The 121,896-nt window shown below is 38.9% G+C and overlaps 1 protein-coding gene and 1 long non-coding RNA gene across 2 annotated transcripts; both read right to left on the minus strand.

Moving 5' to 3' along the window:
* Window positions 1-2,312: 2,312 nt before the first annotated feature.
* On the minus strand, window positions 2,313-6,395 carry NEUROD1 (neuronal differentiation 1). Its single transcript, XM_019752837.2, has 2 exons — window positions 6,238-6,395; window positions 2,313-4,684 (listed from the first exon to the last, which is right to left on the minus strand). Exon 2 carries the CDS (start codon window positions 4,671-4,673, stop codon window positions 3,606-3,608), a length of 1,068 nt encoding a protein of 355 aa, XP_019608396.2. The 5' UTR covers window positions 4,674-4,684; window positions 6,238-6,395; the 3' UTR covers window positions 2,313-3,605.
* Window positions 6,396-41,873: 35,478 nt separating this feature from the next.
* On the minus strand, window positions 41,874-121,167 carry LOC141567711 (uncharacterized). The gene is made up of 4 exons (XR_012490541.1): window positions 121,055-121,167; window positions 117,843-117,996; window positions 56,877-56,946; window positions 41,874-42,032 (listed from the first exon to the last, which is right to left on the minus strand). It is a non-coding gene; the product is annotated as an uncharacterized LOC141567711 (long non-coding RNA).
* Window positions 121,168-121,896: the final 729 nt, after the last annotated feature.

Below are 121,896 nucleotides of genomic sequence, written 5' to 3' on the forward strand. Positions count from 1 at the left end.
ATCTAAGGTATTATTTGATAGAAATAGTAATTGTTCAAGATGAAAGAACACACAGAATTCTAAATACCACTCATAACAAGCAATAGGAAAACAACATTAAAAGAAATATTTTTTCCAAATGAAGCTAACATTGCCAGTGTTTCTTCTTTTGGGTTGCTTTCCACTTTTAGTAAAACATTTTATTTTCTTATTAGCTAGATATAGGTATTAGCCTATTATAAAAATTGCAAGTGTCTCTTTTAAATATGGCTAACAATTCCAAAAGAAAAGAAAAAGATAATTGAAAAGGTTTCTTGTGGTTTGAAAAATGCCTTCCAAATATTCATTAAACATTTAAGTGAGTAAATTTGTAGAATATGTTTCTGACATTGGCACTGGTTCTGTGGTATTTCTCTGATCAGATGGAAGAGCTGTACGTTATGCAGAGTGCATTCAGTTCATTCATGCATAAACAATATCATTTTCATAAATTAAAACCTCCCCTGCAGAAGGAACATCTGTGCCTGCCTTTGAATAAAAGATGGTGGCATGTGAGTTACTACTTGACTGACTGAAAGAATCCTTATGATTTAGAATGAAGTTATACAGGGAAAATGGGAATAAAAACAAAACAAAACAAAACAAAAAAGCCCTAACTTGCAGTCTTCACTTCTACCTTACAAAAAAATCCACATTATAGATTTCTCTGCTTGCTGTTTGAAGAGCTGGATTATTTTAATTCTCAAAAATGTCATTCTCTTATTATTACTTCTGTTCACTATGGCAACAGTTTTTAGTTCGCGTGAAGATGTCTAATTACAGGTGAAATTGAGCTGCTGAATAGATCACATCAGACCTGAATGTCCACTTCATGGTCTCCTGGGCTGGGAGGATGGCAGTGTTCAGATATTATATCAGTATTATGCCTCTTAAAGCAAGAACAGCAAGAGCAGTCTTGGGTATCGGAAGCAACAGCTTGATTCCAAAACAACAACTCTGATTCACTTGAAATGAGATTATTACATTTTGGATAAAGTTGGGAGTCACATAAAGTGTTTCTGTCGTGAGGAAGGCTGATGGAAAACATGCTAAAATAATATATTTTAAATTGCACGCCAACATTTTCTTAATGTTGAAATATTCCTTACTGCTACTGTCACAGCTTGACATAGCCCCACTGGCAATGTTATTAGTATGGCTAATTGTTCCTGTCCATTAGATTACTCACATTTTTCTGGAGCAGCTTGCTAAATGAGGTCAGCTTTCTGGAACCTCTAAATCACCAATGAGAAGGAGATTAAAGGAACAAGCTTGGGAAGGGAGGTAGTCGTCGAATGTGGCATCCGAATCAGAGAAGGAACAATGGAGTTACTAATGACAGTAATCAGAGAACCACAGTACAGCCAGAACACAAGTGCCAAAACGTTATTCCCTAGAAATCATTACTGTCAGTCAATACATCCAGAGGACGAGAAATGCCAAACTTTTTTTTAGTAGACTTCACAATGGACAGAATCATCTGTAAATTTTTCCAATGAGTTTTGTTTATGAAATAGCACAATAGTGCTCCAAAGTGGGTGGGGACACAATTACAACCTCCAATAATGTATTATAGTACAAATAGTATATTCTTGAGTACAAATAATTCACTACCTTCTTTTTCTTGGAAAAATGATTGAAGACATCACAAGATGTTTATAGAATTATAAAATGCCATTTCTTGGATTCTTTAAATTAATTAAATCATTTTCCCATGGCATTTTCTAAAGGTATATAACTTTGTTTTGGGGATAGTGCTGGTTTGCAATAGACAACACATCAGCTCCGGAAAATGTACAGATAAACAAGCACCAAGAAAAGGTTAAAGTTTTTAAAATATATATTTAAATATGTAGGCAAACTAAGCTAGGGGACTTACTTGTTTATAATTAAGTTAACCACCCTTTTTTAAAAAACGAGAAGAAAGCAACACAATAATTTAAAAGAATGGAAATGCAAAGCTAATGGTGAAGACACTGAAATCAAAGAAGAACAAAAACACAACTGTTTGTCTCTCCACAACCCTCTCCCCCAACCCCCAACCCCACACAGCTTCATTCATATTTCAAGTAATGAAATATCAGTTAGGTTCATTCATTATCTGCAAAGAGCTGATGACTTCCTAATCAAGATAAACAAACTAGAGAGTATACTACAGTAAACTTTTCTCTTTTATTTTATTCTACACATAATGTTTAGTTTTTTGTTTTGTTTTTAACCTTAGCAAATAAAGCAACTATTTTACTTAGGAATTATTTACACTAAAAAAAAGTACTAAAAGAATAAAAGCAACATTTGCTCAGATTTTTAATACTATTTTATTGCAACTGAATTAGTGTTTTCTAAATTGTGCATTACACCATCATATACAGGATTACAAACAAGATTACAGTACAGATCGATTCCAGTGGTACCAGTATCACATCTCAAACAGCACTTATTCTGGACTGCATTTTACATGCAATAGCTATTGTTCTAATTATGAATTAAATGGTTTGAATTTATTTAAGCTACTGTACTAATTGACTACAATAGGTATAAATCCCAACATTAACAACCTGATTAGATTTAGGCTCAGATTCATTACATGAATATATGACAAACCACCATTTGTGTGACTATGTATAAAATCATGCATTTATATTTTCTGGAAACATTAATTTTCTGTAAAATCATGGAATGCAAAGGAGTAAAAGACTAAAAAGAAACAGTGCAAATTGTATGTGATAGTCAAGCAGCTTTTGATTTAAACAAGGGTATGTTGGCATTTGTTTATAATATGTATATACAAGCTTGTGCAAGTAATGGATTGATATGTTTTGTTAGGGAATACATCTCTTTTTTTCACCCCCTTGAGAGTTATGGATCTGGTTTTTTATTTTAAGGAATGGGAAAGACTTTAAAGTGAAATGAATTGCTCAAATTGTGCAAGTTTTATTAACAATTAGAGAGGAAAGAAGTGCTAAGGCAACACAATAACTTTCTAAGCACTTTCTGCTGGTTTAAATTAGTTAAATTATTTTGTATAAATTAGATATAATTCTACTTTTCTGATATGTATAAAAATTGATGAAGCTGCATGGTTTTAAAATAGGAAATCCACATTATAAAAAGTCATTAAAAATTCTGTACAAAATCACAACAAAATAATTCAGCATGGGAAAGGTAACAAGTAGTAAAATGCTGGTTGAAAAATATATATTTATATATATTTTAATTGGCCCATTACTAGTTTAAAAATTGCATAGATCCTAATTATTGCTTGTGATTTTGTTATCCGATCAGATAATTAATATGATCTGAATACAGCTACACCAAATTTGTGGTGCTTTTTTTTTTTAACGTTACTGTATGTAGTACTTTTTTTTAAAATAGAAGAGCTATAGAAAATAATACATAAGGTGAACAGGAACTTTGATCCCCTGTTTCTTCCAAAGGCAGTAGCGACAATAAATACATATATCACTTGAAGCTTGGAGTATTTGCACTTTGCAGCAGTAGTACCCAAAGGGCTGCCTTTTGTAAACAGGACAGTCACTGTAAGCACAGTGGGTTCGTTTCCCGGAGATGATGAAACTGACATGCCTCTAATCGTGAAAGATGGCATTGAGTTGGGCACTCATGACTCGCTCATGGTGTGAATGGCTATCGAAGGACATAATATTGTCTATGGGGATGTCGCAGCGAGGGGCAGCGGCGCCCGAGAAGACTGATCCGTGGCTTTGGGCCCCTGCCAGGGTCGCTCCAGGATAGTGCATGGTAAAGGCATAATTTTTCTCAAACTCGGCGGATGGTTCGTGTTTGAAAGAGAAGTTGCCATTGATGCTGAGCGGCGGGCTGAGGGGTCCGTCAAAGGAAGGGCTGGTGCAATCAGTCAGGGGGCTTTCAAAGAACGGCTCGAGCGCGGCGCTGTAGGCGTGCGGCGGCGGCTTGACGTGGAAGACGTGGGAGCTGTCCATGGTACCGTATGGAGGGCTGGGCAACCCCGGTGACTGGTAGGAGTAGGGGTGAACAGGGAAGGAAGCGCTGGCTGTCGGCAGGTGCGGGGGCATGTCCTGATTCTGCTCAGGGAGAAAAGTCCGAGGATTGAGCTGCAGGCAGCCCGCAACCAGGTTGGTGGTGGGCTGGGATAAGCCCTTGCAGAGCGTCTGTACGAAGGAAACCAGATCAGGGCTTTTGCCAGAACGCAGGATCTCCGACAGAGCCCAGATGTAGTTCTTGGCCAAGCGCAGCGTCTCGATTTTGGACAGCTTCTGCGTCTTGGAGTAGCAGGGCACCACCTTGCGCAGGTTGTCCAGAGCCGCGTTCAGCCCGTGCATGCGGTTCCGCTCCCGGGCGTTGGCCTTCATGCGCCTCAATTTAAAACGCTCCAGGCGCGCCTTGGTCATCTTCTTCTTTTTGGGGCCACGTCTCTTGGGCTTTTGATCGTCGTCCTCCTCGTCCTCTTCCTCCTCTTCCAAGTCCTCGTCTTCCTCCTCCTCCTCTCCCCCGTTCCTCAGTGAGTCCTCCTCCGCGTTCATAGTTTCGAGGTCGTCCTCCTTCTTGTCTGCCTCGTGCTCCTCCTCCTGAGAACTGAGACACTCGTCTGTCCAGCTTGGAGGGCCCTGGAGCTGAGACTCGCTCATCAGCCCGCCCTCGCTGTATGATTTTGTCATGTTTCAGTGTCCTACATTCAACAGGGGAGAGAGGAAAACAGAAAGAAAAGGAGAAAAACACTGCGTTCAAAAACTACACGTGCCTTCAGCTCCCACTTTCTAACCCTGTAGAAGTGCATGTGGAAAGAAGTACCATCTCATTACAAAATGGATGCCCCTAAGGAAAAGTTAAATGCGTGTGGGCCCGGCTGGTACGTAGGAGACAGAACAGCGCTGGGGATGCTGGAGAGAGTGACTATGTGTATATGTACACTCATGTGTATGTTTCCTAGTGACTAGCTTAAGTGTGTTTACGGTGGTTACCCGGCAGGATAATATGTGTGAAAATGAGTGTACATTTCAGTGACTTCGTGCTTATCCGCATGAGTTCAAAATTACAACTTCATAAAAATAATGAATTTGAAAAATGCGATTCTGTTCCCAGTTCTGTTCTGGCTTCTCAATGCTTAGCGATTAAAGTTGAAGAGCCATTACGTAATTTACCAACGCTGGCAGTGATTTTTAAGAAGATTATACTAAACTGAGATTGAAGAGCAAATGCATGGTGGAGGAAAAGTACTTTCCACCAAATTATTTCACCATCAACAAAACATTTGGCAACAAAAGTTGGCAGAGCTCTTCCATCCCACCCTTGCCTTTCTTTTCTCGCCTCTCACCCCTGGCCCTTTGCTGAATTTCTACCTTCTGTAAAAGTGCTTGCTAGTTGGACAGGGCTGGAGGCGCCGCGCAGAGCGCTCTTCCACGCGCCGGGGATCAGGTGCGGACGGCTCCTCTCTAATAAACAGCCCATTGAAAAGGCCACCCGCTCTTTATTGGGGCTTTTCAAAGTTCCCTTCAAACCTCCCTTTAAAAGATTGAGTAATTATAATGGTCAGCGATTGGCAATGGCGAAGTTGACGCTTCTAATAAGGGAGATAAAAAGCCTTTAGTGAGACAACTGATTTCTGGCTCGTGCAGTGGCTGCTGGGGACTTGGCCGCCTCTGGAGCAGTAACAGGTAGCAGAAGTGGGTACCTCGCCCTTTCTTCCCTTTCTCCACATCCTTCCCTCCACCCCATCAACTAAACTCTCTCTCAACCCGATTTATTTTGCAGGGTGTGTGTATACTCAAGGTATCACTGTCCCTTCCATTTACTGAAAAAATAATTTGGTACTTCCAATGTGCATAAAATACATGCACACAAAATAAATCTGGGTAACAAGAGCTTTTCCCCTTACTGGGGTGGGGGGAGTGAAATAGTTGCTTGCTTTCAGCACTTTGAAATCCCCACTAGCCAATAATCACAGAGTTATTGTGCATTATTTAAGAACCCAAAGATGCCCCTATACTCGTTCCTCCCACCGCCTAAAACCCCCAGAAAATTAAAACAATGTTTTTAAAAATTAGAAAGCCTGCAGTAGGTATTTGAGTGATGAGAGTCAAAATGTGTGCATACTTGTCTGCAATTATGGGGAAGAATGCCTGTCTCGACACACATATACATGCTCACAAATGCACACATACAGAATATGGGTCTTCAATGACTGCTTTTATGCACGAGCAAAAATGAAAGGATTGTAATTACCTGTAACTGTTAGTAGGTCCTGAGCAGTGATGGTCTCATAACCCTGGGGCCTCCGGATGCCGTGCTTTCTGCGTGGGACGAATTCCTCGTGTCCCCGCGGCGGGCGCTCAGGTTATATAGCCGAGTTGGTGATGCTGAGAGCGGGCGGGGCGAGAGCGGAGGGGCGAGCAGGTCCCTGCGCCCCGCGCCTGCGCACGCGTCCAGGCAGGGCGCTCCCTTCCACCTCCCTCCTCTCCCACCCCCTCCTACTCCGGCTCCCTTCTCCCCCACCCTACACCCGCCCCTTCTCCATCCTCCCCGGCATGCGCCATATGGTCCTCCGAGTCCGGCCAAGAGCCGGGAACCACGTGACCTGCCCATTTGTATGCCGCGGAGCGCTCCATTCCGGCCCCTTTGTGGCCAGAAGAAAGTGGCCCATCTGTCGCCAGTTAGAGACTCCGTGGACCTGTTTTTACCCGCAGGAGAGATTAACCCTTTCAGGAGGCAGAATGGAGAGGGAGCCCCGGGGATGGAGGGAAGGGGGAAGGGATTTGAGGGAAGGAAGCGGGAAAACTAACATTGACTGGATTTAGATCAGAGCAAGAAGCCAGCGTCGGGGCGGGAAATAGGGCAGAGGTGAAAGGCAGAAACGCGGAGACTGGAGCGCACAGTGAAACGTCCTGACTCCTTTCGATTTCTCGCTCGCCCAGGCACTGCCCTCCTGGGCGCCAAGACTCCCTGCCCTTTCTGAGGTGCCCATCTCTTGGATTCTCCCCGTTGGCAGATGCTTTGCTTATTGACGCCAAAGGGTGGCTTCTCCTAATCTCCATAAACCCCGTAAGCAAACATACGCGACATATAAAACGGCTTCATCTGTAAATGCAGCTTTGAGACTAGTCCTTTAGCCCCCTTAACTGGATCGCCCACTCCCAGCCCCTTCAGTATAGAAAATGTGCACGTCACTCTACCCGACTGGGCCTGCCCTGACCCTCAGCTACCTCTGGAGACTTCTCACTACATCGGGTCACCCTTCCCCCACAGGCCCTTGTCCTCAGAGTAAGCTAGTCCATTCTCTCAGACCTTGGTTCCGTTGGCCTTGTAGCTTTGGAGGATTTCTCTGACGCTTGGATTCTGCCTTTAACCAAGACCATCGAAATGTTGCGAAGGGTGCCCTCACCTAGACATCCCTGGTTGCCTGCCACAGGCTGCCTTACCGCCTTAGTCGCCACTTTTGGGCCTGTAATTCCGTGCTTGGTTCAGACAAGACTTCTCAAAGGGAGTATATGCACAGGACCTGTGCTAAAAGGGTCAGTTTCGCCCCTCTCTAAAGAAAAACAATTTGCCCTCTGGGTAGGGCTGATGGCCACCACTCTTCCAGACCTCAAAGACCCATTTGACGCGACCTCCACCTTATGGTCATGCAAAGACCACAGAGCTTCCCGACTAATTCTGAAGGAGCCATATTTGTGTTTAAATGGCGATTCTTTATTCAGTCATTCCCATCAAGGCGTGTTACAGAATGATACATTTAAAAAAAAAAAAAGTTGGCCTGACCCCTTTCCGGTCCATTCTTTCTCCATCAGCCTCTATTCCTCCATTAACTAACCCCATCTCCCCACTCCCACCTCCCCAGGTAGCACCTTACAACGAACGCTTCGAACTTGAATGCTTATTTGAAGGCAATTGCTCTAAAAGCCCCTTGAGTTTGCAAACAGTGTCAAGTTTGAGCGGCTGGAGCTGGGTGCACCTGGGAACGCGGGGTGGGGGGGAGTGATGCGTTGGGGAGGGGAAGAGGTTCCTAATAAGATCGCTGGTGTCTGGAAGGTGGTGAATGCAGCCTGCCCTGTCCAGCGCAAATCTGAAAGAGGACTAAAGGGATGTGAGGCTCGACCCGTTACCCAAAGCGTGACCTGAGTCGTGCTGAGTTTCCAGGGCAAACTGTATGGGTTTTTGCTTTTCTGTGTTCGCTCTTTGGTGTGCAAGAGGCACAAAGGAGAATAAAAGAATTCACCCAAGAGCCTAGTCTCAGTATTTATCTCTGTACCGTCCGTATCTTCAGTGATGGTTTAAAACTGGAGGGGCATCGAGGTAACAGCCTGAAGAGGTCGGTCCACAACTCGGATATCCGAGGACACTTGCGGTAGGGTCGGACCCAGTTCTGCCACTCTTCCAGCAGCAGCCCCGATGGGCTAACCCTCTGCGCAAAGGGGATGTGGAACTCTTGCCCTGTCTCTCATTTTTCAGACTTACGGGAAGGGAACTTCAGAGGGGGATGTTGGGAGGCAGGGTGGAAGATGGCTTTATCTGCCTCGGAGGCCAGAAGGTGGCCTAGGGAATTCTGACACCACCACCCTGGCACCCAAGAAGAAACTTCGCCAGTTTGCGTCATTCTGTGGAGTCAGATGTTCCCGGGCTGGGAAGGAAACCCTGGTGTTTCACCAGCTGAGACTCTAATGTGGAAAGTGCGGGAATTATTACACCCGTTTCCTCCCTCTCCTCCTGATAAATTCACCCGTAATCCCACTTCCCGTCGTTCTCCCAGGCCTGGGGATTTGTACAGAGAAAAGGCCACTCTCGGATATTCCAGAGACCTGGCGAGGTTCGGTCTCCCAACTCGCGGCGCTCAGGTGCCCAACCGCCTTCACGCGGGACAAGTCTACACCCAGCGTCGCGCATCGCCGCGCACAGTGCACGCGGCACCCCTGGGAAGCTGCAGCCAGGTAGTCGGACCCGGAAGGGAGGAGTACAGATTAGGTTTAAATTGAGGTGCTTTTTGTTGGGAGGGGAGGGGTGAAAAAGTGGGACCAAGAAGGGGGCTACAGACTGCAGCGGCTTGAATGCAGAGAGAGGACAGCTCACGCTCTGCGGGGCTCTTACAGAGGGGTCCCCGCCACTGCCCCGCCCCACCTCCTTATTTTCTTCTCCCTTTTTGAACTTTGTTTCGACGGTTGCACACTCTTCCCGCCTCCCGATTTCCTAAATTCTCTCCCTCTCTCCCTGTTCCCGCTGCCCGTTAGCGGTCCCCGTTCTCCAGCTCCAGTCACCACTGTGCGCAGCAGGCTGCTGAGCGGCACGCGAACCGCACGCGCGGGCAACAAAAGCGGCTTTCATGATTCACTGCCCTCGAGCAATGCCCCAAATCTGTCGCCCCCCGGGTCCCTGTTCAGAGCAAGCGGCACTGGTCGGGCGGTCCCGGCCGTTAAAGCAGCAGCGGGAGCACAGGCGGGAAGGGGGGTAGGAGGGGGCTTACGGCTGGGGGTGGGGAGAGGGGAGTGTGGCCTGGGCGGGGAAAGTGGGGGGAAAGGAGGCGTGTTACACTGTGTGTGTGTTGGGGAAAAAAGGGGGATGGAGGCGTGTAGCCAGGACTTATGTGGGAAGCCCTGTCGGGAGAACGGGGGTGCGATGCATTCACAGGGCCAAGATAAAGAGCTGAGGCCGAGCTGGCGTTCCCGGCGGTGACCCGTTTCGCGGGGAAACAGATGCTCACTCTAGCAAAGGGAGGCTTGCGTTCAATGAAAGAATCAAGTGTGGCCTGGGCGGCCCCATCGGCCTGAAGAGGCTCCCGCGTCCTCTCCCCGCCCCTCCCAGGAGGGAGTTGTCCTGGCCTGGGCGGTTCCAGGGTCGATAGGTGGTGGGGGCCAGAAGAGTGGGAGAGACCGTAGGGTGCCGGGGCCGAGGACTGTAGGGTCCCCATAAGCCCAGCAGTTCAGAGGCACTTGGGAGGCCTCAAGTGGATGCTGTTGTTTCCGCCCAGATCGCGGGCACCACTCCGGGTTTGCGCCTCCACCTCCTGGGAGGCCACTGGAGCCCGGGTCCTGGCCAGAGGCTGGAACTGCCCGGCCTCTACAGACAGGCGGGAGGGGAGAGACCGGAGCAAGAGAGAAGCTATTAAAATGCCTGTTCGTCGCCCCGAGCGAAAAACCCGTCGTCTCCAAATCTCCTGGGCTTGCGGCATAATCTTAATTAAGATAATTGATTCATATTGCACCTGCGAGAACGAAAAAAAATTGATTCCAACCCCCATCCCACAAATCGCTTAGAGCTATTGGATGGAGCACGACGTGGCTGTGATTTGGGGAGTGATTTAGTACCCGGCTTCCCCATTCCGTCTGCCTGGGCTCTTTTATTTATTATTTGCATCCTCCTGGTCTCTCTGGGACCTGGGTGGCGCCGCTCACAGCGCCTACAGGTCTCAGAGGGTCTTCTCTGATCCGGGTCAGGAGTGGAGGGGCTTTCCTTAAACCATCCAACATGCATATAAACAACATAAAATCAACGCCACTCTGAGCATTGGCAGGCGCACGTCACCTGCATGATGGCTCAAGGCCTCGTGCGTCAGATGGGCTGTGTGTGTGGCTGTGCGCGTGCTTAAGTATTCAAGCGTGTGTGAATCTGAGTGGGAGTGTATAAGCGCATGTGAGATTGTGTGTGAATGGGAGTGTGTATAATGAATGCATGAGCGTGTGTGATTGTTCGTGTGTATAAAATGTGTACACTCACTGTGTCCGTGTGGGTGTGAGTTATGTGAGTGCTAGTGTGTGTAGGTGTGAGTGTGCGTGAGTGAATGTGTGTTCCTGGGAGCTCCGGCTCTCCGGTGAGGAGCCTAAACAGAGGGTGCACACCTGTTTCTCCGGGATTGAGGAACAGTTTGCAGTGTAAAGCGGATCGCAGGGCCGGGTAACTGACAAGTGCCCAGCGTTTGCCCACCTTTGCGGTAAAAAGCAACACACGCAAATCCTCTGTAACTGGGTGTAGCTGCCGGTGTGGAGAGCGAAGAGCACTGACGGAGCCTGGGTATCCCTTGAACAACGGCTGCTGTAGTGAGTCGCCAGAGGAGATCCGGCAAGTTCCTAAAGGCAGAAGAAGCCCTGAAAGCCAGGTTTAGAGCCCCAGGCAGCTTGTAGGAGAAATGGCTTCCTCAAGGTATCAGCACCCTGGACAATTCCCACTACCCTAGCCCTGGAATTCACTGTGTTAAGATTCAGCAAAACCACTCCCTGTCCAGCAGCTTTCACTTTTTCCTGTTGGCCTTCTTTTACAAAACGACTGACCACCACATCTGAACTTTTAATCAGAGAGCTCTGGAAATGTGTATTTGATTAGCTATCTTCTTTTCAGAATGAGTTTCCTGGAAAACTAGATATCAAAGTTTAGGGGTGGAGGAACGGCTTAAACTATAATTTGAGTTAGTGAGTTTGAAACAAAGAAATGCATAGAATAATTTTCAGAAAGATAGTTTTTCTTCTAACATTTGCGTTTATTTGCCACACAGCTTCAAGACCAAAATGAACTCTTATTTGCTGTCCACAGAAATAATATTTAAACATATTTTTTATTTTGCTTGTGTTTTATGGAGTATACATTTTATTGATAATATACATATTTTTCTATCACCATCATCTTATTAACTGTCCAGTTATTTTATATTACAAATAATTTCTATGAAATTAATGGGGGAATAAACCAACTAAAATTAAATGGCATATTTGCTCAAATGTGGTGAGCCACACAATTATCTAAATCATACTAGATTTAAAATATTGCATCTTAATACAGATAATATCCAAAATGTATTAGAAAAGTATAGTAGAGATGTGACTATGAGAAGAACATCACCTTTGGTAATTTAAATATCTTAGGAATATATACCCTATACCCTCCTCCAATTATTGATCTAATTTTCAAACATCATTATTATAAGCAATCAGAATCCTTATTAATTTCTATTCAGACTTTGCTGTAATGGAAAAAATATTTTTTTTAATTCAAGAATTCACCCCTAGAGTCTCACCTTCTTTAAATAAAATGTTTTCTTTTCTCTTTAACAAATATGTTTTCACATGAATTAAATATTGATAATTTGACCTTTTATGTCTTTAACTAATCAAAGGGGGAAAATTCCAAATGTAGATCTTGGAGTTTGGCCCTGGTGGGTCTTTCCGCTTGAATAGGCACTGAGATTAAAGGAGTCAAACTTCCTCTTTCACTGCTTTCTCCTTGCGCTAATTGCTTATGCAAAAAATGCAGATTTGTATTAATTAGTAACTCCACTGATTAGTTCTGTGGTATTTTCACATAATAAATCATGCTGCAGACATGAATTTTGGCACATCACCCAGTAGTGGCTCAGGCTGTAATACGGATTTCATATTAAAATAAAATCTCTGACTAAATCTACCTTTCCAATGCAGGTACCATGAGCAGCCACCTGCTGAGAGCACCTGCCATGGGGAATTACTTTCACTCAGTGACAAGACACTTTTGGGGACAACCAGGACAGTCTGATTAGGTTAGACTTTCATAATAAATAAACAAATAAACACATGTGTACATAGCTAAATGACACAAATGTGCCTAAGCTCTAGGTATTTTGCACACAATGGTGTCATAACAGAGGACCTACTTGTAATGGGACTAGATGTTTTAAAACAACTTCCCAGGTTATGAATAAACACGTCAGTCTGTTTTTCTGCTGTGAGATCTTTTCTCCTTTGTGAGATGGCCTGATAATCTGAGACTCTTTCATCCCATGAACTCATTGACTTATCCTTTCCCTAGGCAGGCAAGCTAGAGCTGGAAGAAAAAGTGGGACCAGAAAAGCATCAGGGAGAGGACTATAAATCCCAAGAGCCATCTCAAAGGGAATTGGCCACCCCTTCCATTCTAGCATATGGCAAGAAGCTGTGAGGTCAGACACCCACAGTTGCCTGATGTAAGACAAATTATCCTCTCCTCATTGGTAACTGTATAAGCTTCTACACACCTCCTTTCCCTTTCCTTGAAAACTTTTTAATTTGATGAGGCAGATTACAACCAATACTGCCAAGATTATAAATTAGACTCCGTGTCTTCTGTGCCCTCCACCAACCCTTTATATGCCCTCATTTTATTGCCACTTGTGATACATTTCCAAGTCCCCTCAGGTGCTTTCATTATCTTTATGCTCTTTTTGTCCATGCTTACTGTTGAAAGGAATGAATTCATGCACAGAGAGAGAGAAAGAGAGAGAGAGAGAGAGAGAGAGAGAGAGGCGTAATTTGATGCTCCTCCCTGGACAACTTGCAAAGTCACAGAGCACAAAGAAACAGGAATGAATACTTAATATTGACATTCAGAAATGAATTAAGGCTAAGAGGGGTATATTTTGGATGGAGGTTGGGGCACCATGCTCTGCTGCAGTCACACTGTGCAGGCTGCAGTCTCTCTGCCCCCCTTCAAAACTATCCTAGGTGCTGGGGTATGTGGCTAGGTGGTGAGGAGGATGCAGCCTCTAGGGAAGCTCTCTCTAGCCTTCATTTATTAAGACTTTCAGATGCTTTGATGGTGAAAGAAAAAGGTCATGCATATTTTTGTCTTTTATCTATTTATCATAGAGGTGGAGAAGTTTTTTCAAGGAACAACAACAACAAAAAAGTCAGGAGAGGCAATACAGTTTAAAGCAGCCCTCTATTAAGTCAAATATGTTTTGTTTCTCCTTTGAATTCACTCCTGGATCCCACTTCATATGGCTTGACATGGACAAGATGGATCACCTCTGATGGGAAAAAAATAAAACACCAACCCTATATTTTCATGTTCATTCATAATATTGGGGTGTAGAGGCTATGTAGAGTCAGGACCAGACATAAGAAAAGTTGCTTCAGTTGATTTTTGCAGAGCTTGTCTGCCCGTTTCCCTCCTTTCAGAAACTGCCTGTTTCACTGAACAATAAACATATTCAGCAAATCTCTCCTGAGTGCTACTATGTGCCAGACACTGTGCTGCTAGGTGTTAGGTGCACCGGGGTAAGTAGAAACGGACATTAGTCTTTGCCTTCTCAAAGCTTTCTAACTAGTGAAAGAGATAGATTTTAATAAGATTCACTCACAAATGAACGTGCACCCATCTAACTTGAGATAAATGCAGGAAAGAAAAACAAAAGCCACTAGTCCACAAAAACTGAGACAAAGGAACCTGTCAGAGACTGATGTGGGCAGGCTCCACTGGGTAAGTGGAGCCCTATGGTAATGAGAGGGGTGTTACCCACTGAGGAGCGTTGGCCTGGGGGGAGTCCTTCAGGCCTGGGAAGAATATATGCAAAGACTCTGAGGCAAGAGAAGCAGGGAAGTTTAAGAATCTGAAAAACATCTAGGGTAGCACCAAGAAGAGGAGAGACAATCGTAAGAGGTGGGGTTGCAAAAAGAAAGACAGGACCCAGAGTCTGCTTCTCACTGAAGAGCTTTGAGCTGTTGAAAGGAGTGTGAACAAGACTAAAGTAAGATTTATACTTTTCAGAAGATTGTTTTAACCACATTATAGAAATCTGGTTGCAGAGCAGGTGAGTTGGGTAAGGGAAGGCTATTGCAGTTCCTCTAGCAAGAAATGATGGTACTTGGATTAGGCTGGTTGGGGAGATGAATAAACTTGAGAACATATTTCAAGATATTTAAAAAGATTACCCTGAAACCACAGCCTGGGTTCACACAAATCACCCAAAAGCCATCAAAACCTATTATTCTTTACAACCTTGGATGAATATTATTAGTTTCCTGAGAAGTAACAAACCGACTTTAAACCAGCGAGGACTTGTTAATCATAATGAAGTGACATGTCTACCCCTTCTTCTGTCCCCTTTGTGCCAGCTGGGAGACACCACCTTAGCAACAGTGTGAGAACAAGATAGATGGAATTGGGTCACTGATAGTACCACTATACCAGCTCTAGTCTGCTTATACAAGGGCTTTCAAATAAGAAAGACATTTTTGTCTTATTTATGCCTGTATCACTCTGGGCCTCTTTCCAGCAAATGAACCCATATGTTAACAAATATAGGTAGTGGTTCCTGTCATATACCCATTAAAACACACACACACACAAACCAAAAAACTCTTCCTTTGGTTTGTTCAGATGACAGATGGGTCTTGGAGAATCTCAGTGAGTTACTATAAGTTTAAACAAGTGATGATTTTAAATGCAGGTGCTATTACACATGTTCCCTTTAGTTGAGTAAGTTCACACGGCCCTGATACCTGGTATTCTGTTGTTGTTCTGACAAATATCCTTTTCTTAACCCAATAAGCAGAGAGCACCAGAAGCAGCTTGCTTCGGCACATTCCATTTCAGGTGTATGTGTTAATTTAGACTTCAAGGACTGATCGCCACACTATTCTGTAGGACATCAGGCTGGTTAACTACATCAATGCATTATGTAGATAGATGTGGGATGTGATAAGTGACAGACACCCTAGATGCATTGAAGAGGTTCATGCGTGATAAAGGATGGGAAGTAAATCCAAGGAAAATTTAGAAGCTTGACACCTCAGTAAAAAGTCTGGCAATCCATTAGAGTGGGGCACACTGAGATGTTTCTTTCAAAGTAAAAGGCAATCTGCTTCATTTTGCAGCACCTACCACTGAGATTATTAAGCAGATTTTTCATCCAAAAATTATTGAATTGGAATAAATTCAATTGAAGAAGAAGGGAAGGTAAATAAAGTGAGGGTTCTTATCCATAGTTAAACAAGTTTGGAAATACTTTTGGTGGTTATAAACAGCTTAGACAAATGACTTGGGGTATGTGAGAGATCTTATGCTCTGTACAGTTTAAATAAATTGTATATAGCATGAGATAAGGGAGCCATACATGATTTGTAATATGAAGAAAATTTATTTGCATATTTAGAAGGTAACGTTAACAAATGTGGGACACAGAACTTAAAGATGCAAAGAGAAAATGTGCTTGATAAAATGAAATAAGAAACTAGACAAGAAGAATGAGAGGAAATAATCATAAATAAGATTAAAAAAAAAAAAAGAAGTGAAAGAACCCTCATACTTTGCTTGTGGGAATATAAAATGGTACTATAGAAACAGTCTGGCAGTTTCTCAAAAAGTTAGAGTTACCATATGGCCCAGCAATTCTACTCCTAGGTATATCCCCAAGAAAACTGAAAACATATGTTCACACATAAACTTTTAAACAAATGTTTATTGCAACATTATTCATAATAGCCAAAAAGTAGAAACAACTCAAATGTCCATCACTTGATGAATGGACAAATAAATGTGGTACATCCACACAATAAAATATTATTCAGCCATAAATAGTAATAAGTACTGATAGATGTTACAACATGGATAAACCTTGAAGACATTATACTAAGTGAAAGAAGTCAGATTCAAAAGGACATATGTTGTATATTTCCCTTTATATGAAATATCCAGACTGTTTCATATCCATAGAGACAGAAAGTAGATTAGTAGTTTCCAGAGATTGGGAAGAGGGGAGAAAGGGGAAGTGATTGCTAGTGTGTACAGGGTTTCTTGTTGGGGTATTGAAAATATTCTGGAATTAGATAATGGTAATGGTTGCACAACCTTGTAAATTTACTAAAAACCACTGGATTGTGAATTTTATGGGATGAGAATTACATCTCAATTTAAAGAAGTGGAAGATGCAATTGCAGTATCTCCTTTCTTGCCTTGTGTGATAGATACCACATGCTTCTGGTTTTTCTCCTCCTTCGTTAGCCACTCTTTATGAGTGATTACTATGCAAGTTTCTTTTCTTTGCCCATCCCTTAAATCTTGGTTTTCCTCCAAGATTTCCTCTGTTTTCTCCTTACATAATCTCTACATGAGGGAGTAAGGCAGTCACTGCTTTTGAACAGTTCTAAAATATACAAATTTTATTTACTATGATTTAGTTATATACCAGTCCTCCAATGACACATTTCAGTTACACAGTATATTAACTGTGAGTAATTGTGTAAAGTACAAACTTCACTCTACATAAATAACAAATCACTTCTTTCAAATTTGCTTGGTGATCGGCCATTGCACATCAGTTATTCAGTTCATTCACAGACAGCAAATGTTATATTTGGGTTGTCTCCTTGTCTCTCAAGTGACAAACCCATGTTACATTAATAATAGAAAAAAAATGAAAGTGTAGCAAAAAAAATTAAAAGTGATAATGCTGGAAGTGAAATTGGATGTGATTTGGAGATTTGAAAATGGAGACAGCAGAACAAAGCTAAGACGAGACCTGGTCTGCCTGAAGCCACTGAATGAACAATATTGATAACGTCCAATGAATCAAAAACAAGGTAAAGCAGCTTCAACATTGTTTAGCTTAACTTACATACAGAAGAGAAAGCTGCTAATGGTGGAAATGGAACATTTACTTCTACTTTGAATTGAAAATGATAATGAAAATAAAAACCCAATTAGTTTAACTAGCATTTAGGCCAAACACTGAAGTTAGGTGCTCCACTGAAAGAAAACAGTAATTATAAGAAGACTAAGGAAAAACCTTTCTCTGCCAGTAAAGGCTGATTTCATTGTTTCAGAAATTGGCAAGACTTTGCAGAATTAGAATTGAACGTAAATAGAGTTAAAAAGAAATAGCTCACTGTGCGGATGTTGACACTGCTGTTGTTCAAGAGACTAGACAGGCAGCCACAGGAACTTCCTGAAGGGAGATGCATCAACATAAAGGAGGAAAGTGGTTGTGACAAAAAGTGTGATGTTCCAGAGGAAGTGACGCTGGTAAACAACAACAACAACACTTCAAATGAAAGGAAATCACAGAGATATTTCACAGCATTGAAAGTGCAAAAGATCAAATGTTGGAAGCTAATTTAAACTTAGAAAGGAGTAGGTTAAGTTGCCACGGCATCATAAAAATGTGCACTCTACATCTCAAGTCACGTGATGAGAAGACTAAAAGTATTCCAACGCCTTTTGTTAAGTTTTGTTTAAAGAAATAAAACACTTTAATTCTCAGTGTTTCTAATGCTTTAACTTTCCTTGTGCTAAACAAATATTATAATAGTTTCATCATTTTTTTCACCTCCCAAAATAAGAGAGCTTTTAATGTTTTGACAAAAACATTTTAAAGGTCACACCCAGTTGTGATTCTTCCTGTTTTAGCTTACAGGGTCATTTTTATGTTCCTGCACTACCATGTGAAATGCGGACTGAATTTATACACTATTATGTGGATACAGAAAACTCGACTCAGAATGGCTTAAGAGAAATAAAGTCATTTTTTCAGCTCACAAAATTGAAATGTCCAGGGTTAAGTCTTGCTTCAGGTCTGACTGGACTCAGGGGTGACAGACACAAAGAAAAACGCAGTTTATTTTCCACCTCAAATCCATGTGTTGGTTACCTTCTCACACTCTATGTGATGGCCTCCAGTGACTGTCACTCTCATGGTATCAAGATGGCCACAGTAGCTCTAATTTCTTATTTTTCCCGGTTGTAGTCCAATGGGATAAAGCAGAGTAGGCCTTTTCACTATGAGCAGTTCCTGTACAAGTCCTTAGATTCCTACTTATTTTAGTAGCTTAGGCTGTCACTCCTATACCCAATCACTGTGGCCAGGTATATGTGGTCTTCTACTTAAGTTAGACCTGGGTCTCATGCTCTATCCTTATGGACAGAGAGGGATCCCGACCCAAGTCACACAGACTGTTGGTGAGGAAGTACAAAACACTCAAAACCAAGGGAAATTTGCTGGCAGACAAACAATAAATGTCCATGGCATACTCCTTGGTAATCACCCACTCCTATAGCTTTAATTTTCTCCATATGAGAGTGGTTCCAAGATCTGTCTCCAGAATTATGACCTATAGTCCCAATTCTTTGGTAGACAATTTCCCTTGGATTCACTGCAAGCACCTGAAAATCAATGTGTCTGTAGGTGAATCCCTTATTTCCCCTCATCCCCAGTCCCAGGCATATCTGTATCTCCTCTTTTTTTTTCCTGTCTCAATGAATGTCATCACTGTCCACCCCAGATTTTCATGTTAGAAACCTGGGACATAGCTTGACTCTTGATTCTCCCTAACGATTGACTAACATCAGCTGCCAATAAATTCTTGTTAATCGCACATTTGATATCCCTGGATTCAACTCATTTCTTTTTGTCCATATTTATCTTACCCCATTTCAGTTCCCATCTTTATCTCTTGATTGCATCACAGGGATAACCTCTTTTAACTTGATGCCCAGCCATTTTTTTTATTATGGTTAAATACACATAAGATAACATTTACCATCTTAATCATTTTTAAGTGTACAATCTAGTGGCATTAAGTACATTCATACTATTTTGCAACCATCACCACCATCCATCTTCAGAACTTTTTTTATCTTACAAAACTGAAACTCCATACTCATTAAACAATAACTCCCCATTTTCCTTCTCCCCATCTCCTAGCAACCAGCATTCTACTTTCAGTCTCTGTGATTTTGACTAATCTAGATACCTCATATGAGTGGAATCATTTAGTATTTGTCTTTTTGTGACTGGTTTATTCCACTCAGCATAACGTCCTCAAGTTTCATCCATGTTATAACATGTGTCAGAATTTCGTTCCTTTTAAAGGCTGAATAATATCCCATATGAACACAACCGTGTTTAAATCCTTCAGTGGCTCCTCATTGCCTTCAGGATAGTCTGGATTCCTTCATATGTCTCATGAAACCTGTCGATTTCCTCCCTTCCTGACTTTTCTAGCCTCCCCTATCAACTGCTCCCTTTTCTACCTCCTCCCTTCTAACCCATTACCCACTTACTACACATACATGTATTCTCCGTATTTGTCGCTCTGAAATATGTTTAAGTCTGAGAAATGGTACGTTTCCCTTCCTTTCCAACACTATTTCTTCTGTCAGATGTTCTTTCCTCCTTTATCACCTGGCTAGCTCCTGCTCATCCTTGAGGTCTCAGGATAGATAGCATTTTATCCAGGAAAATTTCCTTGATAAATTCCCTCTGCCTAAGTTACATCAGCATCCTTAACATATGCTCCCAGGACACTCTATTCTCACCCTAACGTAGCACTTAATCACATTCTATCATTGTCTGCTTACTTAAGTATTTTTCACCAGTCCTATGTTATCCAATATGTGGCTCTTGAACACTAAAGTGTCACCAGTGTGACGAGAAAATAAATTCCTAATTTTATATAATTTTAATAAATTTAAATTTTAAAATGATATTTAAATCAGTTGTAAAATTATTAACCATATTTAGAACAAATGTGAATATATGAGGCTACTTTTTCAACTGTATGAAATATAAACACAGATCTAAATACAAGTTCAATACAGAGGAAAATTAAGCATCTGAGTTGGGATGTGATGTAAGTATGAAATATTCTCTGATTTCAAAGACTTAGTATGAAATAAAGAGTGCAAATATCTCAGTAACTGTTTATATTGATGTTAAAATGACAATATTTTGATGTATTGGTTTAAATAAATTCTTAAAATTAATTTTACTTGTAATCCAATCACTTTCAATGTGGCTACTAGAAAACTTTAAATTATACACTATGTGGCTCATCTTGTATTTCTATTGGATGGTGCCAACTTGTCCTATAAGTTCTATGGGGACAGGAAATCATGACTGTCTTATTCTCTTATTAAAAAAACTTTTGTAACAGTCACCATGTGTTAGGTATTATCCCATACATTACTTATAATTGCAAGCATTAACATTTTAAATCCTTTTAACAGCCTTTCAAGTTGAGTATTATCATTATCTACATTTTACACATGAAGAAATTTGCACAAAGAGATTAACTTAACCAGCTGAAGATTACAGAGCTGACCTTGTGGAGTTAGTCTATAGGGATCCAGAATCCATATTCTAAATAATTTTGTTACACTGTTGCTTGTTCATTCTTTTATTACTGATGTCTACAGAAATAATTACTACCAATATTTCCAATTAACAACAATATGAAAATATTCATCTTTAATTAATCAATTTGTGTATTCAATAGACATTAGTTGAAGTTTCATGTACCAGGTATTGTGCTGGGTGGTGGGGATTTGGATGTGAATAAAATGAATGCTTTACTTTTAAAGAAACTCTGTTTAATGGTGATCACAACGATATAATGAGACAATGATAATACAGTATTGTATTATACAGAACAACTATGCAACACAAATATATAAATTGAGAACACATAAAAGTTTATCTACTCAGCCAGGATATGAGGGACATGATGGCAAGAGTGAGAGAAAAACTTAAAGGATGATTGGGAGTTAGCTAAATTTGGGTAAGTGGGAGTGGTTGGTGAAGCAAGTACCAAGCAGGAGGGATAACGATGATCAGCGGAAAGAAACAGCCTGGTATTTGCCACTGAAGTGGCTCAAGACAAATAAATAACAAGTTCAGACTTACTACCTCCTTGGAAGATTAATCTGGATAAAGTTGGAGAAGAGACTGTAAGGCAGTAACTATGAGTTAAAGCAGAAAAACACATAGCAAGAGTCTTACTGTTGTGCTGTGCACAGATAATAATAGTTTACTCTAAAGTGGGGGCAGTGGTAAAGTAGGTTCAGTGTAGAGCTACTTAAAGGATAGAGTACAGGCACATCTTGGAGATATTGTGGGCTTGGTTCCAGACCACCACAACGAAGTGAGCATTGAAATACAGTGAGTTGTCATATTTTTGCTGGTGGAGGGTCTTGCCATCAGTTTGTAAAAAAAAAAAAAAAAAAATGCATTATCTGTGAAGCACTATAAAGCAAAGCACAATAAAGTGAGGTATGCCTGTAGACCCAACTTGATGTTTGATTGGAAGGAGGACGGAGTTCATTGCAGATGCTGCAAATTGCTTAATATCTATTTTCACTTTCTGGTTTTGTGAGGTACAAATGTGCCTATCTCAAGTCAATAGATCTTGATTGGGGGAATCCAATCATAGTAATCCTGTTTGCTGCTTTCTCAAGCTCCCTTGTAACTGGGGTAGTCAGTCATCTGGACTGTTCTGACAAATGAGCCATAAAGAGAAGTCTGCTGGAAGGTTCTTCAGGGAAAGCTTCATTTCCTGGTGAAAGGGCCTCATGGCAGCTGCTGCTTTCTACTTCTATTTTCCTTGAAAGAGAAATATGATGCAGTTCTGTCTCGATCCCATTGGGGAACACCAAGTGAACTCCAAAAATATTGCTGGGCGTTTTTAAGTTATTGAATCAACACCACAGCCACCTACCTTGAACCTACTTGTTTTGTGAGAAAAATAAAGCAATATCATTAAGCTGCTGTTAATAAAGGATGTGTAAATTGAGTTTTCTACTAAGGCAGGTCCTTGAATAATGCTGTTCCATTCAATGCCATTTCCGTATAATGTTAATGAAATGCCACAGTAATTTAACTCTTCTTCATATCAATTAGTAAAATTGGTTTCATTGTTGTCATTTTATTTAAAGTTGCAGTACCTATCGATGACATTAAATGAGGACTTACTGTACTTGTAGCTGAGTGCAAGATTTGATTTTGGATTAAATGAGAGTTGTCAAGGCTTTTCTCTGCTTTGTGAATTAAGCAATCGGATAAATGGTGCAGTGAAGCCTGGAGGCGGAACAGAGTTAAAAAGAAATTGGTTGAGCTAAAGATTGTTTATGCTAAGTGTGATGAGTGTGGGTACATCCAAGAGACAAGTAGTCCATTCAATATACATGCTCAAAATTGAGAGAGAGAGCTCTTACCGGCAAACACGGATTTATAAATCATTAGCATATTAGTTTAACAGATCAATTTATCTAGGGAGATAAAGATAATAAAAGTATATTGCATATGAAAACAAATTGCAAGCACAAATATGACATGTAATTTTCAGACTTGTTTCAATATATGTAGGGATGCAGGGCACTGAAGCAAGGACGTTAACTGGCTGCCTAGTTTGGACATGGAGTATGACTTGAATACAGGCTGAAATCACGTAAGAAAAGGAGGAGATCCAGTGGCAGTATGTTGATTATCTTTCCCTAAAGCAGGCCCTGAGAAAAGAAAAGGTGGTCATTTGGGAGATTATCCAGCAAACATAGGTTTGGGGATGGAGAAGTGATACAAGAAAATGAGGGAAGTGAATAAAGGATGTGTTATCAGCTAATGACTACTATGGGCAACTGGAACTTAATATTGCTGGAGAAATGATAGAGCCATGGTAGACCACATGCCTCCCACCTGAGTTTGAGGAGCTAGAGTATGCATATACCAATTTCTTTTTCTCCTACAGCTTTATTGAAGTATAACTGACAAATAAAATTATAAAATATTTAAAGTTGTATGCACCAATTTCTGTCAGTCATTGTTGAGGGATGCTCACGGGCAGATGGGCAGAGCAAGCTCTGCCATGAGCTACAGGTGCTTGCAGCTGAGAGTCTGGCCAGTGTGCACTACTGTGGCAGGGTCCTGGGGACTACGGGTCAGGCACCAAAAGCATCTAACATGGAGCATCATCAAAGCCAGGAAGGCCATGGGATACACATGTGGGCAGCCAGAAAGGAGTGAGAAAAGTTGAAACGGGAGAAGAGATAGAACATAAGGTAATTTTCTGAGCTAAACAAGGTGTCTGCAGTGACTTAAGCACTCCAGCCACCTTAGGCACCATCAAGAAGGGATTATTAAAAGGGCTTGCCTTCCCTAAACATAAGGGACGCTATGCTATAGAAGAGCAACTTTAGAGGCATTTGAAGAGCAACCTCTGCTTTTCCTACTAAGTCTTAATTCTGAGTAGACTAAACATGAACTTTCTCTCTTAAAAAAAAAAATCCGCGAGAGAAAATGAAACAAAGCAGCAAAAACTGTCCACTGCTAAAATATTTTGCTCCATCTGTTCTAGTAGAAGATTTTCAATAAAAAATCTCTTGAGACTTTGAAAAGTAAAATGAAAATACTCATATGTTTGGTGACAATTTGTCAGTGGGTGACCTAGCTTAGGTTCAATGCCAAAATACTGGTGCATTTGAATGTGTAAATGACCTTCCAATATGCCAGAAAATGCTGTTAAATCTCTGGAAGAGCTAGTACATTGCGATGTGAATTATAAGGAGCCAAAGAAGTGCCACATCTGTAATTAGAAATGAAAATTTCTTGCAGGCAGTCTTATTTTTCACAATTTTCCTGTGAATTTTGTTTTTGGGAACCAGAGAGTCTATATGCAGTGATATTTATTTCTCATTGTGTTTGAACTTTCACCATGTAGGAATCGAGAAAAGGATTATGTTAAGGGATGGCTCATGTATCCTGATGATTTAGAATTCATCAGGCCCAAGTGACCCAGCACTTTATACAATGTCTGTCAACAGGGTCAGGCTGTCCTGCTGACTTTCCAGTGGCTAATGAGTGAAAATTACCTTGAATATGACACAAGAACTGAGAGTTGGTTGATCCAGGAATACTTTCTTCTAGATAAAATATACCGTGTTTCCCTGAAAATAAGACCTAGCCAGATGATCAGCTCTAATGCATCGTTTGGAGCAAAAATTAACATGGAACCCAGTATTAGACTATATTACACTACATTATATAAAACCCGGTCTTATATTATAGTAAAATAAGACCAGGTCTTACATCAATTTTTGCTCCAATATGATGCATTAGAGCTGATGGTCCAGCTAGGTCTTATTTTCAGGGAAACATGGTACTATTTTAGATCTGGTTATAAAACACAAAGAAATTTAATTGGCTGTTCTGAAACATCTTATGTATTTCTTATAATAGCCCATCTAGCATGGTAATGTTTGAAATGCCATTGTAGAATAACATGGTGCTGGTCCTTGCTCTGGCATAAAGTTTGATGTGTGTGGAACATATTGTAAACACTGCAGGGAAAGACTTCTTTTTTATGGAAAAATCTCAGTTCCTTGCAGCATCATGGCCTGAGTGCCAAATACACACAACCTTTTTTTTTTTTTTTTAGGAGAACAAGTACAAAAACTCTTAGCTCATTCTCTCTGAATAACTTCCCCAAATGGTGATAAAAACAAAGCAAAATCATGTACAAGTTAAGTAACTGTGATAAACAACTTCTAGGAAGGTGTGACTCAAGAAAGAGCCTTAGAATATGCCTCATTTTCAAGCACAGAATTGTCATAGTTGAAAGAATATTGAACCATACCTCCCAGTTTCTTGCTTAAAAACAAACAAACAAAACAAAAACATACATAAAAACACCAGAGCAGCAAGGCTGGCATTCAGCAGAGCCAGGAAATACAAGACTGAAACCCAGGCCCCTGTTTGTCCTCTTTGGACTTCTCCAAAATTGTCCTCAAGGAAATGAAGAGTTTGTTTTGAAAATATTTGCCAGATAGCCTATCAGTTCCTCCCCTGTTCCCCAAAACAATGCTGATTCAAGCCTCATTTAAAAAACCCAATATTAAGATACTTCTGGCCAAGATGATGAAGTAGGTAAATGCTGTGGTCATCTCCTCTTAGGACCACATCAAATACAACTAAACCACAGAAAAACAATTATTGAAAATCGCCTGAAACCTACCTGAACCGAAGCCTTTCAACTACAGAAGAAGCCACCTTGAGACTAGCAGGAGGGATAGGGATGCAGAACCCGCTGGTCCCACACCCACCTGTGACCATTAAAAATCAGCATGGCTATCTCGGCTGGGGAGGCCCCCTGTGAGGAGCAAGGGGCCCCAGCCCCTCCCCATCTCAGAGTTTCAGTACCAGGGAGAGAAGTCACCATAAATTCTGGTATGAAAACGGGCAGAGGTTATGGCTGAGTGAGATGGAGGGCAGCCGCATTCCTAGATGCTCCTCTTATAAAGACCACACATGGACTTACTCACTGATAGACTCACTCACTCGGAGCTCCAGTGCTGGGAAGCCGCTTGAAAGGCACCAGGGACATGTGGGGAGAAACTCAGTTGTCTAGCTTCAGGGTGTGCGCTGGAGAAGCAGCTTTCTCTCAGACAGAGGAGCTGGAAAAAGCTGTTGTCTCTTTGTTGAGCCCTCCCCTCCCAGCATGCAGACGCAGGCAGACGTCATATCTGAGTCTCCATTAAACTGGCTATTACCTTGCATCTGCCCCACCCTAGTGCTTCCTTGAGGCCATGCCCACCCAACTTTTGGGCACACCCAAGTGGCTTCCAGTGGCTTTTCTGTATAAACAGACTGACTTTGCTCATACTTCAAATTTTTCTAAAATCTCTCAAAGGTTCACAAAACCCAAACAAGTAGCATCTGGCTTCACTGTATCCCGTACCTCAGTCCGAGTAGCCCTAAGCCAGGCACTAGCAGCAGCCAGCCTTGGTTCACAGCTTGGCATCTCAAGGCACCTCTAAGCACAGCCCAGATGGCAGCCATCTCTGGATTGCTTTGTGGCTTATGCCAGGTGATCCCAGGCAAGGCACAGACTACAGCTGAACTTGACACAGTGGGTCCCTTCACAGGAAGGCACCGGGATTAGCAGTCCCAGTGGCCAGCTTTGTACTGCGCCAGAGCATCACCTGGCCACTACCAACGATAACACACCCAAAAGGAAGACTCAGCAGGCACCAGAGCCCTGGTAGTGTGAACCCTGCTCTGTAGGGTCAACCCCTGCACAACAGCTCCTTCACTGTAGTCACAGCCAGTCCTCACAACCTATCAAACTGAGGGTCAATCCCTCCTGTTCATGTGCAAATAGCAATCAAGTCTCAACTACAATAGGAGGGTACACACAACCCACACAAGGGGCACACCTGGAGCACCTGGCACTGGTGACTAGGGAGACTGCGCCACTGTGTCCCACAGGACACCTACCCTGTTTCCCCGAAAATAAGATCTAGCTGGACAATCAACTCTAATGCATCTTTTGGAGCAAAAGTTAATATAAGACCCAGGCTTATATTATACTGTGTTATATAAGACCCGGTCTTATATTATAGTAAAATAAGATTGGGTCTTATTTTACTATAGAAAACGAAGGAAACGAAATGGAGACAAGCAATCTACCAGATGCAGAGTTCCAAACACTGGTTATAAGAATGCTCAATTATCTCAGTGAGAACTTCAACAAAGAGATAGGAAACATAAAAATGAAGATAGAAAACATAAAAAAAAAAAAAAAAACCACCAGAAATAAAGACTACAATGACTGAAATGAAGAATACATTAGAGTGAATCAACAGTAGATTACATGAAGTAGAGGATTGAATCAGTGATTTAGAAGATAAGGCAGTGAAAAACACCCAATCAGAACAGCAGGAAGAAAAAAGAATAAAAAAAAAAAATATGAGGAGAGTTTAAGGGGCCTCTGGGACAATATCAGGCATACCAACATTCGCATCATAGGGATACCTGGAGAAGAGAGAAAGGAATTGAAAACCTATTTGAAGAAACAATGACAGAAAACTTCCCTAACCTGGGGACAGAAATAGATATACAAGCCCAGGAAGCACAGAGAGTCCCAAACAAGATGAACCCAAAGAGGCCCACACCAAGAGACATCATAATTAAAATGCCAATGGTTAAAGATAAAGAGAGAATCTTAAAAGCAGCAAGAGAAAAGCAGTTAGTTATCTACAAGGGAGCTCCCATAAGATGTCAGTTAATTTTCAACAGAAACTGCAGGCCAGAAGGGATTGGCAGGAAATATTCAAAGTAATGAAAAAATCAAGGACCTACAACCAAGATTACTCTACCCAGCAAAGCTATCATTTAGAATAAAAAATAGATAAAGAGCTTCCCAAACAAGAGCAAGTTGAAGGAGTTCATCACCACCAAGGAATGTTAGAGGGAATTCTTTAAGATGAAAAAAACAATAGATAAACAAGATGAAAAGTAAAATGGCAATAACTACATATCTATCAACAATTGCTTTAAATGTAAATGGATTAAATGCTCCAATCAAAAGATAGGGTGGGTGAATGTGTAAGAAAACAAGACCCTTACATATGCTGCCTACAAGAAACTCACTTCAGATCAAAAGACATACACAGATTGAAAATAAAGGGATGGGGAAAAGATGTTTCATGAAAATGGAAATGAAATTTAAAAAAAAAAAAACTGTGGTAGCAATACTTACACCAGACAAAGTATACTTTAAAACAAAGTCTATAACAAGTGACAAAGGACCCAGTGATCCCAATTCTGGGTAATTATCCAAAGAAACCCAAAACACTGCTTTGAAGGGACATGTGTATCCATTGTTCATTGCAGCATTGTTTACAATGGCCAAGAGGTGGAGGCAGCCTCGGTGTCTGTCTATGGATGAAAGGATAAAGAGGAGGTGGTACATTTTTACAATGATATATTTCTCTGTCATGGAAGGGAATAATTTCTTGCCATCTGCAGTGGATGGACTTGAAGTGTATTGTGCTGAATGAAGTATGTCAGATGGTGAAAGACAGATGCAATGTGATTTTGCTTATATGTGGAATCTAAAGAACAAAATAAACAAACAAAACAGAAAGAAACTCATAGATACAGAGAACATTTTGATGGTTGCCAGACAGGAGGTGGGTTGGGAATGGGTGAAAAAGTGGAAGGGATTAAGAAGTACAGATTGGTTGTTACAATGTAGGCATGGGGATATAGAATATAAGGGATATAGGATATAGGGTATAGTCAATAATACTGTAATAACTATGTATGGTGTCAGATGGGTACTATATTTATTGGGGTGATACATGGGAGAGGGTTAGGGGACAAGATGAAAAAGGTGAAGGGATTAAGAAGTATAAATTGGTAGTTACAAAATAGCCACGGGGATATAAAGTAAAGCATAGGTAATATAGTTAACAATAATGTAATAACTATGTATTGTGCCCGATGGGTAGTAGACTAGTGAGGGGAATCACTTCTTCAATTATATAAATGTCTAGCCACTCTGCTGCACCCCTGAAATTAATATAAAATAATATTGAATGTCAATGGTAATTGAAAAATTTAAAAAGGGGGGAAACAGGTGAAGGGGAATAAGAGGTTCAAATCTCCCGACATAAAACAAATAAGTCATGGAGATGTAATGTACAACATGGGGAATATGGTCAATAATATTGTGATATCATGGTATGATGTTGAATGGTTGCCGGACTTATGGTGATCACTTCTTTAGGTATATAAATGTTGAATAACTGTTGTGTACACCTGAAACTAATATAATATTGTATGCTAGCTACATTTTAATAAAAGTCCTAATACATAAACACATAAGAATAAAATTAAAAACCTAATATTCAAATTGTAATCTATTCATTTGGTGAGACTGACAAATTCACATTCCAGATTAAAATCCTCCACATATTTTTTAAAAAATTATATCAATATAAGGCTGAGTTCTTCTAACATGGGATCAGGCCGGCATTTTTCCCCCCATGATTTACCACTTCCTTCCAATCAGTTTGTCTTTGAACCAAGTTTGGGACACATATATGATTTTTCTTTTTTTTTCCTTGTCAAAATATAGAGTAATCACTTCCAAGACCAATAGGAATGGCTATAGATTTCCCTGTCATTAATTATAGTCCTAGTTTGATCATTTGGCTGCTGTTGAGTAGAATTTCCTCTGGAACTTTAAGGGACCTTTCTTTTCCAGGTCAAATCATTCTGCCTAGTCTTCATCTTTCTGTTAATTTGAAGAAACTCTGAAAATATAATCCCTTTAACAAATTCCAAAGATCGGTGCTTTGAAATGAAGATAATTATATAGCTTAGTTTATGTAATTTCATTCATTCTTTGGTCACTTTTTAATCCTTTCTTTTGAACCCTGCCCATACCTCTGGTCTTTCACCCTGATCTCTCCCAATTATGGGAAATTCTTCTGGAAATCATCTTTCCTAGTTCCACATCTCTCTCTTTCCCTTCATTTCTGCTGGTCTGGATGCCTATTTTAATTAAATTACCATGTAGACTTTAATTTTCTTTTCTATTGAACTTCATTCCAGGAATATACATTTGATGACTGCAATTTTCTTGTTCCTTTCCTCAAATTTTGTCTTGACCATTTGCTGCCTAATTGTAACCCAAATCCTCACCATTGTTAGAATGAGTAACTAAGTAGTAGACTCATCAGCCTCCTTGTCTCATTGTACACATGTGATTTCCTATTTGTTGGCAAGTCTTGTGTTATTTTGTAATGATGAAATGGCATGAGCTGCTTTTTCAAATCTTATACTCCCAGTCAAACACAGCATTAGATTTTTTTCCTTTCCTTTGGCTTTAATTAACTAGGATCTTTAGCTTCTTGCAAAAATTCAAATACTGGTGTGAGATATTTACCTTCACTTCTATTTTGTATTATAAATGATATTCTCAGTTTTCTCTATAACAATATTTCACATGTTCACATAGAAACTGTGCTTAATTGCAGTTGCAATATGATATTCCCTTGAAATTAGAGGTGGCGAGCATCTGTTTGCTCATCTTATAACTCTGAAAATGGAAGTTGAATCAAACATCCGTGATAAATCATTAGCCATGAATCAGCCTTACATATTGTGAGACTGAGTGTTGTTTTCCCCTGGAGATGTTGATCATTGCAAGGTGTTGGAATTTTATAAAATGACCAAATACCCATATTTCAGTCACTTAACCTGATTCTTCTTTGCCATTTCCTGCTTAGGAAATTGGGCTCCAACTGCACAGCTGGTTTGTCTTTGAAACCTCACATTTCTACCCAAATGATCAAGCGGGTTGTACAGCTAGGCAAATCCATGGGTTTCAACATAAAAAGTGCCCTAATGACTTGGAGAAATCATTTTTTCCCTGAGTGTCTCATCAATTAACAGAACGATAAGGAAGCATTACCCTAGGATTTGTCCAGATGAAGACATATTTGACAAGACTGGTAGCTCTGGTCTCACACCAAATGTTCTCTTAGTTTTCACAAAATTTATTTTTTGGAAATAACTGAAACTTAAAGGACTTCAGTAAATTTCTTCATTTATAGTTTCATGGAATATTTATTTTTAGTTCTGCTTTCTCCATGCCCTCCCAAAGACATACTAGTTCTGGAAATAGGAAGCTAATGTAATCAGGAAAATGAGAGACTTTCCAGGTGAAGATAAAATTCCCCCCACCCATAAATTAGAGTAATTTAGTACCAAAAAAGATGAAAAAACTGTTTAGGAAATCACTAGGGTGGGACTCGGATGAACAGTTCCACTGACTCCTTTGTGTTAGCCAGAACTCCAGGGGCTGGGACTATAGCAATGAACCAAAGAGACAAAGTCCCTGCCCTCGTGGAGCTTACATTCTAGTGGAGGGAGACTGACAATAAACCTGAAAGTATATTAGACAGTAATAAGAGTTGAGGTGAAAAATAAAGCAGGGATGGAACATTGGGGGGGTGTGTGGTAGATCGGATGGTCAAAGAAGATTCCACTGGAGCAGGTGAGGTGGAGAGCCACAGAGAAAACTGGAGGAAGCACATTCTAGGTAGAGGGAATAGCAAATGAGAAGGTCTTGAGGCAGGATCATACCTCAAAAAATTGGAGGAGCAGCAAAGGGACCAAGCTGGAGGAAGCAATTCTGAGAAACAAGCAATGAGGCTGAAGCAAAGAAATGGGGAAGAACTGCAGGCAATCAGGGCAGACAGATAAGGTGAGGGAGACAGATGATGGAAGACCTTATAGGTTATTGTAAGAATGTTGTATAAAAACAGATACTGTCCCTGCTTTCACAAAGTTTATAATCTAGCAGGAATAAAAATACATGAATAATTATGATAAAATGAGATGACTGTTAAAAGTAGGAAAGAACAGGGTGTTATGGAATTATAGAGTGCTGGGTCCTAATGTACTCCAGAGGGCTCTTCCATGAGGAAATGGTGTTTATGCTGAGACCTACAGGATGAGAATCAGTTAGATGGAGGGAGGCGATGATGGCTCTGGGTGTGGGCAGGGGTGAGTTGCAGCAGTAGCTGAGGGTACAAGCAGGAGCAGTAAAAATGAACAGCCCTGAGGTGAACATGCCAGAATTGAAAAGGAATATATTAGGACTAAGGCAAAAGAACAAGTGGGACAGTGTTGCAAGACGAAGCTGGAGAAGTGGGTGTGTGTGGGTGGGGGGCAGCTAGATTATAAAAAACGTTGTAAGCTATGTAAGAGTTCAGACTTTACCTGAGAGCATGAGGGAGTCAGGGAAGATTGTAAACGGGATTCTGTGATTGGGTCTGTCTTTTGAGAGAGCACTCTAGGTGAAGAGTGAAGAGCAGCTTGGGAGGAACAAGCTGTGACAAAGGTGAAACGGGTAACACACGCCTGCTATGGTGCAGTGAGGAGGTGATGGTGCTTTTGGACTGCACTGGTAGCAGAGGAAATGGAGGGACTTGGACACACCGAAAAGACATGTATGGACTAGAATAGATAGGACTGGGGGATGGATTGGATGTGGGGTTGCTGGTGGGGAAGTTTAAAGTAGAGAGAGAGAGAGAGATCAAAGGTATCATTCCAGTTTCTGGCTCTGGCAACTTGATGGATAGTGGTTCCACTGACTGCAAATAGGGAACAAAGAAAAAGAAACAAGGTCAGAGATGGACTCTGGTTTTCAGACCATGCCATTGATCTAACTCAAATAGCATTTACTGTATTTTTTTTCCTGTGATTCTTTTTCCTAATTGAAAATTTAGAGATGATCTAATCAGATTATTCCTTAGATTAATTTTTACACTATAACATGGGAATATCATTTCAAGGTAGCATATCCTACAGATCTTTCTGTATACCTGTGTAGCTATTAGAATTTAGTAGGTTTCAGAAGGAATCACAAAACGGTACAGGTTGTAACATAGCTAAGCATGTGGCGCCATCTTCAGGATAGCTTGTTAAAAGGTTATAAACCAACCAGACTGAAAGGCAAGCTTCTGCTGGCAGAATACTTTTCCACGGAGTGAGTATGACTCCATCTTGTTTGGTAACAAGAAGCTGAAAAAAATTGTTTCTGCCAACTCCAATTCTGTGACCAAGTCCTTGTTTTTCGGAGAACTATATTATATCACAGGATATAGGAAAGATGGTGGACGACTTTCTTTTGAAATCATTCCAGTTTGAAAGTGTCTGTGAGCTGGACAATGAGCTTTGCTGTAGAAAAGCCTGGAAAAGGAAATCAAGGCAGCATGGCATGAGGTTTTCTACTGCAGTGCCCAGATCCTCCAGGGCTTTTTCAATTTTATGTATTTATAAAATGTCCCTAGGTGCTCACTAAATGTATAGCCAAGTAGAATTTAAATCTTATGCATTTGTAACAGTGACTATTTACATGAATATCAAAATTAGAAAAAAATCATTTGTCAGTCATATTTTGTACCCAAAATTTTGGCTCAGGAAACATAATATCATAGGTTTCTATGACCCCCATTTAAAAATAAATGGTTGTAAATAAGAAATCAACGTTATACCCATAGCTAAGCACACAAAGAGGAATAATATAACTCACAAGATGACTTTTATTTTAAAAAGCCTCTCAGTCTTGACTCTGTTTGAAGAAGCTCCACCCTTTCTTTTTGCAAGGTTTAGATATAAAAACATGAGCATATATGTTTATCAAAATGTATCTGCCACCTTCGTGTATAGGACGTACTGTTTAACCTACACGGAGCATTTAGCACAGTCTCATGAATAATGGGCAGGTAAACAGCTTGGCTTGTATGCGGAGGCAAATGGTTTCTACCATCTTGCAGCATCCTGCTCACAAATGGGCTTTCTTCCTAGATGGCTGTCATTAAAAATGCATGTCTTCCAGTTGAGGAATTGTAAATCCCAGGGTGCTTGTTAATCCTTAAAGATGTAAAACATTGATCTAAAATCCATTTCTAGACAAATGGGGACCATCCCTTCAATGATGGGTTTGGGTTTCCTGGGGTCCAAATTGAGCTTATGAAAAGTGAGGGAAGGGGTGGGACATACAGATCAGCGGCCAATATTAGTATACAATAGCAATAACTTGTTTATAATGTGTTAAGTGATTTACATGGATTATTATCTCATTTAAGCCTGATGACCTAGGGGTACTTTTTTAACTGAGTGGGTACTTTCATTATCCTCTGTGTTCTACTGATCAGGAAACTGAAGCTTGGAGGATTTAAAATAATTTGTCGAGGACTTTACTGTCTACTAAAGCTATTGAAATCAGTTGTGATCCAGGCATTCTCTCTCCAGAGCCAACCAGCTTGACTAAAACCTCATACTATCCCTTAAAGAGAAAACATTTCTCCAAAGGAATAATAACCTACTCAAGAACCAAGCTAAAGTTGGATCAAGAGATACAGAAAGCAGGAGGTTCAAAATTGAGGGCAGGGGCAGAACTTAGCGTGGTTCCCTGAGGTACAGCAGTTCCTCTCACTTCTGGATATTTCCAGAGTCTTGGCACTGCCTGGGTGGGGAAGACCTGGGCAGGATACAACAATGTGTGTCCTTGAGACGTCTGAGGGTGAATCTGGGAGAGACAATGATTTGTAGAGATGAGAGGGTGGAGATCTAAGGAGCTCACTGCTGTCTTCTTCACATTTTGTTCTAGGATCAAGCCTAGAGATCAAGAGTCACGTTCCCTGAAAACAGAAGCCACTGTTTGAGGTTCACAGCACACACATAGCAGACTGAGCAGGAGCAGAAATAAATACTTCACGCGATTCAGGCAGGCAGAGGTTGGTGCACAGAGCATGGCATGGGCATTGCTAAGGTCCGCTCAGAGGCCAGCAGGCAAGTCCATATGATGAGCAGCCCCTGAGCAGCCCTGCTGCAGGGACAAGCACGGGCCTTGGAGTCTGAAGCCGTGGTTCCAGGCTGGTACTGTCACTTACTGTGTGACTTTGGGCAATTCATTTAAATTATTTGATCTTTAATGTACTTCAGCTGAAAAATGGCAGTAAGAACTACTAAATAGGACTGTTGGGATATCAAAGAAACAACACAGGTAAAACGCTGAAGCTATAACACTAGTGAGCACCTTGTACGTGCTGGACATTAGGAATAGAAAATGAGAATCCAATCCTTACTCTTCAGGAGTTCACAAGCTAATGATATGCATTATATGTTGCTTATCTTTAGTATTGTGAGTGCCCCCTTCCTTCTAATTTTCCCTCTCACCCCTCCATTTGGGTATTGTCTTAGCTTGGGTTTCCTCAAAAGCAGACCCTGAGACAAGGATTTGAGTGAAAAGGGTTTATTTGGAGGTGCAAGGAAACACAGGTAAGGTGTGGAAAGTGACATATGAGAGGAAAGCTCACCAATGTAGGGTGTGCTATTAGGTCAGTTACTACCTTGGGCCAGCCTGGAAAATGCTGCACAACACAGGGCTCAGGGATTTCCCACCTAAGGAATCGGGGAATTACAGAATTTTTACACCAAACTTTCATCAGTTATTGGTTGAAGATTTCTTTTACTGGCTGTTAATTTCTTGGCCCGTCTGACCTGCCAGGGGTACAGGCAGAGTGTCTTGCAGCAGCTTTAGAAAAAGGCCTTGGGCAAAAAAAAAAACAACGGAGATCCTCGCAGCTGGAAGATGGCTGGGGCACAGTGAGGTCATAAGAGCCAAATGGGCAGTGCACTGTCCGCATCTGCAAAAGTTGGTCCATTGTCTCCCAAGGTGCCTGGATGGCTCACTCCCTCCCTGGCACCCCAGGCAAGACAGGGAGAAGGAGCTTACAACACTTAGCTCTGTAGAAGGAGGGGTAAGGAGGCTAAAGGTATGCTAACACTTTCCAGTGGCATCATTGACCCATGAACTAGTGTGCTTCTTTAGAAGACTGTCAGAGCCATGTAGGTCACCAGAACCATTGCTTCACTCAACTTTCTGTGATGATGAAAACATTCCATATATCGGCACTGTCCAACACAGTAACCACTAGTCACATGTGGCTATTGAGCACCTGAACTGTGGCGGGTATGACTAAGAAATTGCACTTTTACTTTTATTTAATTTTAATTAATTTAAATAACCACATGTAGCTAGTGGCTACTCTATTAGACAACATAATTGTAGAGTAGTTACATTATATTTTATTATTCATAAAAAATTTCAGAAATCATCCTAATAATTTTCTTCACTAGGCATAGAGGTAAATCAAATACGTTATATGGCTGAGTGTTAAAATCAATATTAAGTTGGAGCTGAGTCACAACTAAATATCGCCATCCTAACAGAAACTTTTGGGACATGGGAATAAATGTGAAGTCTTATCAATATATGTTCTAAAAATGTATTATAAAAAGTCTAGTGGTCATATTTCTAATGTTTGATAGAATAGTACAGAAACAATAGCATATCAGCAGCTCTACTGCATATTAATGATCCTAAATGAATGATGACTGGACTGGAGTTTGATGGAGAAGCAAGATATTTTGGGATACATGATTTTTCTTTATAATTTTTTCTCCATGTCTCATTAATTATAATGTGTATTATTTAAATTTCTATAAACATTTATGGACTCAAATTTGATATAGCACACTGTACAAAATTAACTAGCTATAGTCTCTTAAAAGTCAGATTAATTATCATCTATTTTCCCCTTTATTTAACTATTTGAAAGTTTTTAATAATCGTTTTTGTACATAATGAACAGCTTCCAGAATCATCATTTTTATTGTTGTGCTTTATTCTGACAGCTTGTTCAACTTTCATATGTGTGTTTGCAATGTGAATCAGCTCATGTGCCACTGGAATCAGGGAATGAGGTTATCTTGGAGGTCACATTGGTTCATGTGTGATTTTTCCCAGCACATAATGTTCCATACCACTGCGTAACAGCACCTGAATGCAAAACACACTAGCACAGCTGACTATCTTGGGCTGGTTGCACCGTGACAGTTCATTTACGGTCTTTCTCTTGACTCTGTCTGGCTGCACTCTCTCTAGGAAGAGCTGATGGCGTGGTTCTTCTCCCTTATCTTAGGGCACTTAGCCTTGTCTCTACAACCCAGCAGCCCTAGCCCTTCCCACAAGCTAGCTTTAATGGTTCTCCTCCTCCTCCTCCTCCTCCTCCTCCTCCTCCTCCTCCTCCTCCTCCTCCTCCTCATTCTTTAATGCAAGTGTTTTTCTAATGCAAGGTCCTATTTATTTAGTGTTTGTTTTAATTTACTAGTCATGTACTAGTTTTTTAAACTGTGCTGTATTTTTAGTAGGAATATTATGGTTTTAGTTAGCATACCATTATAAACTTTTGTGTGTTTTGAGTGGAAATTGCATATGTTTTGCGTTGCTTAATCCTGATAATATTCTTTTTAGTGTGTAATTTTTTTTTTTACATTTGAGTTGGATTTTCCTTTTTCAGGAATACACATGTTGCATTAAGGCAAAAACACCTATACAATGATCCTTCAATTGAATGAGAGAATGGCAGCAATCACAACAGCAAAAACTCATAAAGGTTTTTGCTGGTGTGGTTGCTGCTATTATTATAAATTGTATCTAGAATGATTATCTATGTTTGACAGTGAATATATACGAATGAACAACATTTCAAGCAATGTGCTTTGTTGTTTTGTTTATATTACTGATTTTGCTAAACCAATTATATATGATAATGACAACTTCCTGACAATCACTGGTCACATACAAGTCTTGGGATTCCAGAAATGACAGTGGAGGTGGTTACTTGCTTTCTTAAAGACCTAGACCAAAGGCAAAGGACAGTGTAGATTTTCCCTGGACACCTAGACCAAAGATGAAGTTCCACGTCTCTGTTAGAAAGAAGAAATGTGCATTGACCTATATAAGTCATCTACATAGTTTCTTTGAGATTTTGGTATATATGCTCTTTAGGTCCTAAAAGCCTGAAGAATATAGCACACTTCTTCCTAGCCCCATCTGGTAGGCCTCTTTTTTGACCCAATATAATGCCCTTCTTAGGATATATGTAGGAAAGGGAACCATGAATGGCACGTCCATATTCTAGAGTGAGAGTGCTTCTCTCCTACTAAAATAAGTCTGCTGCCATGTGGTACTTAGGGAGAAGTTGTTCCTTTGTGTGTTTGTAGGAAGGAATATAAAGTTCAATACCCACCTCAATTTAGTGCCCCTAAAGTATTTGTTTTTCAAAGAAAGCTATAATAAATAACATCTCTTAAAATACATGTGCATTAGTTTGAGTTATACACTTTTAAGTGCCTGCCATCTAATTTGGGGTTTCTTACTACCCTTAACTCAGTACTGCCCAATGACAAACAAGAGAGGCTGACACAATCACAGATTGATGCAAAATGTTTTCCAGGTTGGCATCTACTGCCCCAGGTGCCTCCCAGTGATCAGGTATTTGAAGACAGTGCTCTGTGTTACTGCATTGTGGGGAAGGCAGGCTCTGGTACCACACTATGTAAGTTCAAAGCTAGGTTATATTATTTCCTTGCTGTGCGACTTTGTTAAATTACTTAGTACTTTTGTCTCAGTTTTCTCATTTTCAAAAGTAGGGATAAAATAATTCCAATTATATGGGGTTACTGGAAAGATTAAATATAACATTGGTAAAGTAATTAGCATAGTGCCTGGCATATAATAAGTGCTTGATGCATATTAACCTTCATGATGATGTCTTCCGAATGCTTTGTCCCACAAAATATAAGGGAAATCATGACTGTAAAATAGTCAACATTATAAGGAGGCTCCCACCTGAGAAAGCATCAAGTGCTGTCACCATGACTACAGTCAGAATTGAGGTAATCTGTCACACTGAACCAGAACTGGTTGGCAGCTTCTTCTCTGAAGCACAGTGTCTGACCCTATGGACAAGGGGATGTAACACATTACTGCGTGAGAATTCCTGTTAAAGGGAACATGGGAAATAATGCAATTCATACAATAGGTTAATGTCTAGTATTCAATTGGATATTGCTAGTGACTTTTGGTCTATCTCATGAATAAGACTTGTTATATTTTTTCCCATAATCTGTCTATTTTCTGTATACATTTACTCAGTGCGCCATCAAAGGACATGATGTGTATGATCACATGTTAAGAAGCCACGAGAAGGGTATAGTCAAGAGTACAGGCTCTGGCTTCAGAATTTCTGGCCCCTCCATGAACCAGCTGTGTGACTTTGGCAGCTTGCCAAACACTCTGGGTCTTGGTTTTCTCATCTGTACAATGGAAATAATAACGATACCTACTGCATAGGTTTTTTATAAGGACTATATAACTTAATCAATATAAAATATTTATATAGTGTTTTATGTGTAATAAGTATTCAACAAAAGATAGATATCAATTATTTTAAATTTGCATTTATTTTTCATCATTTAAAAATAATCCACTATTTTACAGGAAAGTAAAATCACAATATCCACAGACTCTGCTATAAGTGTTTGAAAATTAATGGAAATGGCAATAAAGGAGAGGAAAAACAACTATTTCAATTTTTCCATTTAGTTGGAGGAAGTTCATTGGGGAAGAATCTCTATAGCTCTTAAGGAGAAAAGGCATACAACTTGGTGGCCCTGGCAGAGACAAAGTGGGGCGGCAGCGGGGAGGGGGATAGAGAGAGAGAGAGAGAAAATGCACAGGTAAGGTGGGAAATGATGAATGAAATAAGAGGTGAGTAGGTTTACTTTTGTGGAAAAAAAGAATAAATAATGGGGGAAGAAAAATAATAAAATAGATGATTGTGGGCTATCAGACGAATACCTTTAAAACTATTATTTATGATAATACTAGCTACTATAATACCAAAATGCTGAACTATCAGTGGCTTAACACAAAAGAAGTATTTCCTGTTCATGTCACAGCCCAGTGAAGCGGTTCCTGGTTGGGCAACTCTCTTCTAATGATGTTCTGGCATACAAGCCCCTCCCATGTCTATCTTCAACACATAGATCCCATGGGCCATCTTGTGGGGACTTCTGTTCCAAACAACTAGAAGAGGAAACCTTGTGGAATGTTGGAGGTGGAAGGTTTTTATGGCCAAGCCTGGAAGTGGTGCCTATTTTGGCCCACATTTCAGTAGCCAAAATTCAGTCTATGGCCATACCTACATTTAATCATATTCTTAAGAGAAAGAACATGGGTTTTGAAGTTCATCACAGCCTCTGCTTCAGACACTTTTATGAAAAATGACTATGTCCCCATTCTTGATACAAACCAATACAAATTCGTAATCTAAATGGGAATAGAAGAAAACTGAATTGTACCTGGAGATTGAGGGACAAATGAACTGAATCTATCTCAATACTACAAAATAATAATTTATGGATTAATTTTTATGCAAATCAAAATCATCTCCAGAAAGTTTTTCCGTGATTACTTTAGAAGAACGACAGCTAGGACTGAGTTCTTAATCTGTTTGAGGCACTGTGCTTAGAGCTTTGTACATATTACCCAATTGATTTACCTTTACTATACTGCTGTGAAGTAGAAATTATTTCTATTTTATAGGTTAAGAAACTGAATCCCAAGAAAGGTCCTCACTTTCCCAAGATCATAAAGACAGTAAGTGATGGGATAGAGATTCAAACACAGGGTTTTACTACCAAAGCTATCAGACTTTTCTGCCTCCATAACTTCTGATCACTTCGCAATTCAGAATTCCTTACATATACTCATTTGATACTCCAATAAGCCTCTCTACAAATTTTGGTGTATATGTTGATTTATAAGCTGTGTCAGTTAGCCATTGTGTGTAACTAACAACCCCCCAATACAGGGTCTTACAATAAGAATACAAGAATAACTTGCTATTTCTCACTATCATGGAGGTTGACTGTGATTCTTCTGTTCCACTGGGTATTAGATGGAGTCACTCAGGAAGCTGCACCACCAGTGATGGGGCTGGCGAGAAGGTCCAATAAGGCCTCTCTCACAACCCCGGGGCCCTGGCGCTGTCAGCTGTGGTACTTTAGTTCTCCTTCATGTGGTTTTTACACTCCATGGCATTTCCTCCTCCAGGACCTGTCCACACGGCCTCTTTCTAGAGGGATAGACTGGACTTCCTTTACAGCAGGGGATCTGTTTTTGAAAAGGAAGGAAGCAGAGTTGCCCCCTCATTTGAAGGGCTAGCCTGAAACCAGCTCAGCATTACTTCTACCATGTTCTATTGGTCAAAGGAACCATGAAGCCAGCCCAGAATAAAGGAGCGAGGGAAAAGACTTCACACCATCTTTAATCCACCACACAGCATTCTTTGTGCAAGTGTCTGAAACTATCATCCCAACTCAACTCCTAACGGCAAGATCTGGGTCTTCTTTGTTTTACAATGGTTGTTCGTACCTAAGACTAAGCTCTGCATATACTCCGTCTCAAAAAAGGCAATTGTGTGACCTGGAAAAACCATAACCTATACAATCTATGTAGGAGAAAAGGCAACCTGGAACATTCACAAAGGAACGCAGGCCCTCAGGGCATCTTAGACTCCCTACCTGTGAAAGTCCATAAGTAATTCTTTGCAACCATTTTCTGACTAGAGAAACCGGCAACGGACTGACATACAAGTTCTCTGCTTCAGTGCTCACCCAATTTCAAATGCCCAACCACCTGTCTGAGCTGAAATATGGAGCCTTTCTGCTGATGCAAGTCTGACAGTCATGATGAATGATACATTTGGAATTTAGGGCAAATGAAGATTTAACATTGTCAGGCAAATTAGCAGTCATAAGAAAAGATTCTGCTAAAATAAGATCTCTGTCCATTTTCATTGCCTTTCTCTTAGAAAATAAATAGAATTGCCTATGCATGCATAAAAAGTATGTTGGTTCTCACAGTACCTATTTGGAAGCATAGGTGGTTATAGGTCTCACCTTAGGCACACCATGGGGCATACTACATACGTGTTCATTACTTTATAAAGGATATTTGCTAGGTAAGGTCCACGCACACCTTACACACACACACACACACACCTGTAGAAGCCAATAAATAAGATGAAAAATAAGAGAAGATAAAATTATGCAAGCATAACAGAATGCTTGAATAGAAATTAGCTATTAGGAGATCTTATCAGTAAAATACAGGGATGGATGGCTCTAGGGAACGTGAAATAGCTCAGTTAAATTTACTCTGCCTTTCTTCGCATTGGATATCCTGAAACAGACTCTCATGTAAGGTTTGCCATACTAAAAGTAATACCTTTTTCTTCCATCCAGGCTTCTTTCTTTGCCAAGATCCCTGTAAGTAGACAATGACAAAAAATGATGAGTGTTACATCCAAAAGCAAAGGCCTGGGGCATGTGTTAGGAAGATAAAGACTGCTAATTTGGGAGTTCTCTGTTCCTTTATTACCTGAGAAAAGATGCAGTAGTAATTGATATGTGGTTCTTGGCAGATGTTGACAAGGGAAAAACATGTAACTAAGCCCCTTGGAATTTTTGCAAAGGATGATTATGATGCTTGTCTCCAGGTCCCATAATCTCAAGAGCACAATCAAATTTCCCCCCTTATCCAAGTGCCAAGCAGACATCAATGCAGATGTTATGGGACTGTATCAGCATCTGGCCAAAGAAGAGAATTCTTTCATCTCACTCACATAAAGGGCATGCACAACAGAGGTCATTGAATGTGTGGACTCTGTGCTTTGATATATTCCATTGCTAATCTCTCTTGAAATAGATTGACTGCTATGGAGAAAGAATTCACCTTTTTTTTTTTCCTTTTTAACTGTCAGAGTTTGCATGTGGGCATGTACCACAACATTAAAAATTTATTATTTTGCTCCAATATTGTATCCATGTTTTATTTGAAAAATAGTAGGATGGTAGGAATATTACCAAATATGCAATTAGAATAGCACTGCATAAAAATAAGAATTAGATTTATAAAGAAAATATTTTCTCCATATTTGCCAAACATCCAGATGAAAAGTTGAAAGATTGTCAGTTGTACAGATGTTCTAAATACCCAGATGTTATGTAGGGAAGATATTTGGCAACAAATGAAACTTTCTTTTTTCATCCATATGGTTCATTCCAGTTTCATTTTTGTATAAAATTGTAGAATAATGGAAATTACAAGCATATTTTGTTTTTTAAAATAAAAGTAGAGCAAAATGTAAGAATACTGTTTTTATGTTTCTTTTCTGTACATCTGCAGTAGTAAACTGAAAATTCCTAGGGTGTTACATGAAAGAGAACTGTTCATGATAAATATATCGCACTGATCTGATTTTAGTACAGCTTGAATTCTTTTTTCACTTTATATTACGCCATACTTTAATAGTATGGCTAAATAGTAATTTGAGATTTATTTGTTTTTCCCTTATATTTTCCAGTCCCATTCCCCCCATATTCACTCCCGCAGCAGGCTCTGTGGATCATTAGCAAAGAGAAGGTGCATGCAGAGTGAACAGCACTAATAGCCCTAAGGCTGCCTAAATTTGCTTTTCAGCTTCAAAGAAAGGATTCCAGCTAATATACAGAAAATAAAGACATGCACTCTTTTTTGCTCACCCGATTGTAGACTGATACACACCCTGAAATTACACTGCACTTAGAGATTATGCTATCATGAATATACCAGTCAGTTTAGGTGTACTTTAAAAACAATCAAGTGCAAAATCTTGCAACAACAAAGGGCTAGTTCTCTCTCACATTATACATCTGCCGTGGGTCCTCTTTACTGGATATCCACGCTGAAGGAGAAGCCCTTATCTGGAATACCTGCTTTCTTATGGCAAAGGGGAAAAGAGCAATGGTGCACCACACAATGGTTCTCAAAGCACCGGCTTGAAAGTGGCCTATGTCACTTCTACTAATATATTATTGGACAAAATGAGTCATATGGCCAAGGTTGATATGTTTGGGGAAGAAATATAACCTTGTCACTGAGAGGGGCTCCACTGGGAGGGACCCAGCAGGGTGGGGCAGTGAATAGTTTCACCTCAGTACAACTCACCACAATTATCATTTTAAGGATGCAGTACAGTATGTGCTTAACTGTGGAGATCACTGGGTGAGATGTGTCAAAGTAGTAATTCATTTAGGGTATTTTTCCTTTGAGAAATTATGAAATATGAGAGGAAACACTAATTCAGACAGATGGAAAACAGAGTGAGAACAGTAAAGCAGTTTTGGATGTTTCTATGTAGGTATGCAGTATTGTGCTTGTAAGTCATGAAAGAGAATGAAAGTAAATTTATGTTCAGAGTGGAGAACCAAGAATTGATCTCCATCTAGTCAAACTGGGAAAAGTTTGTGAAGAAAGACTCTGTGGTTTAGAAGCTATTTAAGTGGGGAAGGGGTAACAAATAATGATGACTTAGTATGTGTGTCATTTTACAATTTATAACTGTTATTTTATTTAATACTTTTAGTAACCACCTAAGGAAGATGTCATCACTTCCATTTAGCGATGAGGACACTGAGGCTCAGATTAAAGGATTCTCCTATATTTTTAAAATAAGTGTCAGAACCAGGATTTAAGCCATCTGCTCTAGTTCTATACATTGTTTGCTTTACATGCTGAAAAGGGGAAGTGAAGAAAAGCACAATGTGTGCCTTGGAAGAGGCTCCAAAATGGGGAAACAGGCTGGAAGCAATTAGCCTGAGCACACTGTAGAAGTCTGCTGCCGAGGGGGGTCTTCCATGAGAGAAAAAGAAGGAAGTGAAGTCATCTGGCATATACCACCTTTAGTATAATTTGAAGCCCCTAACTGGTGATATGGGAAGAAGTACAAAGATTTACTCAAGAAATATTTGCCGATGACCTACAAGCTATATAAGAGGAGATGTCTTGCTGCTACAGACTGTGGCTACGAAAGAACTTACTTGGGCCTAAAAGTTAGATGTAAACCATCTTAACTCTTTACTCTTATTTTCTAACTCCCACACTCAATTCCTTAAGGCTAGGAGGATATTAGGTGGAAAGTGGGTTCTTGGTTCTCTTCGAAGAAGGATTTCATGGTTCACATCATTGGTGGAAAGAGGAAGAGTACTACCGTATTTTCCCAAAAATAAGACCTTGCTGGACAATCAGCTCTAATGCGTCTTTTGGAGCAAAAATTAATATAGACCCTTATAGTAAAATAAGACCGGGTCCAATATAATATAATGTAATGTAATGTAATATAATGTAATGTAATTGTTGTGTGAGGCGGCCTGCGGGGTCTCTGCTCCCGCTCCCCACGTGAGAATGCAGGATGTGGCTAGGCCAAAAAGGAACACCCACGGAGCCATATGTAGGGAAGTCATACCACTATAGTCTCACTGGAGGCTGGAGTCACCCGACGTGCGACCTGCTGTCTGCTTTTCTGCCAACCGACCGACTCCCACTTGCTAACTGCAATCTGCACTTGCTAGCTCCACCACCATCTGCTGCCAGCATAGCCACAGCAGTTATATTAGTGGCCAATGGCTCACTGGTTACAGCTGACGGCCAACCAGCCACAGCTGATGGCCATCCAATCACAGTTGATGGCCATTTACTACCTGAGCCAGCACCTTTCCACGTGAGGCCAAGAGCCTGGAAACTGCACTCCTGGCTCTGTTCCCACAGTAATAATAATATAATATAATATAATATAATATAATATAATATAATATAATATAATATAATATAATATAATATAATGTAATACCAGGTATTATATTAATTTTTGCTCCAAAAGATGTATTAGAGCTGCTTGTCCGGCTAGGTCTTATTTTCGGGGAAACATGGTAGATATAATTACATCCCAATTCCTAAAAGGAATATTTAGGATCTAATATTTACAAATTATTTGATTTCTAAATATTTTTTTTAAAGCTATTCACTTTATTTTACTATTTTATTTTATTATTATTATGTTTAAGGAGGGCACAGCTCATGTGGCCCATGCAGGGGATCAAATGGGCAACCTTAGTGCTACCAGCACTATGTTCTAACCAATTGAGTTAACCGGCCACCCCTCTAAATATTCTTTATTGCTTTGTCATAAAAAAAAATCATAGCATGATGATTTAGACATGAGAAGTTTTCTTTTGGGTTCTTTGCAACTCCAAATGATTAGATTAGATTGACCTCTGATCTTGAAAAGTCTTTCCAAAATGACATTGCTCGTGCTCTACTACACAAGTATAAAATTATTGGATTAGATAGAATTCCAAAACGTACGTGGCCTGGAAGCTCACATTACAAATGTATTGAGAAAGAACAAGTAAGGGTAGAAAAGTCATTATATCTTCCATACCCCAGTCATATGCTCTGACAATGAAAGCGATTACCAAGGAGAAATTATGCAATCATTTGAATTGATGCTGTCCTTGCCAACCTCCTCTCTGGCAGTAGCTGAGAATAAGGGGGTAGAACTGACATTTCTGTAAATCAGAGAATCTCTGTAAATTGTGGCATAGGTTTAGCAAGTGTTGGGGCTTTAGTATTTGTACTCCACCATAGTTTAGAATTGCAATTTTCTATTATACGTACTTTCTGCTACCAAAATCACGTGAGTCCATTTGAGGCATGTGCATAGGTATATTTTAAGGCAATCTATTTCCCGACATAAGTAAGTGTTTTGTACTTTAATTATAACTCATCAAGAAAGACCATCTATTTACCTGTCTGTTGATCAAAATTTCTAAATTTTGGAGGGAGGAAAAATGTGAATGCCAGCTGTACTTAAAAGAAATAACAATAATTTACTTGTGCAAGAAAATTATAGCATACACATAATAAGCTATGGAAGATAATGCTCTAGCAAACCAATTGGATATATCAGTTATATGATTATTCTAAAACCTACATTTCTAACCACTCATAGTAAAACAAACAAACCAAAAATAAAAAACAAAAAAAAATCCCACTACCTCAATCTTTGCAGAAAAAGAAAAAAGGTATAAATAGCAAAAAAACAAAAACAAAACAAAACAAAATTCCCCTACCCTCTAAAAGAGACTCATAATAACTAATAGCTATGGCTTAAATGATAATTTAAACTATATTCTACTATTTCAGCAGAGCTATCACTGTCGATTCCTTTATACTTGGTTTGATTTAAAAAAAGGTTTGTTTTTACATGACAAATACTTAGGCACTGGTCTGAAAGCTAGAAGGAGTTGCTGTCCCAGCAGAGCTGAACAGATTAAACCTAAAACATTTTTTAAAAATTACCCCATAGATCAAAACAAAGATTAGGGCAATGTTCCATGAATGAACATCAGGGTCATAGCTTAGGTCCAGAAGAGGGGGAAAAAATACCAGGAAACCAAAAACAGTGCAGCCAGTTGTCATTCCAGGAACATGGCAGATGGTTAAATTCAGAAGACGCATAAATAACTGAAAGAGCCAAGGTCCAAAACACAAGGCAGAAGTTATGAGAATAACACAACTGGGCTCTCACACCCAAGCTGGGAATGGACGCCAAGCAGAGGTGTCTAGCCACGAACCCAAAGGGCAGCTGCTGAAACAACAGAGCTTTGTTGTTTCCTGCCCTTTTAAAAAGGCAACAGAAGATAATATCTGTGCCTCTCTGGTATGGTCAGATGAGAGGCAAGTATGGGCTGATTGAGACTTTGCACCTGTCCAACAAGATCAGGAGACATTGTGATTCTCTAGAGGTCATTTTAAAGGAATGTGAGAATATAGACAAGTCAGAGGAAATCCGACTGACTGAACACTCTTGAACTAACTACTTTAGCTAGGTGACTTTTTCTGTATGATTTCCTTATTTCAGGACAGCAGAAAGAGAACCAGGAATTTGAATTGTTATATTTGGTAAATGTTGACTTATTCTTCTTTTAAATAACATTTCCTGTGTTATGTCTAGTTATTTGCATTAAGGACTGGAATCCAGTTGTCTCCTCAGGGAATTAGAGTGCTGGGCTTGTTTATCCCCTTGATTTAAACCAATGGGAGAGAAACAACAAGTAAAGGGAAAAAATGATATAATTGGGTAGTATGAATTTTGAAAAACTCCATAAATCGTTTCCATATTATACTAAGAACACACTTGCTTTTCCTTGGCCCTTCCCACTTCATGATTCTCCATTCCCATCCTTAGCATTTGCAGAGAGGAAGACTGAGAGGCATCACCAGCCCTCCTGAGATACTAACAAAACATGCCCCAGAGCTCCCATCAGTGGGCTCCCAAAAGATCAAGTGGAAAATCTAACATTTCCCTTAAGTGATAGTATTAAGCTATGTTTTTATCTGACAGGAAAGTTTTTTTCTGATACTGTCTAAATTTTTCTCTTCCCAGTAGCTTCTCTTCCCTGTAACTGCTCACTCCCATGGTTATCTCTTGTGCGCTGGAAAACAATACCAATGCCCTCATCAGTTTTCTATTTTTAAACCTGGTGTTGTCAGTCTATATAGTCAGATGGTTTATATTTAGCTTCTCTTAAGTTTCTCCCATTAGTCATTCAAAGTCGTCATTCCCTTAGTCATTGTGTTTGTTGGTCGGTTGGTTCATTGGTTGGTTTTTAGTTTGACACCTGGTTTAAGAATACAAACAGCACTTCCAGAAACAGCTCATAGGGTGGGGTCAAATACTTCAGTCTATAAAGTGATGTTACATTTTCCTTGGAACTAATCTAATTTTTTATTCCTTTTTGATCCATATCTCCTTTAGCTTCCTGTAATTAGTTTTGAGTTCCTTCTACCAATGAGAACACTCCCACATCGAAGAATAGTTTCTATGACATGTTGTTTTCCCTAGAAAATGCCTGACATGGTGTTGGAAACCAAGATACTCTTAATAAATGAATGAATAAGTAAATGTTTTAAACATTGCTGGCAAGAATTATTTCTGAATTATTTTTTCCTAGATTTATGTTTCCATTTTTCCCCTATTTTTTTCTTTACTACCTGTTAATGTTCACTTCAATTCAGATGTGTTATCAATTAGACCATTATAGTACAGCCTCAACCTATACAAGGATTTACATGCAAATTCTTGCATAAAATTTGTTGAGCTAAATGCCTTACAGTGATTCTTGCCATAAGATTTCTGGCCTGGTGAGTAACTTAGAAATCATCTAGTTTGATTTCAATAATTTATAGATGTGAAACTGACACTTAAGAGAGGAAACCAGAGTTCTCAGATTATAGGACATAAATGATATAAAAATTTTGTAGTATAATTTTCTCTTTTGTGTACATTTTATTCTTTGCACTGGAAGATGACACCCTGTCATGTATAATGGTCAACTCTTTTCACATCACTCAAGCATACATCTTTTTTACCTTTGAAAGTGTAGTTGTTGTGTAAAGGGCTAATCTTCATCTGCGATTCAAATTCTGTAAATTGCCGGCTCTGGCAACCCACTGCTTATTCCTGAGATTTCACAGCTGAAACTTGTAATTCTAGAGTTAGAAGTTGACTTCTTAGAGTTTTGAAACCCATTGTAAGTCAGTAAACAGCAGCCATCTGTGGTTCATACTGTGGTCTCTTTTCTGAATATAGGTCTTTTCCTTGGTGTATTTGCCCGTTTGTTTATACATGGAATTTTGAGGTTGGTCACTTGGTGGCGCTGTAGTTAATAGCTTGATTTTCTTGTGTCTTTTTTTCCTATTGCTTATTCAGCTTTTGTTTTTAAAATGGAGTTATTTGAAATATGTGCACCTTTTAAATTCTGCTGCAGGAGAAATGATTTAATGGCTCTTGACTTCTAGATTAATTTTAAACATTAAAAACATTGTAAAAACAGACTCTTGCTAATAATGATCGTTATCATAATGGCTTGAGGCATAATCATTTACCAACATTAACCGAAAGATTAAAATCCATCATGAGTTTAATTTGAAAAGATTTAAGTTCCGTTGCAATAAATTGTTAATGATATTAGCTTCATCTTTGTGAGGCCAAAATTTATCATTATATGACTTGGTACTTTCACTGCTTGATAGAAACCAACTCTTGTTAACACGGGTCATATTATGCCTATTGTTTACTAAGCACATGGCTTTCTCTATAACAGCACTGAATTGGGCCATATGGTGATCCATGTACAGGCAGTCGTCCGTTTTATGGGCCTGCTATTTGGTAATTTATTATTTCACAAAGCAAGTGAACTTAACAGATGTTAAGATTAATTACCATGGTAAGTAAAACCTATAGAAAAAGGGAAATGTTCTAGTTTCATGACTCATGTTTATTAAAACTAGATGTTATATTTATAGTACTCGATCAGGATTTTTTTATATATTTTCATAATTTTGCCAAAAAAATCCCTTTAAAAAGTGTCTAACCTAAAATTTACCAATAATTGTCCAGAAATATTGTCTCAACTGACAAAAAAAAAAGATTCATTGCTAAATTGTTTTTCCACAAAGAACCTGCTTTTGGATTTTAAATTTATTCACCTCCTCATTATTTCCTTGATGAATCACAAAAAATCTTGACTTTAAAGGATACAATACCCAGCAGATACCCCACAAGGATAATGATCTTATTTCCAAAACTCCTTAAGAAAATTAGAAGGGGAAAAAAAACCTCACAACAAACAAACTTTGGCAACCATGGAAGGAAAAAACCCGTATTCCTTAATGGGTACTGTTCCGTTTCCACACGTTTTCCCTAAAGGAATATCTAACCAAATATATATCTCTAACTGATTGATATTAGAGAATTAGCCTTCCACAGGCTTAATGATGAATTTGGGTCTTTATGGCTATATTAGCTGTTTCCTCCTCAAAACAGGTCAACATTGTTATTCCCATTTTTTCAAAAAGCCAGAGATCCAAGATGGAGAATTAACATGCCCAAGATTGTTTAGCGAGTGGGTAGAAGGCATGTCAATTGGCCAATAAAATGCTAATGTGGAAAGCAAATACTTGCTCTCTAATCAGTTCCTTTCAATTGTTTCAAAACTCCAGTTCTTTAGAATGCTATTCTGTGCATTTGCCAAAAGTTTTCAATAGGTAAGGAGTTAAAAAAAAATTCCCCTCAGAAAATCAGATAATTTAAAGCTCATACATAAAATTTGCTATAACCTTGTAATGAAATAAAAATCACAAACTTTTAGTCAAATTATAAGCTTTGGTTAGTTTCACTGAGCTTAAGCTCTTCATTCATTCATTTATTTAAAATAGTTGTGGATCACCCACTCTGTATAAAATGCTTGGCATTAATATTGCCAGGCTGAGCACTCTATGATTCATAGTACCATAGTACTCAATCATCCCCCCCAAAAAATACTTGTGTTAGATGCTTAAGTAACATGTTTTTCAGTTATGGCTAAAGACAAAATATGGAATTTAGCATAGAATATTAGGATGGAACCATAAAAGAGCAGTTAGATGAGGAAACTGTATCCCAGAAAAGTAGAATTACTTATTCAAGATCTCACAGCTAGACAGTAATAAAGAGAAGTTGAATATGAATTTTTTGGAGTTCACCCCATTATACCATACTCCTTCCCAAAGACCTTTTAAACATCTCCTTGGTATTCCTATACCCCAAATAGGAATTTTAATTCCCCAAAGCTATGCATAATTAGTGTATGCTGAGATTTTTTTTTTTTTTTTTGCATCTGAGGGATAGCATAGTTGAATGTAATAGCAATTTATGTTTGTATTAATGTTTGTCTCAATACAGACTATCCAGTGAAGTTTTATATGACTTAAAGATATAAAAATCCCTGGGTTCTATGGAACTTCCATGATGACTCTAACACTTTTATGCACTGAAAATTTTCCCTTTTCAAATACAGAAAGGGGAGACAACACTTCCTTCTACAAGAATTAATGGCTATAAATTTGTCCCATGGTTACAGATTTATTATTCCTAATAAAAAAAATTTTTTTTTAAGTGCTTTGGTTGTTGCTGCTATTGTTTGAAAATTCTTTGCTCTAGTTATTTAGCACCTTTTGGCCAATAAAAGTTTACAAGTTCCACATTTGAAGTTTCATAAAACTTTCCTTGCTAAGGTGTTTTTAATAATTGTTTTAGAATTTTAAACTAATTTAAATATTTAAAATAATTAAAAGAATATATGATGATGCTATGAAAATGGCACTAAGACAAAATCCAGAGCCTGTGGAGCAAAATGGAGGATTTTGACACACAGAGAAAGGTATCCAGCTGCTGGTCCATTAAAGCTTGCGTGCAATGGTCTGACCACTTATCTGCTTAATTTCCTGCTAGCCAGACATGATCACATCAATTTCCTTTACAAGCAACTATTACACAATTACAACTTTCAGGGGGAGCAAAGTCATTTTAGACTCTGAACACACCAGGACTATGAGTTAATTGAGACCCTCCAAGGGGAAGGGGAACTAAAGCCTACTATGTTTGAAAAGTTTAATTGTGAAGCGTGTGGAGCATGCCACATTGGGGAAGATACCTCACAAAAACCTCAGAAATCTCAGAAATTAAACCACGTTTTGTTTTGTTTTGTTTAGTTTTGGTATTTCATAAAGAGAAATTTTGCCAAGGGAAGAAAATTTAAAAATATTTTAAAATGCCTCGTCACCTCCCAAAAAAAGTTCAGCCCTTGTCTTTATTTATGGCCATACTACTTCTCTCAGCCAAGGGTAACAATTATACTGCCATGTGCATTAATTCGTTTTTCTTTTAACAATTCATCGCTTGTGTTGATCACTTTGTTATATCCCTACAGAAATTACTATTTAAGTGTGCCTGGATTTGAACATTACATGAATGGATTCACATGTTCTCTTCTGTGATTTGCTTCCTTCCCTCTGCATCATGTTTCTAGGTTCATCCATGCTGACACATAACATGTGGGTCTTCCCTTTGCATAGTGGTATAGTTTTCCATGGTCTGACTCCAGTAATATTTATTTTTCTATTCTATGATTTATGTATATTTGAGTTGTTCTCAGGATTTTGTTGTTGTGGGCAAAAGTTCTATACAGTATTCTTCTATTCAGCATGTCTCCAGATGCCCATGTGCAAAAGTTTTTCTAGGTTATATACCTAAAAATGAAATTGCTGGGCCAGAAGATATTTTTTTCCAAAGTAATTGTACCAATTTCCCACCCACAAGCAATGGACGGGAGCTCTGTTGCTCCAAACTTGCCAAGACTTGATATTTTCCAACTTTAAAAAATTTTGGCAAACTGAAAAGTTAAAAGTGGTATTTCCTTGTGGTTTTAATTTGCATGTCTTCGATTTCTAACCAGGTTACTTATTTAAGTTTTTGCTTACTTCTCTATTGCATTATTATGTTTTCTATTGATAACAGATTTTATTTTAATATTCTGGATTCTAGTCCTCTGTTAGCTATGTTTGTAAATATCTTTTGCCAGTTTGTGACTTGTACTTTTCCTTTTTTTAATGGTATATAGTATGAATAGATGCTTTTAATTTTAACATAGTCAAAATTACTAATCAGAACCTTTATAATTTGTACTTTTTCTGTCTTGTTTAAGAAATTTTTTCTTATTTGGAATTTTTAAATAAATTCTAAAGTTCTGAAGTTTTCACTTCTAAGTCCTTAATCCATTTGGAATTGATATTTACCTATGATGTAGGAAAGTATCCATTGTTAAATTTATATGGATAACTAATTGTTCTACAACTTTGTGTGTGTGTGTGTGTGCGCGCATGTGAGTGTGCGTGTTTTAAGGGAATCATCTATTGGATGAAAGACTAAAAGAAATCTGATTTGTAGAAATTCAGCTCTTTCAATGATAGGAAAATTTAGGAATAAGGGAAGCTGGGTAAAGGAAAAAAATCCTTTATTGAATAATTCATCCTTTCCCTTCTAACCTGTATTGCCAACTTGATCATATATTAGATGTCCTTATAAGTGTGAGTCTATTTCTGAGTATTCTAAACGGTTGCATCCATTTACATTAAAAAAATACTGAATACTTACCATGTAATAGGTAGGGCTCTATACTCTGGGGACACAGCCATGCACAACAAGAAATCCCTGCCTTTGTGTAATTTACAATATAATGGGGAGAGAGATGATAAAGAGATACACAAGTAAAATATATGATACATCAAAGTTGCTATGGAGAAACTAAAATAGAGAAGAATGGTGGGGTGTGGAGAGGAGACATTGCTATTTTAGGTAGGAGTCTTTACTACTTAGACGGCATTTGAGCCCAGCACTGAAGGAGGTGAGGTATGGAGTGAGCTCCATTGATAGTTATTATATCAATAATATGCCATAAACTGCCTACTTGTCCATTCCTGTGTGAATTTCTCTCTGAATTTCTGTGGCTTTACAATAAATCCCAATGTTTAGCCTGAGTTTTTGGTCTGTTGGGTTCTTCTTCCACTGAGCTTCATCTGTTCTTGACTGACCATTTACTCTCGCATTTAAATATCAGAATCAATTTGTCAAGTTCAATGACAAAACAAAACAAACAAGAACAAAAAAGAACTTGTTTGAATTTTAATTCTATTCACATTGAATCTACAGATTAATCTAGGAAAAACTAGTATCTTTATACCATTGACTATCTCTAATCATGAATGTGGTACATCTATCTATTTATTTAGCTCTTTCATAAGCTTCAACTGATGTTATAATATTTTCCATAAGGGCCTTGCATATATTTTCTTAGATTTACTCTTAGGTAATTTATAATTTTTGTTTTTATTCTAAGTGGTTTTTTTTTGTGTAAAATACACATAATATAAAATTTATAATTTTAACCATTTTTAAGTGTACAACTCAGTGGCATTAAGTACATTCACAATGTTGTGTCTCCATCACCACTAACCATTTCCAGAACTTGTCCATCACCCCTAACAGAAACTCTGCACTCACTAAATAATAACTCACGATTTCTGCTTATCTTGGTAGGGTACTAGTGTAATTTGTATAGTTTTCTGTTTCTTCCTGATCAGAAGTTGGCATCTAAATGCCTTCTCTGGTTTCCTTATCACTGCCGCAATGCTTTCTTCCACTAGAATGTTGAAACTTTGATTTCTCTTGACTCGCCAGAGTGTGTGATTTGGTGGAACTGTATCAGCAATGACATCACCACCACATTCGCTTTGGTGATTGACATCTTAGGTTATCAATGGAAGCATTGTGAAAAACCATACAGGGTCAAGACCCATTTAGTTCAGAGAGTTTGTGAATTCGCAAAGAGCATGCTTCTCAGGCTGTAAAGAAAACCTCAAATATTATGTTCTTAAGTTCAGTACTGCTATGAAACACAAAAGTTTATTTCTCCTTGGGGGTTGGGGTTGAGAAAGAAGTGATACATAAAACAAAGATAAATGACGGAATTCATTCTCTTTAATGATGTGTTACATCAGATAAAATTATCTGAGAACTAGTCGTTTTCAATCTTGGCAGCCGCTGAGTTTCAAATACACCTATCAAAATGATAGGAATGAAACAATCCTTAAAAGTATTGGTAGCAGCTTTTGATGCTCTGGAATGTATTTGTTTTTTTGTGCAGCTCTGCAAGTGTAAGATGGATATAAAATTTTCCGACAAGGCTATCTTCATTCAGACATTGACCAGGGATCATAAAACTTCAGAGGTACATTTTAGTCTCAACCTTGACAAATCAGTAATTTTGTATCTTTATCAAATCTTTGGTCAGAGGTTTTCCCCCATGGTTTTGTAAAACACCAGACAATGGATCTAGTTATGGGTGGGTAAGGAGCTACCTAAATGTTTACAGATGGAGGCTAACAGAAGATCCACCTACTCTGAAATAGCTCCCTTTCGTCACCTGCTGAAGAAGGCCTGGGATTGTCAGCCTTTGAGACATTTCTTTGGGTTAAAATATAGTCTCCAAAAGATTCCCACCAGAGGTTCCCACTAAAGAATGTTGGTTGGAGAAGTCATCAGGTCTCGTCCCATCATATTAAACTTATTAATAATAAACACATATAAATGTATTGCTTTCGGTTTGTGGTCTGGTTTGGTTTGGCTTGGTTTTAATTTTGTGTGTAATTTATTGGAATCACTAGTGTTATTTTTGAAACCCGGGAAGAAAACTTGTGACAGAACAGGTAAGATTTAGTTCTTTGACTACTTAGAAACTTGTTCCACTTCTCTTTAGTGTAGCAGTAAGACCAAAAACACAATTTTGAAGTAGGAAGAAAGGTGACACCCCCAGAATAGAACCCTTGAGTCAGAAAGCAGGTGAAGACACAGGCGTTAGGAAGATGGTCTACAGGGCAATTGAAGTCAACTCTATAATAGTTCAGGGGAAAGAATCCAAAAAAAAAAAAAAAAAAACCCAGCATAACCCCTCGATTAGGTTGAGGAACCTCAGACAAGACGTTCACTTTGGCTTCTTTGTACTGTTGCTGAAATGGCTTCCATGTCCCACGACTTTAAGATGAAACCTTCTAAGCACCTTACTATGCGGAATGTTGCAGAATTGTGGAAACAATGAACCTCATCATTGCTCTGAGGAGGCTTTTTTTGGCTCCACTGCCCCAGGTATTTGGAAAACAAATGTTTTTATGGAGAATTTAGGCTCTGATCAAACATCTATCAAAATTATAGCTACTTTTGTGACAGCTGTCTTTCCCCCATCTCCCTACTTTTACTCAAAAGGACTAACCAAACTTGTAAGCCAGACACAGAGGTGTGCTGCATGCCATAACCCCAAATTCAAATGCTGAGTTCAATTTATAAGCCTATAAAGTGGGTTGCTGGAACTCTCCAAAGCCTTAACATATCCTTAGGGTGGATTTACACTTTTGTATAGTCTTCCAAGGCAGGAAAATGTGTGGAGGTAAAAATGGGGTGTTGCCATCCAGACCTCGTTACCTTGCTTTTCCTCCTTGCTAGACATGGTCCTAATTTGTTGACCGTGGCATGGCTCATGTTTCATTTGAAGGGGTTGCTTTTTCCTGAGAGGGAGGGACAATTCTTTTTTCCTGGGCACAAGTTATAAATCTTGTTTCCTCTTGTTACATTTTGCGATTTTATTTAGATCTTTATGAAAAAGGATTTTACAGTAGTCTCAATTAAATATATAGAAGGAAAAAAAGAAATTGTATCTAACTCTATGATTCCTAAAAGACAAGAAGTATCTATTTATCTCACAATTTTGTATCTTTCAAATAAACATAGTCACAACTGTACCCTAGCTTTTTGGAGAAAGTCACTAAATAAATCCAATAAAGTTTCAAGTTCCTTACCATGTCCATGTCATCCAGGGTTTGTTAAGGAGCTTTCCATGTTTCTGATGGTCTGTTTGTTCTGTACTTTCTGACAAAAAATTCAAAACAACTGTAGTTAATTTATTCTGGGGGGAAAAGCCAGATACTCAAATAGGCCATTTGTAGTTAAAAACAAAACAAAAACAAAAACAAAACAAATGTCAATTTTGATACTTTCAAAGGGGGAAATTACAATTAATAAACAGAAATTTCTGAGGTCTAATAAACTTCTAAAATAGCAACTAATTTTAATAATCTGCTAAATTCCTACTTCAGCTTTTCTGTCTATCCATGAATATACTTGTCTAGTGTTACTGGGCATGAGGAAGAAAAAAGAAATCAAACAACAGAATCTCACCTAACTTCCTAAATACTGACTCTAGTGTTTTGTTTTTTTAAGTCTATATATAAGAAGTGTTGATTTTAAAAATGATGATTATAAACTAAAAGTCACTGTGAGATCCTCCTCTGGCTTGGGGTATTTGAAAGCATGTATATAAGAGAAAAAACTCACTACAGTCCACATGTGAAGATGTATTTACCTGCAAATGTGTCAGCTATGGAACTGCTGTCACCTTGATTAGAGATCATGCCTTGAATTTGACACACTGGTGTACACTGTCATTTTGCAGTCATTCCTACATTACAGAATGAAGACTTTTCTTGAGTGAATGTGGCCCAACAATCATCAGTCATGACTTTCAGAGATAGAAAGTGAAGCATGAAGCTTTTTGGCATGATGAGACAAGTCGAGTGGCTTCTACAGAGTAATGATGACAATAACTGAGATTACACACCTCTGCCTTTACACTCTATCCTTTCATTATTCTACCTGAAGTCACATTTACACCCTATAACTCTGGATTCACAATATTTTATATTTCCAGAGAGATGCATGAAATGGAAAATTCAGGGTTCCGTGTATTCCCAGAGCTAATAATGTGACTCTGAAGAAAAGGTAATTTGTCATTTGACCTTGAGAACAGCATGGAGGTTGGTCAAAAAAAGGTTAATTTAATATGACCTACCAGTTATAGCATATCCAATCCCTTCTTAAATGATTTTCATTTCTAGTTGGTAGAGCCCTGCAGGGGAATTTGTTACATAAGCTTACAATGTTATGCCTCCTTTAGTTTTATTAAGCCTATCCCCTTCAGGCGCCAAGAAAACTCATTAATTCTCAAATTCCAGGACAGAACGAACAAGTCTATTTTAATCTGCTATTATTTTTCATTATTTCATAGACTTCAATAATATCACCTCTAAGTTCATAATTTTATTCTAAATGGTGCCCCCGAAAGCCCCCTACTCTACCGAGAGCTGAGTTAACTGCTGTTTGGCTTCTCTCCGACTCTGAGTCAACCCAGAGCAACACACCGATGACAGTATCATTGGCCAAATCAATTCAATGGATGCAAAACATGCAATACATGAAATACTTAGCTTTCTTCAAAAACTTGAGCAGTATTGCTACTCAGAAAGAAGGTGCTGACAGTGGGATGGGAGGGATATACTTGTATAAGGTAAAACATGAGAAGGAGACAGGAAGGAGGAACTTGGAAAGCTGAGTGGGAGAAGAGCAAGAGCACAGATCCAGAGAGAGTGGCAAGCAGGATCGGGTGTGTGGTCGACAAAAAAGGTGCAGGAAGTTAAAAGCCAGGCAAGTGGGGAGATGGAGGACCAAGCTGTGTTCTTAAGGGCTGCAAGTGAAAGAACAGTGAAAACACAGACAAATATTTTCAGTTATTCTTCTCTCAAGGGCTGAGTATGTTTCACAGAATATTCATCGCTGCCCCATCTTAGCTGAGCTCAGACATATCTGTCTCCAAAATGTGTCATGGAACTTCCAGGATGAAGAGAACTCCAGCCCTCATCATGCCAGCTGCTGGCTCTGAGCTTCACTGGAGTTTTAATAAGGACAGGTGTGTGTGTGTGTGTGTGTGTGTGTGTGTGTGTGTATGTGTGTGTGTATCCACATTTTTAACTACTTGCAGGCCATAAGATAGAATAGGAACCATTAGATTCTCCCACAGAATCTCCTCGCATGATAGATTCGGTACACTGGGTTTAGATTACAATTATCTACATAGTTGATGTTCACTGAACCCTATGAGCCAGGCAATATGCTTCCCTCCACAGCGATGATCTCACTTCATCCTCTGACTCTAAGTAAGAGGTACAATTTTATAGATCTTCAGGTCAGGAAGCTGAGGCTTAGAGAAGCTAAATAATACCTCCCAGCTAGTAAGTACTGGAGCTAAACTTTTGTATTTGAGAATGCAAACTTAATAAAGAGCATGCATTTGACTGATTTGTATCTAAGCCCTACATATAGCATCCAGAATGAGGCATAGTCAACAAGTGTTTGACAATTTTGTAATCAAATTGGCCATCTGTTCATTATTAGAAAGTGGTTTGGAGTCTTTTTAATTATGCAGTGACCGTGTCTCTCCCAACACCAACATTAAGATGTTAATTTTAATGAAAGCAGTGGGTTTTCGGACCCTTCTCGAGCAGAGTATGCACTCTCTTTGAAAGCCACTGGAGAATAAAACAAGCAGAGTATCATCTCCAACAAGGGCCTCTGTATACAAGGGCCAATTGAGATCCATATTTATAGGCCTGGTTCATCAGTTCCCTCCTTTTTATAACATTCCTAATGCCACCATCTAAGGACAATTGAAAATTCCTTTCTTCATTGAAGGGCTGTCCCTTTCCTCACTCTTCCTCATGAAGCGCTGCTGGGCATAGTGTTCCCACTGAATTCAGCAGAGGCTTAATGCTTTGATCATTCTAGAGAAGGCAGCGTAAGATTGGAAGCTGACCACAAATCAAGAAGCATGAAGGGTTCGAACCTTAATTGGAAAAATCTGCCGTATCCTCTCACACTCAAACCTGTGCATACCACTTGTACACTGAAAAAAATCCTGTGGATGTTTTAAGTCCATGATGGTAACAGTGTGTTCAATTTATTCAAAGGAAAAAAAAGGGAGAAAAATTTTAAATGCCCAATGTTTCCCTTTAACAAGCAACTTACATTGAAGTACCCTATGGGGGTATTACACTAAGTGAAATAAGACAGACAAAGCCAAATACTGCGTGGGATCACGAATATGTGGAATCTGAAAAAAGTCAAACTCGTAGAAACAGAGCATAGAAAAGTGGTGGCTGCCAGGGACTACGGAACGAGGATAATAGGGAGAGGTTGGTAAAAGGGTACAAACTTTCAGCTATAAGATGAAAAAGGTCTGAGGATGTAATGTAAATCACGGTTGATAGTGTTGTACTGTATATTTGAAATTTGCTAAGAGCGTAGAGTTTAAATGTTTTCTCACACATGCACAAAAGATAAAAACGTGAGGTAATGGATGTGTTAACTAACTAGATGATGGGAATCCTTTCACAATGTATACATCTATCGAAGCACCATGATGTACACTTTAAATATCTTACAATTCTCTTTGTCAATTATACCTCAATAAAGCTGGAAAAAAATAAAGTGCCCTTACATTAGTGTTGAATTTTTTGAATCTGAACTTGATCATAGCATCTCTATTGCTCGATAAACATTTTCCAAATAACACATATTGAAAAACCATGCCCTTTAGTGAAATTTTAGCCTAAGGAAGACATTAGCTTGAATTTCAACTTTTGTGTGTGTCTGGTCTCTGCTGAAACTGGTCGCTAAATTTCTCAATATCTTAGCAGTTTTAATTTTGCTCACGTTTATCAAGCACATTATGTATGCCACTGTGCTAAACACTGTTAATTGACGACTTTTCTTTAGTCTCCACACCAGGGCCCTGAGCTAAGAAGCACCTTCTCCCGTATTTGTATTTCGTAGACGAAGGAGCTGAAGCTTACATGTCAGAGTAGTTAGCACAGGGGGTGAGGTTTGAGCCATTAGCCTGAGCCCAGAGCCCACATTTTCACCCAGTATGTAAAGCGCCCTTCCTGGTGTGGCCACTTCATTAGATCTTTCAAACCAGTAGAGCCCTGGCTTCTAGCTGGGATCTGAGGAACCCTGTACCGTGCAGCCAACAGATGGCCTGTGTACGATAGAGGATTTGGAAAGTAACACTGTCACTCCGTCTTGGTATGGGGTCATCACCTTTCCTAGGGTATCTCATCACCAAATCATAATCAAGTCATTAAAATTGTTGTAAATGGAACCCAAAGGGCTGCCTAGTCCCAGTTCTCTCTCTAGGGTAGAACAGCTGACACACAGAACACCTGAGGTGAATTTTTCCTTGGGTCTGAAAAACAGTATGATTTAATGGCACAAACACTGGATTGGGCAACAGGGGGTTGGGGTGTTAATTCCTACAACACAGATTTGTCACGTCACAGTTCCTCTCTGAACCCAATTCTGTTCATCTATAGTAGCAAGGGAATCATTCATTCAATGCAGATTTATTCAATGCTCATTATGAACCAAGCCCTATACTAGATGTTGGGATATCAAGACAGTAAGAGATAGTCATTCCCATCTAGAAGCTCATAGTTCAGTCAGGGGGAAAAAGATAAGAAAGTCATTGCAATTCTGTAATTCTGGGTGGTGAGTGCAATGATGGAAGTGCATATACAGAACATTCTGTGGTAACACCTACAAAAGGAACCTAGCCTCGACATGGGTGGAAGTGTTCAGGCAAAGCTTCCTGAAGATGAGTGAGAACCAATATGAGTCCTGGAAGGATGAGAACAAGTTATCCAGATAAGGAGAGGTGGGAAGGAGAGGGCAGGAAGGAAGGAGAAAGGGCACTTCAGGAGGAGGAACAATGGACAGAGCCTAGGAATCAGATGAAGACGCTCGAGTAGCTGCTGAACTGTCAGGAGCTCAGAATGGCTGGAGCTGTGCAGGTGTGCAGGTTGTATGTGCACTTTTGCCTGCATGTGGGCTGGCAGGTGGGAGGGGGTGGAGTGATCAGGGGAAAGATGGAACTGCAGTGCTAATCAGGGACCAGTGGGTGGGGAACTCTGAATACCGTGACTGTCTTGACCCAACAGCAACGGGGGAGTTGGGAAAGAGTGTTAAGGAAGAGGGTGGCATAATTAGATTACTTTTTTTCAGACATTCTGGAGACAGTGGAGAATAATTCGTGGGAAGCAACCCTGGAGGCAAGCAGGTTAGAGAGGAGGCTGTACTTATCTAAACCAATGGTTCTCGAATTTGAGTGGGCAATAGAATTATTTGAAGGGCTTATTAACATACAGCTCGCAGAACTCCAGCCTCAGAGTTTCTGAACAGGTAGGTCTCAAGTGTGACCTGAAAGTGTGCATTTCTAACAAGTTCCCAAGTAATGCTGATGCTATCTATCCATCCAGGGACCACTTTTTGAGAGCCCCTGTTTGCAGCATGTTGATTGCTGATTGTAAAATTTTGGGATACTTCCTCATTAAAAGCAACTTTTCATATGTGTATATATGGACTCATTCTATCTAAATGCATAAGATGAATATGGGCCTACTGAAAAATTAAATGCATTATCCTTGTACTAGAGTTTCTTTCTTCTATTTTCCCAAGTTAAATTTTATTTGATACACAAGAGAAAAATCTCATGGTACATCCAGTAATTTGCAACAGTGTTAAAATGCTGAAATGCCACTGCAGTTGACTAAATTCTTTGTCTGACTGAAATACAACAGACCAATTGAAGCCTGTAATATTTGGGCTCATATTTTAGAAATGAAACCTTGTTAGAGGGAAAAAAAAAATCTTATCTGCTTTACATGGATAAAAACCCCACTCCTCCTATTTTGAGGCTGGAAGAAAAAAACAGGTTATAACTGCAAACTGCATATAAACCCAGTAATCACAAATTCCTTTTCTTATCAAGTATCTAGGAAAGAACATTATATCTAAGACAAACAATGCCTCTTCAGAAACAAAAAAACAAAAAAAAGAACTCTGTTACTTTAGAACAAGGCCTGCATGTCCCCGAGTCCCAGTCTAATTGAAACAAAAAAGTTCTGTGTTAAATTTTTTCATCTAAAGGACAGTGAATGTGTAAAACCATCAGGCTGCTCCTACTTACTGGTGGACTATTCATAATGTAGACTATTTTAGCAACACACTGGGTCTGTTAGTGTTGAAATATACCCATCTCCTAAGAAAGATGTGGTCAAAATAAATAGTCAACATGTGATGATTTCCCGACACCCTGTCTTAGGAGTTTACTTAGTGATGCTATAGGGATTCTCTTTCCTTCCTCAATATAAAACCTGAGGTGCTGACTTCACCCATTCTTATATCTCTCGGTGTTAGCTGTTTTCTTCAGAAAGCCTCACCTTGTTAAGCTTGTTCAGAGTGTCCCAGTTACAGTTTATTAACATCACAGTTCCCTTGAAAATGCAAAAATGCCTACATATTACTGAAAAATTTAACCACCTGAATCTTAATAGGAGGCTAAGTGCAGCCAGAATAACCAATGAAAGGGACTAACGACATGGATTCTATCAATTCAGGCATTCTCTCTTTGCTAAGGAACTGTGAACTCTCAGTTGGTTTCATTAGAAAGGATTACAGCATCCCAAGCACTGGGCCATAATTATAATTACAGGTGTGGCGTGCCGACAGCAGAAGCAGATGAGCTCATAAGAAACAAAGATTTGCTCTGCTGGACGGCCTATCTTCTCTAAAGAACAAAGAGCGGCAGCTTAAATGAGTTACCATATAAACAAACTGAGCAATCACCAACATACAACAGAGTGCGTGTTCCTCAGCCAACATATACACCTCTCTTTTTTTCCTGGTGGAGGTGAGTTTTGCTTCTCTGTACTCTCCTGACCTCCCGTTGGTGGGCAGGGGCTGATTGGGTAAGAGTAATGAAGCTTTGTTCCCCTCATCTTTCACCACCTGCCCCCACCCCAGTCTATTTTGCAACTACCACAAGAGAACAACACAGCCTGAATGAGAATGTTAAGGCTTCATGTCTATCTCAGCCAGAAGAAGGGCAGTCAACCAAACTTTTCTCTAAGGATCAGATACCAAAGTGATAGACAGGCACTGGTTTTATGTGTCTTGAGGAAGTCCTCCTTTGGTCCAACAGTGGATTAGCATGGATTTTAGTCTAAGTGGCGCAACATGCTTTACTTTTAGACTTCCAGATTTGTATGGAAGCAATTGACGGGGCTAGCAGCCAAGTCTCCACTGGCAAAGTGAATCAGAAGAGTACTGCAATTATGCAAACGATCAAGAAAAGAAAGAAAAAATAAAAAAGAGCTACAGCAAGATCTCGTTTGCCTAATTTAGGTGGGGCAATTGTACCCTCTTTCCCTGTTTCAGTGTGGCTGTGCTCTCAAAGACTCTTCTAGGCTGTGTGCACTGGATGGTGAAGGACAGTGTGGGGCCCCGTAGAGGTTAGGGTTTCAGCATGGCCTTTCAGAAGATCAGGAAGTCCATTAGGAGCTTTTTCAGGCAAGGATTTAACCTGGTGTTTATAAGCCAACATAGGGCAAGTTTGGGGGAGGAAACATACTGTAAAGGAAACTTTTAAAGAATGACATTTAAAGTAAGATTATTTCATCTTTCCTCAACTTTTAAAAATTATTGTATGTGAATCAAAGTCTTAAATGAAAACAACTGCCTTCATATCAGAAATTTGCCTTTGAATACAGAGCTTCCTAAACCTGGAGAGTGACAGCTGATAAAAGGGCAAGGGGGGAATGTCACTCATTAAAGTAATGACGAGCTTCAAAAAAAGACGATGGGTAGCTCTTCCTTAGGAATCTGTAGGGTATGGAAGACCCTGAAAATACGCACAGAAACAGACATTTGATAGTCCATTTCTGCGCCTTTAGTGGCTACAATGGCATGCCCTGTTCTCCTCTGCTGACATTGGTTTGGCAACTCGGGACTCTGAGGGCACAGGAGAAGGTTCAGTGCGTACCAAGTGTGGCTGATCAAAAGGGGACAGTAGAAAGCACGGCCTTGATCGCCTAATGAAAAGAATAGCAACATTATCCCCTCAAGACAGCGGGACAAAGACGACTAGGAGGGCCTAACCCCTTGAAAGCGATTAACAATTAGACTCACTGACAGGCAAGCTCCTTTCATTAGTGACTTCTGTCGTTTCCCAGGACTAACCTCCAGGCTTTCTAGTTACAGCGTGCTCAGGATGTGCAGAAAAAAGGCTGCGGCCAAAGGGCTCTGCCTGAAACCCTGCACAAAGCCAGGTCTGCCTTTAGGCTGCTATCCCAGGCAACAGCGCGACACGTGCGTCTCGTCCCCTGGGAACGTCAAGGCACCGGGTTCCCTTTCCCAGCCTCAGCGTGGGAGGAGAGGACAGAGACAAGCCTTGGCACTTTAACACCTTGATCCCTCCTAGTTGTTTTCTTGACTCCAAGTTGCTGTGACAAGTAGGCGCCCTGTGGGATCGCATGCAGGGGTGCCCTCCTGGGGCGCAGGAAAGAGTGGGCGGTTCGGGGGTGCGGCAGGAGGAAGCCAAGAGTTTGTGCTGGGAAGAGGCATGGGTCCTGCCGCAGATCACCAACAAGCCTTCTCTGTGTGTCTCACATGTAATGAGCTGGTGGGTCTGTGGAGACCGTGCTTCGATAAAAGGCAAGAAATTAGATCAGGTGTTCAGACATGGGCAAATAGCTCAACAAAATATTCTGCGAATTGATGCCTGGGTAGGATTTTTGTCTAGTAGGCATCGGTTGGAAATGCATTGACAGTGATTAATATTAAGTGCTTCTGAAAGAGTTACAATAATATTGCCATGTGGAAAGTATAAAATAGAAGCAAAATGCACAGAAAGTCATTTCTTTGGTTTAACCACCAGCACTAAAGTCCAGCCATAGTGAAGGGGATTTCATATGCTCTGTTTATTTCAAGTGCTTTGTTGACAGTGACCCAATAAAAGGCCTACATAGAGGAGAATCGCTCATTTTTCTATTAATAGATACGTGCACTCTCACAAGTATGGATCTGTGAGAACAGCCATTGGAGAGTTTAAGACCCATTGTTTGCCTTGATCTCTAGGTAAGCATAACCCACAGTGCAGCCTCAGGTTTAAGGAGGGAAGAATTAATTGACATGACTATTAAACTCCCTCCCACCACCGAGATTCCTTGAGGCCAAGAATTAATATCTGTGCCTTTCATAAGGACTTATTTCTTATCATTTTTCACCTATTTTGCCTCTTGCATCTTTGTAGTTCCTTTTCACTAGCTTCAATGCTCTGGCACTTCACATCCAATGTGAGAATAAATAAGTTTGCTGCAGACATTACAAAACACGGCAGTACTTGTAAACAACAGCTGAGTCCTCTCTTATCTATAATAGCTACCAAGCACTTACTATATGCTCGTTAAACACAGCACCATCAACATAAAATGAGTTTGCCTTTATTACTGCCGTTAGTTACTGCTAACAGTTAATGTGCTAAGTGCTTCGTTCTCTCAGTTCTCACAACTCTGAGGTTAAGGAGGAGTTAAGATTTGAATCTAGCCAGATCACTGTATTTGAGTGTTATGACGTAAGAAAATGCTTTCCTTTCCAAAGGGTTTCATAGGGTGATGCTGTTGTTACGTTTCTTCTCAAACTTAAGCCTTTCTCCCCTCGATCCCTTTCCTCTATTTTAAAGTTTAGATTTGTCAGAAAATGATACTTTAAACCAGAGTTAGTTTTATTCTTTTATTGATAGCTAATAATGCCATCAGACCTTGTGTGAATAACTTTGTCGCATCCTTTGGTGTGACATAAAGCATGCTATAATTATACTATTTATATACTTGTGTTGTCCACAGTACTAGGTCTGCTACCTAAGGGAGCAATCTGCATGTGACATTAAACTTCCAGAGGAAGCAACTATACCACATTTGGAAAATGAGTCACAGTTTAATGGGAAGGGCGGGAGTGGAAGTTTTTTTTATGTTGCCTTCATTATTCAACTAATTCCTCTCTTCTGATGTTTTCAAGGAAGCCAGGCCACCCAGGAGGAGGAAGAAGCAAAGTCTGTTAGAAATGAGCCATAGGCTTTATGTCTCTAAAAGATATATCATGACATCTTTTCAACTGGTTATCTAATGACCTCTAAGCTATTTACCAGAGGGAAAAGATACAAATATCTCTCTTTAGGGGAGGAGATAATTAAGGTCTAATAGAGTGAAATACCTTGTCTTAAGTTCTGTGAGGAGGCTAAGAAAAAGGCCATCATCTGTACTCTAAAAGCTTCCGCTCTATCAAGTTTCTAGGCAGCAACATAAAAATATCTTCCTATTTGAAACCACTAGGTTTCTTACCCCTCTAGATACAAGGAAGTTTGGGGGCTCAAACATCAAAGTCTCTCAGTTGAAACGGACAATGACACGATTGCTGCAGTCATGCTATTTCTTTAAGGCATCAACAGGCTTGGATTAAAAATGGCTTTGTGAAAATAATACATAGTTGGAGCGTTGAGGGGAGCCACTGAAGTTCTTAGTGTTTATTCTTACCTCTTATCACTTTTAAATGTGGAAGACTATAGTAGTATTCCTTAAATAATAAAGGTGTTCTTTCTGAAAAACACTTTGATGTTGTCAGTGTCTGTGCGGGTCTTCCCTGACGGGCACAGGTGATGGATGGCAAGACGGCTGTGGGCACGTACCGAACAAGGCCTTTAGGCTTTCACTGATACCTAATCCCATAAGATCTGTCATGTTTTATTGCTTCTCCTTGGTTAGTCATTGTATGGTTTGGCACCATAGTGACATTTCACATTTTTAGAAATAGTAGTGTGAACAAAGACCAGAACTTTCTTTCTGTTATGTGTTATTCAATTGGTTCCGAGTGCTTTAAATAATAATAAAATAATAATAATAATAATAAATCCTACAAATTCAGTCAGTGATATAGTCTCTCCTGTGCTAATTCAGTCTTTCTATCAGGGAAATGATAATCTTGACTTAGATTTGAGGACGATGGTTGGGAGGAGAGGTGTCCCTGGAATCGTGGCAGAATAAGCATGAGCTAGCAGCTTAGAGAAGGGCCAGATGGTCACTAGAGTGGGAGTAGATCACTGATTAGAATGATTTGGCAAGTCTATAACATGCAGGAGCTAGCTGTGTGTGTGTGTGTGTGTGTGTGTGTGTGTGTGTGTGCGTGTGCACACATTCACACCACATGACCTATTAATTATTTAGCGTGTAAGCTGTAGACTCTGGTACATTGGTCCAGGCAATGCATTTAGCACAATACAGGCCCTTAATATAAAGGTTAGGAATCCCAACTTAGACTTTTTTAAATGTAATGTTTTATGTTTTTCCCCCAGGTCAAGATTTATTCTCAAAAAAAAGGATATTCAAGAAAATGTTCCACTCTTCTCTTACCTTCCCAAAGAAAACTTTTAATAATGGTCCTTTGTTTTCTAGTTTTCTCTGACTTTAGGCAAGAACATTTCTACTTAATTTTGTGATTTTAAAATGTTTTAATTTAGCACCTCCTATGTACCAAACAATGTATCACTAGACTCTAGAAACTGAGAAAAATGTTCACTGATTTCCAAAAAGGTACCATCTCAGTACTGGAAAAGATAGTTTGTTTTTAACAGTCCAGATCATATTTAAAATTTAAGCTTAAGTATTATACATTATTCTGAGTGTTAAAAATTGTTTGTTATCTTGGATACAGATAACCCAGAACTTGAATACAGCGAACATTACATTCCCAGGAATGAGCTTTTGAAAGCTTTTAACAAGTGTCTTGTATTTCACTGAGCTATTCTGGACCTCTGCTACCATTCTCAGCTATGAAACTAGTGGCTCAGAACCTCAAAAGAGGTGCAGCTTCCACCTCAACTCAACCGTATTGAGCGTCTAGGAAGCAACTGAATTGTTTCTCATTTGGTTCACCCTGAGGCTTTTCTCAGGGGCCTTGAGGGTTTGAGGTAAAAAGAACTTGTTGATTTATACATCAATCATGATTTCCTAGAAATCCGGGTGAATTTCAGGCTATATTAGGGTGACTGAACAGTAGTTGAGTGGACTTTTTGGGGGAAGCATGAGGAAGGAAACTAGGGTGCCTGGTGAAATTCCTAGTATAACTGGATAGAGGTTTAGACAGGCGAGTAAACTACAAAGAGAATCATTGTTGATGCTCATAGGTATGCTTTAGTGTGGGTCTTCACTGGGTCTAAATTCACCTTCACCACTCTGGCTAGGATCCTTACTCTTTAGAACCATCTTTCAAAAACAAAGAAGAGATCTAAGTACTGCCATTTACTTCCAGAAACCACCAGGAAAACATTACCAGCCTTACGGAATGTATTCTTTTTAGTTTGCTAATTATATTTTGATTTGTCACTGAATTTGTCATGGATTGATTTCGGTATCCACACCAGAGTAGTATTGGGTTTTTTAAAATTTGTGGATATTCTATCTTTTTTCCCAAAAGAATTTTAAAACAGCTTACAAAAATATATCCAATAAAGTTTTTCTGCTTCAACTGTGTGTCCCAAATGCGAGAAGTCCTTAGGGTTTATTTTAAAATAATTATGCAAAACATGTTAAATAGATTCGATAAGCAGCAACAATTAAGTTTTACTTTCTGTGTTGATTTTGCCCTGGTATTGCCATCACAGTCATTATCAAGAGGAGTCTGCCACCTGAAACTGGGCAGAGCTCCTGGGCCAGCCAAAGACAGTACAACACACCCAAGAGTGTTTTCAGAACACCCTTGATTTCACCACCCTGGGTGTTCACAGAGAAGGGATGACACTAAAAGGTATGCAGCCAAACAGTAATTGTTAGATGCCATCTTCTGCTGGGAAATGAGATAATTAAATAATTGCTTTCATGCCACCACTTACAGATACCATGGCCTCTCTCTGGAAAATAATAATCCTGTAAGTGGACCAAGCCATATTTTATAGCATACGCCTTTTTAGGGTTCTGCAGTGTTTAACATTTGAGATTGTAGCTTGGATACATTTCAAAGGAGCACAGCCAACTTGGCACCACTCGGTGTGTGACCAGCCAGCCTGGACCTCTGCAGAAGGTGATTTTCCAGTCTGACTTTTTGAGGGCCTTGTTTCCCCACTTCTATTTCCTTCTTCATTATGTTGCTTGTATTCATGGCTTATTAGTGGTGCCAGCAGAAATGTTGGCTGAAAAAGTCAGGAAAAGCACACTCAGTCCGAACTGAAGGCTGCTAGGCATATAGATGAAAGATTTGTGGAAAAGGAATTATGGTCTTAAATGAGTTTTTAAAGTGCTTTCAGATTTTATTAATCCATAATATCTTTGATCTTATTTATCAAAGAAAATGGATCTTTCTATGTTCCTTTCAATCTATGAAATGTGTTCGTGGAGAAAAGGGAACCCTTGTGCACTATTGGTGGAATTGCATATTGGAGCAGCCACTATGGAAATCAGTGTGGAGGTATCTCAAAAAACTGAAAATGGAACTACCTTATGACCCAGCAATTCTACTCCTAGCTATCTATCCAGAGAAATCCAAAGCACTAATTTGACAAAAAATGTATGCACCCCTATGTTTATTGCAGTGCTGTACACAATAGCCAAGACCTGGAAACAACTGAAATGTCCATCGATAGATGACTGGATTAAGAAACTGTGCTACATTTATACAATGGAGTATTACTCAGGTATAAAGAAGAATGAAATCTTACCATTTGCAATGATATGGATGGACCTAGAGAACATCATGCTAAGTGAGATAAGTCAGTCGGAGAAAGACAAATACTATATGATCTCACTTATATGTGGAATCTAAAGAAAAAAATAAACAAATGAACTAATCAGAAAAAAAAAAAATCTATGAATGTGCTCAAGTGAATCCCTTCCTTCCTTCCTTCCTTCCTTCCTTTCTCTCTCTCTCTCTCTCTCTCTCTCTCTCTCTCTCTCTCTCTCTCTCTCTCTTTTCTTTTCTTTTCTTTCTTTTTTTAACAACCAGTAGGCAAATATCTACTTTTCCCTCAGTTTTCCTATGGTACCATCACCAACTGATACTTCTCCAAAGAAGGTCCTCCACTTGCTTCCTTCCCACTGATCCTCAGCCCTCTGCCTCTGACCTCCCGTTTCATCACTTGGATGCCTCAGCTCTCCTCAGTCACTGATTCCTTACCAATGGATAAATCCAACGGATGCTGTCAGTTCTTATCTTGCTGAGCCTCTGCTGCAGTTGGTGCCACTACATTTATTTCTTGAAACTCTCTTTACCCATAAGATCCATGAAACTACATCTCTCTGGCTATTTTGTATCTCATCCTGGCAGCTCTTTTTCCACCAACACAATAAATGTTGCCATAGCCCCAGCTTGTGTCCTCCATAAGCTGCTTTTCTCGCTCTATAAGCTCCACTTCAGTAAAATTCTCCATTTTGATTAAACAAATACCTATTTGCTAACGACTTCCACATATACATCTAGTCTCAGCTCTCCTTCAAGTTTTAGATTTCCACATCCAGTTTCTTGTTTCATGGTTGCCTACATAGTTCATTGGCCTCAAATGGAACTGACTGTGTTGAATTTTGTCTTTTCTCTGCCATTGGCTCCTCTTATTCTCTTCCCTTTAGTGTCTTCATCAAAGTTTCAATCACCCAAATTAGAAATCCAGAAGTTCATTTTATATCCCTTATCTTATCACTTGTCTAGAATGGCTAGATTTGCCTCCAGACACTTCTTTAATGAATGCCTTTTCTCCATTCCTATGACCACGACCTCAGGTACAGTCTTTATTACCTCTTTCTCGGATGAATGCCACAGTTTTCTGATCGTTCTATCTTCCTCTGATTGTTTCTCTCCCCCAGATTTATCCTCTACAATACTACCTGAAGGCTATAACTCAAATGCAAATGTGAGGCAATTGCTCCCTTGCTTAAATCTCTTCAACTCTTCATCATCTATACTTCCCTATATGCCCTACAGGATAGCATTTAAGCTTCTTACTATGAAAGTAAGATCTTCCACAAGCTGCACCCCACTCTTCTTTCTCTCCCCTCTCTGACATACTCTAAGCTTCAATATTGACTTGTTTATTTTTCCCTGCGTATGTTGTGTCCACGTCTCAGACTCTTTTTCATGTGGAGTCTTACTCTTAGAATGACCTTTCCTTCCTTTGTGACCAGTGGCTAACTTCTACTCATCCTTTAAGGCTTAGATATGGTATTACATCTGCCAGGAATCCTTCTGCACTACCTCCAAAACAAGATTATACACCCTTCTTTAGTGGTCATTTAACTCTATGGCCACGAATATTACTGTGCTTCACTCTACTACAAAGTTATTAATTTTGAATGTGTCTCTCTTTACCACTGCAGGCTCTAAAGTCAGGCTGTTTCATATCAGTGTATTCCATGGCTTCCATAGGACCTTGCACATAATAGCCACTTAGTAAATGTTTATTGGCTGCATGAAGGTCAAGTATCAATTGGATATTGAAGTGTGCCTTACCTCAGGCTCTTAGGTATCAGCATCTTTTGATTTATCATTGCTAGATCGGTTCAGTTTCTTTGTTTCTTCCCACGTGCTATTTAAGATACCTTAACAATTACAGCTCTTTTAAAGAATTTTTATAACAGTTCTTGTAACTTTTAACTCTTCCTTTTCACATAATTAGTCCCTTCAAAGGATTTAAGATATAAAGTTATATGGTCTCTGCTAGAATCCTGGATACCTGTGGGAAAAAGAGAGAGAGAGAGAGAGAGAGAGAGAGAGAGAGAGAGAGAGAAAGAAAAACAAGCTCCACACACACCTCTGGTTCATGGATATGCCAAGTTCCTTCTGAGATGATAATTGCCAAGCACCAAGTACTGTAACTCGTCATCCCCAGTGAATGAGAGGAAGAGGTGGTGTGGAAAGAACATCCTGTTTTGCAGAACCTCAGTGACTAAAGTGTTGTCATCTCATGTTACTTTTTTTCTCATTAGTGCATCTGTTTAATCTTATGCTGCTCCCAGTACTACATGGTTGACTTAGGTCAATGAAATCCAGTTTATGCAAAGAAGCTGGAGCATATGAAAAGCAGGGCAGTTTAAGTGAATTCCTTGTTTCACAGCCTGAAGAGGTAGCAGTAGCACACAAAACCGTCCTGGGTCTCATAAGCACTGGAGAACTCTGAATGGTATGATGCCAGTCCTGATGACTTTTCATTAGCTCTCTTATGTGAATCATGTATTACCAGAAGCAATTTATTTCTATTTTAGACAACTACTTAGTTTGAGAACACCAACCAGGATAATGAAGCAAGTTCTCATTAATTGTATTGGGTTCCAACAAAAAGAGAGTTCTACCAGCAACTTGGATGCCTACTACGTATCAATAGTGTAGCAAATGCTTTCTGTGTGTTCTCTTACTGAACCTGTAAAATATCATTCTGAAATAAGATCCATTATCCCATTTTTAGTATGTGGAAACCAAGGCTCAGAGGGCAGAAGTAATTTGCTTGAGGTTATACAATTGGTAAGTGCCTGCCTGACCTTAGATGAAACATAAGTGTGTTTTTGTCTTAGCTTAAGCACTCTAAAAGGTCTTGTTAGTTTTGCTAACACATAGCCTGTTCAATTTGACTCTTACAGCCATTTTGGATGTTTTTAGCTTTAATAAAGTATACATTGAAAGTGTTGGATGTGTCATTTCCAATTCTTGAGGGAAGAGTACATTTATTACTATCAGAGTCTTAAATGCAAGACCTTGACCAGTGTCAGCAATAATTAAATGTTAATATTTGTTATTTATTTTAAGATATAAGTGACAGCATTTTTATTCACACACAAAAAGATGAGAACTGGCTCTTGCTGTCATGGGCCACATAACCTGTTTGGGTTAGTCAGTCCCTGTGTCTGTGATGACAGCTTAACGAGTTGATAGTGCTTATCTTTATGGCTTTTCAGTTACACTTGATTTTGATCTAAGAAATGAAAGGATTGGAGGAGTACTAACTTCACATCGCTTGTTTATTCATGAAACATGATTTTATCAAACACATGAGGAAAATTACTTGAGATTACATCGATCATTAAGACCATTTGAAAATTCTGTATGATTTCAAAGTCTGCATGATCCTTACCTCTTCTGAAACTCACTCAGAGGAAGGAAGTCTTGAATTAGGAGACAAATACTGCTAGGAAACAAATGTTGCTAATTAGGAACTCCAACTTGAAAGTTCCAAACCTTTGACTCTTCCTAATAAAAGGAGACACACACTTTGAATATGAAATTAATTTTTTTTTCTTTTCTAATAAGGACAGAGATGATTTTTACCTAGTTTGAGAAAATGTTTTGGAGTTTATTCATTTTATTTTAATAAAAACATCTGGCTAAATCCCTCCTTCACCACTTTATCAAGTTCATCTTATGTATATATTATCTTCTAAAATATTAGATTAAAATATGATTAATTGAAGTTTCCTGCATATTACAATCTTTAAAAATTTCAGTTAGAGATGAGAAATGAGCTTATATCTTTTCCCTTTTAAGAATGAAACAGATGTTCTTTATTATGGGGACATACCATAGAGTTATTTTCCAGAATTATGTCAAGATTACATTTCAGATTGCAAAGAAAATATCATATCAGCATAATACTTAGTTTCAATCAAGTAGGCAGATAAAAATTTATGGGATATAATTAATAACAAGTTGTATAGTTCAAAAACAACTTTTGAATTCACTTAACTAACCTAGCAGTGCTATATAAAAAGACAAAGGAAGCAGTGAGAACTTAGCTGGGCTGCAAACCCATAAAGCTGGCTCTCATCAGCATGAGTCATGCAGAGATAAAGGCATTCAGTGATTTACTTGAATCATTTGTTGCCAGCCTGGAAAAGATTTGGGAAATTAGCAGTGTCCTCACTTTTTTGATGGCATGGCAAAAGAAAGGCTAATTCATGAAAAGGAGAAACCCCTTTCATTTGACATTGGATTTCCTCCTAGCTCAAACACAAATGGCATTACTAATAACAAAGCAACGCGCTGGGAGACTAGATGGAGATTGTTAGCCTTTAAGAATAGGCTCCCATCTTTTGAGCTCAGTGACTGAAGGGCGACCTGGGTAATTTTGAGGCTACAAATGGTGTCGTTTGACAGACTATCCCTTCTTGTTTAAAAAAATGATCTCTTTTTAAATAAGAGATCATTCATTTCCCAAGCAGCTGAGTTTTGTAATGAACTTGACAGTTTTCATTTTTACCCAATGAATGATCTCTTGGCCTGGTTAGAATGCATGATTCAGGTTACTGCAGATTCCTTGTGGAGTTTCAGGATGATGAAGTATGCTTACAATACAAATGTACATTATCCACCAGCTTTTCTCTTTGAAGATGTTGACAGTCTGGCTGTAATCTAGCAAAAATGAGCAATTGGACCATGCCAGGTTAACCCCAAAATCATCATCATGACACTCGATAGTATTTGTGTCTCCTCTCCAATGTCATCACCATGTCTTCTGAATTCAGGATAGGGGTCAGGGCTCATGAGAATGGCAATCCAGGGTTCAGCCAGGCCATCCAGGGTCTCCTCACCATTGAAGGAATGACATAGATTATATACTGGAACATCCTCAGAGATGGAATGAAAGAAACAGGAAACGGTTCCTTAATGCTAAGAAACTGTTAATCCCAGACTTCAGGAAAGACCAGAAGGGGATCTGTCGTTTTTTTCTGGCCTGAATGCATGCATTTGTCAGGTTACATCTGTAATAGCTGCAGCCATGCTTTTTGGCTTCTTTGTCTGTTCCTTATTCAGAAAGCAGTAGCTGTCTCACAGTCGCTCTTGCCCTCCATGGTTGCTTCATGGCTGAAATTTGAATGTTTCACTATGTCCTTATAAAAGCCGCTCTTCACTGTGTCGTCTAGCTGCCAACCTTCACAACCTGGGCAGCAGTTATTTCTCCTTCATGTCTATGCCCAAGGAGTTGATTTGCAGGGAGGATGCTTCTAATTCTGGTCTTGGTTTCCCTCCCACTTAAAGTGTCTTTCTCTTTAATTGGCATAGTCTCATGATACTTGGCTTGGAGGTAAACTCATTTTACAGCCTTGTTTCAGCTGGTGTGCTCATATCATTTCGAGTTTAATAATAAACCTTTTTTTTTGTTGTTGCTCTTAGCATAATTTGTAAATTACTTCCCAGAGCTGCCCTTACTAAATGTCTGTGACCTTATTGTCAAGAAAGGCTTGACAAGCAGAAGCTGCTGCCTGGGGGCTGGAATGTACCACTTCCTGTTCTTTCTCTCCAAGCTGAAGCATTCTATCCAAACAAAAACTGAACTCAGTGCTCATGTGACCCAGAGTTAGTTTGAAACGAAACTCTCCAAAGATGAAAAACTTTACACATTAACTCCTAGTTCCACTCCATCTACTTACAGTGCCTAAGACCACAAAGAAGGCCTTTTAAAAGGAACCAAAATAAACAAAGGGATGATTCAAGCTGTGGACTAAAGCAAACAAGCTCCAGCAGCCGCAGATAGCATCAGATTAATTGCTGCTGAGTTCTGACAAAATGGAAGAAACTAAGACAATAGCATAGTACTGTTTAAGTCAGTGACCCCACAGCCCTGCTAGGCTACTACTCGGTCTCCCTAGGGTATTTCAGTGTCAAGGAAATCAGTACTTGGACCCCAGCCCAGGGTTTTTCTGACCAGAAGGAGCAGAAGAGTCTTGTATCTTCACTACAAAAGTGCTCTGACGACAGAATGGTCCCCCTGTTACATAGACCTCGGATTCATCGTGATGTTCTCCTTGTAGTCATGCTTCCCACTTGCCTCTCAGCAATTCACTTAACGTATAATGTGAGCCCTACCAAGAGGGGCACATAGACAGATGTTAAACGAAAGGCTTACTTTCTTTTCTTTGGGAGATGATTTAACAGTAAGCAGTAACAGGATGGAGACAGGAAATCACTAGCCAATCACTGAGGTGGCTTCCCTAAAAAGGGCAGATGTAAGGGGAGAAAACTAATTTTTTTCAAAGGGGAGATGCCATCAGAAGAGGGAAGACATAGGGAAGACAGAAGGAGTTGGAGACATGGTGATTTGGGGTCTATGAGGTGACTGAGCAGAGGGCTGTGGGTGAGAACGGAGATGACTGAGCATCAGAGCTATAAATCCCTTGGGCTCTGGCCAGGCAGGACATCAAAACTCATGACTGAGTGTGACACGGGTGGGGCGTTGCCTTTCTCCTAAGAACCTCCGTGGCAGGCCTCTCCTCCCGCTCTAGTGGTAGCCATTGGATCAGTGGACCTTGCCTCTGCCCTGTTCTGGGCTACACTTTAGGGCTGATGATTTTGTGACATTAACTGAGGGGGCCCCCAGAATACAGAACTTGAAGTGCTAAAACCAGGAAAGTTCTGGGTGAACCAAGATGAACTGGTCACCCTGATGCACACAAAACTGTATAAGGAATCACCTTATTTTCCATATGTGCAATAAAATTTTCATTTGGACCTTGACTCAAATAAAGACTGACAAACACATGCTTGACAAATTATTATAATAGACATATAGTTAGCAGACAGTCCGTAAAAGAGAAATAAAGTTTTCCAAGAGCACTTTCATATTGGTACAGATTTGTCTGTTTAATATTGTCCTGTCCTTAAGTTGTACTTTAAAGTGAGATTCAAGACCTTCAACTGGAGAGTGCTATTAGAATAATTGTAATGATTATAACTAGGATTTGTATAACTAGTGCTATATAACTTGGAAAAATATTTCAATCCATTTTCTTGTTTGATCTTGACAACAATCCAGGGAATGTTACTTTCATTTCCATTTTGTTGATGCAGAAAATGAGGCTTTAGAGAAGTTTAACAACTGGCAAAAGGTTGCCCAGCTCATAAACAAAAAGAGTAGGATCTCAAATGCTGGTCTTCTTAATTTCAAAACTTGTGCTTTGAAATCTTAAGCAAAATATCAGACGAAGGGAATAGCATATGTAAAGGCCCTGAGGTAGGGTAGAGAGAGTTTGACATTGTCAAAGAACAAACATGGTGAGAAATGAAGCTACAGAGTTTTGTAGAGTCCAGACGTCATTATGCCTTGAGGGCCTTGTCAAAATATTTGGCCTCTAAAATAAGGGAATCTGGATGACATTGAAATAGATGGGTAAAATGATCAAATTGGTACTTAGAAAAGTTTCTGCTGTTGCTTTGTGAAAGATTAATGTGGGGCAATTAGTTAGGAAGCTGTTGAGATTGTTCACACAGGCAAAGATGGTGGCTTGGACTAGGGTTATGGCATGAAGGTGTAGAGAGGGATTGGATTGGAGAGATGTCTGGAAGGTAGAATCAGTGGACTTGAGCGGATGTGGGGAGTCGAGGGGAAGAAGGTATCAAGGATGCCCTGGGACAGACAGGGTTTGTGGGAGGCCCAGCAGGACAGCTGTCAAAATGCTGATTTTTCAAAGGCATCGCAGCTCCACTGGGTAAGTCAGTGAAGTATAACTATGGCCCAGTGTGTACAGTGCTGAACCACCCAGGGCCCATGAGTGGAAACTGAAAAACAGAAATGCCCTCTCCACTAGTGCCAGCTTTCTCTGAAAATGTTTTCAGGTCAGTCAGGTGAAAATTAGCCTTTACAACCAGTTAAAATCTTGAAACCAACTAGGTTTACAATCATTTACTGGGAATACATTTTTTTTTCTAATTATCAGAATTTTAAAATGCTTTCATATACCAAACAATAAATGATTAAGTTACAGCAAAGAAAGAAAGAAAAAAATAATTATTGGGGAGAACAAAAACTGCAGAAAAGTGAAAAGATTTTTGTCATTTCCCTCCAGAACATTTTCTTGCTGGAAGTGAATTAATAACTGAATGTCTCTATTTTTTTAGTTATGAAGTTTGTTCTTCTCCACAACCCCTATAGTAAGCTGAATTTGTGTCCTCAAAGATTTATGTCTACCCAGAATTTCCAAATGTGACTTTATTTGGAAACAGGGTCATTGCAGATGTAATTAGTTAACGCTTTTGAGATGCAATCATCTTGGATTTAGAATGGGCCCTAAATTCAATGACTGGTGTCCCTGTAAGAAGAGTAGAGTGAAGGCAGACGCAGACTCTTATAAGCCACAAGTCAAGAAGGAATGCCCGGGGCCACCTGAAGCTGGAAGACACAGGAAGTGTGGCCCTGCTGACACCTTGATGTCAGATAGCTAGCCTCCAGAACGGTAAGATAACACATTGCCGCTGTTTTAAGCCACCAAGTTTGTGGTAATTTGTTACAATAGCCTTAGGAAACTAATACACCCATTAAATAAATGTTGAACCAATGGTTTGCTATTGTCTGTGTTTTGGTCCAAACTTGTTCCCTGGTTTTTGGAAGGAACCATAGGGAGAATGCCGTGTGCTTTTCAATACGAAACACTGGCAGAGAGGAGATTTTGGTGGGAAAATGTGTTCAGACTTAGACGTGTTGACTTCCAGTCGTCTGTGCCATATCTAAGTGGAGATACTGAACCACCAATTGGAGCGACCCTTCTGGATTTTGGAATCTTGGTTTGGGCTGGGTACACGCTGGGCGTTATCTGTGCACAAGCGGGACGTGACCCATCAGAGTGGTTGAGATTGCCGAGGAAGTGAGTGTTATGAAAGAGAAAAGAGGAACACGTCACACAGTTCTCTGAAGCATTCCATCATTTAAACATAGGGCAGAGGAAGAAGAGATGCTAAAGAGCCTGGGAGGGAATAGCAGTGAAGACAGAGAAAAGCCGGTGGGGGTGGGTGGGGGTGCACATCAGCCAGGGGAGGGACTACTTGCCTGTGGTGAATGCTGAGGTGTCAAATAGGATACAGATTGAGCATGGCCATTGGCATTAGAGACATGATGGTCACCGGTGACCTCAGAGGGTGTGGCTTAGGCAGAATGGGATTCAGATGGGAGCAGATTGAGAAATATATAGCACATACTTGAAATCATTTAACATATTTTCTAAAAGTAAGAGAGTGAATGAGAAATGAGGACATCGAGGAAGCAAGGTTCACAAAGTTTGGCTATGAAGGAAACTAGGATAAGAGAGTGGTGTGCGTGTGTGTGTGTGTTAAGATGAAAAGGAATTAGGTGTGTTTAAAATCCTGTTGAAAGGACAAGTTGAGGGGAAGAATTGTTTGAAGGGAATGCATTTGAAGACACAGGAGGTAATCAATAGTGCAAAGCTCCAAGAAGGTTGTTGGAGATAGGATTCACAGGACACGTGGCAGAAGGTGGCTTTAGGAGGAGGGAACTTTCCTCCACTGTGACAGCATGAAGGGGAGATCGGTGGGAGTCGCTGTGGGTAGGCAGGTATAGATTCTATGGTGGGAGAGTCAGGCTTTGAGGTATCAGCTAATGTATGTCTTTTCCCAGAAAGATAAACGCCATGCTTTAATTTTTTTCTACTTCAGTCTCCACACTACTTTATACTACGAGCCTCTTCTTGTCCTGCAATTAATCCAAATAAGTGAAATTTTAAGATCACAATTTCTCGAAAACTTCAGACCACATAATGCTGTATTTGACTCAGGTGTCAGGACACTATACTGTTCTTACGAAATAAAAGGCTTGCCATTATTTGTTTTTTAATATCTCCAGAAAATGGCACACATATCCATAGAAATACAACATTTTGCTACTTTCCTGAGAGAGACAAATTACAATACTTCCCAAAATGAAAAAAATATGGCATATTCATGGAGAAAAAAAAATTGCTTTGGGGACTTCCTAGTTGAGTCGACCAAACTTTTAAAAATGTAAGCAGTCTTATAATAGCATAACTTCTGTTTTGTGGTTCTCCTCAAAGTAAATGGGGTCAATCCCAGACCGTGGGGCTGCGCATACAATTACACACACTACACAGCAAGTGGGGAGGTAGAAATGCAGAGAGGTGTTTTGGTAGGTGGGTAGGTAGTGAAACTACTTAACATCTCTTCTGCTACTCCCGTTACCAGGCACATGATAAGCTGAGTATAGCAGCGAGCTATTGATTTAACCTTTGAGTTTTCTGGCTCTTGGCATGTAAGCATTCTAATATCATGCCTGAGCAACACTGAATAATAAACAATACTATTTTGAAAATGTGTGTGGTCCTGCGCATATCCTTTTTTTATGAGCTGTTTTTTTTCAAAACTTAATCCTTTTAGTCCCTTATTAAATTCTTTATGGCATATTTACCCTCAGAACACCAAGAACTACAGAGCATCCCCTGCCATGTTCTTTGACATAGCAATTATTGCCTGATAATGATGTGGTAGAAATAGCAGCATACTTGGAAATCAAGGCTGAACTACTAATGAATGTTAATTCGCTATTTAATCTGGTACCTTTGTTTTGGTGCTGTTCATGTTGGCCTTCTGCTCTTTGGTCAATATGCCATTCTATTCCAGCTTATTACTGCTGCAGGGAGGGAAATGGGCATTACAGCAGGGAAGTAAATTTTGCCACACTTTATCTCTTGCTTTATAAATCACAGCAGATACCTTAATTCATTTCTGAAAGTATTCATAGGACAATTTTAAGGCTATAAATGTACTAGTAATAAAATAAAGGTTTTCCTTTTTATGTACTTATTATTTAAGTGTGTTTTTCCAGGACCCATCAGCTCCAAGTCTAGTAGTTGTTTCAATCCAGTGGTGGAAGGTGCAGCTCACACTGGCCCATGTGGGGATTGAACCAGCAACCCTGGTGTTATGAGCATCATGCTCTAACCAACTGAGCTAACTGGACGCCCCATAAAGTTTTCTTTTAAAGCCCAAGAATTGTTCATTTAAAAATAGTCTAGATTTCATCAGTTTGCTGATGATAACAAAATTACTTTTCATTAACCTTTTGAAAGTGGTACTCTATCTGTATATAGATTTTTTTTCAGTCCCTGAAGTTTTAGTGGAAAACTGCTAATTCAAAGTTTTCACACTGTCATTCGAAGAACACTGGGTTTCATTGTTGAAAAGGGGAGAGTATAAAGAACATTATAAATTTAAATTTTCAGGATTGGTAAATTAGGTTTTTTACAGTTCCTAACAATAAACAAACAAACAAAAACTGGAATAAGAATTTGGAAAACAAGAGTTTAGGGTCATATACAACTCACTGCAAGACCTTCTGCAAGTCACCTAATGTCTCTGCACTTCTGTTTCCTGACCAGAAAATATGCGTATCAGACTCAGTGTTCCTTCTAATGCTCCTTCTGGCTCTAACATTCCCAGGACAGCCACACTTTATGGGTCAGAGAATAATAACTATAAATAATGATTTATTTCTTCCGGGGAAAAAAAGGCACACACACTAACTAAATTACAGTATTACAAAATATGGGAGGAACAAAGCACAATGAAAAGAACATGCAGTGACTCAGGCTGGGGCTCGAATCCTAGCTTCACCATTCCTGGCCTCATTAAGCAGTTCACGTAATGCACCCTGCCAGTTTCCTCACTTCTACCAGGGGAGTGATCACTCCTCCTTGACGGGGCTATGCTAACAAATAACCAAAGAGGTGTGTAGAGCTTAGCATAGCACCAGGCTCAGTAAGTACTCAAGATAGGTAGTCATCAGTTTTGTTGTTTTTGTCACAGAGGATTGCTGTGAGGACAAAGGCTTCCAGTAGGATTTATGTGCTCCATAGATAGTACCCCTTCTTGGCTCCTTTTTAGAAGTATCAGAATATATGCAGGTGAAGCCTGGGGTTCTAAGACTAGTCACATAGTATGAGGAAAGAAGCATTAAAATGGTCAGAAAAATTCCCGAGTCTTGAGAATGAGGTAAGGCGTTCCTCTCTGTAAGGTCATTAATCCCATACTGGAGAAGTAGGCTAATGTTGTTGACTCAAAGTAGACGTCCATTGTGGTTGCATTAAAAAATACACCAGGATAGAAAATTGGGGAAAGGGAATCACAAGGAAATAAAAACATCGCCAATAATCAGGAAGCCAATTCACTCAACAGCAAGAATCAGCAAGGTGGGAAGATCTACTGAGGAAAATCAATGAGGAGAGAACGCTTCCTTGCACCCAGGCATGGGCAAGAGGCTGTGCAGAGAGCTCATTAACAGACCAGCTCTAAACTTCCTTCCCCTTCGCTGTCTGCTTTTCTCAGGATGTCTTTGACACAGAAGAGCACTGGACTTGTTATCCAAATGCTTACTCTGCTGTGCAATAGAAATGTGATTGTGGAAAAGCCTCCTATCCCTTGGAGCCTGTTTTCTCCTATCTGGGGAATGCATTGTAGTGAAAGAATTATGCAAAGTAAACCTGCTCCTATGTAATGCATCTCAAAGGCTACATCCCTATAGTTTCAAATTCTAATTTTACAACTGAACCTTCCATTGGCTGATTTGCTTGAAATGAGCTAGTCTCAGTGTCACCGCAGATATTTCTAAGAGTTCCTCAGGGATCTGTGATCTCTGGCAGAATCCTTTTAGTTTCTTCTGTTCTGATCTTCTATTTTTATCCCCCATTCTACTATTGATTCTGCTGGGGTTACGCTTATGAGGTAACCATTTGGGAAAACTATAGGTATTCCTGCTCTTAGAACTGGGCAAGAGGATCTGCTCTGAATTTCCTCCAGCCATGCCCCACTCCACAGGGTGGGGAACCCACTGGGACTGTTTGCCTCTTTTAGACGATGCTCTGGGGCTCCAGAACTCCAGAATCTCCTGCCCAGAGGGACTTCAGGCTTCCTCCCTGGGCCCTTCATTCTGAAGCTAGAACACTCAAGTGTGCATACCCTAGGCTCAAGGGGCAGCTAAGGGTGGATGTTTGCTGGGAGAGTGTGTATGGAGATTGAATGTGTGGTCTGGGACATCCACACATGAGTGAACAAGGTCCCTCCTCATAAGGGATAGAGCCATAGTGGGAAAATAAGGGGATGGATTGTGGAGAGTGGACAGAGGAGCGAGAAGGGAATTCTAAATTCCCTTCTGGCCTACTAGATCATTGTGAAAATAGATTTACCAAGGTGGGAGGATGGGATATACTCTAGGCAATTAGGTAGTTTGACTCATAATGTTTAACTATTTAGATGTGGGTGTGTTAAGTCTCATTTATACCCTTGCCCAGGCCTGCAGACACTAGGGTAAGCCTGTCTGAGTGAGTTGATCACCACTGATACCTCCTCTTCTGCTCTAGAAAGGGCTCTGCTCTTCATACCGTGTTTCCCCCAAAATAAGACCAGCCAGAAAATAAGCCCTAGCATGACTTTTCAGGATGACCTCCCCTGAACATAAGCCCTAATGCATCTTTTGGAGCAAAAATTAATATAAGACCTGGTCTTCTTTTTGGGGAAACACAGTAATTCCCCTGAGCACAAGCAATACCATTCTATAACTTTAGTAAAACTTGACTAAAGACCAGGAAACAACCAAAGTCTAATGCAGAGTAACCACCAATTGTTATCAGTGGCGGTTACGTTTAGGACCTGCAAACCCAGTTGGACTACAGTGTCTCTAACTGGCTCCCACAGCTTCTGGTGTTGTGGAGACCAGCTCAACCCCATCGATAAATAGGCCCAACTATTTAATATTGTTCCTCTTGCTCTTGCTTTAAATGAAATCAGGCTTGTTTTAATGAAACCAGAATGATTGACAATAATACTATCTGCTTGAGATAAGATCTTACCTACCCATCAGCACCCACTTGTGTGTAATTTGACCACAATGGTGAAGAACTCATAATAATTGTTCCGTCTAGTTCTCAAAATCCTGGTTGTTGTGTCTTAACTAGCACGTTTGGGTTACTACCGTGTTTGCACAAAAATAAGACCGGGTCTTATATTAATTTTTGCTCCAAAGGACGTATTAGGGCTTATGTTCAGGGGATGTCATCCTGAAAAATCATGCTAGGGCTTATTTTCTGGTTAGGTCTTATTTTCAGGGAAACACAGTAAGAGATGAGTCTAGGCAGTAGAATACCAGCCTGAGGTCAATTTCCCAATCACAGCCTCCCCTGCAATAGCAGGAGGAGGAAAATGGAGGAAACATGAGACTCACAAGTCCCTTCTGCCATAGACTGGCCTCAGCTCCCAGAATCCTGTGAACAACCAGCTAGACAAAAAAGCCACAAACCTTCCAAGAACAAGTTATTCTTGATTTTAAGGCAATCTAAATGAAGACTGGGGGAGGGGAATTCTCTACCCTCCAGGGGCAAAGTCCTAATATTCCCAATTACAGAATTTAATAGAACTAAAAATAAAGTTTTGAAGTAGCGTTTGGATTAAATTTTTATAATCCAGGTCTTTCTGAAAATATGGGTCTCCCTCTATATCTGCAAGTTTTAAAGGCTTACCAAAATCAATTCTCCCAGAACAAAATGAGGTATAAACCACTTGTTACTTGGCAAGTTTTCAATTTTCAAAATCTTTAGAATCAAATCTCTAGCATACCTTATCCGGTGAGTTTCCATTACTGTTTATTTCTAAGGTGAATAATAATATCTGTCCTTTCTACATCGTGGACTATTAGGAAGATTGAAAGGAAAGCAGGACATTGTGCCGGGGTAACACAGTTGCACCTCTAAACACCACGAAGTAGGAGCAGGTTGGTGGCATTCCTGTCAGCTACTTTACAGACTGTATGTGTGGGTTGCAAAAGCGATTGCAAACCATCAAATGATAATCCACAGGTTAGGTAATTCCATCACCTGTCCCTTCATACTAAGGCTAGCTGTTCTGAGCATATTTGGATTCAATTCAGCGTTTTAGAGAGGGCCTTCTCAGCGTACGCCGGAATGATAGGCATTGAAACACGTACTATATTCCCTTGGCTCAAAGCAACATTTTCAACTCTGCTCAGCTGTTTATACCCACCCGGGAAAACCTGTAAGTGGTCTGCTGCTGCTAAGACAAAGGATTTCTTTTGTTTTTCTCAATTTTTCCTCCTTACTCATTTTACATGACCAGGAAGAAAGAATGTTGGGATCTGCCTTCCTCCAACTAGTAAATTGTTTTGTTTTGTTTTGTTCTGTTAGCATGAACACTATGTGTAAGACACAGCTACAACAGTAAAAACTGGATTCCATAATCGGCAGACCTGCTTTCAAACTCTTAACTGTTGAGTGATTTAACATCATAAAATCAGACTTTGATCATATGTCAAATTAAGAATAGTACTTGTCTCCTAAGAGTGTTGTGAGGGTTACAGGGGATAATGAATATAAAACACTCAGCATAGTGGACTCAAATGTTAATCATTTAAAAATATTAGTAATTATATTATTTCTGAACTAGGTGCTAAAGAAGATGCACAGATTGTAAATTGAGACCTCAATACCAACTGTAAAATCCTTCTAAAGGAAATAAACTATACGTCAATAATGTGCTTTATAGTACGAGACAGGGAGGAACTCTTGCTATCCAGAATCCCACCTTTGCAGAATATATTTGAGAGATGGGAAGTAAGTGAAAAATGAACCAGGTATCATAAAGTCATATATGCTGTGTGCAAATAATAGGCATGAAATAAATCATGAACAATTGACAACAGATTATTATTAAAATATTCTACAATGGTAATCATGATTTTTCTTATGCAGCTCTGTTATTGATCTTTCGTAGGGAAGGTTATGTTACCCATGTTTATGTGCAATGGACAAAGCTGTTCCAACTTGGTCCTATTCTAGAAGTCACATTCTAAAAGTTCACTCCTGTAGTCAGCATGCAGGACACAGACAGAGAGAGAGGTACACAGATTTCAAGGCCACACAGGCAGAGCAGCCATTCCCAGACAATCACCAATGCCCTGCTCTCTTCAGTAGAGAACACTGAAGGAAAGCAAACTCCTTCCTGATAAGATAGCTTTTAAACTCTAACACTAAGCAGTCGTAGACTGAGATATAGAATATCCTGCAAAACAGTAGTAGAGGCCATGTTAGAAGAAGAAATGTGAGTTACTACACATAAGGAGTTTAGAACAGTTCTACAAATATGGTAGGTCCTTAGTGAAAGTTAGCTTTATTATAATTTTTCCAGGAAAAGAACAACTGGGAAATACAAAAGAGTTATCAATGGAACATGGACAGGTTAAAGGATATGTAGAACAATTTAGAAACTTAGAAATTCAGATCCAAAAAGCAGATAAGGATGTTTTCTTTATCTGTTTAAAAAGAATCAATTCCTTAGTTGATAAGGGAACTCGTAAATCTATTGAATATCTTTGGTAGTTGATCTCATGTTTAAGTTAACTCTGTAGTAGTCTTTATACATAGCTATTCCTTAGTTTTAAATTTGTCATCTTCATAAATTTCCAATCTAAAACCCTTCCAGGTATTATTTATTATACCTGATAGTATCTGGATCAACTATAATTCCAGTTCTAGGGCCCACCCAGAGTGGGCAGATCAGATAAGCACACCACCTGACATAAAGCTGCCTGAAGATGTTTGTTGGGGCTTGTTTATGGTATCAGTCACATATTTTGCTCAAAGATGAGACCTCCTAAGCACTTATTCAAAGCTCATTTCCTTTTCTTTTTTCTAACTCAGTAAGAAACACTTATGGAAATTCAAATATCTACAAGGCCACAAATGTGTGTTTGACCAGCCAGAGTAAGGTGAACTTTATACTCATAAATTAAATGATAAATTGTTGGAGGGAGCAATGAACACCTTCACACCCCTGAACTAAGACCTATGCTTCGAGATCTGTGTGAGATTGGAAAAAACAGTACAGTTAGCCACTAGAGGCAGTTTTATTTTTCCTGGTTGGGAATATATAATCCCTAGGTTTACAAATTACTCCCTGTAAGGTAGAAATGCTGCTTTCCTGTTGTCTACCACTTGACTTACCTGAACTTTTGAAAGGACTCACGTACATTCTCTGCTAGTACATTGATTTTGAAGACTTTTTATAAAAGTTAATGACTCATAAGGCAATTTGTGTAATTTAAACACAATGGTAACCTATGCAGGTGGTTGCTGTGTGCACATACTGTGCTTGCTGTGTCTATTTTTTCTAATTAGTCATACATCCTGAAGCAGTTAAGGATGTCTGTTGGAAGAAATATGAATTATACTAGGAATGCTCTTAGCCTGACCTATGGTGAACTTGAATAAGTAAAATACTCCCTGGAGAGAAAATTGCTCACTGTATAAGGTAGGTGTATTCCTTTCTTTCAAGGCAACAGGATACATTTAGCAACAAGGAAAAATGAGTTTATCAAATATATCCTGAGTAAGCCCCTTTGGTGATTTGTTGTTTTTCAAGCTCAATTTCTTGGCTTCTAAGATCTGTCCCTCAGAAAGACAGTAGTTCAAAAGCTGAAATTAATCAAGAATCCATATTCTGTTTATAGTCTTCTTGTGAAGAGATGGAAAGAAATTTAATTTCAATTTTAGTAAGCAACCTAGGATGATTTTTAGAAAAACTATAAAGTCATCAACATATTTAATTTGCCCTGATAAAATTTAATTACTCTCAGATAAAGCAGTTCTTCCTAATTAGATTTGATATGAAAAATTAAAACACAGCAAATTAACAAATGAAAGTGATCTTCAGATAATAAAAGCCAGGAGAATTACATGTTGTACTTAGGAGCGCTCTGGAAAGGGTACTAACAACTAAACAAAGAAAGTTCAGTGTGGTAATCTAGGAGAAAAGGTAGCCAAAGAAAAGAATACTGAGTTAATGACACTGGTCAGTGTCTGAGACTCTAGAGGGGAATAAAGAATAAAAACAGAAAGTTAGAAGAAACTCTGTTATCTACGATCACTCCCTTATGCACAGAGAGGAAACTGAGGCCTCATATAATAAAGTGACTGGCCCAAGGACACAAAGCATGACAATGTCATAACTGGGGCATATGCCACTCTTCTTCAATGTTAGATAATTTATACTATTAGCACTGTCTTCCTTTATGGATGTGAAAGGAAGATATTTTTAACAGCACAAATATTTAAGATCATATGTAGACTGCCAATAAAATCACTATTAATTATCCATTGTCATCATTTAAAATAGACTCCTACCAACAATATCAGATTTGATCATGTATGGGAGATATTGTCTGTGTAACCCAGAGTCACAAGTTTTAGGATGTTGTCTTGGGGGAAAATATCTAACATTTAAATAGAAAAGCGATATATTGCAATCCAGTCTCAAGAATCAATAAATTACCTAAGTATTTAAAAATGTGTTGGGGGACAAAAAAAGATATACAGATAGCATAGATGCATACGAAAAGATGCTCAACATCATTTGTCATGAAGGAATTAAAAATTAAAATAATGAGATGCTACTACACACCTATTAGAATGGCTAAAATCCAAAAAACTATCAATTGCTGTAAGGATGTAGAGAAAGGAGTTTTCATTGATTGCTGCTAGGTATTTACCCTACTGAACTGAAAATATATGTCCACCCCAAAATATGCATGTGAATACTTTAAACGACTTTACTGATAATCGCCAAAAACTGGAAGCAGCCAAGACATTCTTCAATAGGTGAATGGATAAGCAAACAGTGGTACAATCATCCAATGGAATGCTATTCAGTAATAGAAAGAAATGACCTATCAAGCAACAAAAAGACATGGATGACTCTTCAATGCATATTGCTATGTCAGAGACGTCAGTATGAGAGGCTAAATACTATGAGATTCCAATAACATGACACTCTGGAAAAGGCACAATTACTAGAGATAGTTAAAAAGATCAGTGGTTGCCAGGGGTTAATGGGGAGGACAGTATTGAACACATGAAACACAGGGGATGTTTTAGGGTGAGGAAATTTCTGTACATTACTGTAATAGTGGATTCATGTCACTTTACATTTGTCAAAATCCATCAATATTTACAGTACAAAGATTGAACCTTAATGTATGCAAATTTAAAAAAATTATTTAGGAGTGCAGGAAGCCCAGGATGGAATGCACAATGTCTGAAAATAATGTGACTGTATTACAAAAGTGTAAGAACACAACAAATGTGTATTGCAAATAACCTCACTGGAGGTGGTAAAGGGAAAAGTTACTGACCTAAGTAATTTGGAAATGAGGGGGGTCTAAGATTAAGAAAAAAAGCAAAGGACACTATACATGAACACTACATGCTAGTTGATGAAGTTGTTTCCCACAAGGATACAAGTTAAAAATTTTTAATACCATTATCTATGGATACCGAAATTGAACAGTGACGCAAAAGCATGGTGAGAAATAGAACTCAGATTTCTCATTGTTGGAATGAGAGGTTACAGAAGAGTGGAGGGAAGAGGCTGGACCAAGCTGTGTGGTAATGGATTCGCGTTGGAGACATCAGTATGAACTCATGTTTAGTATAATATAGCTGATGATGATTATACCTATAAATATGTGTATTTATAGATATGTGTATATACACAGGCTAGTATTCACACAGATGTCTCCTTATTCTGTCAGTTAAGAAGACCTAAAAGCAGTGACACTCCAAGAGCATAGACAGCACACAGCCAGACCTTGGTTTCCTGAACCATTCTTCAATAAAAGAATGAGAGCTCCTTGGAGAAATGTCTGATGCTAGGACTAGGGCAAGAAATATGTAAGATAAAACTAAAATATTTTGCTGTGCCAGAGAGTAAGGAAGTGCTCAGGAAAAAACAAAACAAACAAACAAAAACAACAACAACCCCCTCCCCCAAAACCCCACAATGATGGGACTATGTCAAAGGGACACAGAAGTCAACTGGAAGAGCTTCTAATGATGAAAACTGGAACAATATGAGCAATTTACTTTTTGAAAAAAATAAAGTGGTGTTGGATTATAATCCAGACTATAAAGTAAATATCCATGAGTCCAATACTGACACAAATAAATGACTGACTAAATAAATAAACAAATAAGTGAAGGAGAACAGATGACTCTCCGTTGCAGAAAACTTACAATAATTTATGAAGATATTGTGCCCTCAAGGAGGTAGAGCATAACTCCCCACTCCTTAAATGTGGGCTGAGCATTGGGATTCCTTCCAAAGAGTAGTCTGTGATAGAGAGCAGGGAGGAGAACAAAAACTTCACATCTTAGCCAGGTAAGCAAGGTTAACATCAACAGGGATTTCAACACACGGTCATGGTATAGTATATGCTCTTGATGTAATGAAAATGGCGTTTTACCTAAGTGATCTTCCTCCCCAAAAGATATAGCCCCAGTCTAATCATGGAAAAAAATCTCAGTCAAATGCCAATTGAGGGACATTCTACAAAATACCTAACTGGTACTCCTCAAAACTATACATCTTATCAAAATCAAGGAAAGTCTGAGAAACTATGACGGCCAAGAGGAGCCCGAGATACAATGACTATATTAAATGTGGCATCTTAGATGGGATCCTGATACAGAAAAAAGACATTAGGTAAAAATCAAAGAAATCTGAACAAAATTAGTGAATAAAAATGTGTTAATATTGGTTCATTAATTGTAACACATGAGCCATACTAATGTAAGAGGTCAATAGTAGGGGAAACTGGGTGTGGGGGATATGGAAATTCTCTGTACTGTTTTTGCAATTTTTCTTTAAAACTGTTCTAAAACAAACACACAAAATGTTTGTTTAAAAAAATGTGTTTGGCAGAGTTTCAGAATGGTAGTGAGATTCACACACGTTTTCAGGAGACATAATGACACAGGTGTTCTGCAATGTCCTGAATCACAAGACTGACCATCTTGATCTTGCCAAAAATTTTAAGTCCTTTTTCAGAATTTTTTTATTGCTTCAAGAGGAACACACCACTGTTTTTTTTTGTTTTTGTTTTTGTTTTTGTTTTTGTTTCTTTTACCACTGTTTTTTAAAACATGGAATGAATTGGGAAATACTGTTTAATTTTGGAAGATATTTATATCATAAAAAAGTAACATATTTTTAACACAAATTTTAAATTTTTTCAGGTTTCCACTTCACGCTGATAACTAGCATGTAATCAGGGAGCAGTTTAAAGCAGAAAAATCTTGATGCTCTCTAAAATGCTAAATACTAAAGATAGCGTCTCTTTAGGAGTTTTCCACACTAAAACTCTTTCTGAAATGCATACATTTTCAATATATTCAGTTGTTTAGGGTCAGATCATTCAGTTTGTAAATTCTTCATTCTTTTTGCTCCTCTCTCCCTTACCCTCTCTTTCAATCTCTCATCAGATGGGAAAAGGGTGGAAAGAGAAAGTACAGAATGTCAAAAGTATTGTCCAAAATGTGCTTTCTGTATTATCTGTAGACTTGATTTCTAGATTCTGTTTTGTCTCCTGCTTAATGCAGTATCACTCAGCCATATCATATATTTCTAGATGTCCAGAAGTGAGAAGAATATAGACTGCTAGCAGAAAGCAGTCCTGGCCAGTAGACTGTGCACGGTCAGAGGTCTCCTATCTTATATTTCTTGCTGACTGAGTAACAGGCTTGTTCGTGGCCTTGGGTTTGTAAGCAGCCCCAAGACCCACCTTAACTGTATGCTCAGACTGAAGCTGACTTCAGTGCACTATGCCCTGGTCATCAGATTGCTGTATCCAATTAGAGGCTTTATTACCTTACAGAAGGATGAATCATCAGTACCATTTCCTCCCACATCTGAATCCTGCTTGGAGACCTTGGCCCCAAACACTCCTTTTATAAGCTCTTACAAGAGTGTGAAAATTAGTGCCAAAGCATTGGTACACTTAATGAATTTACAATGTGTTTGAGAGCAAAGGAAACAAAGAAGTTTTTACAAAAATTGAGTCAATCTATAACTGCAGTTCTGGTCAAATTCCAACAAACCTAAACTCGACAGCACACACACTAATTATCCCGTAGTTTCAGTATTCTCAGTCAACAGCAACAGAGTTCCTGCTAAGTGCACAACACAACAAAATTGTCTTCTATTTTCTGTTCTTCTCTCTGAACTTACTTATGCATATGCTATATGTCAGTCTTTCAAATATAGTATTCAAAAACCTGTGCTAGCCTGCTCACATATCACTTTCTCAACATCTTCTAGACCACCAACCACACCACAAAGCTACTGGAAAGTTTGCTAGTGTGTGCGTGTGTGAGTGTGTGTGTGTGTGTGTGTGTGTGTGTGTGTGTTAGAAGGAGCAGTTTATTTCATAGGTTAATAGAAAGAAAAGACACTTATTTTGTGTTGTTAAAAAAATTTTCAGGGTAAAACTGGAGGCAGTTGCTAGGGTAAAGGGCCCATTCCCATCTCAAAGGATACATCGAATTTCCCGACTAGGTCAGACAGAAAAGTTGCAATGAATGGCTGGCTTATTACAGCCAGATAGCCAATGAGACCCCATATGAGGTAGGCTATGCTCTCCCTCTGCAATGAGCATGGGTTGAGAAAGGCAGCATGTAGTTTCTCTTGTGAAAATCACCTCCATGATGGCATGGAATCTGGGTATGTTGGAGGCACAGGAGGTGAAGGACTTGGAGTGAATGGGAAGCGTGTATAGTGATGCCTCTGCTTCGTGATTCTTTCTTGGTTAGAAATTACTGTGTCATTTGAGAGGGGAGGCAAAGATTCGAAGAGTAAAAGAAAAAATATCTACAAGAGTTTGCCAGGGCTGCTGGAACAAAGCATCAGAACAAGAGCAACTGATTGTATCACAGTTCTGGAGGCCTGAAGTCTGAAATCAAGGTGTCAGCAGGACCGTGCTCCCTCTGAAGGCTCTAGGGAACGATCTGTTTCAGGCCTCTTCCCTACCTTTCAGTAGTTCCCTGGCTTATGGTAGAAGAACTCCAGTCTTCACATGGTGTTGCCCTTTGTGCCTAGCTCTGTGTCCAAGTTTCCCCTTTTAATAAGGGCAGCAGTCATATTGGGTTAGGGGCCTAACCCACTCCGTATGATCTCATCTTAGCCAATCACATGTGCAACAATCCTATTTTCAAATAAGGTCATATTCTGAGGTCCTAGGGGTTAGAACTCCAACATATGAATTTGGGGAGGGGGCACAATTCAACTCATAACACCGTGAAAGTATTAGGTTGGTACAAAAGTAATTGCAGTTTTTCAATTACTTTTAGCCTTTTAAACCACAATTACTTTTGCACCAGCCTAATACATACAGGGACTTGGCAATTGTCATGAAAATGTTATCCTTGATGGGTGGGTCTCTGTGCTGGGAGCCTTTCCTCTTTGATTTGTGAAATAATTCAACTGGTCTTCTGGCCTAGGACATGTTGAAATCATAATAAGGGCATGAACTTGGACTGCATTAATTATCAATATTTTCAAAGGGTAAATTGTCTTTTCAGAAAAAATACACATTTGTTTATCAAAATTCTCATCTTCTTACTTCAGTGTACCTACCATTTCTTTTAGTGTACTTCCAAAATGCTTCCTGAGTAATTCTCCATCCTGATTTTTCCTCTAACATGTTAAAAATCTTGAGAAAGAGTCCATGGAAGAGACTAGGCATATGGTAATTTAATAATTAGTAGATGTATTTAGAATTGAGTTACCTTATTTTTCTTTAATGCTTTGATCCTTGCTGAATCTCTGTATTTCTTAAAACTTGAGTAGAAATTATTTTGGTGATTTGGCATAAGACAGAAAACATTTAAGAATTAATCCTGCACTGACTTAGAAGTTCAAGAGCTGCCGTCACATCTAACAGACTCCAAATCTCTGATTCTATACAAGTTCTAATAGTACCAAGTTATTTTTATTCTGAAAAATGAATCCATCAAAAGTTTCCCCTAGTGAATATTCTTATTGTTAATTAACAATAGAATATAGCACACAATAAAAGAAAAGTAAGGGTTGGGCAAAGGGTTCAACTGTTACTTTTTTAAGAAAATAGAACCTGAAAAGGAAGTGAATAATGCCTTTTTTTTTAAACCTTGCAACAAATCCAGAATTCTATATTTTACCTCACTGACAGAGTCTGAGAACCTTGATATTCTCCAGATCACATAACAGATGCAGTGATAATTCTAAGCCTTAGACATTTGGCATAGTTGAGGTTTTATAACAAGGTATTCTGGCAGAACAGAAGACCTTAATTAGCAAAGCATCCTTGTTAACCTTTCAAGTAGTGCCCTTTTGGATTCTGTAAGGTGTTTTTTGTTTTGTTTTTTCATAGATGCATCATTTGTTTAGATCATTTCAGTTCTATGATTTGATGTATTTCCAAAACTGGCTTCAAAGTCTTACTTATTTATCCTCCAAGTGAGGCTAGGAGATAAGAAACATAAGTGCATTGTGGAAAGTCATTTGTTGTTTGCAAACCTCTTCTGTCTCTCTTTCCATAAGTAACCATTTCATGTCGAAGGTTTTTCTTTCAATAATATATACTAAAGCACTGCTCCTCAATGGCTTGTAAACTAAGATGGTATCTGAAGATGTGGACTGAACTTCCCCTTTCCTTGTTTTTGCACAGCTGAGAGGCTGAGAGTTAAAGGGTACTATGCAATGAAGAACAGCATGAGGTCTGGTCTGACTCAGCCACTCAAACCTGGAGGGACCTCAGGTGACCTGCTCCATTCACGGTCCAAGGGGAGACTGGCCTTTACCTGTTTTAGATCTAGACTTCAGAGATGGAGAGAAGAGAGCCTTAATTTTGCCAGGGGTTTCACCCAGGGTGTTTGCTTTACACACTGAGATGACATAAATGACGCTCAAGTCAACTTGAATTACAGTGAGTGTTGGATGGAAAGGATTTCATGGCTCTTAGGAATTTCAGTATTAATATAAGGGAGCTGCCAAGATTGGTACCCTCACACTTGGCAATCAGCCTGAGCACTCTTTCCTGGTGTTGCCAGCTTGCCCAAGGAAGGCCTGAGCTGCAGGTCACTAAGTAACATTGTGCCAAACACACAAATTTCCTTTCAGCCATTTGTTTTCTAGGAATCCAGCATTTCTGAACTCACTATAACTTCACTGTCTAGAAACCATTACACTCACTTTATTTTCACTTCTGCCTTCATTACAGGGATAAGAAAGCACATGTATGTTTGAAGGGTTTTAGCTCCATGACATTCATTGCTTCTACCTCATTATGTAGTAATAGCAGAAAACACAGATAGAAGAGCAAAGGAGAACAATATTATTAGACACTAGCCTTTACTGAGTGTTTTCTCTGTATAAGACATCAAGTTAAGCGTTGGACATGCATTGTTTTAGCTGTTACAGCAGCCCTGAGGAGGTAGGTTTGAGAGGTTAGGTGTCTGTTAGGTCATACAGGTATTTAGTGTACAATGGGATTCAAACCTGGGACTAGATGTCTGATTACAGATTCAAGTTCTCAATTACTGTGCTATGTTGACTGCCATACTTTACCTCCCCTGTTAAGTCTACAATGGAGAAAGAAGCAGAGAAGGAAAATGAATGGTTACAAATCAACAAAGTAGATAAAAAATCATTAGAATGTGTGTACTTTCTAACTGTAGGCTATAAATTGTTATGTTCTAGAGTCCTAGGTTGTAACTACTCACTGCAATGGTTCATGAATGCATAATTTATCATTGCTAAATCTAGCCAGGAGAATATAGGCTTTGGTGAATGAAACTGTGAGAGAGAGACCTTAGGCTGGTTTCTGGCTCAAGACATTTCCTGAGATATGTAAACACTTGGTCAACTTCCTTCTGTACATTTCCAGACTAAAGCCCATAGGACTCTTACACAGATTGGGCTGGTCCATTAGCATTTGCCTGTCAGCAGTAGGTTTGGGGGCTTACATTCTGCCCTAAAGCATCCACAAGTGATTTTCTGTTCTGAAGTCTGGGGTCATGAAGACATGAATTGGTACTGAACCCAGGTAGGGAACTCTGACCCAATCTGGCTATAGGCACAAAAACAAATCTACAATTTGGGAACTGAATGCTATGCATTGTAGGATTCATTGGCCACGACATCACAAGTGGGAAATGAAACTTGGATGCCCTGAGATTACTTGGACTTCTGTATTCGCTCAAAAAAAAGTAATTTTTATATGTGCTTTCATTTTCAATTATAGTTGATATTCAATATTATTTTATATTAGTTTCAGGTATACAGCATAGTGGTTAGACATTTGTATAATTTATGAAGTGCCCCCCGACGAATTTAGTACCAACCTGGCACTATACATAATTATTATAATATTTTTAACTATATTCCCTATGCTGTACTTTACATCCCTGCGACCACCTGGCAACATGCTTTGTAGAAGCGCTCTTTCATTAGATAGGAACATAAATGTATACTTTTCAAATACAGCATATATAGAAAGGAAAATACAAACTGTAGCTGCCTTAGCCAAAGACAAACACTGCAACAGGTTCATTAACATCCAGTTGTTGTTCTGTTAACTAGAGGGGTGAGTGTGTGTGTGTGTGTGTGTGTGTGTTTTACATAACAAAATATTAATATTTTTGCCATATAACTGGGCTCTTAGTAAACATTTGTTGAGTAAATTAAAAAAATAACATTTAATTATATTCTGAGAGATATTTTTCAGAGGGATTTTTAATGAACAATTATAATATCATCCTCCTAATGAGATATAAATTTCATAATAAAATTACTGACTTTGAATCCAAATGCCATCATGAGAATAAATGCACCAGCAACTCCACATTATTGAAAGAATATTAATGTGGTCAGTTCAGTCAGCTGTGGTCTGTTTCTTAGAACTTTTCTGGGGTGGTGAATGTTTGGCCTGTTGATGGTGAAAATAATAATAATCACTGATACTTGCTGAGTGCTCAGTATATGTCAGGAAAGAGTTCTAATTGCTCTTCATTTATTAACTTATTTATTTAACACTCAAAATAGCACTAGGATTATCTATATGTTACAGAGGAAGCAACTAAAGTAGTTTCCCTGTTTTCACACAGTTAAAAAGTAATAGAAATGGGATATAAACCCAGGCAGTTGGGGTCAAAATCCTTTGAGTTTTACGATAACACTTAAACAACAGGGCAACCTTCCAGTATTATTATACCATGATTTCCCTTTTTGAACTTTTCATTTTAGTTTATCATTAGTCAACTTGAGTAAACTTTCAAACAATCTTTTTCAATAAGTATATGATTCATATACATATATTTACAGGTCCATGTGCTACATTTAATATATTTTGACTGCAAGTAACAGAAAATGTGACTCAAACTGGCTTAAACCAGTGGTTCTCAAACATTAGGCTGCATCAGAATCAGTGGTGGGGTTTCTTAAAGCACAGATTGCTGAGCCGCACCCCAAATTTCTGATTCCACACGTCTGACATAGGGCTCTAACATTTGCATTTCTATTATGTTCCCAGGTGAGACTGATGCTCCTAGTCTGGGACCATACTTTGAGAAAATTCATTGACCTTAGAAGTCAAGATTCAGGCTTAAGCTAATTTCTCCAGATCTATTTTTCTGCATCTTTCTTAGCTGGTATCTCCTCTGTGTATCTGCCAAACCCTCAAACAGTAGCATGATGACGGTAGCCATTTTAAGCCTTGAATCTATATACAAAACTATCCAAGAAAGAGAACTCAGCACTTTCAGCAATTTTTGTAAGAATGAGGAAATCTCTTCACCAAAGACTTCAGGTAATTTCTTTGGGTCACGACCTAAATTAGATTAGCTCTTCTTTCTTGAACAAATTCTAATGGACAGGAAATCACTATTTGCTGATTGGCTTAGGCCTGTGTTTCTGAACCAATAACAGTAAGAAACATGGCATGCCTCTAAGATTAATTAAAGACTAACCGTAAAGTACAGGAATTGTAGTCTTTAGATGGAAGAAGAAAACGTTGCTATTTTGTCTTCCTTTGTTTTGGATCAAAGCACATAAAAAAAGACATGTAAAAAACAGTCTCCTTTCAGGAGAAATCTTCAGAATCTATTTTCAGAAATTTGTGCTATAAAATTTTACCTTTCGAAGTCAATCTTAAAGCTAATTTTAAGTTTATATATACTTAACTATAACCATATAATAATGTAACACTATTTACAATGATAGAATAAGGACATATATTTTTAAAGTGCCTTTAACACTTAATACTAAATAAGATTTTTCTTCTAAATAAAATACATACCTATCTGTAAGCCAAGTCTCATTGTAGTTATGAAGAGGATGTCATTAATTTGTAGAGTACCTGAGCTATGCCAGGAACTATATTTCACATGCATTCTCTAATTTTACCTATTTGGCAACCCTAATAATTAGGTAATATTATTATCTATGTTTTGCAGATAAGGATTATATAGTGTCTATACTACAGTATTATATAACGATACATGTTGTGTAATATAATTAAATGAATATAATAATGCCTTTTTCTTGATAACTATATAATACATACTGCTTACTTGTTTCAAAAATTATCTCTATGAAGTACATATCAAAAGTAATAACTCAGATGACGTCATAAAAATGGTGGCATGAGATGAGCCTCTTGAAATCTCCCCTGGAATTTACAACAAATTGAACAGCTATAATTCCACAAAAGACTCCCTGCATAGCAGACAGGCAAGACTAAGAGGCACACTACTGAAATCATCTAAAGGCGGGCAAATTGTGCAAGCAGGGGAGTAGGGAAGGGAGAAGTGCGGAGATGCTGGTCGTGCAGGCATCATAGTATGCAGACCTCGCTCAGTGCTCCAAGCTTGTTGCATCCTGGAACGGTATACCGCAGCTGTGGGAGAGGGAAGAACTTGGACTGCTAGGGCTCCGCTTATGGTCCACGGGGCTGAGGGGACAGCATATAACACAGCTGAACCCAACGCTCACGGCAGAGACCTCGGAGCAAAGACTGAGGGCAGAAGGCTGAAAACGGTGGTTTAAGCCCTCACTGCCACAGAGAATGGAAGCCTTAGGCACTGAGCCTAGTCGTCCCCTCCTAGCCCTCCCAGAGCTCGCCCCACCCCCACCTGCCCAGTGCTAGAAGTAGAACAGTAGCAGTGTCAGATCCAAAGAACAGAATATTTGCAGTTCTGAGAACTGTGGACCACAGACACAGACTCGCAGCCCAACTAGATCCAGCAAAGGGGAGGGAGCCGTGGAAGCAGGACTGGCTGTGGTGGTGGTCACTGCCATTGCTCTGGGCCACCTCTCACAACCCACCGTGCCCCTGTTCCCACCTATCTGGATGGATCCCTGCAGGAGTAAACAGAGCTGCTGAAACACACAGTCTCTGAATCTGGTGCAGGAAGAGCTTTGGAACTTCAGAAGATCTCCGCATACCCCCATGGAGGCGAAGCATTATGACGCAGGCAAACTGTTCATAGAGGAGAAGCCCGCCTTCCAGGGAATACCCCCATTGTGTGAAAAGCCAGAATAGTGCAGAGAAAATATAATACAACAGTGTGATAGAGAATAAAAGGCTGCAGTCAGAGAGAAAATAAAACATTCTACAAACACCTACTGGAAAACAAAAGAAAGACCTCTTACTATCAATCTGTTACAGAAGCCACCCGTGTAGATGTCTAGGAAGAGAAATAATAAATCAGTAATTGCCATGAATAACCAAGGTAACAAGACAGCTCAGAAAGAAAATGAAAAGTCTCCAGAAAATGAACTTAAAGACATGGAAATACGTGACTTAAATGGCAGAGAAGTCAAGATTGCAGTTCTGAAAAAACTCATTGAGATGCAAGAAAACACAGACAGCAGTTTAATAAACTTAGAAACGCAATCAAAAAGCAAAATGAACATTTTTACCAAAGAGATTGAATTTTAGAAAAAGAACCAAATAGAATTTCTGGAGATTAAGAACTCAATTAAAGAAATGAAGAATGAAATAGCCAGCTTAGGTAGTAGAGTTGACCAGATGGAGGAAAGAATCAGTGACATCTAAGATAGAAATCTGGAAACGACACAGATGAAAGAAGAGAGACGTGAGACTTAAAAAAAAATGAAAGAACTCTACAAGAACTTTCTGACTCCATTTGAAAGAGCAATATAAGAATAATGGGCATACCAGAAGGAGAAGAAAGAGAAAAGGGAACAGAGAGTATATTCAATTAATTGACAAGAACTTCCCAAACTTGTGGAAAGAACTGGATCTTCGAATCCAAGAAGCAAATAGAACACCTAATTACTTCAACCCCAACAGGCCTTCTCCAAGGCACATTGTACTGAAGCTGTCAAAAATTAATGACAAAGAAAGAATCCTCAAGGCAGCCAGGGAAAATAAGACGGTAAACTACAATGGAAAGCCCATTAGATTATCATCAGATTTTTCAGCAGAAACTCTACAAGCCAGGAGGGAGTAGAATCAAATATTCAGACTATTGAAAGAGAGAAATTATGAGCCAAGAATAATATATCTAGCAATGATACCTTTCAGATATGAAGGAGGAATAAAGACATTTCCAGACATACAGAAGCTGAGGGAATTTTCTAACACATGACCTGCACTACAAGAAATAGTAAAGGACGCTATTTGACCAGCATAAATAGGGATAATTTGTGACAACCAAAACAGAAAAGGGGGGAGAGTAAAGGCCTGAACCGGAATGTGGAATATGTGGAATGGAGAAAGTAAGTATGCTGAAAAAAATGGAATACTCTAAATATGAAACTTTCTTTTACATAAACTTAATGGTAACCACTCAAAAAAAAAAAAAAAAAAAAGAAGATTGAAATCATACCAAGCATATTCTCTGATTACAAGGTTTTGAAATTGGATATCAACTGCAAAAAGAAAGCAGGAAAAACCACAAACGTGGAGATTAAATGACATACTTTTAAAGAACGACGGGTCAAAGAAGAAATAAGAGGAGAGATCAAAAGATACATAGAAACAAATGAGAATGAAAATACATCCTACCAAAATTTTGGGGATGCAGCAAAAGCAGTTTTAAGAGGGAAATTTATATCATTACAGGCCTATCTCTAGAAACAAGAAAAATCCCAGATAAATAACCTCGTGTTATACCTTAAAGAACTAGAAAAAGAACAAATGGAACCTAAGGTCAGGAGAAGAAAGGAAATAATAAAAATCAGAGCAGAACTAAATGAACTAGAAAACAAAAAGACAATAGAAAAAATTAATGTGACAAGGAGCTGGTTCTTTGAAAAGATTTATAAAATTGACAAACCCTAGGCTAGACTCACTAAGACAAAAAGAGAAAAGACACTAATAAACAAAATCAGAAATGAAAGAGGGGAGCTTATCACGGATGCCACAGAAACACAAAGGATGATCCAAGAATACTATGAAGGACAATATGCCACCAAATTCAATAGCTTAAAAGAAATGGACAAGTTATTAGAAACATATAGCCTTCCTAAGCTGAATGATGAAGAACTGGAAAATCTAAATAGACCGATCACCAATAAGGAAATTGAAGCAGTCATCCAAAACCTTCCCAAAAGCAAAAGTCTGGGATCAGATGGCTTCACTAGCGAATTCTACCAAACCTTCAAAGAGGATCTAATACCTGTCCTACTCAAACCCTTCCAAAAAATTGAAGAAAAGACAATACTCCCTAACATATTTTATGAGGCCAATGTTACCCTGATACCAAAACCTGGTAAGGATAACACAAAAGAAGAAAATTACAGACCAATATCTCTGATGAATACAGATGCAAAAATCCTAAACAAAATTCTAATAAATCGAATGCAACAGTAGATTAAAAAGATTATTCATCATGAACAAGTGGGGTTCATCCCAGGGGCACGAGGACGGTTCAACATTCACAAATCTATCAATGTGATACATGACATAAACAACATAAAGGACAAAAATCATATGATTATATCAATTGATGCAGAAAACGTGTTTGACAAGATACAACATCCATTTATGATTAAAACACTTAATAAAATAGTTATAGAAGGAAATAGGTATAGAAGGAAAATACCTTAACATAATAAAGGCCATATATGACAAATCCTAAGTTGATCTCATAATTAATGGTGAAAAACTGAAGCCCTTTGCTCTACGTTCAGGAACACGACAGGGCTGTCCCCTATCACCTCTGCTTTTCAACATAGTGTTGGAAGTCTTCGCCAGAGCAATCAGGCAAGACAAAGAAATAAAAGGCATCCAAATTGGGAATAAAGAAATTAAATTGTCACTCTTTGCATATGACATGATACTATATATAGAAAACCTTAAAGACTCCACCAAAAAGCTATTAGAAATAATCAACAAATACAGTAAAGTTGCCGGCTAGAAAATCGACGTACAAAAGTCCATTGCATTCCTATATACTAACAATGAAATCTCAGAAGAATAAATAAATTAAAAAAAAAAAAATCCTTTTGCAATTAGAACAAAAAGAATAAAATACCTCAGAATAAATTTAACCAAGTATGTGAAAGACCTATATTCTGAAAACTATTAGGCATTTTTGAAAGAAATTGAAGAAGACTCAAAGAAATGGAAAGACATTCCGTGTTCATGGATTGGAACAATTAACATAGTTAAAATGGCCACATCACCCAAAGCAATATACAGATTTAATGCAATTCCCATCAAAATCCCAATGGCATTTTTTAAAGAAATAGAACAAAAATCATCAGATTTGTATGGAACCACAAAGACCCCGAATAGCCAAAGCAATCTTAAGGAAAAAGAACAATACTGGAGGTATCACACTCCCTGACTTTAGCTTGTACTACAGGGCTATAGTAATCAAAACAGCATGGTATTGGCAGAAAAACAGACACATAGACCAATGGAATAGACTTGAGAACCCAGAAATGAAACCACATAAATATGGACAGATAATTTTTGACAAAGAAGCAAAAAACATACAATGGAGCAAAGACAGCCTCTTCAATAAATGGTGCTGGGAGAATTGGAAAGCCATGTGCAAAAGAATAAAAGTGGACTGTTATCTGTCACCATGTATCAAAATTAATTCACAATGGATTAAAGACCTAAGCATAAGACCTGAAACAATAAACTGCATAGAAAAAAAGATACGTACTAAACTTATGGACCTTGGGTTCAAAGAGCATTTTATGAATTTGACTCCAAAGGCAAGGGAAGTAAAAGCTAAAATAAATGAATGGGACTACATCAAACTTAAAAGCTTCTGCACAGCAAAAGAAACCATCGACAAAATAAAGAGGCAACCAACTGAAAGGGAGAAGATTTTTGCAAACAATTCCTCTGATAAGGGGCTAATATCCAAAGTATACAAGGAATTTATACAAGTCAACAGAAAAGCAAACAACCCAACTGAAAAATGGGCAGAGGACCTGAAGAGACATTTCTCCAAAGAGGACACACAAATGACAAATAGACATGAAAAAATGCTCAACATCACTAACCATCAGAGAAATGCTAATAAAAGCCACAATGAGATATCACCTCATCCCAGTCAGAATGGCTATCATCAACAAGACAAATAGTAACAAGTGTTGGAGAGGCTGTGGAGAAAAAGGAACCCTCATACACTGTTGGTGGGAATGCAGACTGGTGCAGCCACTGTGGAAGGCAGTGTGGAGGTTCCTCAAAAAATTAAGAATAGAATTATCGTATGACCCAGCAATTCCTCTCCTGGGTATCTACACAAAAAATCTGAAAACGTTTATTTATAAAGACTTGTGTGCTCCAATGTTCATTGCAGCTTTGTTTACGGTGGCCAAGACATGGAAACAACCAAAATGTCCTTTGACAGATGAATGGATAAAGAAGTTGTGGTATATATACACAATGGAATACTATTTGGCGGTACGAAAAGATGAAATAGTACCATTTGTGACAACATGGATGGATCTTGAGAGTATAATGCTGAGCGAAATAAGTCAGACAGAAAAAGTAGAGAACCATACCATTTCATTGATATGTGGTATATAAAATTGAAAACAACAAAAGAACAAGACAAATAAATGAAGAAACAAAAACTCATAGACACAGACAATAGTTTAGGGGTTACCAGAGGGTAAGGGAGGAGGGGGCTCTAGAAGAGGGTAAACGGGGTCTAACATATGGTGATGGAAAGAGAACTGACTCTGGGTAGTGAACACACAATGTGAGATATAGATAATATATTACAGAATTATACACCTGAAATCTATGTTACTTTACTAACAATTGTCACCCCAATAAACTTTAATTAAAAGAAAAGTAATAAATAATGTTAAAGGAGCTATGCTGATGTATGTGGTTGTTTTCATAGCTGATTTGTTTAATTACATTAAAGTGTATATATAAATATTTATTATATATAATACATCGTGTATAAGATTATACAAAATCTATATCTATATATCTATATATCTATATATCTATCTATATATAGATGGAAAGAGAGAGAGAGAGAGATTGAGAGAGAGAGAGAGAGAATTTCCATAAAGCCCTTAATATAATGTCTGGCTTATATTAAGTACCCTATAATACTATTAGCTTTTATTGGTATTTTTATTTAATTCACTATAACAGATATTTATTGAGGATCTATTCACTGTGAAGCATTGTTCAAGGAAATGAGTATACATTCATATATACAAACATTAAACATCATAAACACTAGCCCCTTTAACATAGGCTGTTATTATACTCATTACAGAGGTGATTTCTCAAGCAAATTAGTCATGTAACTTGTTTCTTGATAAGAGCACAGGGAATTAAGACTGCCAAAATCAACAGTGTATTTCAAAGGCTTCCAGGTTCTCTATAACAAAGGCTGAGTAAGCCATGACTCATAATCGGGAAACTTCTATTTGAGGGCCTTATTATCTCTCTTCATATCTGGGGTGTGGGAAAGACTTGGTAGCGGTGGGCAGCAGGCAGGGGAGGAGTTCCGTTCTGTTCCCAGTGCTACAAAGTAAGTGAGAAGCATATAGTGAAAGTTCCCTGGAGTAGTCTTTTCTTATTCAAGGGAACCCCCAAGACATGTATACTGTGGTCTAAAAACATATTCAGGATAATGGAGCTGTGTTAGAATTTATTATCTATTCCAGTGTCTGTGATTGAGTCAGGCACACCTCATCATCCAGGAGTAAATTAGATTGTCTTGCATCTAGCCACTCTGGATTGCTTGTTGCTTCTGTCTGTGTTTTAGTCATATATGGGGAGGGTGGGAGAGTGTGTTTCTAAGGCTCAATTTTGATCCTACACATCATGTAATTGAGAGAGAATGGTTTTCCTGTTGCCAGAAAGGGTTGAAATTGTGACTGTCATGTGCTTGTAGTGTAGCCTTGGACCATGCCTTAATATTTGTATACCATAGCTTCCTGTCTTTTAAAAGACTGATATTATCTACCTAATGGATATATTGTGGAAAAGAAAAAGAGAGGCATTATAGCTGGTACATAGTAGGCTCCCCTCCCCAATTTTTTTTTTTAAATGAAGGAGTTGATATTATGCTAAATGCCCATTAAACTTAGGATAACCATATAACATAATTTATATTCCAAAGATATTTTTGTGAAAGTGTCATGATTAATAATTAGCCCAGGATAGCAAGGCTAAACAAGGACAACTGTCCTGAGTAAATCTGAAGGTATACTTACTCTAATTATAATCCTGTTGCTTTGTTGTGGGGCTAAAGGGAGGAGTCAGAACTCCTTACCTTCTAGTATCATAATTTCGAAATCATTTAAATTTTTTATTGTTGTTGGCATGGAAGCCCCAAGTTCCCCTCATGGTTATTTATCACTGGATCATGCATACAACAGAGTTTGTGGTAAGTGGTAAAGTAGAAAAAGGAAAGTACATGACCCAGTTTACTTCTTCCTCTATTCTACCGACTTTTCCCCCTAAGCTGAAGAAAAATCTAGTTCTACTTTTTGCCCAAGTAGGCAACACAATGCTTGGTGCCCACAAGACCACACCTATATCACAGAAGTGTCCTTGAGGTCTGTGTTAAGAATAAGGAGGGGACCTTTCATAAATTTTGCTTGGTAGTTTTATCGTTTAAACTGTCATGATCTGGAAAGCATTGCCTCCTTTCTGTTGTTTAATACAAAATATACTTTGATGATATACTTGATGGCATTCAAGACATTGGCTATATTTGAAGGCAGTGGAATGTGTTTATACATCCTCCTTTAAATTTCTATTTGATATGGGACAAATAGTCCTGCTATTCACCTGAGGAAAGACGCCTTTTAAACTGAGGATTAAATGAAGAAATATGACAATTTTAAATACTTTCACATTTTATAAAATTCCAATTTTTTTTAAACATGGAAGATGTACAAACACATGCATGAAAAATCTGACATTGTCTATTTTTTATTTTGAAGACTGATTCTAAACTGTCTTAGCTTTTGTTGTTAAATCTTGACTTTCTAGCAAACCAAAGCCGGCACTTTGAGCCATGATCCAAGACATTGTCTAGGCTCCACCATCTATATAATTGGCAAAGAGCTCTAGAAGGAGTTAACTCCAGTCCTTCAATGCCAAAAGGATGACACTTGGCAAATTTCCTGCTTACAAAAGCACATCTTGGCATATCCTTAATTTGTTTGTTCATTTCTTCATTCATAAGAATTTATTACGTTACTACTAAGTGCCATGTTCAAAGCCAGATTGTAGGGATTCAAGCATGGTCTGTCCCAGACTTAAAGTCCAGAGAGGCAGATAACATTGCTATAAGTAATTATTACACAATAAAACCAGCAACGACGGAGGAAGCTCAAGGCACTATGGGAACATATAGTGGTCTAGGGGTCAGGGAAGGCTCTCTGGTATGTGATTTGTTACGCTGGGTGGGGTGAGTAGGAATAGCTATTTTAAAATGGAAATGATGTCCAAGGCAAGAGGCACAATCTGTGAGGGATGGTAAAAGAGAGGGATGGTATGAGGGTCTAAAAACAGACTAGCATGGCTAAAACAAAGATACTCAGTCAATATGAAGCTGGACAGGAGAGCAGAGACCAAATTATGGAGGCTTTGTAAGTCATATTAGGAGTTCAGGAGTTCAGTAAACAGCTGGGAAGCCATTGTGAGGCTTTATGCAGAAGGTTAACATGATCAGGTATGCATTTTATAGAGATAATTCTGGCTGCAAAAGACCAATTAGAGAATGATACCATGGTCAAGATCAAAATGAATAGCAGGGGTGGCTGGTTAGCTCAGCTGGCTAGAACATGGTGCTAATAACACCAAGGTTACTGGTTTGATCCCCACATGGAATGATGTGAGCTATACCCTCCATAAAAAAAAAAATGAATAGCAATTTCTACAAAGATATTGTCAGTAGACATGGGGAAATCTAGGAAGGTACATTAACAGGACAGGTGATAAACTGGATATGGAAAGTAAAGTAAAAGATGCTTAAGTTTTTGGCTTAGGAACCTGAGTGGATGGTGATGCCCTTAAATGACACAGAATATTTAAGCAGAAAAAGTGAGTTTGCAGGGTGGTGATAACTGAGTCCCATTTTGGACAAGTTGAGTTTGAAATATCCTTGATATATTTAAATAGAGATGTCAAACCGAAAGTTGATTGTATGCATCAGGAGCTCAGGAGAACCATATTTAAAGATTTTGGATTCATTGGCATAAAATGCTCTTTGAAGCCCTGGGGGTAGATGAAATGCACTGAAGAAAGTTGCTACAATGACAGGAGAGGAGGGTCAAGAGTAGATTTCTAACAAACATCAACATGTAAAGGAGGAGGAGGACTGCTCTTGCATTTCTCTGGGGCAAAAAAACACACCAAAACACAAAAAACTGAAGTTTCAAAGGGCTCAGGAAACCGGTACTATGTGACCACATTCTATCTTGTGATGATAAGATATAGAGTCTGATATTATGTTCTGGGTTAGAGTGTCAGTCGATATCTAAATATAGTTTTAAAGCTAGATTCCAGCTCAAGAAAAACATCACTTGGACTTCTCTGGATGTGAAGAGGACTCACAGCCTGACTATCTCACTAATGTTATTACAGTTTCTTTGCTTTTCCTTCCCTTCTTTGGTAATGCTCTATCCAGGACATGCTTCTCTGGTAACATGCCAGGCACGAGTAGCTTCAAGACTGTCCTCATTTTATTCTTAGATAATATTCTCAATCGTATTATAGAAAAAGGAAGTTTTATGATAGGAGTAGTGGGAAAATAAAGTATCTGCTTACCCCAGCCATTAGCTATAATTAGAAAGGCCAGAAATACCCCAAGTAGTAATCCAACACTCATTTTCCCCTCACAAATCTCATAAAACTTAATTAAGGAATGCAAAGTTCCTAATAAAAAATTTTAAATGTATACTGACAATGAAATTGATGCTCTTATTTTCCTCTCTGTGTTTCCAGTCTGCATCATGCTGTCTCTTCATTCTAAGATGTAAATCTTAGAATCATGGCATATTAAATATTAAAGGACCTCAAAGGGAGCCTCTGGCCCAAGCCCTCTCTCCTGACCCCTTGCCTACTTTATAGGTGAGGAAATTAAGGTACACGAATGACAGCACTTAGAATTTACACTTGCATGTTTCTATATATTTAAATAATAATATTTACATTCAAGGGAATATCAATAGATTACATTGGTTAAGATACTGGGCTATTGGAATTGACTGGGTTTGAATCCAGTTCCACACAAGCCTTGCACAAATTATTTAGCCACTTAGGGATTTCTTAGTTCCTTAGTTTCTGTGTCTATGATATCAGTTAATTATAATATCTATTCATGGGTGTTTGTAGACATTTGTCCATAGGTTCCTTGTGTTTCTATCTTTTACGCGGAGACATTGATTTCGTTAGTTCTGGACTATCTTTTCAAAGATGTTTGTGTAGACAACAGGCTTGAAAAAAATAGAGATAGTGTCTGCCTTCAGAGCAAAAGGCATGTTTGCTTATTGTCCAGCAAAATAACGATAATGTCTCCTTCTGGAGCAAAAGTGAGGTGTGCTGACTGCCTATTATAAAAGATTTGGGTTTCCTAACTTCAGGATTCTGGTCTTGTAACACAACCCACTGACAGTGCTGGCATCACCTGGGCCTCGGGGAATTGATGAAAATCCTGATACTGTAACTGTTAATGTTGATATGAGTAAGAAAGACATTTATCTCTGACGAGCAGTCTCATGTCTTCCACCCATGTTCATGAAATTGTGGCAGGCTTATACATTAACTTCCACGTAAGATAGAATCTCAGACCCTTCACAGTTCTTAACAACAGATTTCTGTAAGAACCAAGTAAAGCAAATAAACATGAAGAGCTTGAAAGACTGTCTGGCACACAAAGACTAAAGACTAAGTAAATGTTGGTTGGTGATGTTATTAGATAGTTATACTTGCCAAATGCACATGGTTCATTAGTGGCAAAGCCAGAACTAGAATCCAGATCTGCAAATCTCAGTCTAACAATGTTCTTTTTACTTTTCCACTCTACCAACCCTTCCCATCCCAACATTATATTTTCTGCATATTATCTTACAATTACTGTTAAAATAATGTATTTTAAGAGGAAGAATTAAGAATTTTATACCAACTTATTTGGTGCACATATTAAAATTACAAGAAAGATAATAAATACCAGACCCTTAGATAAAGCATTAAAGTATTATTTTTAAGAGAAGAGTAGACAAAACCATGGCAAGCTCTGATACATAGAAAGAAATTAATTTGCTCAGAAACACATTATGAGCAAAATTTATAAAGCCTGAAAATTTCCTAATAACAATCAATATTTTAGCATGACTGCTTTTACCCTCTCCCAAATCCACTACTACTTTTTGTTAAAGGTTCAAAGTAAATTTCTAAAATGTACATGTGTCACAGATGGAATCTCTGAAAACAATAGCTTCTTAATACTAATTGTTGGATTTTGAAATATTTTCCTAAGACATTTTCTACAAGTCATGGTTTAAGATCTGGTTCCTGTATTAACACAGAAATGAAAAAAACTAATATCAATCAAATACTTGCTTTATAGCTGACCCATATTAATATTTTGCATGTGTTCTTTCATTGACTCCTCACAACAATCCTACAGGGTAGAAATTATTAGTAACTCCATTAACTGATGAGAAAATAATACATAGAGAAATTAAGTAGCTTACCAAACTTACACAGCTGATAAGATCTAATAGACCAAAGTGAATTAAAATCTGATGATTAGTAACCCTGCTCCATTAAATCCTGGTTATACTGCCATAAATCTTTGGTTGGATTTAACCAGTAAAGGAATACGGTAAGATGAAATGCTAAAATTAAGAAACTAGACTTTTCATCAAACAATAAACACTTCAATAGTATGTATCATAGACTAATAACTGCAAATCACAAATCAGTCCTTCCTCTTCAATAAGCTGCTCCTGGACAGTCTGGTTCTGTCTGCTCTTGGATGGAATGTGAAATTTTTGGAGAAATATAATTATCTAATTCAATCTTAAAAGAAGTACTATTGTATAAACCAGTTTTCTTCCAGAGACACTTGAAGACTATACTTTTACTATAAATACAAATATTACATGAAGATAAACAATTTTCACAAATTTCTTTATTTCCCTCATTCTAACTTTACCTGCTTCACTACTCACACACTTAAACATCATGTTTCCAATTGTGAGAAGGTTGAGATCAATGTGTCATGTGACTAATGTTTAAGTTGCAATGTTTCCAAAAAACTCAACGTTTCCTCCAGTATTGTCAACTCATTTTTAGTTACTTTTCTTTCTGATTCACTTAGTTCATCAGCTGTTTTTTTTTTCCCTATGTGTCTTCTATCCTATTTCCAGAGCTCTGTTTTCTATCTTTAATCTGTCAAACATAGTACCTCCATTTTTTTTAAAATAACGTTTCACGTCTTTCTTTTCTACAGTGCACTTTATACTTTTGAAAACCAGCATGACCTTTTTCATTCTTAATAAACACTTGTTATAACAGCTTCCCTGAAGCAAAAGGAAGTAACTAAAACAGACAACATGCTGAATGATCAGGCTGTGGGGACTAAATCTAGCCAGATCCTCAGCTGGAGTACTTGGACACCTACTTTATATAATTTTAGGTCATTTTTATGTAATTTCAGGGGTTTCAAAATCCCCACGTCTCCAAATCTTTTGAACATTGATTTGCCATGATCCTTGTTCATCATCAGTTTACAGAGGCAGGGCCTTGTCTTTAATTGGCTGCTGATAAGCTCCATAATCATGGATGATTATTGCTAGAAGAACAATTTATTAACTTGGGCTCTGAGGACAGGTTATTTCTGCAGCCAGAACACAGAAGTAAGGAAAGAGCATGTCAGGGGTGACATCTCTATAGGAGCAGAACACAGGAGAGCATCAGCTAGACAAGTCTAGAGTTCTGCAGGGTATGGGAACTTGGAAGGTGTTATTTGTTTCCCTCTGTGCCCATCAATGGGGCAAGCACTGAGGGGATGATAAAAATGAGAAGATGTACTCTGCCTTTAAAGTAGTTTCCATCCATGCAGGCTGGGGAGATTAAGCCTGCATGACCTGGGTAGAACACTATGCATAATTATTATATTATGTTGTATGGACAAGACTCTTAAGAGTTCAAAAAAGAGACATAGTAAATACCTCGAGATTACTAACAGCAATCTCCAGAGATAACAATGAAGAATTAAAGAGGAGTGGGAGAATTAAGAGTGAGGAGAGCAGTCAAAGAAGGAACACTAATGTATGGGCCACACACTCCACTGACAGAAGGGTTGTATGGAAGCAGTTCTCACAAGATTAGGCAAAAATATTTTTCAGCACAATGTGGCTTTGAGCTGGGGACATCTTAGACAGGACACTTGGAGTTAAGGTGTGGCTATGACTCATATCAAACTCTATGATTCAATTTGTATGTTTGTAAAAACAAATTAAATTGAATTTGCTTGTTATCCTCCTAATTCATGTTGTGTTTGGCTCCGCTGGGTTCTAGCAGGTGTTATCTAGAAGCATATTTTAAGTGCCAATTTTGGCAAGGCAGTAGGACTGAATTAGTAGACCCCCATTAACCCTCTTCTTGCCCTGTGGATCATTATAATACAACACTGTAACCTAAGGAAACTTGACAATAGGAATATCATCAGCACATTCTTTGTAAGATTACCGAAAAGGAGTGGCCTATGCTGAAACACCTGTGTTCTCAGTGACTTTTTCTTTGTTCCTCACCTTTCTTTTCTCCAAGTTCTTATTTCTTCTCAGGCTTCCTGACAGAATCTTGGCGGACAGTTTAGCAAGCTATATCTAAGAGGAGGTAAAATAATGGCATTTAGGGATGTGGGAAATTTCAAGTTAGGCTTTTTGAATCCTGAAGAGATACTACTTAAAGGAGTAAAGCCCAGCTCTGTGCTTGGAAACATTTCACAGATAACTGCCAGTGACATTTATGTTCCAATAGGACCAGAGTTTTCCATGTGAAATAACTCAATTGGTTAGAAGGAGTATTTCAAAAGAATAGAAACGAAAAGATTCAGGGAATTTTGACCCATTCCCAATACTTCAAACAGCTTTATCTCTCTCTCTCAGAGAAGACATTGCCAACATTGTCATGTGGAGGAATTTACTGTTACTTAATTTTTAAAAAATTAGCCTCAAATCCTGGAGTGAAAAAGAACCAGAGCTTGCCTTTCTCAATTTTGACTTCTTATTTCGCTGTTTAATGTAGAATTTTGGGTAACCTCTGGATTCAGTACAAGGAAGAATCATCTGGTGCAGTGAAGTCTACAACAAGAACAGACTTGACTTCAAAATTACTTACTGGCTTCTAGGGAGTCACCTACAATTTTAACTTTGGAGGTAAGTAGGCATGATGTTATTGCATGTTCTCTTTGTTATTTGGGTTTTTATTAGTGAAAACTGATGTTGAATAAGAATTTATTATTAAAGCCTTGGTATTATTACTATAATTGACTGGGATTTCGAATTTTATGACAACAAATACACTTTCACCAGTTCTTGCTTTGAATATATGTATTCCTGCAATGCTTGAGAATTTAGGATCTTGTTCACTAATCTTCTTTAAGACACTTGGAAGAAAACATTGTTGTATGAATCCATGAAAGGTATTAACTAATATCTTGACTGTTTTATGAATACTTATATATGTTTCATGAAGATGCAAGCCTGTTTAAACTTTATGTTTTTCCATTTTATTTTCTTAAGTACAGGTTTCTGTATTGAAAAGTATATGACTATAGTCAGAGAAAACATATCGAGGACATCCAAATGAAGTGTGGAAACAGAATCCGCATATATTTTCTTTAAACATTAAAAAGATGATGTGCTAGACAGTTCCTGGAACCTAGCTAGAGCTTTGATGCATTGTTTTTGTTGATGAGATGGTTGCTCTTCACAGTCAGAAGTGAACACAGGATGTGAAAACTAAATCAAGTCTGAAAGAGCAGTTTATACTGTAGCATTTAATGGTATTTTTCTGACAACACCAACATCCTCCCTCTTACCCCAGCCTGTTTTTCTAAAGGCCTGCAGTATGATGACGCATCAGGAGGAGGGAATAATGAGCATGGAATAAGAGAAAAGAAAGGTGAGATCTGAAATAGGGGTGGGGCTCAGAGTTGGAAGCAAAGATGTACTTTGTCTCAGTTAACTACTTGAGGAAAGTGGTATAATCTGTGGGACCAAAAAAAAAAAAAAAGTAAAACTGGAATCTAGGGATTTGGATCCAAATTGCACACACCATTGGCTTCTCCATCATCAATTCTGTGATCGCAGCTCATGGCCAGTAAGAGCATCCTGAGGGCCTCCAATCATTACTTACTCACCTTGGGGCAGCTGGAACTCCAAGGACGTAAAGCAGTGACTGTCTGATACTGTCTACCTGTCTAAAACACAGCATAGAGCTTTGCATACATAGTCAAGAAAACATCTGGTGAGTGAATACTATCTGTTGATTTTCCAGCTGTTATATGGAGATACAATTCTGTTCACATGCTATTAATGATAACTGTGCAACAGATAACGAAAGAGACTAGGTAGGTGTTTCAGAGGGTCATGGCTTCTATTTCCAAAGAAGAGATAGACAAAAAAAAATGAATAGCTGCCTAAAAATTAATTATTTATATCTGGCCATCAAGCAAGTTTCTGTGAATTAAAAAAATCCTCCAAAGTATATGTTCCTCAATAATGGAGCCTAGGTTTCATAAATTGCAGGGCACAGAATGCCAGTTTTTAAATGTGCTTTTGAAAGACAGCCTGTGATGTAATTATATATGTAAAATTGCATCGCCTAGCTCAAAGAGAACTGTTGAAAGGAAAACAGCTGCTTTGTTTGTCTAGAATATCAGTGTCATTATTTTTGCTGTTGAGAAACACTAATTTGTGAAAGAAAAGCATCCCAGAAGGCAAATTTCACAGTTTAAATTCTCGTGCCAAAAGTGTTCTGAAGATCATAATTGAAAGATAATGAAAAGCTAAATACAGTTTTGTATTTCACAGAGACAGTGAAGTGACTCTAAGTTAAAATTTCAAAATCTTAAAGAAGTGTACTACTTTAGACATAAGAATACAGGCTAATTGAGAGATTATGGGCATCCCAACAGAATTCTAGTATGATTTCAACTGGTTCTAGACTTTCTGAATAAGAAAATCCCTTCCCACACTGAAAAACACACCTTTGTATATGGCAATCCATTTCTGAGGCAGACCTAAATAGTATGTTAGTTTATTAGGGTCAAAACTGATGCCAATGAAAAGCTGCCAATTTGGCCCTTTTAAATAAATCAAAATCTAATTGTGTCTCAAAGTCAATCAGTTTTGGTAGGTTTAATAATTAAACCAATTTGTGAGCAAAGCTTAAGAAATGGCATCTGTCATTTACACCACGGAACAGTTTCAAGAACAAAAATGCAACTGCAGTCAAAAATGAAGGAAAAAACGTGAACTTCAGGAGTTAGATCCTGTTACACTACCAGGATAATTTATTTTTGAGAGTTTTTGGATGGAGGGAGTATTTTGGACTTTTCTCTTGTTATTATTGGCCCTTGCCTCTCATCCCATTGATGCCAGTAAAAAATGATGTAGCACTTTCTTTGAAGACATTGAACTTTGGAGAGAAATTGAAGCTGAAGTATCTTATATAGATCAAGACAGTGGTAGGGAGAAAGTTAGTAGTAATACAAGTATTGGCAGCAGGAAACAATTGGGGGAAACTAGCTTGAATCTGAGAAACATCTTAGGGTCTTGCTAAAGCCATGAAACAATTTCCAACAGCAGAAGGTAAGGAGGTCCACAGGCTTCCACCTGATAGGTTATGGGGTGAGCACTGCAGGGCGGGGAGTGTCTTGGTCTCAATCTTAACGCTTCTGTGCCAGAGTATTTCATAACTCTGCATGTATTTTCCTAAAGGAAATTATGACTGATACACACTGAGTTCCTGGCAAAAAGAAGGTGATGAAAAATTATAAGTTCAGTGAAAGAGTAAGTGAATGACTAGAGATACTTTTCCCCCATGAAAGTTCAATTCTCTTCTATCAGGACAATTTTATATAGTCAGTTCAGGTGTAAAATGTAGCTTTATATGTATTTCTTGATTTTCTGCATGATCTCTCATATAGTATAGGAATTCATCCATTATGGGTAACATAGCAAAAGGAAACCATTTTGAGTTTTAAATAACTCATTTAAAAACAAGATTTCACAAATATTAATTAGTACAATAACTGTCATTTGAATATGAAGTCTCATTTACTCTGCTATACCTTGTACATGTATGCTCTCTTGCCCTCACAAAGAACCAGGCCAGTATTAACATCCCCATTTTATACATGAAACAGAGGCTCAGAATGTTGAATCCCAGGCTCAAAACTGCACAACTGACAAGGGGTTCTGTGGGGGCCCCGAGTAAGAAACACTCTGATTCCAAGGCACACCTTCTTAACGTCTGAATTATCTTATGTACAAGATCAATGAACACAGTCAATAACATTTTTGAGACACAAACCCATTTCAGAATAGTATAGACATCCTCCTGAGAAGAACTTTACATGTGCACATTGACATATAATTTCCAGGGTTTGTAGACATACATGCTGCCATCCCCATGTACACTATGAATCAATGTTTAATCATATAAACATCAGACTTAAGAAGCCAGAAAATCTATGAAATCCTATAGAGAATTGGAAAGAAACATGAAAATTGCAATTAAAAGACTTCTAAAGGGCTTACCACAGAAATAAACAAACATATGTCAGGCACTGTTTTGGATATTTATGATATACCAGTAAAAAAAAAAAAAAGGACAAAAATCACAGACCTCAAGGAGCTTATCTTCTGGTGGGAGGATATAGATGGTAAAAATAAAATAACAAAGGAAAATGAATATATATTGCGATAAATGCTATGGAAAAAAAGTAGGGCAGGACTGGAGCTATGGGAATGACAGAGGTAGGTTGCAATTTAAAATAGGATAATCAGGATAGGTCTCACTGAGAAAAGCATATTTAAGCAAAGATTTGAAGGAGATGAGGGAGTTAATCACTTGGCTTTTGGGGGGAAGACTGTTCTAGACAGAGGGCCAGCCCGTGAATAGGCCTAAGGCAGGAGTGTGCTTTAGGTGCTTGAAGCAAGCAAGGAGGGTGTGTGGCTAAATGGAGTGAGTGAAAGGGGAGAATCAGGAGATGAGGTCAGAGAGGTACCAAGGGCCAAAACATACAGGGTCAAATTGACCTCATGAGGTCTAGGTCTTTGATGTTTACATTGAGAAAGTGGATCACCTCAGTTTACTCCAGCTTTCTTTCGGTATTTTCATAGTATATCTTTTCCTGTCTCTTTACTTCTAATTATCTATGTCCTATATTTAAAATGGGTTTCTTGTAGACAGCATATAGTTGGGTCTTGTTTTCTTATCCAAGTTCACAATCTGTGTCTTTTCATTGGTGTGTTTATTCTATTTACATTTAATATAATTATTCAATGGTGAGACCACACTATCATCTTGTTAGCCACTTTCTAATGTTCTATCTGTTCTTTTGTTTCTTTTCTTCCTTTCTTTTTTTTCAAATTAATTGAGTATTTTTTTATTCTAGTTTATATCTACTATGGGCTTATAGCTTTTTCTAACTTTTTTTTGAGGTTGTTGTAGATTTTAAAACATATGTGTTTAATTAATCATGATCTACCTTAAAATAATATCATTTCAAATATAGTATAAGGACCTTAAAATCATACAAGCCCAATTCCTCTCTCCCATCTGCTGCTGTTGTCATACATTATGTTGACATTTGCAATACATACATAATACATTACTACTATTTTTGCTTTTGACAGTCAATCATGTTTTAAAGCAATTAAAATAAGAAAAAATAATTTTATATTACCTTGCTTTATTCCATTTCTAGTGTTCTTCATTACTTGATGTCAATCCAAGTTTACTACTGGTTTCATATTCCTTTTTTGCCTGAAGAACTTCCTGAATTCTCAATGTATTTTGAAGGTAGAGCCAATGAGATTTCTAGATGTATTATATGTAGCCTTTGAAAGAAAGCGAAATCAAAGATGAACCCACGGTTTATAATAAAGATGCTAAAATTTCACAATGACAATAGCAAATAACTAAAAAGAAAAGGATATATTTAGGAAGGAAATGATGCTAGTGTAAAAACAAATTCAACTCTAAAAGAAGAATACAACTTGATACACCTAATGTATTTTATAATCTAGATATCTGCCATGGATTTTTCTGCCCCTGAAAGTTTCAATTTCAAAGACCTATAGAGGTTCCAAGGGGGAATCATGGATCCTGTGTGTGTGATACCTATATCTACACATGCTTACCTCGTCGCCTTCTTGTCAATCTGGATGCAAACCTCAATCCCTTCACTGGTTTCAATAAGGAATCTACTCCCCACCCCACCCCCACACATTTATCAGGTTTTTTCTTCCTTTTTTCCCCACTCACTCAGGTGGTCTTTGTTCTCTCCCTATGAAATTGCTTGTGGTGAGTTCTGAGTTCTTCTCCTTATTTCATATAGCATATAACTCTCTCCTACACTCAGCATTGAATACACAAAATCCCTTAAGGAGGTTACCAGAATCAAGGAGGCTTCAAGGTCTGCCCTTCCTAGAAGTTTGGGTTTATACATATACACTATTGTTGCAGGTAAAGTTCCCCCAGGATTTGCATGCAGGAAGTTTATCTGCTTTTTCAAGAGCACTTCTGCTCTTGAAGGAGCAAAGGAAGCAAGACTAAGCAGAGGGAAAAGTTGAAATGAGACACAGTTGAAACAACAGCCTCGGTCAATGCCACAGAAATCTCTCAAGACTGAGATAATTCTACAAAGATGTCCCACATTAAGGAACATATCCCACAACAATCAATCATTGGCTATGGCTGCCCCCAGGAATTGGAGGATAGACTTTGGCAAGGCAGCTTCCTTGAGCCGAGGGCAATTCCCAGAGTTGGATGCAACTGAGTTATCAGCAGCCAACACTCCCGGCATCTGAAACCATGAAGCCTTGACCACGAAGGGGAATCTGAGAGTTATCCAAATGCAGTCACCACAATCAACCCCATATCATTCAGTTTCACTTGCTTCATATAGTGTATTGTCTCCACAAGGGAGCAACTCCTCCAGGATTATACTTGGTCTCCTTTCCTGGGAAAGCTTTAAGAGAAAGTTTAGTGGAATAAGCTACAGTTTCAGCCTCCTTCTCCCTCCCCTTCCTATCCCCTTGCCCCTACAGTTACTCTCCAGATTGCATCTGATATTTATAATCTCTCTCACCTATTAATCCCATCTACTAGATTTCACTCACCCCTGACTACATCAACTGATCTCCATCACTTCCCTGGTGGGATCACCCAGGTCCCTAACTCTAAGGAGGTCTGAGCCCCCAGCTGCTGTGCCCGTCTCAGAATATGGCTCCTCACGTGTTCATTTACCATCAGAATTGGTCAGAGGATACCAAGAGCCCCCTTCCCCCACCCCTCTTCTCTAGCAGATCACCTAGGTGCCAAATGTATTTTCCTTGCTCCTATTATTTAACAGCAGCCTACCTTTTCCTTGTGATCAGAATCAATTACCCCTGGCAGGATTGTGAATACTTTTTGGCCTACTAGATCCCTGGCACAAAGAACCTAAAGTAACCACAAGGCAGTCACTGCTAAAGATTGGTGGGGCCCTCTGGGAATCACTACTACCTGTAGACCTACAGAACCTACAGTTGTGGGGATGGGAAAGACAAATTTCCCAAATGTGTCACTGGAAGTGGTAATAGGCATAGTCACTTCTTGCAATCCTTGGTTCCCAAATCCATGCATTTTCCCTTGGGGAACACGACATCATAGAACAGTTGATGATTTAGGGTGTACTTTTCATACTTAAAAATGAAGATGTACACCATTCATGCAGAATAGAATTCAAAAAGCTATTCCGTCACGATCAGGCTAGCAGAAACAGGGTGGTAGGATATGTGATGGGAACAGTGAATCTCATGTTAGGTGCCTACTATCACACCTTACTTGCTGTAAAGTGCACGGCTTGATCCAATGCCAAGTAAGTAGGATCATGTGTTGGTAGTTCAGACATTTTGTTTGCCCTTCCATAATGGTGCTGCCTATGAACCAAATGGGCAGGAAAGGCAATTACATAGAGAACCCTACTCAGAATAACTCTCTGCCTCCTAAGATGGATTGGACACAATGTAATCAATTTTATGTAGCTCATCCCCTCAAGAGATGGTACCATAGTAGAGGGTCAGCATTAGCCTTGCAGCTGGCAGGTTAAATGACTGATAGCAGCAGTACTGGGTCCACCTTGGTGAGAGGGAGGTCATGTTGTAGGGTTCATGCACAACCTCCATCCTTGTCTCCATATCTTCTCCTGCATAAACCGTTTGTGCAACATTTGCGTTACTTCTGACAAAGACTGGCTATTGTCAACTGGCTAAGTTATTCTATGTGGTTTTTAGTGCCCTTTCAATAGATTCTTTCTGGTGGGCATTATGATGTGAATCAAAGACATTCACACTTCATGCCTATGCTTATCTATCAATTAACATGTCTCTTCAGACCTCTATCTCATTCTTCTAACTTATCTCCTTCCAAGCTCCTGACCAACAAGCCAAACCATTTGTCACCACTAATGAGTCCATATTAACCTTATATCAACCGTCTTCTTTTCCAACACAAAGCAGCTGCTCATGCACACTACCCAAACCTCTGCCAACCAGGACGACTGCTACTCTCTGCTGTCTTCCAAGGCCCCCCTTGAGTGAGGCTACTGTGTGAGAGCCCAGGTTATGTGTCAGTTATCTACTGTTGTGTAACAAACCACAGTTAATTATTTCTTAAAGAGAGAAGACAAACATGGCCAAGGATGGAAACAAATGAAGTGGAATGAAGGTGAAAGCCATACAATGAGTTTGTCTACAACAGTGATTGTGACATCACCATCAACAAACAATGACAAAAAGTGAGCTAAAGAGAGAAACTGTGAGCTAGACAAGAAGTTTTTAAATAAATATAGGAGATAAAGTAGAAAAAAAAACAACCTTCTGCTTTCAACAACTCAAAACCAGAATTCCTTACCTTTGTCTTCAGACCTCTCCCCACTCTGGACTCCATGTGCCCATTAAATATTCTCCTCTGGCTACAACGTTGAAAGACCCTATCAGAAACTATTGTGAGAACATGGTCTTCTATTTACTGTCTTCATGTTATTATTTCAACCTGGAATTTTCCTCCCACTCCACACTCCAACCCTCTCTAAAATACTTAATTACTTTTTATGATTCAACTCAAATTATTTTTGGGAGTAAGTGAGGACATAAATAAACAAATTGTATCCATGAAGAAACTCCTGTCAAGAATAGTTCGTTTCTCCCCTGAACACCCTGAAATCCTTAATGGCACATCTTACTGATGTTTATACTGATACACAAAGCACATATAGGGGCTTAAGTTTTGATGAATCAATGGCTTAGCACACAGTCTTGTATTGTATTGTGGAGTCATTTGTGATTTCTATAAGTTAAAATTCTCCTTCAAGTCACAGACCAGGTCATAATTTTGGTTTTCACAGCATCTGCAAAGTGTCTTAACACCAAGTTAATAATAAAATAAGTTAATGTGTTAAGGGAATAACTGCTAATTCAGGACACGTGAGAGCGGAAGCTGGTTTGTGATGTTAATTACAAGAACAGCATCAGTCAATCCCATGAGGATCTCTGAAGGCGGAGTGGTCCTTTAGAGATGTACTGAATCAAGGCAAGGAGGACAAACCTTTGTATCCTGCATTACTCAGGCATTAGATGTGTGCTACATCTCAGAAAGGGGACATAACTTTGGGTGCAGCAGCTTCCTTGAGCAAGGGCAGTTCCTGAGGAAGGACATGTCTGTGAGCCAGCAGCATCCAAAATTCCAGTCAACTA

Source organism: Rhinolophus sinicus, linkage group LG01 (genome assembly GCF_036562045.2).
Source record: "Rhinolophus sinicus isolate RSC01 linkage group LG01, ASM3656204v1, whole genome shotgun sequence".
In the NCBI taxonomy this organism is placed as follows: Eukaryota; Metazoa; Chordata; class Mammalia; order Chiroptera; family Rhinolophidae; genus Rhinolophus; species Rhinolophus sinicus.

Coding starts and splice junctions, on each gene's coding strand:
- NEUROD1 (XM_019752837.2), bottom strand. CDS start 4,673: ATGACAAAATCATACAGCGAGGGCGGGCTGATGAGCGAGTCTCAGCTC.